The 144,179-nt window shown below is 34.9% G+C and overlaps 1 protein-coding gene across 2 annotated transcripts; it reads right to left on the bottom strand.

Annotated features, from left to right (window-relative positions):
* Nucleotides 1-29,941: 29,941 nt before the first annotated feature.
* On the bottom strand, nt 29,942-135,709 carry MDFIC2 (MyoD family inhibitor domain containing 2). 2 transcript variants are annotated; one of them, XM_039851659.1, is made up of 5 exons: nt 135,622-135,702; nt 134,975-135,062; nt 66,036-66,074; nt 38,037-38,258; nt 29,942-30,201 (listed from the first exon to the last, which is right to left on the bottom strand). In XM_039851659.1, exons 2-5 carry the CDS (start codon nt 135,060-135,062, stop codon nt 29,942-29,944), a joined length of 609 nt encoding a protein of 202 aa, XP_039707593.1. In that variant the 5' UTR covers nt 135,622-135,702. The 2 variants fall into 2 exon arrangements, with proteins under 2 accessions (XP_039707593.1, XP_039707592.1); XM_039851658.1 differs by lacking the exon at nt 66,036-66,074 and having other exon boundaries at nt 135,622-135,709.
* Between the last annotated feature and the right edge of the window lie 8,470 nt (nt 135,710-144,179).

The following is a 144,179-nucleotide window of genomic DNA, read 5'->3' as shown; positions in this document are numbered from 1 at the left end:
TAGGAGTTACATTGAAAAGGTAAAAATGAATCTAGGGAAAGTATTTTTAATACTATTTTATTTAACCCAATATATTCCAAATATTATCATTTTCATATGTCATCAGTATAAACATATTTTGTACTTAATCTGAAACCTTGTGTGTATTTTATACAACATCGTATCTCAATTTAGAATAACCACATTTCAGGTACTCAGTGGTTAAGTGTGACTAGTGGCTACCATATTGAACAGTGAAGTTGTATGTACTTGCATATAAATAATATTTATTTAACAAATATTAAATAAATAAATCCATGGAAATATAAATGGCTTCCTATTCATTACATAGTAATTGGTACAACATTAATTTTTGCATTTAAGTAATACTCAAGCAAAATTCTAGCATATTCTAAAGATGATCTTGAGAAAATGTTATAAATGGAAAAAAAAAAAGATCATGCTTTAATGCAGTATTTTCCAAATGCAATTGAGCCTATATTTTCACAGCCTTTGGAAGTGGTGAACAATACCTTGTATTTGAAACAACAGAAATCTAGTAAGGTGCTTATGAGAACACGGTGACTGAGAGATTAAGCTGAGAAAAACATGGGCAGAGTACTCCTTTCAAATTCCTCTTAGGAAAGTCTGAATTTTCTCCGAGTGAGAGATCTATATCTCTTGGATATTTGGTCAACAAAATACATTGGCTTTTTTGCCAACTTAAAGAGCGTTAGGGGAACAAATAGGCATCGCAGAACCAGATGAACATCAGCACTGACTGCATTATGATATTCTAGCTGCTAAATCTTTCATGGTAATGGGCCATGCTGGAGATGGCTGCAGTGATAGACTTCATACTGGAAGAAGCCTGTGGTCATTGCAGGTGGTGCTAATGTCATCTTATCACTGATTTTGAAGGATCACTTGAATAGCTGTAATGAGAGTGACTAAAGCTATTGATTTTGGACTACATCTGAATGTGAAAAAGATGATGCTGTTCAGTCTCAGATTGCTGCCCTCACCTAGAATGACACTATCTTCACAGAAGCAGTTTTAAGGAGTGAAAAATAAAGAATTGTTTCTGACCTCAGAGATATATTCCATGAAAGACTCATATATTCTGAATCAAGGGCCAAGAGTGTTCTCCTCATGCTTTCCTAGTCCATTTTTGGATATCTTGCTTAGAGCATTAGATAGCAGACTTGAAGAATTCAAGAGCGCAAATTCAATCATCATACAGACTAGTAAACCTCAATATATCCCAGACACAGATTCCCTCCTTCCTCCAGCTGCTGTGTAGTTGGACTGAAGGGAATTAAGGGAGAAATGGGTGATAGACAAAGAATATCCATCTCCCCTATTGGCAAAGCAACTCATAACCTATGGAGCATGGGTCAGAAGTGGCATCTTTTAAAGAAAAACAGCACATGGAGCTTACACCATGAGGAAGAATTTTGTGCTTATAAATTGGATTATGTTGAACTTTCAATGAAAGCAAGCCTTGACAGTAAAGCTGAGAATAGATGCAAAGCCAGTAAACAAAGTAGCAGAAGAGATTAGCTCTTTGAAATATGGAGCCATCAGTAGCTCAAAAAAGAACACAAGCTGGTGAGATCAATGAGTGCAGATAAGAATGCTGTTAGACTTAGCATTGGTAGCCAATGTCAGCACTAACGTTTCCATATCAGTACTTATTTATGGCCCCTCTTTTCTAACATTAGGCTTACTTAGGAGTGTTCTCAATAGATAGTTATCATTTCTGCTTGTCCAACAATTTATTAGCACATTTCTTATTTATTATGTTTATAGTCAATTTTAATTTATTGTGCTATTTTAAAGGAGGTTGTTGATCATATTTCACCAAAAAACAAAGGGTTTTGCATGGAATTCACACCAATGTCTTTGCTAACACTCGATTCAAATTCTCTAGCTGTTTTCTGTGTTCGCTAGTTTCTATCCAATTCAATAGCTGTGTGTTTATCACTGACTGTGTAAAATTACTCTAGTAATACAGATGTTATAGCCACAAGGTGAAGACATCAAGGTCCCTGTTCAGAAGGAGCTCAGTATCTAGCTCAGAGAAAGACTCATTAAACAACTAAAATATAAAAGGAAAATTGTTATCATGAAAAGTGGTTTTGCACACATGTGTTTAATGTCAAGAGCTGGAGGAGCAGAGAAATTTTGGATAAACTTTGGTTTTGCTTATATTACTACCTATGAATAATCTTTCAAGGCAAAAATCCTTCTTAGTTTTTAAGATGGAAAATATCATTTGAAGAAGCTTAACATAAACATAAGTATCAAATACACTATGAAGTCATTGAGTGAAGGGTATTCATCCACAGCTTACAGGATATCAAAAAAGCATATGATGTTTTATGCAAGGAGAATTTGTGGCTTACTTACACTTCAAAATTTCATGGATTTAGGAAAATGTTTGTATTTCTTGTTTGATATGATTTAGGGAAATATTTCTTTAACATCTCCTTTTCATATTGTGCAATTCGCACTAGAGATATCTCTATGAAATATTTACACATGATATTTATTTGAAAAGAAGTAGCTGGTTGCTGCATGAAAGCTTCATGGCGAAGATTCCTTGCTCTCAAAAGCAAATTGAAGCTAAATAAAAAGATTTCAAGGAGAGTTTAGAGAGGATTTTTTCTTTCCCTTTTTTTTTTTCCTTTTCAAGAGGTAATTGATTTGCTCCCCCAAAGGGTCTTTCTAGAACTCTAGGTAGACAATGCTCTAACCTTGTCAGAAGAGAATAATAAATGTAGAGTTAGACTGGTTTGGAAAGAAAGACTTAGAATGAACTACATTTTATAGGAACAGAGCACTGAGGTCTGTTGTTAGTTTATAGGCCCTTGATTAGATAGGTTATTGATTTTGGCTGCTGGTGATATGGTTCACGTTCAGAAGGTATCAAACTCATGCTGAATAAAATAGAAGCGAATGCTTTAAAAAAAAAAAACAAGGCAGAAAGTAGCAAGATACTGGCTAGCAGGCGAGTTGTAGTTCTTCAAATGGAACAGGCAGCTGTGCCTTATTGCCTTTAGCCCTCTGGAAGCAGTTATGTGTATTAAATACTGGAATAACTTGATATTTTAAAAGCTTATATGCTCATCCAAGTAAAATGGTTTTAGAAGACTACCGGGAGTTTCATGATTTTATAGTTAAATCAATACCCAGATTTATGCCTTTTGGACACAGAAACTTGAATTTAATTGAGCAAATGGATCTAATGAGGATAGACATATTTTGTGCAGATGTAGGAGAGTTTTTTCCCTCCTTATTATCTGAAAAAAAATGAAACAGGTACTTTTGGTATGAAGATGAATATAGCTTTACAGGAAAAATGACAAACGTTCAGAAACTTTAAAAGATTTGTGATATTATATAGAAGTTCATGAATGTCTGGAATCTGGCAAAATAATTTTTTGTCTCTTTAAATTTCTGAATTTAAGATTCATTAATTATACAGAAAAGCACATAATATTTTACTTTATGCTCACAATTAATGGTCATATGGTATTAAATTGGCAACCAGACTCAAAAATAACAATTTTAAGCAGAATCACTTGCAGTCTAGCTTTTCCTCTTTCTTATTTTGTATTTATGGTACTTCACATAGATATTTACATTTTTTCATTAATTAGAGATAACATTTTTAAAAATAAGGAAATTGTAAAGGACATTGTTAATTTTTTTTAGAGATAGCTATAAGAAAAATTATCTAAATATTACTTCTCAGAAGTCTTCTTGGCATTTTTCAAGTGGAAGGAGAAAACCTGTAAGAAAAATTAGCAAGTACAGAGATGTGCAATTTATTTTTCACTAACCCTAATTCTCCGCAGTCTTTGACCACATTTTGCTACAGGAAATATTCAAATGCACTGTTCTTACACAAACAAAAATTCAATTTCATGGAGATTCTTTCTGTGTAATAACTGCAAAATTAGACCTTGAAATTCAATGAAACAAATTCAGCTTCTTGAAACATATGGACTCAAATAACTTTAAGAAAAATTATTGGAGGGCAGAATTTAGCTCTGTGATATTTCAATGCAACAAAAGAGTTCCAGAAATAACTGCCTGTTTTCCTGCTGTCCAGAAAACACACATTAGAAATTTTTTTCCCCATGTTACTTTTTCTCTATACTCATCACAAATTAAGAAGTCTAGTCTCTCAGGATGCTATCAGAACATCATAATTTTAAAAGTCATATTTGTATATAAAAGTGTCAAAGATAAACTACCTTATTTTTTTTCACAAGTGCGGAAAATTGATCACTAGTATATTTGGGAGAACCTAAGAGTATGTCTAGTAGGTTAGCTGAAGCTTAACTTCATTGTCATATATTTCTCCTGGAAGATATAGTGAATATAAGTTTAAAAAAAAATCTTCAGACATATCAAACCCATATTGTTCAAAGCATTTATAATTTTTGTGTATAATGCTATAAATAAAAATATATTTTCAAAATATACACCATAGAAAAGGGAAAATCTGAGTATTAGTTTGGGCTGAAATAATTTTGAAAAAGCGTCAGAAAACTGGACATTGGTATAACTTAAAAGGCACAATCTTTTGGGGAGTTTTTCTTCCAAATTTTTACTTAAATATGGATTAGCTTCATTAAAAAAAAGAAATAAGCAATGTTTATATTCTACTATAACTTCAATGTCGTGTGTTTAAAAATTTGTTCTGTTGTCATTTAAACCTTCTCTACCCTTTTCAAAGAACATAATTATTATCTCAGAAAATTAAAATGAGAATCACCGATTATTCAAAATGAATGAATCCTCCACCCTGCCATGAACTTCAGGAAGACACTTGGCATATTAGACAAAGAAATACAGAACGAAGTTGAAGAAACTACAAGTTGCATGTCTCTGTATTTTAAAGCTATATTGGAAGTGATTTGGTTTGTGCCAGTAAGTGATTAGAAAAGTAAGCAATGACTTGGTCATTTTGTCTCTGGAAATTAATCTGACAGAGATACTATCTAGATGACACTGATCAGATCCATTAGAAATATACTTCCTATTACTGAGAACTTTCAATAAAGCTTTGTTCACTTAAGTTTTATTTTTTACATATCTTGCCTTTATTCAAAAGGTAACCACAGGCCAGGTAAAATATTTTTAAATTCCTTATAGGCTAGTTAGTTATTGGAACCCAAATGGATTTTCCCTCACAAGTTGTTACTTTGTTTCATTAGTGATGTGTGTGTGTGTGTGAGTGTGTGTGTGCGTGTGTGTGTGTGTGTGTGTGTGTGACAGTCTCATGTTGGCAATGGGGAATTCTCTGCGTCATGCTAGAGTTTATGGTCCCACCTGCATTCATGAGAAAGAGAAAACAAAGCTTCATTTTTAAGTCTTTGGAAATTCCATGCCATTAAGAAACTGCTACTGACAGCTTTCTCGTGTTATTTAAAGGGGTAAAAAGTTCATTACACGACTTTGCTTATATGTGCTGGTTTATTTTCATGTAATCTGAAGAGACATTCTATGTAATAATAATAAAGTGCTCTTAAGATGTCAGATCCATGCTTGGATTAGAGGTGGTTTTGGCTGCAGGTAAGAAAACTCAAATAATGGTGGCTTAAACACAGCAAAGAAGGAAGGGTGAAGGGCAAAGGCCCATGCCTGTGGGGCCTGTCCCTTATAAAGATAATCACGTTTTCCCTAAGAGCTTATTGAACAGAACTCTTTCTCATGGTCCATTACAGCCAAAAGGGAACCCGGGAAATTCAAGATATTAGCTGGGCACGTTTACCATGCTGAACAAAATCTGAGTTCTTAATTTAAACATGGGAACAATATTAGAGAGATATTTTCCATAGTAGTTATTTATCTGTTTATCTTTAATAAACATCGGTTTAGGTCAGATTTTAGTTTTTTGTATGTTATTTTTTTCTTTATTAAAACTTTTATTTTTTAAGAACTTCCTACTCTTAGTTAAGTTTGCCTTATACCATCCTCTTGAATTAGTCTCATATTGGTTCTTTCCTACTTAGGATGTTGAAACTATCCACATAAGATGATCCAATGTTATGTAGGAATTAGGAGTATCTATAAATTATTGCTCGCATACTTAACCACTAACGGCCTAGTGCATTTTTCTTCTTGAATAAATATAAGCAGTCTAAATTTATACTGATAGAGATATTATTACCCTATCATATTAATGCATTGAGTGTTTAATAGATTGTAATACAAGCTACTGTTTCTTCAACCATTTATTTTCAGCATGAATTACCTTTAAAATAGTCTCTGTTCTCTATGTCACATGGCCTGTGTGGTGCTGCATTAATAATTTCAGTTTAATTCTTAAAAACATTTATATAATGCCTACTATTTGGTGTGGCTTTTAAAAATCCATTTTTAAAAATGGCTTTTGAATAGTTTAAGGGATGATGTAAAATTTGCCCAAATTTTCAAAGCACTAAAAAACAAAATCCACTTTAACTAAAAAAGCATATATATATATCATAACTTGTGTCATCTATTTATGTATTATATTATCCTTGACACCCGTGCCCCCACCACTACTCTTTTGTGTGCATTTCATAAATGGTATAATTTATATATACTCAAACTGGACGACTCTTGTAAAAACTTTTTAGAACATTTTTCTCTGAGTTGTTGATTGCTTACAACGATCATGGGCCTAAATGACAAAACTTAATACTTCTTAAAATTTTGCCTAATGTGTTTTCACTGTCTTGTTAATCACATTTTCCATGTAAAAACAATATCTCCGTTTAATTTTGTTCTCTAAAGATAATAGGAAACAGAGTTATTATCCCTAATACTCATAAAATTTTCTCCTTCAGGTGATATTTTCTTACCTTTTTCTTTTTCTTAAGCTTTTACTTTGAGACATGACGACATAATGAAAAAATCTCACAGGTGACATGGAAAGGTAAGACATGTCATACTTGAAAGTGAAGGAACGATTTTATACATTTAAACTTATGGGGAAATAACCTAGCTGTATCATAACACGTTACCAAATCCCACATTTCTGTACCTGGGGAATGTAGAATGGCTAATTCAAACAACAGAAGAAATAAAAAAAAAAAACTCCCCAGGAAAGTTCCTCAAAGTGAGAACCCCTAAATAACATCCTCCCTTTGACTGTTTAGGTCTTCTTTTTATGAAGTATCTCATTCAGTCTAATCTCTTACATATTTCCTAGGTAATAAATAGGTGCTGTTTTTCTTTTTTTCTTTTTTACTGAGTGTCATATTTTTGATGATAGTACGGTTTGTATTTGTTCTCAGACTTAAACCAAGCACCCCTACATCTGAGTGTTTATTAAGATGGTATGGAGCATAGTGAGAATAGAAATGGTTTATGCTAGGAAATTGTATTATCTTGCTTTTTGGAAAAAGTCTAAATGATGAATTTAATCATAAGAACCTAACTGGTTGAATAGAGAAAGAAAAGTGTGAGTTGCTTAACGAAGCAGTTGTACCTGAAACCTGGGCCCAGAGTCAAACCAAAATAGAGTGTACTCCAAGGCATGCAGAGGCGAGGGGTGAAGCAAGATATAACGTGTAGATAAAAAACCCCGGAAGTGGATACAGCTGTTTAATAACTTTAGGTTTAGGTAAATAGCCATTAATTATAAGAAAAGCAATTATGTGAGTCAGAGGTTATTCATGGCATCTAAACAGAATTTTCTTTTCAACTCTTCTCAATAGTATGTTTTTCTCATAAGATCCAGGTTTATTGTCTTCATATGACTAAAAATGAAAAATCTAGAAACGATTAATCTTCTATCCTTTCAATTATGTACTCAATTAGTATCAATGAGGTCTAAGATTTTTTAGGCTGCCATCGCTGAAGGAGTAGCCACTGAACTGGAACTACTTCTAATTATAGATCATAAATCCTAAATGGACATTCTAATTTTAAAATCATGAACGAAGCCAATTCTAACATATTTTTGTATTATAGCTTATTTCTCAAATTCTAATAAATACTACCCTTTCTACCTCCCCATATATATTTTAATTTTTTCAAATTGAAATACATTTTAAAATCAATATGTACACTTAATGAAGTAGTTTTTCTTTTATGTCACAAAGCTGATATTTAATTGACTTACATATAAGGCAAGTGTTATCTCACTTAACAGAAAGTCTAGAAATAAATGAACTTGCTTTTTGATTGACCCAGTAGTTTAACAATATTAGGGACCTTGGTTCTTTTCATCTCTTGTCTGCAAATGATATAAATATAGATATGACCTTGATTTAATCATGGCAATAAGTTGGCTGTCAATACAAACCAAGACACCTTACTCCCTTATTAATGTCAAATGAAAATGAGAAAGAATGCTTCTTCCCTTGGCTTAATATGTAAGTCGTTTCAGTCTGATTGGGTCAGTTTAGGTCACCTGGTCGCCCTTGGATCAATTAGAGTTACCAGAGAAATACTTCTCACTGATTGGTATATTTTCATCAGGCTCTACCCCTAAAGCTTCACCTGAGTCCCATAGGTTTGAGTTCATAAGTATCTAAAAGAATGCTTAACGTGGGTTTTTTTTGTTTTTTGTTTTTTAAGGGTCTATAAGATTTTTACTTTAAGAGCTAAGGCTGAAAACTTTACATGTGTTAAGAAGGTGATATATGCAAGAAAAATGATGCAGGACTTTAACAAACATCTACTGTCCTTTGGTGTTATCCTAAAAGATTAGAGAAAATATGTACATCTACATAGCCCCAGAGAAAGAAAACGTCTAAAGAAAATATGCCTTTTTATTTTTTACACTTATTTGCTTTATCTGGACTTCTTTGTTTAAAAGATCAGCTTTTACCATGACAATTTACATTTGTACACGTCCCTAATCTGACACTTCCTACTTGCAGATCTTTTTTATAGGATATATCACCTATTCATAATAGTTTGATCAATCAATATTTATTAAGCACCTGCGATGAACCAGTCTCTGGTCCAGAAGATGGGAAAACAAAGATGAAAAATACACTGTTCTCAACTTCAAGAAAATCCTTGTCTAATGAAGGGAGAGAGCTGCAATAAGGTCAACACAATGATGGACATGTGCTAGAGTATGGTGGGAAGTAGTGGAGGGACATTAAGTTGTTGAAGGCTCTAGGTGGGCATTGTATAGTATCAAAATACATCAAAATAAATGTATTTTGACCTCTCTTGGTTTTGAAAGACTTTTGGTGGTCACAACTTAGTATGGTAGCTAATAACATTTATTGAGACTTTACCTTGCACTAGACACTATGCTAAGTGATTTATACGCATAATTCCATTTAGTCCTCACAGTGACCCTACGAAGATGATCCCAGTATTATTTTCATTTTATAGAAGAAGTCACATATCTAGAAAAGGTAAGGCTGGAATTCAAACCCTCTTCTGTTTGTCTTTAAAATACATGCTCTAAAGTGTCCACTATGGTGCCTTTAGCAACTTTTAGTGTAAAGATATCCTTATTTGTTCATGCTATAGCTTAAAAATTGTTTGAACATATGGACAATATATGTGGGTGTTTGTATGTCTGCAAAATATACAGTTGGATGGTCTCTATATGCACTTGCTGTGAAAAATGTATGGTGTATGTATATATCTATAAACACTCCCTCCCCATATGCTGAGCGTTATAGTTAGTAAGATGAACCAGTTGGCCGTTATACATGCTGGCAGGGCCATCCTAGGAGCAGTTGCTGGGGATGTATAGCACCCCCACCCCCCTGGAGGGTTGTCCTATTGTCTTATGCAGGCTCTTCAAAAACAGTTTCAGGCTCTTCTCCAATGCCAGCATTTCCATAGCCAATGGATATTTTCTGCTCTTCTCTTATGCTGGGGATATGTAGAGGGAGGAGGGGGCATTAAAATAATTTTCTGCTCTAGGCTCTGATACACTTAAGACAACCCTTTCCTGGAACATATAAATGCGAGCAAATCAGCATTTCTTAAGCCGCAGTATCCTTCCTGGAAATCCTGTTAAAGGACATACCCTGGCTACTTGTCTCAGGCCGAATGAGAATATAGTGAGCCTCATGATTTCCACTGCTGAGATATTAGCATAAATCTCCCACTAATGCACCTCTGCCTGTTAGTGGAAGAATCACTGCAACCCAAGAAAATACATAAAATTGAGAAGGGGCTAACGTTTCGCAACTGGGGCATGGCTCTGTGAAGGAAGCTTTTGCAGGGAGTTTTCAGCTCTGCAAATACCTCTGGAGAGGCATTTAGAATTTTTCCTTGATTGGGTCATGAGAAACGATTAGATGCCTTCCTAGGAAAAATGATTTTTGAGTTCTGAAGAACTCAAAATAAGAACTTTATAATTGATAGAGCAATTTCATCTTACATTTTTTCCTCTGCCATCACATATCACAACAACCTCATTAATGAGACAGGATAATTATCCCCATTTTAAAGATGAGGAAATTGAGGCACAAGAGTAAGTGAGTTTGAAACTTAGACTGTCCAAGCTGAAAGGATTGTCAGAATTCTTCTAGCCTCCTGCAGTTCTCTCCTTTGGGAGTTCTTTGTCTTTTTCTTTTCCTTCTCCCTCTCCCTTGTTAACTCCTTGATTCCTTTCTTCTAGGAAGTGAAATTTTTAGGCACTTGAATGTTTCCTGTAGCCTAGTGCTCAATAAATATTTTCTGATGTGTGTTGAATGAATGTTACATGGATATAAAATGAAGTCACACGTGGGATCACAGTACCTAAGACAGAGAGAAGCAGACTTGCAGTGGTTGCAGGGGAAGGGCAGTCCAGCATCTTGTCCACAAAGCTTCCCTTGGCCGCACCCTATCTCCATTAACCCACAAAAATGCCAGGTCAAGTACCCCGCTCATGCTGAACACTATCTCATTTTACTGAGGCTTCCTTATTTGCTGGAGGCCAGGATCACTAGAATCTTTATCTATAAGCCCAGGGTTTGCTTTTAAATAGGTCTCTACTTGTATATGAGAATGACTGTCTTAGAGCTGGAAGAGAATTTAGGGTTCACTTAACCGCACCCTGGGTGTTGGAATACCCTCTGTATTGGAGCCAGTGAACTTCGGCTTGAAGCCTTGGGTAATAATAATAGGCTTGCTATGTCCAGAAGTTTTTAGGGAAAAGTTTAAAATAATTTGATTGGTAATTACTAATATAATATACATACTATATAGAGAGGTAGTATATATAATACCTATATACATATATATTAGTGTGTGTGTGTGTGTGTGTGTGTATATATATATATATATATATATACACACATATATATATTAGTATAGTCTAGGTGTTATATGTGCATACATCACAGTAGTGGCCAATCAAGCAAATAGTTAAGTTCTTGGCTAAACATTCAGTTGTGCTGTTCCTCACTTAACAATCATGGAGTACCAAGGATAGACTGTGTTGCCCTATATCCATTCATTCATCTACAAAATACTAAATCCATGCCTATTACGTACCAGAAACTATGACAGTTATGGGCATACGGCCGTATATAAAAGAGCCAATGTTTTTGCCCTTGCTATTGCATTATAAACTTAACTTAGTGCCATGAAGGAAAAGAAAGGCATTAAGAGAAAAACAAAGTCCTCCTTAATTTAAATTGAGGTTTCAGAGAAAGAGACAAAATCTGTGACCTGAAGGAAAGCAAAAGCAAATAGCCTGAGGTAAAAAGGAGCACCTTAAGTTGGGACAACTGTTGGTGTTTCTTGCTAAGGCTGGAAGCTTCATGCAAGGCTCATGGTGTTAAGTCCTGGTGAGGTGCTTAGAATTCATCAGGGGAACAATGGGTGAACACTGGAAGTATTAAGCAAGGAAGTGACAAGTTTCAGCTTACATTTTTAAGAGACTTCTTTAGCACCATCTTCCCACCATCAGCTGCTGTTCTTGCTCTATTCCCATCTGTAGTGCCCAGTGATGCGTCTGCTCTATCTAGTGAAACATGCCCGGAGAAAAGGATTCAATTTTCTTGTTAAGGTAAAGTGGCTGGTGAAGCTATATATTTTGTCTTGAGAGAACATTTATATCTTAACAGAGACCCGAGTTTTAAGCCACAGGACTCAATCTCTAAGTGTGACTTTTCTTGCAACAACGACCCTAAGAGATGAAGGAACTTCTCTTGGAGAGGGCTGTAGCCAGCCTAACAGTGTTTGTGAACTCAGAAACGAAGATATCAGGGATCAAATCTAAGCTCTGCTTCCTAGGAGTGTGACTTGAGTTTACTCAATTATTTTTACTCTCAGTTTCCTTATCTGTAAAAGGAGAAACAACACTCACCTCACAGGGTTGTCGAATTAACTGAGATAATGCCCCGGAATAAATACACACCTTTGTGGAACTCTTTGTGTCAATGCTATTTTGTGGGATCTGAGAAGGACCTCCCTTCCCCTGATTCTTCTTTTGAAAAGAGTATCACAAGGTTCCAGGATAATTTCTTTTTTTTTTTTTTCAGGGTAATTTCAAATTGACTTTCTCATGATCTGTATCGTGTCATCTATGTTTAGACATTTTCACACTTTCATCCAAAAACATTTTGGGTGTTCTTCCTTTAAGAAACATATACTTTCCTCCACACATATTTTTGCATGTTACAAACTGTCTCAATGTGCAAATTATTTCCTTGAAATAATTGGCACTTTGGTGCCCATGATGGGCAGCGGTGATTCAACTGAAAGTTCAAGAAAGAGATTTCAGACAAACTGCAGGGATGAGGCTGGGGAGGAGGTGGTCTTCAGAATCCACTGTGATGTATGAGAGGATGAAATGAATGTCAAAGAGGCTTAAGTGCTCAGAATTCTGGTACCAAGTTCGGCTGGAGATCCTCATTTTGCCTTCAGAAAGGGGTCTGGGCAGGAAACAAGTGTCTAATGGTGGTAACAAGTTTTTCAATTCCTATGGCATATGCCCTCAGAAAGCTGGCTTATCCATGCCCCCCATCCCCCACCCCTACAACCCCCCACCCCTTCAAAAGAAAGGGGTAGGGGAGCTGAAAAACACTTGGCACAGGTGCAAGAAAGCTGAAAACGTCTGGCAGAGCTTGCAGGCGTCTTTTTCCACTCGGCACCAAATGTTTTACAGTCTTCGTGAGCCCATATAGATCCTGGCTTCTGCCCAGTCGTTTGTTTGAAACTGTAGGCTCCGAGAAAAGGCTCCACACTGCAGCTGGCCTTTAAACCGTATTTTATAGGGGAGAGTGTTCAGGGTACAATTGGAATGAAGAAAGCTTGCCTTTGACGTTGGACGTAAAAGTAACAGATTGGAGTGGGGTGGAGCTAACGCTAAGGAATTGTTGGTCTGTTCATTTTCCCAATGAAGACTAAGCTTTTGGAAATTTCACCTCAATCTCAATGATTTCACAGGCTAATTTATAGCGAGCTCCCCCCCCCCATGTGACTTTAGCCCAATTTAGCTCAATTTTACTCAAACATAAATCTAACGGTTTCAAGTAATGGAGATAGCAGAATCGTTCTTAGAGATGTAAATTTTTCGCTAATTTAGGGCAACTGTGGCTTAGCTCCCACCTACACACAAGTTCATTATGAATGAACATTTAGCTATTTAACATTTAACTATTTGTTAACCTCCTTGTAGCTTTTTTGTTTGTTTGTTTGTTTCCTAACACATTTATGATTCATAATTTCAAATGACTAATGACTAATTAGATTTTTGGTAACTGTATTAATGATGCAAAAGAAAAAGACACCAACAAAAGAGTTAATCAATACCGAAATTCGAATGTTAAATGTCCCTTTTTCTGACAGTTTAGGGAAAAATAGGCATTTGAGTCCTCAGGCCTTTGGTTGTAAATAATAACTATTCTTTATTGAATAGCTGCTAAATGTCAGCCACTCTCCTAAATTCTTCCCAGGCACTTTTTCATTTTATCTTTAGTAAAACTATGTGGTCTGATTATGATCTCCGTGTTCCAGGTGAGGAAACTGAGGCTTCGAAAATTTAAGTAACTTGCTCAAAGAGATTATTATAAATGTGCATTATGGATTTATTTGTCTGGTCCTTTTAAAAAAGTTTTCAGAAACCATGAACAAAATATTCCACAATTCTCAGAGTAAATGTTACAGCCACTTCTCTATTCTCAGTGACTTGCATAAAATGACTTATCCTGGAAAAAAGTTAAAGATAATCCTGACACCTCAAGAGCAGGAAGTTTCTCAGAGATCAAGATATTTCTTTTTCAAATGAGGAATTATTAAATATGCAACTGAATATCTGACTTAACTAATTAGTTAATATGGAAGTTATAGGCTCTTTATTATTTTGAGAACAGCTTTCTCTGAAATTCAGCAGATACCCAGTGACCCCCTGGGGTGCCAGAATTGTGACATAAGTTAGTCATCACGTAAGCAGCGTAATAGGAATGAAACCCCCCAAAGTTATGAATCTATTCTATTCTATGAACAACATCATTAATAAGTGAGCATTCTCTAGTTCTCAAATTGAGAGCAGTTAAAGAAAAATAAAATAGGAACATATATTTAGAGGAATGGAAAGATGGAGAAAGAGGGAGCAAGTCACATGCTATGAAACAAAGAAAAAGATAAGAAGGGAATGTTTCACTACTTCCTTGTGGCAGAATCAAAATCTTTTGGATGTCGTGTTGAAAAGATTCCCAAATCTTAGTTCTGTGAGCTAAAGCAGATGGATGCTCCAAGTTGGTGCACATTCCTGTTTGAAGCAGTGTGGTTGCAAAGATGGGATGGGTCATTTGATTATCTCTGAAAAACTGTCTTGTGCGACTATATAAAGGAATTATAACACCCAATGAAGTTCATCATCTATAATGCTTTACAAATGTTAAATAGATGCTCAAACTAATAATTCAGATATATTCACCCTTATTGATAAGCAGGGTTTTTAGTTAATATATATTTGGAAAATGCTGAGTTAAATACATATGTGCTGGTTATTTTTACTGCAGGACTTCTCAGAGCCTTTAATATGCCCTACGAGTTTCCAAGAAAGAGTAATATTATACTACTTGATTTTAGAATGCTTCTTCCACAGAGTACCTGCTTGAAACTACTGTGCTGCCAAACAGCCTTAGGAAAATGCTGGAGTACTATAACTTAGATAAAGAAGGGTCTTATTTTTAAATTGTATTTAGAATAATTGTGGCTAAACTCCCACTTACATAGAAGCTCATTTGAAGGATTTTATCACAGTTAACTCTTTTCCTTTCTCCCTTTCTTTAGTTCTCTTTGGTTTCTTATTGTGCTCATAGCATACAATTCCTAAGGATTAATAACTAATTAGAATTTTAGACAACCATAAATTAAAGATGTAAAAGAAAAAATTAAAACAGTAGGGTAAGTCAAAACTGAAATTTGGAGTTTCAGCTCCCACTGAATAATTTAGCTGTAAGCACTTGCTAGAATAACTATGTGCAATTATGTCACCTTTATGGGGAATCCTTAGGAAGAATCTTGAAATGGAGCCTGAGATACCTCTTGGCACACCATATTTTACTTCTCAAGTTGTCAGATGAGACTAATGTGTTGTGTACTGTTCTGAAATATGTTGGGCCAAGTTTGCTGTGCCCTTTTCCTGTAAGACAGGGCTGTCTACACCAAAGGAGAATGCTAGCACATGCAAATCCCCTGCTGAGACCCTTTCTGATTAGGTGTAAAATTGCATGTCTTTTGATGTCTAGACCTCCATCAATAGATTGCAGAAAAACTTGTTCTATTGTATCCCAAACAGAAGTGGTTTACTTTGAAGCTGATGAAATGTAAGCATCTGGGGTCCTCTCTTCTGCTGAGCCCCTTTCAACATGTTAATGTTTTTATAACATTGCAATATTAAGATATTTTTGCATACTTGTTTCATAAAAAGATTCTCCCAAGTTTTAAGCATCAAGCTTCTCAAAATGTGGATCGGCCCCATCTCAAAGAAAGCCTTAATTGGATTTTACCACAAAAAGTGGGGCCATACTAATATTTCATCCATAGCACACATCTAACTACAGACAACGTAATAAAAAAGCTCAAAACAGCCCTTCCACATACTGGAATGTTCACCTGAACATTTCAGCTGTAGCCGTGAGTGTCCGTTCAGTCTTTTCTCTTCTGTAATTATAGGGCCATACCAGATTTGGGGGCCTAGAACTGAAGTTTCCCACCCATCTCTAGGCAGAGGGTTGAAAACTTTCCAGAAAATGTCTGGATATTGTATAAGCTTTACAGGACAATAGAGAGCATGAGTAACCCCTAGGTTGTCTTTGGCACTTGCTTTTTGAAAGCTCTCTTTTCATGATGAATAAAAGAATCAGGTTTGGCAGATCCAGATTACACCATCTAAAGTCAACTTCTAACTGCTCTTTTAAACTTTTCCATGGGATATTCGAGTAGGAGATGCCATAGTCATGACCCACCACTGCCAATAGCTTACAATGTGACCTGCAGAGACCTCTTCACTCCATCATTAACTCAATACTCTCATCTGAAACACAGAGAGATCCTTTCCTCATCACCATGCATGGTTCCCAAAGCTCTGTATATTCTAATAACTAGAGGATTTATTAAAACTATGGTTTTCCTTTCCTCTTATAACCATATATTCATCAATTGGAAAATAAAAATCCTGATAATGTTCTCCTCATATTCAATAATAGAAGTTTATTTTGAAAAATGATAGTTTATTTTGGAAAAAAAAAAAAGAGAGAGAAAAACTAATAGTTTCCTAATAGTTGGAAAGCATTTAATTGGCATCAGCGAGTTGAAGGGTTGTTAGAAGGAGTATCAGAAATTGAATCTCTTGGACCTTTCTTCGCCAAATTATGACATTATCAACACAGAAGAGCCCCTAAGAAGCTTCCATGGTGATATAAGAAACAAATGTCACCGGTATGTCACCAATAAGTTTAGCAGTACTCATGGAGTATGATCATAAAACAACTTTATATTTGTTTCTCATCATCCTTTATATTTATTTATCAGAAGGCGTCCTTCCCCGGTGTTTGAATACAAACTCAGGGAGACCCCATGACATTCTGTTTACTCTTTAGCAAAAAACAGCTCTGAAGTCATAAACACAGTCTCAATTCATAACTTAGTTGGAGCAATAATAACCATAGTTCTGACTTTTATTCAGTCGATGTCTTCTCTTGCTCTAATGAATGACTGCTGTGTGAACTGGCTGCTAGAGAAGAGGTATGTGGGTCTTTTATGTTTCTCAAGCTACCATTTTTCCTTCTCAACTTGAGCATTCATTGTGATTTCTGACTTCACCAAGGCTAAAGGGGTTGAGGCAGGGAGGGGTAAGGATGACAGAGAGTGCCTAATTTGATGGATACTCTCACAAGATGGTATCATCTTCTCTGGAAATGGCATTTGTTTAAGATGCCAATGACATTAATGGTAACTTTTGTGGGTTTTTCAGAGGCCCCATTATGGAGAATGTTCTTCCACCTGCAGTTCCTTTGACCTGAGAAAATGAACCCTGTTCTCCCAGGACTTGGTGTTGCATACCTAACTTCCTTTTTGCTGAAATCTCATAGGGTAGCCCTATGAGACAGGGCTTTGGGCATGTCTTGGGTCACTCTCAGGCACTTCAGCCACATTCAGTCCATCAGGAGCACCTGCACAACCCCTTGTCCATACTCACTCTGAAAGGAAATAAGTGCTTTCTCCAGATGAAGGGCACTCTCCCACACTCAACAGCCAGATCAGCTTACCTGTCTGTTTTCTAGATAGAGTAGATGTAGTCTACCTCTTCTTCATAAAACAGGGGCACATATCAAGCTCTCTAAGTGGTATCATTGAAGTTCTCTCACCGGATTAAGGAGGAGAGCAGGCACTTCCGCTCCCCTAGTTTTTTAAATCATCAGAGTTGAATTGGCCAACTTGACCTTCAATCACAGGCATTTTATAGCTTACGTGGTTAAGAGCATGGGATTTGGAATTAGACAAACTTCTAAGTTTAAATCTCCCTTTTGTCATTGTGTTACCTTGGCATTAGAAAGTTACTTAAATTCTGCAAGCCTCACTTTTCTCATCAGTAAAATGGGGGAATCACCATATATTCCTCAGTGTTTGTCAAGGAGTTTCAATAAAATAATGCATGAAAGGCTGTTCATAGTGTGCTTGGCACTTAATGAGTGCTTATTAAAATTATCTGCTGTAAGAAGTATTATCTTAATCTTGAAGAAAAGGGTACAAGATTATAAGAGAAGGACAAATAAAGAGATGGGAATTAGAAGTGCTCATTTTTTGGAAGAGTACCAGGAAATAATGAAAAGGGAGGTATATGGATGTCTCAAAAATTGGTATGTGGTATAGTACAGAAATAAAGTATAGATATCTCTCATGTGTTATGGAAACAAATGAACTGGGTAGTGATACTAATAAGAATTATAGCTATGATTTAATGAATGCGCTGTTATGTACCTAACCTACAGTAAGGGCTTTATTGAATTATCTCTTTAATTCTTCACAACAGGATAGGCATTATTAACCAAATTTTATTAACGAGGAACTCAAGGCTCAGATAAATTTAATTATTAACTCAGTGCATTTAGAGTAAATATGGAGGCAGGATTTGAACTCACATCTGTCTTTAGAGCTCAGCCTTCTTGTTTACTATTATATTGGCTAATATAAAGCCTTTTACCGGAATATACTTGCATTATAACAGGGCATTCTAGAGCAGGAGTTTCCTAATAGCCCAGACACCCCAAAGTCAAGAAGGGAGTATACTTGGGACTGTGAACCTTTGGGATGCTCCTCTAATTCAGAGTCCCTTGATAATATTCTGTCCTCACCCACAAAGAAGTATAAGCCTTCTAGGGTAGTTTTAAACCAAAGGATGTTCTCCATTCTCCTACCTTTCTCTGCCCCTAGGAGGAATCTTGAATTACTAATAATTGCCGTGTTTATAACAGATAAAACCAGAAAGATTGACAGGATTATTTCTGTATAAATGGTATTAGTTATGCAATTTCTGCTCATGCTAGGGTTTCCAAGAGCATCCTGTTTATGGCATAGCTGTCTTCCTCATGCAGAAAGCCCCAGCAAGGGCAGAGAGAAGGAAATTTCAGGCATGACCAATAATATATACACTGGGTTCTAAGCCAATGCAAATGTGCTGAAAGTTCATCAGATGAATTTTCACTGATTATTCCTAAAGGACCAATCCAGCTACTGAGAAGCAGTTTCCATTATTTTTCTCCAAGCGTCAGAACTTGCCAGAGGTCTGGAATACAATTTAGGCTATAGTCAGATGGGATTTGCACTTCGTCCAACCTTGCAAAGTCACTCCTTGGCTATTATTTTTCACTCTATTGTAAATATCAAGAGGCAGATGAAAGGTAAAAAATATGTTGGTTGGAAGATACTTATTCTCACCTACCTAGGGTAATCAAGGGGAGACATCAGCTTCAGATTTGGTAAGTAATAACTCACATTTGACTTTAATACACTGTGATAAGCTTTGAGGAATATATCTTTTAAAACATAAAATTCTTTACTTCTGATTTAAAGTTTTGGGGATTGGTCCTGCTCTGTAGGCAGGTTAGATTTAGCATCTCTGGAATTTCCAGAGCAATTCTGAACTACTCTTTTTGATCACTTGCTGCAGCTCCAGCTTTCAAAGAGAATGAGATGTTTTGGGAATGAATTGTGATGGACTTATATGAAAATTTATATGACCAAGAATTGGATTTGTTCCCCTGGAATATTATAGATTATGTTTTATGCTGGAATTACATCAGTGTGCAGAGCAGCAGAAGGCTGGCTTAATGTAGCTAAAAATATACCTTGACTTTCCACTTGAAATAGAACTCCCCTCTCCCCAACCCGTTTCTTCTCTAATGAAAATAATGGCTTCATGACTCATATATGTGATAGACAGTAGGGAATATTTGAGTCTTAAAATAAGAAGAGTTTGAGAAAGGACTAATGATCCTTTTCTAATTTCTTTTCCGTCTATCTCTTCCCTCCTGTTTTCCCTGTCACCATCTTATTTCAGGCCTTCATCACTCCATGCCTTATTGAAATTGCTCCTTTGTCAGTCTCCAGTCTCTCCTCATTTTAATTTGTCCTGCATGCTGCCACATGGTCAGCCTTCCTCCCACACCACTTTAATTATATAATACCCTGCCATTCTTTAGTTGCTTTTCATCTGCTCCTAAATAAATCACTAACTAACATTCAAGGCATTTTCTAGGCATGACTCTTGTCTCTTTTTTCTTCCCACAACCACTCGTTTTACAACCACCACCTTAGTCCAGGCTTCTATTAGGTCTTACCTGGAATTGAGCAATAGCCTCCTATCCAGTCACCTAATTGTTCTCATTCTTGCTTTCTGCTTTCTTTTAACCTAGTGTTTCCCAGTATATTACACAATTACAACTGGTAGCATGCAGGATGATGATTTAGGGTACTACACAGACATTTTCAGTCTCAAAATTATTTCTAATACATTATTGTAAAAAATAATACTAGTACATCAAAACGACAAATTTATGCTTAGAATGAGCGTCATCAAAAAAGTGAGTTAAGCTTCTGGTCAAGATGGTGGAGTAGATAAACACTGATCACTTCCATCCATGACAACATCAAAATTACAACTAAATTACAGAATAACCATCACTGAGGATTGTCAGCAGTCTAGCTGAATAGAAGTCCTATAATTAAAGATCTATAGAAGAAGCCATCTTGAGACTGGTAGAAGGGGCAGAGACACAAAATGGGCTGGTCTCACACCGACATATGGTGGTTAAAAATCAGAAGAGATATCTTGACTGCAGAGGTCTCCCCTGAGGATATGGGGTCTTAGCCCCACACCAGCCTTTCCAACACAGGGTTCAAGTGTTGGGAAGAGAAGTCCCCATAATTTCTGGCTGTAAAGACAGTGAATTGTGGTTGAGAAAGACAGAGGGCTGCTGGAGTCCCAGGCATTTCTCTTAAGGGGGCTGAGAACAGACTTACTCATTGATGGACTCACTCACTCTGAGCTTCAGTGCTGGGGTAGCAGCTCTAAAGGCACCAGAGACATGTAGAGGAATTGAATTGTGTAGCTTCAGGGCAAGGGCTGGGGGCGAAGGGGTGCATTTTCTCCCAGATAGAAGTGTTGGCAGAAGACATTATTTCTTTTTTGAGCCCTTCCCACACCCAGCCTGCACATGCAGGTAGGCTCCATATCTGAATCCCTATCAACCTAGCTAACATTGTTCATCCTACCCTGGTGATTCCCTGAGACTCTATCCCACCCAACTTTGAGCCCATCCAAACTATCTCCAGTGGCTTTTCTATATAAATGGCCTGTCTTGGCTAAGGCTACAGACATTATGAAAATCTCTTAAAGGTTCACAAACTCTAAATAAGCAGCATCTCACCTCGGCATACCCCATACCTCTTGCTAAACAACCCCTAAGCACAAAACTAGCAATAACTGGCCTTGGTTCACAACTTAGCCTTTTCCAGACACCTCCAAGCCCAAAACAAGTGGCAACCATCTGCAGATCACTTTGTAGCTCATACCTAGTGGCCCCGGGCAGGGCACAGAAAGCGACTGACCTTGGCCTGCAACAGAGTTCCTTCCAAGAGGCCCTAGAACCAATGCACCTGGTGGCCAGCATCAGAACACACTAGAGCACTGCTCAACAACCTCCACAAACAACATACCCAAAGGTTGCAGGCATTATAGCCCCATGAAAGTGAGTCCTACTCCATAAAGTCGGCCCCTGCATAACAGCTCCACTGTAGACACACCAATCTTCACAGCCAATCAGCTTGAGGGTCAATCCCTCTCACTGGTGTGCAAAGAGCAACCAAAGCTCAACTACAAAAGGAAGATACACATGACCCACACAAGGGTCACACCTGGAGCACCTCGCTCAGGTGACTAGGGAGATTGTGCCACTGGGCCCCACAAGACACCTACTATATAAGGCCGCCTGGCCGAGACAAGAAGACATGGCAGATCTACCTCATACATAGAAACAAACACAAAGAGGCAGCCAAAATGAGGAAACGATGAAACATGTCCCAAATGAAAGAACAGGAAAAACTCCAAAAAAAGCACTAAACAAAATGAAGCCAAACAATTTACCAGATACAGAGTTCATAACACTGGTTCTAAGGATGTTCAAGAAACTTAGTGAGAACTTTAATAAAGACATAGTAAGCATAAAAAAAGACATAGAAACCATTAAAAACAGTCAGAAATGAAGAATACACTAACTGAAACGAAGAATGCACTAGAACAGGGTTTTCTAATCACCTGAGTGCAGACTGGTAATGGTCTGAGGTCTGTTAGAAACCAGGCCGCACAGCAGGAGGTGAGCGGCTGGTGAACGCGAGCAAAGCTTCATCTGTATTTGCAGCCATTCCCAAGCACCAGCATCACTGCCTCTGCTCCACCTTAGATCATCAGGCATTAAATTCTCATAGGAGCACTGGTCCCTGGTGCCAAAAAGGTTGGGGACCTCTGCATTAGAAGGAATCAACATCAGAATGGATAAAGCAGAAGATTGAATCAGCGATTTGTAAAATAAGGTAGCAGAAAGCAACCAATTGATCAAAACTGCAAAAAAGAAGAAAGGATTTTAAAAAATGAGAGTAGTTTAAGGGGCCTCTGGGACAAGATCAAGCTTAACAATGTTAGCATCATAGGGATACCAGAAGGAGAAGAGAGAGCATGAGGATTTGAGAACCTATTTGAAGAAATAATGACTGAAATTTTTCCTAACCTGCAGAAGGAAATAAACATTCAAGTCCAGGAAATGCAGAGAGTTCCAAACAAGATGAACCTAAACAGGCTCACACTAAGACACTTCATAATTAAAATGACAATTGTTAAAAACAAAGATAATTCTAAAAGCAGCAAGAGAAAGGCAGCTAGTTACTTACAAGGGAGCTCTCATAAGACTATCAGCTGATTTCTCAGAAATTTTGCAGGCTAGAAGGGATTGGCATGAAATATTCAAAGTTATGAAGGGCAAGGACCTACAACCAAGACTATTCTACCCAGCAAGGCTACCAATTAAAACTGAAGGTGAGATAAAGGGCTTCCCAGACAAGTAAAAGCTAAAGGAGTTTATCCACACCAAATTATCATTACAAGAAATGTTAAAGGCACTTCTTTAAGAGGAAGCAGGGGTAGGGTTAGGGGGTGGGAGTGGGAGATGGGAGCATAAATATAAAAAATAAAATGGTAATAATGTGTACTTATCAATAATCACTTTAAATGTAAATACATTAAATGTTTCAATCAAAAGACAGGATAGCTGATTGGATAAGAAAACAAGCCCCTTACATATGCTGCCTAGAAGAGACTCACTTCAGATTAAAAAACACACACAGACTAAAAATAAAGGGTTAGAAAAAGATATTTCATGAAAATGGAAACAAACAAACAAAAAAGCTGGAGTAGCCATACTTATACCAGTTAAAATAGGCTTCAAAACAGGCTATAACAAGAGAAAAAGAAGGACCCAGTAATTTCACTTCTCAGTATTTCTCCAAAAAATCCCGCAACACTAATTCAAAAAGAAATATGCATCCATATGTTCATTGCAGCATTGTTTACAATTGTCAAGTATCCATCAATAGATGAATGGATAAAGAAGAGAAGGTACATATATAAAATGAAATACTACTCAACCACTGAAAGAATAAAATCCTACCATCTGCAACAACATGAATGGACCTGAGGGTATTGTGGTGAGTGAAATAAGTCAGACAATAGAAACGCAAATACTGTGTGGTTTCACTTATGAGTGGAATCTAAAGAACAAAATTAATGAACAAATAAAACAGAAACAAACTCATAGATACAGAGAACATTTTGATCATTGCCAGATGGGAGAGGAGTTAGAGGGATGGGTGAAAAAGAGGAAGGAAACAAGAAGTATAAGTTAGTAGTTACATAATAGTTATGAGGATATGAAGTACAGCATACTGAGTATAGTCAATAATAGTGTAATTAATAACTATGTATGGTGTCAGATAGATACTAGTTTTATCGGAGTGATCACTTTGTAAGTTATATGAATATCTAATCACTATGTTGTACACCTGAAACTAATATAATATAGTGTGTCAAATGTAATTGAAAAATAAAAAACATTTTAAGTGAGCTAAAAGATGACTTCATGTGGTCTGTGGATCGTTGAGTCCCTTCTACATTAGAACCCCATCTTCACCTCACCTCCTAAGGATGATTCCACAAAGTCACCTCCTGAGCTTTGTGACTTACTGCCATGCCCCCATTGGCAATTGTTTGGGGTAGGAAGGCAAGAAGGTAGGATGGTGCTAAAGCCGTCACTCTGCCATTGTGTAGTGATGGCTTTAGCACCATCCTACTTTCTTGCCTTCCTACCCCATTTCAGGGACCCGTGCCTAGTATTGCAAAGCTGTACAGCATGGATTTGAAACATTAATGCAGCTTTCTAAAGAGCCTCAATTACAAATGATGAGTAGCTTAGTTACTGTGAGAATCTTGTTCAATATTCTTATTTTATTTCTTTTTTTTTAAATTTACGGGAACTTGATGTTAAATGAGGACCCATAGGCAGAAAGTGCTGAAAGAGGAAACAAAGAGGATGTCGGAGCGTGCTGAACCTAGTGAAAGCTCTGTATCCACAAAATAAGTTGTGGCTTTGTGAATTCACTTTAAGTACATTTGAGGAACAATAAACCATAAAAGAGGTTACTGTGACCTTGGTTTCTGCATAGCTTTTGAGATAAAAGTTCTAAGTATCAGAATGCATTTGGTTGACTATAGTGTTGTTGACTGATTAAAAACAATTCATGCTCCTAGGGCCTCTCATGGAATGCTGATTAGGGGCTGGCATGGGTGCCATGTGCAGGATGAACTCTTGAGGCAGAGATCAAAGTTGCTTTGCTAAAATGGAACATTAAAAGGTAAGCCTTCATAACCATAGATTAATGGGACAAAGCTACTGACATAGAGATTAAATTGCAATACATTGTCTTTGCATTTATTGCTTATAGAGTATATATCTTAAAAGCATTTTGAAGATGTTCCAAATTTTAATCATTACACAAGATAACAGCTTTTAAAACATTACTATCAGTGAATATAATATTCTCCGAATATACACATTATATTTTTCTGATTGCTTTTGATTTAGAAGTGAATACTTGAACTTCATCATGATTTGATAATTTTTCATGTGTACAAGTTTTAGGCTTAGTGATTAAAAGCATCGACTTTGGAATGAACAGACCTGGATTCAAACCTTGTGAAAATGGCTTACTTGGTGTCGGACATTGGTCAAGTTATTGAATTTCTTTAAGTCTCTATTTACCCTAGAAAAATAGAAATAGTAATATACTCTATTTTACAAGGCTTTTTAGAGAATTATAATAATGTATATACAGCACTTAATCAAATATTATCTATTCAACATTTTTCTCATCTGTAAAATCAATAAGAATTATCTAGTGAAGGGAATATGTTCAGACTCTCTGGTCTACCCCTAACTACATACTAAGAGTACATGGTGAACTTAGGGTCTTAGTAGATGGTATTGCATTTCAGGTTCAAGAAATGCCTAACTCACTCTTCCACTCACCCCTTTTCCCCAGAGTTTTGACAGAAGTAACTATATGGAAAGGAAAATAGCTAGAGAGGGAAAATATTTTGTATATACTTTTCCAGATAGGTCTTTCTGGTCAAGACGTATTCAGAAAATGGGTTTACATTTCAGGGCTTAAGAAGTTCTTGAAGATTTCAAGAACCTCTGCTTCCCATCCCTGGAATCAAGATAGCCCTTGGTTGAGGTGCTTCCTCAGCTGCCATGTAGAGATGTGAAGCAGAGAAAACAGGACGTGGCCAGCTCAATTCAAGGCAGCTGGCCCTGTGTAAGTTGGGGCAGAAGGAAAAATAAGAGTGGCCTGCTTTCGAGCTATCTTTAAGCCAGGCTCCACTATACCACATTGTAAAATGTGGCCCGATGAATGTCCTGGCTTCCAATCAAAGATAAACAACTCCTCCTTTCTTAAAGGCTGGGAGGGACTGAAAAATTATCATTTCTGTATACTCTTTCTCAAAACGTGGAATCTAGCTCTTTTGAACTAGAGCTGCTAGATTTAACAAATAGAAATGTAGGATACCCAACTAAATTTGAATTTCAGATAATCAAAGAATCATTTTGCAGTATATTTCATACATAATATTTGAGACATGATTATACTACAATATGATTTGTTGTTTATCTGAAATTCAAAGTTAACTGAGCATTCCGTGTTTTATCTGACAACCCTATTTCTAACAGTTTTTTTAAGGTCAGTTTCATGATGGTTCGTTGAGATCGGTAGGAAGGCTTCAGAATTCCTTTTGCAGCCTTGGCACTATAAACATTTGAGGCTAGGCGCATCTTTGTTGTAGGAGGTTGTCCTGTGCATTTAAGGATATGTAGTTGCATTCCTGTCTTCTACTCACTATATGCCGGTAGCACCTGCCCCATCCATTGTGACAAATGTGTCTCCAGATTCTCAGCTCCTTTGCACATTCTGGGCTCCTTCCCAGTAATGTCAGGAGCTGTCTAGACCTATGCAGAGGAGCCCAATAAAATAATTTTAATCCCATGCAGCTTATAATCACTACAAAATCATTCTATGTTCACTTGCCTTTCAACACAGCCCACATAAAGCAACTGATTAGGTTTAACTCAGATATCTTCTTAAAGAATATCTAACACACTTTAAAATTATGTACTTACATTTTATCAGAGGTTATCAGTTTGTGTAGCCTGGGTGAATTTAGCATTTAATGGGGAAAACTCTTAGAGTCAACCCATCTTACTAAAGTGTACATATTATTCTTTTGCTCCATTTTTTTTAGAGGTAGTAACTTGGAGGAACTGGATAATGAATTCTCTTCTTCACACATTTCCACCTACACATTTATCCTTGAAAAAATTGCTGATAGACCTTCACATGGTATCTTCTATTTGTAAAGTTTCTCTGCCTGAATATGTTTTTTTACTCCCTTGGAGAAAAATGAAGTGGCTTTCGCTTTATTAAGTTTCATTGTCCAGCATTGATAATTAATTTTGTAAGCCTATCAGGTTATCTGTTGGGAAAATTTCATTAGCAAGTTATATGTAACTTGTTTCTTCATTGCTTTCCATATTTGCAGGCTTTTAGAGAAGCAAGGGTTTTATAAAAATCCATTGAGCAAAGCAAAGATAATGTTCCTTTCTGGTTATATTGCTGTGGGGAAAATCTCTGTTCTCAATACTCTATAAAGGTTGTATCTTCTCAAATCCCTCTTATTTGGTATGCTTCCTTAAATAGGAACACTCTTTCTCTAAGAAGACCACCTTAAAGAATAACATTATCTTTATTTGTAATCACAGGCTTTCAACATTGCAGAAAAACTCTGATCCTTCTCAGATTCTGATATTCTGATATTTGTATTTAATCAATAACCACATTCCTTTTTCATCTATCTTACCTCTGCAATTGCATTTTCCCAGCCACATATGTTTTATTGTTTAAGAATTCAATTGAGAGAGTCATTCATGTTTGCAAAAAGGATGATGTTTTATTATTGGTTATAAAGAAAAGAAATTTCACACTTTGTATAACCCTTTCTGTTATAGCACGGTGAATTCTGAAAGTGAGGAACAAGCTAACAAACCATGGAAAGAGAGGCCACAGAAAGCTCTTATAATATTCTGACAACATTATAAAATAAGATCTGGCAATTTTTATGTCTCTGATTGACAAGCATTCGATTTACATTTGAAATGCATTCGTTATCATGTACAATTTGAGGATATGTAGACTTAAAAGAATAAGGAGATGATGGTCAAAATATTTAACACCAATATGGTACGACCCGATCAATGACACCAAGTACTATATTGTTGGGACAAGATCCCAGAGACATCCTGTAGATATAGGTGTTTTTCCTTCAGTGACTGGATCATGGGGAAGTGGGTGGGTACTTGGAGAGGGGCCAGGATGAATGGAGGCATGGGGCAAGCGATGAGGAGTTTCAAGGTAGAGACTATTTATGAGCCAGTCTAGTGATGCTTTAATATTTGAACAATTGGAACAGCTGTACCACTGAGTACCAGCTGGACTAAGAAGTGGAGAAATTTGGGTGGTGTGATGTAGTTAGAAATTAGAGTACGAGTTAGAATTCCTGATACTGCCATTCACTCACTGCATGATCTTGAGTAAGTCAGTTCTTGAAGCCTCTACTTTCTCTTATGAAAAATGAGAATATTGGATAAGTACAGCCTTAAGTTCCCTTCCTGTTCTAAGTATCTACTTTTTCCACCCACTTAATGATCTGCGAGTTTTATGTATAGAGTATAGAATTGTCTCTGAGCTTCTAAAAAGCAGAGACTGAAGTGTTTCATAAAGAATGTGGGGCACTCTCATGCCCTGTGGGTTGTGAATAACATGATAGTCAAACAGAAATGAAGCCAGCATTAACCATGGATGCACTGTGCTCTCAGGAGCAAGACAAGAGCAGTTAAATATCTTTTCAAAGGCAGCCTAAAAATATTTTTTAAAGATTAATAGTTTTCAATATTTGGAGGAATTTACTGTAGAATAGAAAAATGTATTAGTTTACTACAGAAACAAAATAAATGTTGCTTTTGCCTGAAATTATCTAAGTCAAACAAAAACAGCTACTTTAAAGTTTTTTGTTGTTTCCCTAGATTGTAAAAAGTTCCCTCTACTTTCCACGTCACTTTTGTGTTGATATATTGATATGTTATGCTTTTTTTTTATATTCAATGACTATATTGCAAAATCTTCATGGAAACATATAAGCACACAATGATGAGCAATGTCATGCTACAGAAAGTAAAGAAGATTCTGAAGCAACTTCTACCTAGGTGTGTTTTTCTCCAAATAGTTTGCTTTAATTTGGTTGAGTAGAAAATTACTTTCTAATTTATATCACATATATTTAAAAAATTTATAAGTATGAGGAAATACTCAACATAATTATTACTTTAATTATCAGAAAAAGGAAAAAATTATGGTTTCTGATGTACATGCTGTATTAGGAAACTCGGTGCTGAGTTAATACCTGCACATATATTTCTGCGGGGTGCCTATACAAATGATAGTTTAGTAAAAAGAAACTTATTCTGTGTAAATATCTTGTTGCATATTGTACCCAACAAACAGACATGAGGAAAATGAACAATTGATTATCTGGGGTAATTTTCTTGAAACTTGCACATAATTCCCATTTATGCTCATTAGATAAAAAAGAGCCTTTCTATAACAAATTAAGAATATGCATAACCTGTTATGACACAGTCATAGATATATAATAATATAGTCTAGAATTATAGTACTCTCTCAAAGTACATCATATTCAAAATTCACTGGAGGTGTCTTAAAGACATCTGTTGTAATTACAGGAACACGGTTTCTAATTCATTTAATTCCCTTTCCTACCTAAACTGTACATATAAGTGAATTTTAAGAGACTGTATAAATAAATTTTTAATTACAAAATGATGTTAGACAATACATTATTAATAATAACCAACAATGCATAATGTTTATGCATGAGTCCATTAGAAAGACAAGCTAATGTATGTCATTTCTAAAAGAATGCACTAATTTGTCCTGAATTTGTGAATGAAGTTGAATCCATGATGCAAGCCAATGAGTGCAATAACACAGAGAGTTTTAGCATGCTATTGTATAGTCAGGAAACATCTTGTACCTATGGCATTTAAGAGGTATTTAAGATTTGTTCATCACATGTGATCAAGATCTTATTTTTCAGCAAGCCATGCGGTTGTGAAATTTGGAATAAGACCACTGAGTTGACAATACTAGCTTTCCCAGACAGGTGCAGAGTAAAATGGTCTATAGTATTCAAGAAATGTGTACAGTCCTTACATTTCAGTACAGGGAAATCAGTCTTACTGTAATGGAATTGCCCTGTGCAGCCAAGGGTCTGCCGGAGCTCAGTTACTTTGTTGCATCAGCGGTAACAGATTTCTGAAATCTCCATGGCCAGCTCCAGACACTCGCCGGTCTCATGGCAAGATTCAAAAAGGCTGCAGTCCATGTCACAGTTGCAATTGCAATCATTCCGAGACTGGCTTTCATCCGAGGTGTGTTGATACCTGTGAGAGGGGCAGCACAAGTTGGTACACACCGTTTCGCACGTATCAGGGAGCATCAGGAGACAATCCCAAAACTGGCAAAACAGACAGGTGAGGATAAGAGAGGCACACTCCTCTGTTTAAAGAAGAAGAAAGAAAATTAGTAGTGGCATATGTGGGTCATCTATGAAGGACAAGCATGTGTGGTGATATGCTTGATAACTTTATCGCCAACTCTTAATTATTTATCCACATTAGGAGTAATATATACCATATTCTCTCAAGGTCCCCAACCTCCATGCAGTACTCATTCTACTTAAGTAATTGCTTTATTAACTTCCTGAGCATTTCCTATTGATTCCACATAATCTGGTTATTTAAAGTGCTGTCACTTTTCTAAACTCCTTTATTTACTTGGCCTGCAGAGGTGCTGAGAAGCCACACAATTAGCTATGCATCTGGAAATCTTGCAACTGTCTGAAAAATAGCAGCTCCTCCCCAAGTGCAGGGAGCATGTGGGAGCAATTAGAGCTGAGATTAAGGAGAGACTACAAATTTCTGGCTTCTTGTCTCAAAGCTTTCTTATTTGTTTGCTGTGGATTCCCATAAATTTGCCACACCCATATTCAAATTTGAGTGAAAAGGACATTTCAAAATCTAATATAAATAATTTTTAAAATAATCATAGTTTTTTGGCTGAATTTTACTTTTAATCCCTGTTTCTTTTTCCTTCCAGTTATATAAAGCCTTGGTTTTATATTCAAGTTAGATGAAATACGTCATCATATTCCTAAAAGTGTATAAATCTTATCAACCTCTTTAAGAAAATCAGTTTAAAAATTTACTATGCAGAATTGTAAAAATCTGAAAAGTATCTCTCAGGCATTGAAGGTAATTGGTAATTCTAGCCAAACAGCTGTGATGGGTTATAGATTATTATATTTCTGTGTTTCCATAAAGGGAATTAGTTAGAAGATGTAGCGGTTCTCTTGTTAAAATTATAACTTTTCTTTTCTTTCCTTTTCTTTGCTTTTTAGTCAAAAACATCTCAAAAACATGTGAGCATTTTGTAAAGCCTACATAAGTGTTCACATGACACATCTAATTAATTAAAATCAGTATCCTAAAAATTGTTGATGGTTGAAAGTAACATTCTAGCATAAATTGGAGAGAATTTTTCTACTCCTGATGGGCTTATCAATTCATTAAAGTTAGACTTTCATAAGGATTTACTTTTCCCAATAAGAAGGTTAATAACTTTTGGTTTTTGGACTTCAGTCGACGGAAACGGCACAAACTTACAGAAGAGATTTTGCAGTCTGAGAAATCTGCTAGCATATTCTAAGTGTTCTTAGAACCTCATTCATTTAATTTTAACAATATTTTCCAGAAAACTTCTTTTTTTTTTTATTGTTCATATACTTGTTAGTCTTTAAGAGAGAAGGAAGAATATGGATGCCTGCTCTAAAAAGCAACAGATAATTTTTTAAAAGTCATTTTAATTTATTTTAAAAACACTATTTAAATGTCTAAAGTGAGTCCTGCATGTGGGTAAACAGAAATCTTCCTTTTCTTCCTCTGTCCCTCCCTCCATTCATCCCTGCCTCTCCTTCCCTGGCCCTCCTTTCCTTTCTTCTCACTAAGACGGTGGTAAAGAGCCACGCTGTGACTTTTACAACTACTTTAATTGCCATATATTGTTGCAGGTGCTGTGGCCATTACTCAATATTTATAGCTCAGGCAGTATATTCCATAATACCTCTATGGTGTACGTTCTCATCTCTTTGCCAGATTGGGTGTATTTTTATTCACTTAAAGCCAGCTCCCAGCATGTGGCCAACTCACCTTTATCTCATAAGTCACCACAAAACACCCACAAAAATTCAGGAGTAAGTTAGTACAGTACATAGACTTTGCATTTCTAAACAGGGTGTGTCGGTGGTCAAAGACCTGGGGCGTGAAACCTCATCAAGTCTTACCTATGCCAAGATCGCTATTATAGCAGTCTCTGGGAAAGAAGAGGGATTCTTAGTAGAAAATATTCCAAGCAAATGCCTCATGATCCCTCAGGCTGGAGGCTCAAGAGACTTACTCAGGGCATGACTATATAAAAATGATCCCACTTGGTCCTGTCATTTGTAGATGCAATGTTGAAAGTTTGGTTTGGAGGTAAGTTGGATTGAGTGCAGGATGACTTGTGAAGATAGGAGCTGCTGTTTCCTGTCAGAGTGTGAAGAACTTGTTTGTAAAATGGCCTTATAATTTCCTGAAGGCGTATAACCTTTGGTTGAATTCCTCTTGTCAACCTCTCTGCAAGTTGGCAGACTCTGGAGGTCTCTGCTTCTGATGTCTACAATGGTTGTTACAAAAAAAAAAAAAAAAGTTTGGCCTAATCCTTTGGCCAAATTGGCATTTGTTTCCTTCCACCCTTCTATTTTGCACTTGAGAATAGAGCCCATTTTTTTCTAAGTCAGTCCTTTTTATTTGGTTATAAAAGGCAGAGCCTCTTGCCCAAAAAAACACAGCAACATTAATGAATTGAAAACAGATTTTCCCCAACTTTCAAGTGTGTTCCACACTTTTCCTAAAAGGCATATTAAATAATTCTACATGAGCAGGCTAAACTGTTTTGCATATGGCCAATTTTTGTTTGCACAAAAGCAGCATAACCAGTTCAAGGAAAATTTTGCATAGCCTGTAAGCCCCTGCGTGATCAGATTCCTGCCTATTTCTCTGTCTTCCCATCCTACTCTCTTCCTTACTCACAGCACTCCAGCCACATGGGCTAAATTTTAGTTCTTGGGATGCACCTAACTCAGGGCCTTTGCACGTACTCTATCTTTGGTGTGTGTCAGACACTGTCCCCTCACAACTTTACCTAACTCCTACTCAACCTTTGCATCTTCTGCTTAAAACACCTTTCCTCTAAATCACATCCTTGCTAAAACTCTCATAGTACCCTGCTTTATTTTTTCTTCATAGTACTAACTACAGGATGACAGTAAACTAATTATTTTGTTAATTAGTTAATTATCTCCTACCAGAATCTAAGTTACAAGAAAGCCACACCTCTGTTGAATGAATGAATAAATGAACAATTCGGGATAAATGAAGTCGTCCCAATTTTTTGGATGGAAGGACTAAGACTCAGAGGTTGTCCCTGACGGTCCTAAATCTTTCAACTGTAAGACGGTGGAGCAGAGATTCAAATCTAAGTCTTTTTGGATCCAAAGTACATGCTCTGTTACCTGTTCTTATATGATCCAACTGTTTAATAAAGGAAATTTGCAGCCTTCTACATTTTATGTGCATCTCATATAGGTCTCGAAATAACCCTGAGTTGAGTACTATTATTATTGTTCTATAGATAAGAAAACTGTGGTTCAGATAGTTTAAGAAACACAGGAAATGGTAGGGCTATCATTTGAACCCAGGCTATCTCCTTCAGAGCTCTTAACTCTGAAGCCTGGCTTTCCCTTCATAACACTCTTACTCTCTTCTGTCATGTTTGAGCATAGCACAGGACACTGCAGGCTTACTGACGGCCTGGCTCTCCTGCTCCGCTCTGTATTCCCAACTGGTAAATCCCTTTTTCCAGGTTCTATGAAGTGGCTTCTGGCTAGGTTCAGCCAATAGAGGGCAGCAATGGGAAATGAGAGGGTGGAAGAAAGTAAAAGTCTGGGGTATTTCTCCTCTTGCTTTGCTTTGAGTGGTGTCAGGCGGAGGTTACATCTTCTCCTTAGTTTTCTCTCTGAATGCCCTTCTCTCTCTGGTTCCTACTAATGCCACTTACTAGCAGTCTGTTTAGTAACAGTTAGATACTAGTGGCCTCTGAAATAATGCTGGTACTAGTGGTCTACTAGTGGCCTGGAGGGACCAAGGAAAGAGGTGGCAGAGCCTTCATGTTGTTGCTAAGTTCTGAGTGGTCTCACTGTTCCCTTACTTGGCTTTTCATCTCCTCTAATACCTTTATAACACATTCTCTGTACATTGAATTCCCATTACTGAACCACCTGGCATCTTGGCATAGGTTCCAATCACTGCCATCAGAGTACCCATTTCACTTCCCCATATTTTACCTTCTTAAACCTGGATTAAAGAAGATTTAAGATGGACCTGCCGGCCATACAGCCAATGCTGATATTTAGCTGTGAGCAAGAAGCCGCAACAAAAACCTCTTAGAGTTGCGTCATTTCCTTTTCACACCCCTAGGTTACTTTTAGGACATCAAGGCTGTAATGTGCTAAGTGATACCCTAATAACACTGAAAGACTACTGCAGGCTCCACAGGTGCTAAATGCACAACTGGGGAACGGCTAATTAAGAGCAAGTAGCTGTCTCATTAGAAAGAATCATTCTTAATTATAGGAGAAAGGGTCACACTACAAAGAGTTTCCATAAATGTCAGCCTCATGGTCAGTCTCGTGCTCCCTGAGTTTGCCCTCCCAGCTTTCAGTCTTGCCACCATGGTGCCCATGATTAGGAGGAGGGAGGGACCAGAGGCAGCTTTAGGTGCCAACTATAGTTCTTGTAGCATTCCTCAACTCTGAAAACATACCACCTGCTACTTTGAGAATTATTATCCAAAGTAGCAAGAACATGGTTCTTCCAGAAATGACCCCAGAAAACAACAATCTTTTGCCCCCAAAACCAAGTAAGAAAAAAAAAAAGGCAAAATGAGCCTGGTCCAAATCCAATATTCTAATACGTTAATAGTTAATGTGTCATCGCAGAGAATTTGGCATAATAATGAGATTCATGACACGATGTCTCTGATTACTAAAAGTTTTTGGTCAAAAGTATAAAAATTGGTTCCTACTCCCCCAACATTCAGGATTTTTTAAGTGTATAATGTAGAATGCGAATAAATAAAGTATGACTAAATGTCTTTTTCTAGCTGGGGTATCATCCTTGATGTTATCAATTTTAATAGCTACTTAAATATGTCAAGATCTATTTAAGTTCAGACAAGCACAACTAACATTCAAGTCAGTTCTTTAGAACTGAAATGACTAGATTTGGGTGATACTTGGTAAATTTGTGCTTATGTTTTTTTCTGAGCAAATGAACTGAGATAATTATAAAATTGAAACATTTTATAAGGTGACACTACTGCATTTAATTGTATGAAATTTACTGTGTAGAAAATGTAATCATTTTATTCAGTAGTCCATGGTGTAATTAAGACTATTCTTTTGAGGTATCTTGTATTTATGATTTTCCTCTTCCACCTGGATGAAACGTCTCAAATTCAAAATTATACATCAATTAGGTATATTCTCAGGATTCTTTTTAAGGCTCCTATTTTCTAATATCATGTGTATCCCTGGTTTTATTATCTGCAGGGTTGCTTTTCCAATAAGAACATAGAAACAGAAGCAGAGACACAAATAGTGCTCTGGACTTTTTCCATTTTATTTGGGAAAAGGACCACACAGGATGAGCCACGATTTAATAATAAAGTAATGTTGCAGCACACAGTGCGTGATGTGCAGTAAAGATCCTTTTAAATTCCCATCAGAGCACACACCATGAACTGTGCTAATGGATATAACACATTTTACAAAATCTGCATGTGTGAGGCTTTTCTATCTTGTTTTAAGTGGGGCAATGTATATAAATAATAGATATTAACAATTAAGCATCCATTCCTATGCACTCATTTATACATTTGAAAATAAATTAACCACAAACTACATGAAAGTGAATGTGATCTTCTTTTTTCCCTTCTGTTTCTCCTGCTGTTCCTGAAAGATATTTCTGTATTTATCTCAGTACGAACAATGACCCCAGCTCTCAATTTCTACATCCTTAAATTAATTACTATCAAAAATTCTCTAAAATGAAGTGAGTCTGACTTAACTCTTGATTTCCTTGATGTTTGTTCTTTAGGATAATGAAAGTTTCTTATCACTGTTTGTTGCCTCAGTCTGAGCTTTCTGGTCTCTTTTTTCATTCAGTTACCAAAAGCTCTTACCTCGCTGATGGGAGGATTTTCTACAACAAGGGGAAGGAAGGATGGATTATTATCTGTGTTGTTATCTTAAAACCAGAATTTCCTGGGTCATACTGGCCTTGGCCCAGGCTTAAAAAATAATCTAATTCGGCTATCCTCATGATTCTCCTTTACTCTTCCGAAGAATGGTCGATGATTTTTCTTGCATGGAGGGTCCTAGGTATCAAATGCTATTTTAATGAATTAGTCATTTTGGCCCTTCTCTGAGAAGGAAAGGTTTAGGTGTCATGGTAGCCACATTGGCCCTTCTCATTCTCCCAGGATTCCTCATAAAATAAATCAGAGTGGATCTGGAGCTACTCTGAGTTATATGGTATAAACATGTACAATGGCAATTTCTAATTCTGGGATCAAATAACCAAGATCTATTACAGGTAAAATCCGTGCATCCATGATACTATCTGATAAAATGCTCCAGCATCAAAATGTTTTGCAGAGAACTCTCCTGTTTTGCCTGTTTTTTCCCATTGGCATCAAACTCTAACAAAGCCAGAAACTTGGATTCGAGGCTGTAACCTGTCAGTCTATAGGCCAAAGTTGGCCCAAAGTTGTGTGTAGATGGGGGTGTCCGAAACTTTGTAAACGAAATAGAGCTATTGTCAATGCTTAAAATTTTAGAGATTTCATGTAACACTCTAGATCTGGCAGTTTGGGGCCTTTATTTCCTTCTGGCAACAATTAGCTGGAGCTGAATAGAGATAGTACTTTTCACCTTGCCGCAGTCCTCATCAATCTCTATCATTTACTTCTGATTTACTTTATTATTCACATTATATCCTGGCAATCACAGGCAATTGTGTCCATAGCTTCTGGTCTAAAGCATCCATGATAAATTTGTACAAGACATCACATGTATAACATATGTTAGAAATCATTTCTTCTCTTACTTCCTAAAACTGTAATCATAATAAAAGCAAAATTGAATATATATTATGTGACAGGTTCTGTACTGGTTGCATAATAGATGTTCTTTAATTTGATTTTCAAAACACTCTATAACGAGTTACTATCTCCATTATATTATAACTCAGAGACTGAAATTCAGAGGCGATAAAAAAAACTTACCTAATTTTATACAGTTAATAAATTTCAGAGCCAGAAGTTAAACTGATGTGATTCCAAAGTTCCTCTTATACAGAGTTTATTTTAAACAACTTTTTAAAAATAAATATGAATTTAAATATAGATCAGGAACTATACCTTATTATATCTTCCTTTGAGAAAGTCCTCTTAGCTTTCTTTAAATGCAAATGTAGATATTGAACACTACAAAATTCTTGAACGGTTTATGTCTCCTGGAAAGGTCGCTGAAAAGTTAACCTGAGTAAAATTCATATGTCTTGGTGTGGAGTCTATGACTTTAAACGAGACTATGCTGATCATTTAGCACCAAATCAATTTGAAATTGGCTTTACAAATGGAACATGCCTTCTTTTGTCATGTATAGGGATGATCTGGTCTAGGTTTGCACTGATCAGAATGCTTAGGAAGTGATATTACGTAGAGGAACCAACCCTTTTTCACAGGTTGCAGATGTAAGCATCTAGATATTTTATACAGTCTATGTCTATACCTTTCCCACATGTCAGTGTCGTTCCTTTTCCTCTCTGCCTAAGAGTCATGGGCTAAATAGTTCCAGATCTCAGAAAAAAAAAATTGTCATTTTTCTTTATTCACTTCCTAGTCCTATAGCAAGAATGACTACACCTCACCCTAGCTATTTAAAAACACTTTGCTTCCGATTCCCAGCTTTGAGAGAGCAAACAATCTGCCAAGCATCTCATAATTGCAAAGTGACCTTGACATGTGTCATTCACTAGTGTTTTCAAATCGAAGTCTTCCTGTTTAATATTCATAAAGCCTTTTTTTTTCCCCTTAACAGCATATGTGATGATTTTACAGGGGTTGGGGTTTGGGAGCTTTATTTAGAGATGGGTTGATTCTGAGAAACATACCATCAGTGTCTCTCTGATGAACTGAAGTATCGGTTTGAAGGTAAGAAAATTTCGTTTGGCATTCTTCAAGGGAGGACAGTGATTTGCTGGATTCTGACAGTTTTTTCTCATTGAGAGTTTCCTGGGCTGGTCCATCTGTGATATTGAATTCAGATACTGAATTTATAACGATAGCATTAATGGGTTTCTCTTCAACATGTTTTTCATTTGTAAGTTGCGTATCTAGATGAAAAAAACACACACACACATACACAAACCCATTATAGTTGACGTAACCTAGTGATCTAAGAGTGGACACTTGCAGAAAATTTCAAATTCTAGACTTTCATAAGAATAAACTCTTCTTTAAAAAAATAAGGCATTATTGATGAGGAAGTTTTGAATGAAAATACAAGTAAAAACAAAAGAGTGCAATAATTATAAAATTTTACACACATTCCAAGTTTTACATATTATAGTGATTTATGACATTTATTTCTACTCTGGGTCTTTTAATGATGAGTGGAGAGAATCAAGGAATTCATTCACTTGGATCAACAAAATCTTATAGTATGTCGTCAGCTTACTGTCATAGTGTTTTATAGTTCTGAGAAGTAGTCAAAAGATCTTCAATGCAGGGCAGTACTTCTCAGTAATGGTATGTGATCTCAATCAAGTTGTTTTATTTCTTTGTTTCTGCCAACCTCAGTTTGCTCCCTTGTATAAGAAAAGTGGTCATAAATAAATAGTCACATGCTCATTTTTATTTCTACCCTCAAAGACTAAGTAGCTACCTTTTTCTCTGCTTTGGTATCTGTTATGTCTCTATTCAGATGATGGTCTATATAGACTTAGGGGGTGTGCTTCTTGGGAGAATGCTATATTTCTGTATCATCACCTGGCATAATTATTAGAGATGTTAAGGAACCTCTATCAAAATCTTTGATTGAGATTCTGGTTCAAAGTGGCATAGAGAAGGCTGAGAAGGCCTAGGAGCTTTATGTATTTTAGAACTTCCATATTTATTCATTCATTTCCATATAATAACTGAGAGTCTGTTGTGTAATAAGCACTGGGCAGGGCAGTGGGGATACATTGTTGACTAAGACAGGCATGGTCCCTGGCTCTCACAAGTGTCAAACAAGTTAGCAAAAAGTAACTTTTAAGTTACGATATTGAGGAGGGTATAAAAAAGAAGCACACCATGAAGCCATGAAGTCATATTATAGAGAGAACTAGACTGGGTATTGGACAGTTAATTTATTATTACCTACACTCATTAAACAGAAGAATTCTAAGATCTGAGAAAAGAATTAATAGGAGGTATTCTCAAATGCGCAGGAAGGCTATCTACTGGGGACATCTTAAGACCACAGCAAGCAATAATCCTGGTGATTTGGCTGCACTTTTGGGAGGTGGTGAAGATGAATTCTGGAGAATTGCATTTCCATTGCTGGCCCAATGCCTGGTCGATTCAATAATGCTCACTGAGTGACTGAAATAAATAATACAGTTGGCAACCTGGTTTGATTTTACCATGCTTACACAGCTCAGTGCAAGAAATATATTCTTGCCAGGTCCATATTCATTATCCTTTCAAAATTTGCTTCTTAGTTTGGGGCAGATGGAAATCTCTACTTTGTTCTAGCTCATAGGACAGTGGTCCCCAGACCTGCCTACAGAGTAAAATTATCTGGGAAACATTTTAAAAATGTGAAATTTTTTAAAGCTCAGATAACCCCTCCCAGATCCATCCCAACAGATTTTTGAAGCTCCTCAGGTGATTCCAACATGTAGACAAGTTTGGGAACCACTGCCATGAGAGAACAACACATTGATCTGTGCGTCAGTGATTTTCAGAAACCAGTCATGAGACAGTGGCTCTTCAAAGGCTCCTGACTGGCACGGGAGCTAACAGTATGCTGCACACAATTGTATTAGGCCATTTTTGTCTCTTTCTGAGCTTCCAAAAGTCTTGGCTTTCAACAATATTTAATTATTATTCTGTATTTGTTATGCTGCTGGCTTTAAATCTCTTGGTTGCAGTTTGATTCACCCTAAAAAGGATTGGCAAAAATAGGGGTTCAGGAAAACAAATATTGTTGATAGCAATTAACATAATATTGAATAGACAGAATTAGTTCAACAGATTGGGAAGCTCTGGGCTTCCTCTAACCCAAGAGAAATTCACCAAATTAATGATATTTTGATGATGATGATGATGATGTTAAGAATAGTTTATTTTTCTTACTTGGGTACCAAAGTGTCCAGTAACCAGCTAATATCACAAACAGATAGCCATTTAAATTGCACCTTAGAGCACTTAAGCAGTATTGATATTTTGGGCCTGATAAGTCTTTGTCATACGGATATTGTAGGATGTTTAGCAGCATCCCTGTCCTGTACTTACTGGATGCCAGCAGCACTCATTGCCCTAGGTTGCAATAAACAAAAATATCTGTAGATATTGCCAAATTCTCCTATGGGGCAAAATCACCCAGATTGAAAATCAAATCACAGCTTGCACACACACACACACACACACACACACACACACACACACAGTTGCAAGCATGCATGTTAAGCTCTATGGTACCACTTATAACCTTATTTAACTTAAGCACTAGGAGGTAGATATTGTCGGCTTCCTAGAACAGATGGGAAATGTGTGAATTGGTACCCCAAGTTAACAGATGAATTAATGTAACCAAGGCTTAGATAGTTTATTTAGATAACTTGCCCAAGGAGTCCTCTTTAGCAAATGATAGAACTGGGATTTGAACCTAGGCCTGGTCAATTCCAAAAGCTATGCTCTTATCTTTGTCTTTTATATTATACAACATTTGTTCTAATTGTTCTTAACTCTTATCTCTGCTTCCTAGCTATTAAGACTGCACATCAGCAAAACCCTCTTCACCCTAAATCCCATGATGTGTCAGCCATTCCAAATCAAGCCTTGCAAACAGCTTTAAAGACATGCCTCTCCCTGATCAGTCTTAGCAAAGCAAGACTACCTCCTTGCACACACAGAGAATCCTGCCCTTCAGTTACAGCAGCATTCTACTGTACATTAAAGAGCACCTTAGAAAGAGCTGGTAGATAACGAAACCTTGATGAGTATGGAGATTGCAGTAGCTATTTACTTACAGAATTAATTAACAATCAGTTCAAATTATCACACGTAGTCAGGCTGCATGGAATTTAAATTGCTTTTGCACAAAGTAATTCACTAACAAAAAAAAGTTGGATAGAGGTTACTGGTATGTAAGAACATGCGGAGAATACGGTATACAGCCAAGCGGTATATGATTCTCTTTTTAATTTTGCGACAATTTTAGGTATAGCATTTGAATCTAAGTGGTGTGCTACATTAAGCAACCATTTGGAGACATGGGGCTTGAGGATTTTATAGAGAAGTTAAACTGCCATTCATAAAGTTATTTTAATTCTATATCTCTGTTTATATTTTTTTTCATTCCCTAGTGGGAACTATCTGTTGCTCATTAGAAAATCATCTGACATACACACATTTCAGAACCCAGTCTGTTCAACCCAGAATTCTGACATCTGAAGTGAGTCACAATTTTTCGGTGAATGTTACTGACATCTTCCATCTTTTATAGATGGCATGCTAACAATAATTTCTCCAGATTCCTTCTTTTGTGGTGTTATTTGACATAGTTCCCAAAGTATTATAAAGTAGCATAAGCTAAAAGGAGAAACACATAAAAAGTGGTATCACATCTTCTGCAGAGAAAAACTATTTTGGAATTAAACAAGAAACCCATGAAACTATATTTAGGATGTATATAGATAGGTCTTGACATTAATATAAAGAAAATATTTTTTTCCAAAAAAGAACTCCAAAATTAGGACAAAAATTAGAAGCTCAACTGTATTTCTTAGGGAAAGAAATTAAAGTGTATCTTGAAAGTCAGTGAAATAGAAAATTCATATTTAGGCTGGAAGTAATTGCAGAACCAATGGGCATAAACCTAAATAACAGAAAAGACAGACAGTTAATTAATTTTTTATTACCATTAAGTAAATGTTATTAATTTAATTCAATTAACATTTATTGAGTACCCGCATTCAGTAGATGAATCAATATGCTAGAATTATTAATTTATTTACTTTAAGTTATTAAGCAAACATTTTAATGATTTTTATTAAATATGAGTTTATCATATTTGCATCCATGTATTCGCTAAGTGTATGCATATATGCAAATTAAGAATAAGTAACATCTTTCTTCCCTGGCTCCTCTGATTCTATTCTTGTTTATTCATTCCCTTCCCCTTCCTTCCCCTTCCCTTCCCTTCCCTTCCTTCCCTTCCCTTCCTTCCCCTTCCCTTCCCTTCCGTTCCTTTTCCTTCCTTTCCCCTTTTCCTTTCTTTCTCTCTTTTGGTTTAATTCTTTTACTTATGTGCTCTGTCTCTATTATTGGTTCCTTTCTTTCCCTGCAGCTCTTCAATATACTTATTTCTCAAGACCTTGTCTTCTTAGCTTCTTTCTTTATAACCTACCCTTGAAGACTGTATTTGTCCACACCCACAACTTAATTATTCTTTGTGAAGTTGGCCTACAAATCTCTATGCAGTCGCTCAGCCGGCCAGCCAGCATAAGGTCTGAATCTGGCCCATGCTAGGTGCTGGGGAAATTGAAGAAGAATATCGAATAGTCTTGGTCCTCAGGAGAGCTACAGTCATCGCAAATTGCAGTCTCACACTTGTAACTGACTATTGGATATTTTATTTGACTTACCAGACAAATCCTTACAATTATGTTTCTTTCTACTAAGCTCCTCATTTTTTCCCCCCAAACTGGGTCACTCTGTATATCATTGAAGAATTCAAAATTCAATTTATTTTTATTTTTTTTCTAGCTTCTTAAGCTTAAAAAATACTCCAATATGTCCCATTTCTCCATCCATTCATTTATATGTTCTTATCTATCCTTTCTTTTAAATATTGCACAAGTCCATCTGTGCTTTTTCATTCCCAAAACTACCGCTCAGGTTTAATCACCTGTGTCCTGAAATCTGAACCGTCTTAGCAGTCATTGGTGTCAACTATTAGTGACAACCTTTCTCAAGACATCTATACACTGTAATCAAAATGATGTTTTCAGCAACATTTTTCTGATTATATTATTCATTTAAAAAAAGCAAAACAAAACTTATACACATGATACTCACACAAAAAATGTTAATAGCTCATTATTACCTGAATATTTTTGTATTCTCTCGTTCTCAGTTAACCTATCTAATCTATTGCCAAATTGCCTATTGAAAAAGGTAGCTCGTTGTTAAGATTTTCTTGTGAATGGCAAACTCCAGAAGCCTATATAAAAATTATTAGATTAGCTTTTAAGAAAGGGTGATTTTAATGTTAATTCTAGACGAAAATGTTTAAAGTGAGTATTTCAAACGTATGAACCATTTTTAAAATGAATTATATTTTCCTTTGGATTTAAACTATCTTCTAGTTTAAAATCTTATACTCTAATTATCCATGGTTAAAATCAGATCAAAGCAGACAGGAGACATTTCAAAGTATATGCTACCAAACCATTAACGAGTAAGTAAAGTAAGTAACAGTAGTTAGTTGAAGTGACACTGTAGAGGGGAAATAAAGTGTTTTGTATGTAAAGTTTGTAAAGTTCACACAAATGTCAGAAATAATTTTTGTTGTTATTGTTAGAATATATAGACTGTATTCTCTCCAGTTTGGTAGGTAATAACACAATACACAAAATATAGGAAGGCTCTCAACATGATTAAACACGCTGAAAATTATTAGAAAGAGCTAGAATCACATTTTCTAAATGCATATAGTGCTATTCTAGAATTGAGTAAAATTTGAAAACTGATACAATGGCTGAAGACAGAACAAAAGTAGGAAGGTAAAGATTTCTCGGTACTGACAAAAGTATGCTCAAAAAAACATGTGTTCTTTTTTCAAAGCTGAGTGGGATAATTTTCTCAAGCTGAGGGATGAAGGCTTCCTAAAATATCCTCTTTTTTCAAATGAATAGGAATAACTAATTTATGAGTGTTCCATTGCAATATCTTATTAGTTCAATTGGACAAAACAAAATCTTGAGTTCATTAAATCTATTTTTGGGGGGAAGAGAAATAAATAGGATAAATATATTAGACATTTTTTTCTTTAGTTTTCAAATACCAGTTCTGGTTGGAAGATGTCCTTTGAAGACCTTCACATTAAAGCAGAACTTACATCATTGTTTTGTGTTGTCTTCTGCAGCACTTCAACAAAAATTCTGCCTAAAAAAGTGTTAGATAAAATGTTTATCAAGAACCATGACAAGAGGACATTTTAAGCCTTTTTAATCAAACCTCTTTTTAAAAAAAAAAAAAAAGAAAGAAAGAAAGGAAAAGAATATTATTTTCCCAGAATGTTCAAGGTGAAAGGATTAAACACTTAGAAAGAACTAAGGAGAAGAAGGTTGAACACAGCCCCTCTTCTTAAGCTTCCTTGATACCCGCAAAGCAACTTCAGCCTTTGGGGGCCGAAAGGAATTTTTTGGCCTAACTCTTCTAGATAATTACCTCAGTTTTTGGCTCTCTACTGTAAGTTACACCTGTAGACAGACATAGGCTAAGTGATATACTTTTATAGCCGGATCCAAAGCTGTAACAGGAGCAATTCAGTCCTAGGAGGTGGTTAAATCTTCTTCAGACATGAAAACAGTTTGCAATTACGAGTCTCCATTTCACTTTTATGTAGCTACCTTCAGTTTAATGTTTGTATAAAGTGTCTCAAGAAATAAAGATTATGTTATCTTAGAAAAAAATTGGTCAGCAATTTTTATAGCTTGATGCACTTGGGTTAGTAATAGGTTTAGGGCTCTGAAAAAATAAATGAAGCCAATTAGGCTATAAACTCATGCGTAATTGGTATTATATATATATATACAGTTGATTTTTTTAACTGTCAGTGTTTAAATAAAAATGTTAAAAATTGAACTACAATTATTCAAAATATTCTCTATTATGTTAAAGCCATGACAATTTATTTATCCCAATTATGTGAATGTTACTTAAAGTCTCTTACTTGCATTATCTCATTTGAGGCTCACGACAGTTTTGCAAAGTATTATTATCACTATTATATGAATGAGAAAGTGAATGGAGGATCAGAGATTTTAGTGGTTTGTCCAAGATTATCCAGCTGGTAAGGAGCAGAGCTAGTACTTGAACTTATGCCTCCTAATTCCTATGACAGTCAAACTTTACATTCAATTGTTTTATGAAACCAGGCATTCTGATATGAGATCAAGACACTTTTCTGAAGTATAACTTTTTCGTCCCTTTTAACTTTCCTCTGTTCATGTTAATTGATCTTGCTGGTATTAGATTAGGAGGCACTTTATGTGTATGCTCAAAACCAGAACTCCTACTGATTGCATTTTCCAAACTGGACCCATAAAGCCCAATGTGTGTGTTATCTCCTATGTGAAGTTTCTTGCAATGCCTTTCACTCCAATTGAAATGAATTGTTCCCTTTGGGAGCTCCCAGAGGCCTGGGTTGATATCTGCATGATAGCCCCTACTTCAGTTTATCATACTGTGGTTAATGGTGGATGTATTTCTGTTATGAACTCCTTGAGGAAATGCATGCTCCATTCATCTTTGATTTCCCAGCACCTAGCACAGTGTCTGGCAGAAAGCAAGTGTTAAATTTTAGAAGACTGAAACTGACTGACAGATTGAATGTGGGGTATCTTGGCTGTTAGTTAACAATTGACTCATTTTCCCTAGGACAGGTTTTCTGAGCTCATCTTCCATAGGTTTTCCACCCCCACTCTCGATATGCCAGTTGATCCTGGTGAAAGTCTAAAAATTCTCTCTTTTGTGCGAAAATACATATTGGTTTTTATTTTGATTTTAAAGCAACATTTGCATTTGTACCAGTAAAACTGTGAAGAATATAAAAAGACACAAAGAAAGCAAAATCCCCTATAATTCTATCATTATTAACACAATATTGTACTTGTTTCACAAAAGACAATGGAAATATCTGGAGTGTGTATGTATATACCTATCTGTATTTATCTATATTTATATTTATATCTATAAGAGAGATATATCTCAAATTTGAAATATTTACATATATTATTAAGAAAGAATATATATTCTAATATGTATTATATGTATATATAATATCAAATGTATGTATATATAATAGAATGTTATATATACATATAATATATATGATACATATGCTATATATTATATATACTGTGCTTTTAAGAGCCATTCATTCTAATTATATTACACATGTGATATATTTATATATATAAACATGTGCACTATATATAGTGCTACCAAGATGTGTCACTCACTTTTTAAGGAACTTTGCATGTATCAACTCATTTAGTACTCTCAGCAACCCTGTATGGTAGGTACTACTAGTGTCATCCCCAATTTTTTGGTTGAGATCTTGAGAGCACAGGGATGTAAAGTGACTTATCCAAGGTCACTCAATCAGTAAATGATGGAGCTGGGATTTTAAAAAGGCAGTCTGGCTCCAGATTTATGCTCCTAACTATTATGCTATAATTTCAGTCCAGATAGAAATTTAAAAAGAAAAACAATATTGTAATTTCATTGAATGTATTATAATTTATGTTACCATTAAACCGTGAGCATTTCCTTACATCCTAAAGATTACTGAAAAACATACTCAGGTCTCAGAGTATGAGAGAGACTTTCCCTTAGACTAAATCTAAAACAGTGATTCTCAATCAGGGAGATTTTGCCCCTTAAGTGACATTTGGCAATGACTGAAGACATTTTTTATTGCTATGACTGGGGTGGGTACAATTGGTAATTAGAGGCCAGGGATGCTGCTAAACATCTTATAATGTACAGGAATCCCTCCCTCTCACCAGAAAGCAACCCATAAAGAATATGGTTTCAAATGACATAATGCTAACGTTAAGAAATCCTCATGTAAAGTAGTCCTAAACCCTTACTTACTATCAGCCACATTTATTAACACTACTGCTTCATTGTCTTCGTAGTGCTTTTCAGCATTCTGAAAATGTCTTGTTTATGTATTTGTTTACTCGCTTATGGAGTGTATGTCTCTTCTACTTTTGACTAAAATGTTAATTAATTGCTATATCCTAGAAGAGTGCCTGGGACATAGTAAGGACTTAATAAACAAGGAATCAAAGAATAAATAGTACCATTTATTTATTCTTTGGTAAGAATAAATACACCATTTCTTGCCTGGTGGATCATAAATTATTTAACAATTCCCCAGTTAATTAAAATGTAGATTGTTTCTAATTTTTGCTAATAAATATATTCTCAAACACTATTTTCATGAATATTTTTGTCTATTTATTTGTTTTTATAGGTTGAATTCATAAGGAAGAACTTAGTGAATTAATGGCCAAATTACTAAATCTCTTAATATAATTTACTAATTCCCTTCCAAGAAGATTGTGTCAATTTATACTCACATCAACAGTGATTGGATTTGTCTGCTGTTCCCTGGCCAATTCTAGGTTTTACGAATAAAATAATTTATTTTTATCAATTTAAAAAGAGCTTTGATTCAAGTCTTAAAATTTTCTATATCTGAAAAGATAGTCTTTCACTATCATGAGAGATAAAGGTTTTATACACATTTTTTGCCTTTCTGGGGAATTTTTGTTCCATGACTAGACTTGTGGATAATTCTGCCATCTCCTCCTGCATTATATGAACTTAGGCAGTTAACAACACTCATTCTGTGTTTCTCTATCAAGTAAATTCTGATAGAAAAATATTTACTGGATATTGATAATTGGTTGGGTTTATTTAGCTGGTTCTTGCCTTTGTGTCATGAGGGCTCTGAAAGACTTTGGAGGCTCCCTGCCAGCTTCTAGGACTTGATGGGTTAGTATCCACCCATGATATGGCTATATAAATGTAGGATGCAATACAATCTATACAGAGGTCCTGGAGAGGTCAGAAATCAAGCCACACTATGAGGAAGGGCAAGAGGTAACAGTAGGGAGTGATTGGAGAAGCAAATTGCATCCTTAGCTGCAACTCTTTTTACCCATCATATGTGCCCAAAGCATCATGCAATCTATCAAAGGCATAATTGGTGGTTTAAAATCTAGTTTTCTGGTGACCCACTTGGTAGGAGTTTAGCTCCATATGCCTCCAAAGTGACATATATATATGTATTTATATATATATATATATATATATGGAAGATACAAGTCTATTTAATGGGGTTGGAACATCTATTTACATTTATTTTTTAATGCTAATATAGCTATTTATATATATATTATAATGTACGCAGCAGTTAATATGGCAGCATATGTATCCACTGTGTGAGAATATATATAGGTGTGTGTGTGTGTGTGTGTACACACACACACACACACACACACACACACACAAGGTAGCCTTGCTATTTTCTCCTTTTTTACTAATAAAGGTTTACAATAAAAGCTTTGGGAACCACTGGTTGAAGTAATAGACTAAGGTCAGCTCTCTATATCCCTCTTCACCTGAAGGAAATTCAATTTTCCTATGCTTCTTTTTGGTACCCAGGGTGTGGTAGCTGGAACATTTCCAGCCACAGCAGCTGCAGTAGTGGCCTGAGTAGACTTTTCCTCTGAATTTCTATAGTGGTAACAGGATTAACAGACTCTATTCTGGAAGTACTTGGGTGGCATAACACCTCCCAGCAGAACTATTCCTGACAAGGATGTGCAGATGGAAATGCATATTTATGTCACTTAAAGCCTACCAGAGACACAAGGATTTGAGCTATAACAATAAATAGAAAAAAAAAAATCTCCAGCGTTTTCGGTAACCCATACTCAAGTGCATTGACTGTACTTGGCGAAAGACCTACAGTTTGCTCTTTGTCCAAGCATAAAATATTCAGCTTCAAGCATGTCAAGGTGGACTATTCTGAACCTATTTTAGAGTGTTAAAACAAACTAGCACAAAGTTAGGTTAAAATTTCAGGTCTTAAAAATAACAGGACAATTCTATGAAGTATTTGGGCCATTTCAAGAAAAAAAAAAGTCTCCTTTAAAAGAGAGTGTTCATTTGTTCCATTTGTTAATAATAGATTTTATAAAATTATTTCCACAGCCGAATAGTCATTGTAGACAAGGTTTCTAAATTTAAAATAGTCTTTATAGCAATCTTTGATGTATGTCTTCTAGCTTACTTCCAAAACACCTCTGAAAATACAGAAAAAAGAAAAAAGCTCACAATTCGAAATATATGAGTTTGATAGACCTAAGAATAATTTATATTATATATCAACCCATTAGAATTAGACCAAAGAATCCAGTCAGTCTAGCACTTATGCTAGCTTTGCTTAGAGTGAAATGAACAACCTTTGTCTTCCCTGTTCCTGGTTCAGACTTCAGTATTTTGTGTCAGCCAGATAACTGGATTGCCAACTCTTTTGAAGAGGTGTACTTTTTGATCTGATCAGAGAGGTATAGTTTTTCGTTACTCTAACCAATTCAGGTCTGATTTGTTATAAAAACAGAAGAAATTTTTCAAAAATTATTTGAGGCTTTAATTATGTTGCATGAAGAACTCTGTGAAGAAAAAAGATAATCTCAAGGATCAGCTTGTCTTCTCTGTGAAAGTACAATAAGGTATTCTCATAATAAATTATCAGAAGAAAATATTCTACTCTTAAAAAAACCTTTCTTAAAAAATATTTAAAGTCATATTTTCACTAACTGTAAGAGCAAAACAAAATTAGGAACTCACGTTTTGAAAAGCTGTGGCAAGGAAAGAATGATAAGTGTCCTGAGGAACCACCAATTGGTACAAAATCAAAATTACAATGATAGCATTGAGGTGAATTTCAGCATTCAAAACTAAAACTCTGATTGGAGATGACATAGCCAGAAACCAGGAAGTGTGTGGAAGTGTTGGGTCTCCTTTTAAGATGGTATCTGGGTGTGATGTATAGGGAAAGCTTTTCATTATTAATTTTTTTCCCTCGTTATGACAATAACCTGGAAATTGCATGTAATAACAATTCTCTGATTAAAATCTTCAGTCACAAAAGTGTTCTCTGAATTTCCCAAATGCTTGTAATGAACATGAGTTTTCCAAAATTTCTGAATATTTCAGGTTTTCTTAACTGAGCATTTCAGTGCAAAAGGCCTTCATAAAGCTAAGTAAAATGCTTCTTCATTGAAGAAATATTCCTTTTCAAAATGACAAATTAAAAATAGGAATCTTTACAATGAATGCTATAAAGTACTAATGTGATGATATGGATTAGAAACCAAGACAAATGGAAACATTGGTGACTAAAGTGGTTCTGTGTGCCTACGCTGATAATTTTATTCTTTGAAAAGTATTGTATTTTCTTTGTTTAATAAAAGGAATGATGAAGGTAAGTATAATATGTCTTTATTCTTTAATGATTCTCTAAAATGTTTTCGGAAAGAAATGAAAAAGAGAGAATTAGGCCTTTTAGAAAAGACTCTGGAGCTAGTGAGTATTTGAATGAGGAGCCCATCTCAGAATCATGTGGGATGCCAAAGAGGTCAGGGCAAGGACAGTGATTAGCACAATAATAATTCAACTGTACAGAGCTTTCAATTCACACAAAGTTTTCATAACCACTACCTTATTCTATCTGCACTTCCCTCTCAACAGCAGGCCCCACACACATACATTTGCATCTCTCAATTTTGTGAATGCTTTTATAATTGCCATTCTTTCTGCTTAGAGTTCCTTCCTTCTTGTCTTACCTTGCTGGAGTCCTAAACATTACTCAAGACTTGGCAGAAATTACGGTTTATTTATTCAATAAATATTTGTCAACTGCTACTGTAGTTGGAAACCTTGCAAGGTACTGGGAATATGGGAATGAATGAAACCCATTTCCCACTCTTATGGACATTTTAGCTTCTCTGAGGCCTTCTTTGACTTGTGAAAAAGAAGGGCATTTCTGTGCTTCAATGACATTGTGTTATAAGCGTGTATTTTCCAGCACGAGGGAAGGGGCTTACGTTTTGGTACTCCTGAGCTTAGCACGGTGCTTGGCATAAAGGCTGAATGAATGTAGATATGTATCAACTTACTAAACAGTAGGTAAAGAAATGTCTAAATTCTAGTTCTCTGGCTTTAGTCCTTTGTACTTTCTCCTATATTATATAGCATCCAAAACACACACATAGCTAGCGCTAGTGAAATGTGTTCAGCTAAGTTTTCAGACATGAACTTCTCTGCAAACTAAATAAATTGTAGAATTTTAGATGCGGAATAAACCCTAGATGTCAATTTCACCACTTCATCCATTTATTCATTTGTTTAGTACCTACTATAATAAAAAAAATAATGATAGCTAACATTCACTTCACACTACGTGAAGCTTTGGCTAAGTGCTTTAAATAAATTGTCATTCAATCCTCACAATAACCCAATGAAGAAGTTATTATAAGTTCAGTTTCCTTAGTGAGGAAGTGAAACTTAGAGTGGAAGGGGGCCGTGCCTTATTCATTGTTGTATTCCTAAACTAGTAAAGATTGGAGTAAGAATTTGAATTTAGGCATTTGAAAGTTATAATTCTTTCTCTTAAGCATTTTGGTATGTGCAAGAGATTCCAAAATGAGTGAGACATGGTGCCTTTAGAGACTTTATGATCTATTTAAAGGAGAGAAATATGTCAACAGATAGTTTGTTCACAGGTATTCCTTCTATGCTACCTGTAATCTGATGTTTGTACCAATGTAATTCTCCTCAATGACTAATGGTTGTTCAGAATTCCCCAATGAGGCCAATGTTCAAATGAAGGTAGAGAAAAGATAATGAGATGGATATTATATGATGGAAGATAAGTCAATTTGGCTGTTATCCCACTCCCTGGGACTCTGATGCGTATGATTATCTCAAGCTATCATTTGTTAAGGTGTTCTTTCATATTTATAGGGCATTGCTAAATTAGATGATGAATGTTGGTCCACTTCCCATCAGTTGAGTAGATTAGTCACCTGATTCCCCTTTAAGAGCTTCTATCAATTAGGTTATCATAGCAAAAGAACAATTGAACCTGGCTGAAATCCTGAGTGTCTAGTAAGTGAGTGCTATGGCTCTGTCCCACTTAGTAAATAACAACAACTATATTAACCATTACCACATCTACCTTTTATGCTTTAGATTTTTCAAAGTGCTTTTATGTTCCACACACCCTTCCCCGGTGCCCCCAAGCTTACAGGACAAAGAAGTTCTGCTGGTCTCTTTCTCTGTACATTGAAGATCTCAAGTAGGAGAACATCAAGGAAATAGAGAGTTGAAGTTTTGAGTAAAATTTTGAGTTGTTCTTGACAATTGGAAATGAAGATTCTTTGAAATTTTAGGTCCTTAATATCTAGAAATAGTTTTTATGTTGCCGTAAAAACTAGTCATTTTAGCTCATTGTTAAGAGCTTATTGGCATTTGTATTTTAAATGAGTTATATAAAACTATGCATTTTAAATCATTTTAGATAATTGATATTCATGGATTTATTTGTCTATGTGTTTGTAATTTAGTACTTTGGATAGGTAGGGTTTCAACAAAGCATTTCTTTACTATAGCTACATCTGCTTTGGATTAGTCTCACTTTAGTTGAATGCCAAATACATTTGCAGAAGCTCAAAAGGTTGAAAACAGTGACAGAAACTCCAAAGGAATAATACTTATGAAGAAACCATGAGGCCTCCTGGGTTATATGAACTTCCTTACCATTTACTAATGGTATATTTAAACCTGAAATGAGCCAGCTATACTTTGTTTGAAGTTGTCCCTTGGTGATAAAAACAAGTATAAATATACCAGGTGATTCTAATTCAGTAATTGTGGCAGACTAGAAAGAGTATTTTCTCTCTCTCTCTCTTGGACAGCTCAATAAGTCATCAGAATACTCTGCTGATGTTTTAAAGGAAGTACATATGCTATTTATTGTCAAAGTCACTCTGAAAGGTATACCTTTACAGGTGATCAGCTTGTTGAGTCCAATTGATATATGTGCATAGTTTATATATCACGTTGGCATGATCTCACCTAGATTTTTTACGATACTTAAGACAGTGATTCTCAAACTTTAGCATTCATCAGAATCACTTAGAGTGCTTGTTAAAATACAGATTGCTATGTTATGCCTCAGAGTTTCTGATTCTGTAAGTCTGAATTTGGGGTAGATTTTTAATGTCAAATACATTACAATTGACCTTTGAACAAGGAGTAGGTTAGGAATGCCATACTCACTCCCACAGTCGAAAATTCACCCATAGCATAAGTTGGTTCTCAGTATCCACAGATTCCCAAATAGAAAATATAAATGTTAAACAGAATCATGGAAAACCCGACATACCTTATGGCCAAACTTTCGCCACCTGCTTCAAATGATTCTCATTATTCTGTGCTATCATTTCAGTCTGACTCTTTGCAGCTGGATATTAATATGTGAAAACAACACTTTGTTAAAAGTTCTTCTTTGTGGTACACCTATTATTATAAGCTGTGAGGCAACTGAAACTCAGAGACAGATGAAACGATTTTCCCAAGGTCACACAGCCAAGACTCAAACCCAGTTTGTTCTAACTCCAAAGTCCTATCTCTTGTTACCATCTAGCTCTGCACTAATTCCTTAAAATTGACCGAGATAAGTGCAGAGCACTATAAAACACTTGAGTCCAGTACTTTGGGCCCACATATGCTTAAAATAAATTGGAGTTAGAATTAGAAATGATTCCATATTTTCCTTTCTGAGTAAAAGTTACTTTGCTAGATTTCAAACAAACTAGTCGAGTGCCTCAATTCAGAAAGATTGATGTTCTCTCCTGCTAGAAAATGAGAAATCTGTTGACAATTTTCTTGTACTCTGAGCTCTCATAATGAATCCTAAAGGCTGTTTCTTGGTGCTCTGTCCCAGGTTTATCTCCAAAACTTAACTCAGAAATTTTTTTCCCCAACATGCTACTTAATTTTAAGAGCATTCTAGAACAGAACCATGTCAGTAACAAGGTTGTGTGCAATCAGTTTAATTCACATACAAATGAACATTAGGCTGCTTTAGGGTTTAGTGGTGTTGGTGTTGTTGGTGTTGTTGTTTCCCTTAGAGGTGAATTTATTATTCTTTTAGACCCTCACTTTGATCTTCTTTTATTGTGCTCTTTCTCTGATTCCACTTGCTCAATCTTTGACTTTTGTATCATTCTTTCCCCCCAAACCTTGTGGTTTTCTTTCTTTCTTGACTATAACATGATATGCTGTCTGTATTGGATATATACAAGAGGGCAGTATCTTTAGTCTTTATCTATTTCCCCACCTAGCTTAATCTTTATTCCTTATCACAACAGACATTGTAGAAAACACCAGGTTAGTGTCAAAAGTAAATCCCCGTGTGTATTTTTATCACTAACAGGCAGAGAGAAAATAATTGATTTGGATGAAGCTGGATTAGTAAACCGCAAGAAATAGCCAAAATATACTTTCTTCCAAGTTTGTAAGTAAGCCTTTTGCATATTGATTCAGAGTCCCAGCTAAGGACTCTACACGGAGCAGACGCATCGTATTCCTCCTCAGTCTCCAAGCACATTGTAATGGCGGATGAATCACCTCTGTGCATGTACGGAAATGGCTTCATGCTTCACTTGAAGTTGAAACCTCAGTGGCTGAGCCGTTTTGCTTTATTTCGTTCTATCACCTATTCTGGAAGCCCTTTGGATGGGTTCCAGATGTTCCGTAAAAGGTGGCACTTTTTATAAAGAAAAATCCTTAGTTTTCTTGTTGGCAGCGCTTAAGGAGTTGTGTTCGCTGAAGACAGAAAAGCACCCGCAGAGGGTGCATTAACACAAAACTATAATTTCCACAATGCTCACTCAGTGTCTGACTTTACAACTGCCCCTTTGCATTCAGGAGTGCCGAGGCAGTAATGGGGTCAGTTAGAGAGCTCCCTTCAACACTTGTGAGTCTACCCTCTGAGACTTCTCACCTCTGTGGTGTATTCTTTTTCATTCACTTAGAAGTTCACTCAGCAAATGCCATTTCCAATTCTGTTCTCTATTAAAACATTGCAGTTGATAACATCACTGTAATTTTTGCAGTTTTTTTTCTCCTTAACCATCCAACAAAGAAAGGAGATGGATGAAAATGTTAAATGAAAACATAATATTATATCTCCTTTAACCTTCGCAAAGGGTGTTAAAACAGATTCATTAGTTTTGACTAAGTATATGGCTTTCACGAGAATTTTCGATAAGTGACATGACAATGTTGATACGTGTGCTCAAGAAAATTGAGGTTAAAACATTTTGAAAATATCTTTTTCTAATATATCTTGTGTGTTGAGAAAGTTACAGAATAAATATATGGTAGATACTTTTCAATGTTAGAAAAGAATTTTCAAGGCAAGTATGTCTTTTCGTGAAATACCTTTTGTGCCAGGATGAGATAGCCAACAAAAGAATTTTTTTCTTTTGGTTTAATAAGAGAAAGTAATTTATAATACTGATATGTCAATATGTTTTTCAATAAACTTTCCCCCCGATTTTCTTGAATCCTCATCACTGTAAGAATCGTAATTATATGTCTTCCTCCCACTTTGAAAGTGGCACAAGGTGCTCATTTGCAGTTCTGCTGTTCGAGTCGTCACTAGAATAGAAATGTCATGACTCAGTTAACAATGCTTTATTATTCACATTAATCTTTTTTATAGTGTTCTTTATCTCAAAAACATTGTAAATCAGATATCTACCTCCCACTCTTTTGTTCATTTGCAAATTTTTATTATTCTAGTTTAAGAAAGCAATGGCGTGTCAAGAGTGTATACTGTTTATATATTCTCCCTGCTTCAAAATCCTTTTCTCTGTAAAAAGTGAAGATGCCAGAAGCATGCCTAATTCCAACTTCTTTATACACAGTCATAAGAAAATTTTATTTCTCTTTCAGATCAAAAGAGGTTTGGCATTTCTTAAATCTATGTACATGAAACAATAAAGTGAAAATATGTTTTAGTGATCAGAACAAAAGTACTTTAGATTTATGTTTTTTAAAAAATATTTCTTTCTGCCTCAGTTTCTCCCTCTTTATGTGGCTTTCACTGCAGTAATGTTATAATTCGGTTCAAGATATATGGTGGTACTATTGTTGAAAATATTTTACAATGAGTCCACTTAGACAAATGTTGCTAGTGGACTTAAAATCATGGTGTCAAATCTTTTTTTCACCACTGACTACCAAGTTGTTTTTGATTTGATGCTTACATGATTTAAAACAATTTAGAAAAAGTATGAAATATGGATATGGCACCTTATTCCTGAATTCAATTCCATATGAAAGTATAGTAGTCATGTGGATTCACCAACATTTAAATAAATAAAATAAAATGAAAAAAAAATCTCTCTGAAAATACCACACAAGACCCCACTTAGCAGGCGAATATGAATCAGGACAACAATCAGTAATTTGCTCACTCATTTAGGAAACATTTATAAACTCTTCATATAGTACCGAGCAGTATGTTAACTACTGGTAGACATGACACACGATAATGAATAAGACCTGGCTCCTGCCTTCAGAGTTTACTTTTCAGTGGCATGACCGGCACCCAGACAACTTCAATAGCATATGATAAACGGATAATAGAGGTTATATATACAGTTCTGTGGGTACAAAATTCAGGGATTTCCAATTACACTTAGTGTAATGCAGAGAGAGGTCTAAGAAGAGATGAAATTTTTACAGGAATTCAAATAATTAGTATTCAATTGCCAGGCAGCAAATAAAAGCAAGGATAATCCAGGAAGAAGAAAAAAGTTTGCAAAATATGGAAGTGTGAAAAACAGTATTTAGCGGAGTGTGGTAAGGACTTGATGGGGATAGAGGGAGGAGAGAAAAAGGACTAGTGGGAATTAAGGTGAAGCTTTTTGTCTTTACCTATGGATTTTACACTTTAGCCACTGGAGCACTAGTTCTTGTTTTTGGGATGGTGGCACTCTGGAAATACGTTGGTTCTCTCCTTGGAAAAATGAACCATATACAGACAATACGATACAGATTTCTCACCCTTAGCTCCCTAAACACACATAATATATCCAAGTTTCCTTAACTCCTGTTAAAGAGCTGAAATAAAGGTTTCAGGAGGAATAAAACGAGATTATATTTTTTGTATTAGTAATTCCAACATGGAGGATGAATTATAGGGAAAGTAGACTAGAATCCAGGATTCTAGTTATTCTTAAAATTGTCTACTCTCTTTCAAATTAACCTGTAAACCAATTACAGCCTTCTTCTTACACTATTTTTTTTTTCTCCTGAGATACTATGTTATCAGTCTTTCCGATTTTGTCTCTACCTCTTCTCCTTGCCCAAGCGATGAGAACATTTCCAAAAAAAGGAGGGGAGATGCTTAAAATGACCAAATGCTACAAAGAAAGCAAGGATACTTCAGGATGAAAAACAAACCACTGAGTTTAGCAATTTGGTGACATTTGATAGAACAATTTCAGTAGATGGATAAGGCTAGAAGACAGATTAAAGTAGGATGGATGGGGGAAGCAAAACTAAGAAAGTAGGAAAGTTGAACATATATTACTCTCTCAATGCGTAATAGCTAAATATTTCTAGAGGCTTTTGACGTTCTAGATAATGTTCTATAAAGCTTTTCATGCGTAAGTTTATATAAATCCTCACATTTACTCTATGGGCTAAACTTTATTATTATCCACATTTTACATATGAGGAGGCTGAGGCACAGAAAACTAATATAAATTGTGAATTATGATTACAGGTAATCAGTGGCAGAGCTGGGATTTAAACTCAGGAAGTCTGGTTCCAGAAAAGAAGATGAGCTTTTAACTATTATTGTGCACTGCCTCTGAGAAAGTAGACTTTATAGGTAAATAGTAACATTACTAGTACATGTTATATAATAAATAATATAGGTAACATAGTAGTATTATAATAGTAATATAGTAAGCAATATAAGTGGATAAGGTGCTAGCAGTAGTCTTTACTACCTCTAAGTTGTAGGAGTTCTGATATGAAGAAAGACATTTTTTTAGAAGTCAGTAACTATAATAATACCTAAAATACTGCAATAATATAAAAATACTGAATGAAATATAACACTGTTATTTTGTGTTTCACTGTAAAAGGAAAAATCTTGACAAAAACATATTTTCTCTAATCAAAATTTAATTTGAAAAGTAATTCATCTTCAGCATAAGTATTCTTTCCTGCTCCTCAAAAGAAACTCTTTGTCTTGTAACTGATGTTAGGCTGCTAAAAAAACAATGTTTCACTAATAGAGATCCACAGATGGTCTCTGTTGTTGCTTTTTTTTTTTTAATATAGCACAAAAGTTTTGGGTAAAAGACCCCTGGTATGCTTGTTCTAAGTTGTTTGTCCTTTTTCTCTCTATCTAGTTATAGTGAATGAATAGATGTAGGAAAGGAAAATGTTCACAAAGTCAATTTACTCGAGGTTGTTTACTTTTGTAAGTATGGTGCTAGATGCTAAAAATTAAAAACAAAAGAAATAAGAGTTTTATACCTTTATAATAAAAAATGTATATTCTTCTCATTAATTTTTGTCATGAACCAGTTTTATGCTGGGTTATACCTTGCAATTCCTTAATTCATTCAGTGAATGGTATTGAATGTATACTATGTAACAGACACTGTACTAGGTGAGGAGAAACTCAGATAAAAGAGGTAAGTCTGTTTTCAAATAGCTTCTAGTCCAATTGCAGAGTTCAATTAGGAGACACTGAGAATTCTATGTGACAAATTCTGTGATAGAAGTTATGGAGACACCAGCGAGGGGCACCCAGCTCGGTCTCCATAGAGAAGAGAAGAGAAATCAAGGGCCGAATCTAGAGGAAGATTAGGAAAGATGCACATTTTCTTTTGTAAAAAGTATAAAACTTTTTTGTGCAAAATTTTTTTTTTTTTCAATTATCGGCACTCTAGTATATGTGTGAGAAGAGGAACCGGCAAAGGATACTACAGAGGAACAGTCAGGATGTAAAAGAAAAACCTAAAGACAGACAGCCAAGGAAGGTATATGTGTAAAAGAATTTAATGGTCAACAGTGCCAGTGCATATAACAGGAAAGTAATATATTCAGAAAGCTCCTTATTTGCACGCATTGGCAGATTCACTGCTTCAAATATGGCTAAGGAAAGTACTCTCAATTACACTACCTTTAGCTCATAAAAATTTAGGTTGCTGACAGAGACCGGCAGGATGCATACTGAACCAAATCTACTTTTTTTCCAGACACACAGTTAAATCGCACTTTCCTGCCTCCTTGTATCTCGGTGGGGTCATGCAAATAGTTTTGGCCAAAGAGATATGGGCAAAAATGGTGTGCCTCACTTCTGGGTTTTTAACCTAAAATATGCCACATGATTCTCCACATTTTGTTCTTTACATAGTAGACAGGGGTTTGAGCAAAGAATACAGTATAAAACTCTGAGGAGCTCTCCGGGGATAGCAGGGGCACAAGATGAAAAAAAGCTGCATCCCTGAGTCACCATGTGGTGGAAAGCAATCCAAAAATATCTACGTGAGTTGAGCTATGGATAGCCAAGGAAGAACTTTTATTAAATTAGGCCACCAAAACTTGGGGGTTGCATTTTACAGCAGCTACTGTTAATAAATCTGGCTAATAATGTATAATAATATGGACTACAACTCATATGTGAATTAACCAATAAATAGTTTTCAGTATTTATTACAGAAAAATAATAAGAATATTTAATATTTATTGGATTCCGGGATTTGTACAAAGAACAATATATTTATTTTCTAATTTTATCCTATAAGGAATGCCATGAGTTAGGCACTGTTACTGCCATCTTCACCAAATGGTTAAATAATTGTGACTCGGAGAGTTGAAGACATTTACTTAAGATCGCAGAATCGACAATTGCGTGACTAGGATTTGAATCTACATGTTAGACATGAGAGCTGTCTACTTAACTGTACATATATTATTTCACACTGGTAGATACCATAGTATATGTTGAACAATTAATATCTCATATTATTTCTTTCAAGAAGGTAAACAAAGTTTAACGACACTCAGTATAGTTCATTTTATTCTGTAAAATAATGTAGGAGATCCATTTTACCCTCAGTATAAAAACAGAAATTCTTTTTACCAGTATGTCCTTTCATAAAAATGAATGTTTATTTGTGGGCTGGTATCAAACCCTTATTTTTGACCACTAGAACTATTAGTTGGTTCTCAAAACCTCTAACAAGTCATCGTTACCATCAGGTAAATAACAGATAACTCATATCTACACACACTTTTTTTTTTTTATCTATAGCCAAATGGACATTTGAATAACAACAGAAATCTCTCTTGAAACTGACTGATAGAAGTTGACCTATGATAACAGCAAGTTGTAATTTATGAGTCAAAGATTCCAGTTTTTAGATGGATACCTCTTCTAAGTCATAGTTTATCGATAAAACAATTTATCCCATCCCCTACTTGAAATTTGATGAGAATGCTTCATGAGAAACCCAAGGGCCAGATGCGTATCCAAATGTGAGGATGCCGCATGCCCCCCAACACACACACACCTTGCTTGTGTTATCTTCCTCCCACGTGGGAGAAGAGGATCTGAACAAAGAAAGTCTTTATTAAAAAGGTGATCTTCAATTTGAATAAAAAGACCACAACCTGATCACATTTTGCTACTTTTCCTTGCTCACGGGAACTAGATTAACCCTTAAGAGGGAACGGCAGCCAAGAAGCAGCAACACTGGAACGTCATGTCTTGCCATTGCTCTGCATTTGGAACAAATACTTTTATACCTTTCCTGACAAAACAGCCCCACTGTTACCAACTGTAAATGTATTAAAAACACACAGGGACCATTTTAGTACATGTGCCGTGCACGAAAAATATCGTTGCCTGACAGGCTCCAACTGGCAAGTGAAAGAGGTTTTATTGAAGGAAACAGCAGTACCAAACAGCCAGCAGTGCACAGGAAGGTAATTGCTCCTTTAACATTGGCGGCACACGTTCGCTTAAGGCGGAGGCTCCTGTCCCTGCCTCATCCACATCGAGAAGACCTGCTAGACAAGCAGCCAGCCGCCTCTCTCGGGGATCAAGCTGTCAAGGCAAACTTGTGTTTTTCCCCCTTTTTTTGAGCTAAGCTCTACCCCCAGAGCTCCCACTGCCTTCCTGAGTGAAAGCTCTAAAAGTGCTCCCTTCTAAATTGCATCACGCATGCTGCACTCTTCAAACTGACAGAACAAAGGAGCCAAATTCCAAAAGTAAGGTCTGAGTGACTTGTTAGCTGTGCTGGATGATTACTTCTTAATGGGCTCTGAGAACAGGCTGTGGTCATTTTGACGCCGTTTTACTTGCGGAGACCTTTCCTAGTTAGTTATTTATTAAGGTTGATTTGCTTAATTAGTGAAACAGAGAGAGAGAGAGAGAGGGGAGAGAGAGAGAGAGAGAGAGAGAGAGAGAGAGAGAAGTGGGAAGAGAGGGGTCCCTAGTATTCTCCCTTAGCAGCAAACTACTTGGACCAGAAGTCAGTTATAAATTCTCTTCTGGAAGGACTTAACAGGCCTGCCGTGACATGCATGCGTGTGTGTCTTTTTTCCTTCCAGAACCGATGCTACACCAAATAATAGTTCTCTTCCCTTGACAGCTATTTAGCACTGTAAGCTCCCAAAGTCTTATTGTTCACTCCTTCCGCCCTGCTCCCCCTTAACCATTAATAAATATGCTCAACTGGCCAAGGTCACTTTATTATTCTGACATAATGAACTGGGGGATGCGATTTCCCAGTTCTGAGGCTGACACTGGCAGGGTGATGCTTTCACCTAGAGGTGCCCCAACTACACAGTCGACACTCTTGAAAGAATAAATATTGATCTGCTTTCTGAGGATGTGCACCATGTGAAATGTTAATGCTTTTAAATGGTTTTGGACATACAAAGTAGCTATTATTACCACTATTATTATAAGGTATAAAATCTCAAAGAGCATCTCATCTTTACCCTTTATCCTCATGATTAGTGCACATGTGTTGAGTGTCCACTGTATTCACACCATTCAAGTTACTGGATACAGTGATGACATTCTAAGACAAAGCATTGATTTTGAGAGTCCCTAACAGGGGGTATAGGTTATACACAACAATAATGTGAATACATATTATTTTGTGGACTTCCAATAGGAATGTTCGTCCCTCATGGGTCCTCCCTTGTTATTAGGTTGGAGACTCTCAACTTGTCTTCCCTGGGTGAGTCGATCTTTTACGTAGAGAATAGGGATAAAATTTGACATTTAAAACAATAATTGGCTATAAATGTTTGAGCCCTTAAAAGGGATGTGGACTTTTATTTGGCAAAATAATTTCTGGGAAAGTTTGGGTACTAAAAATTGGTTTTCTCCACCTTCTGGTATAGGAGATGGTCATAGTTAAACTGCTCTATATAAGAAAAAGCTGAAATTTGTGGTTTGTGTTGTACTGGTAAAGCTTGAGGGAAATAGGAGTGCGGCAAGATGGCAGGAAGCAAGTTCTCATCATGGAATAATGCCCAGTGAGAACAGCCAACTGGCACAGTTAACAATATGGCTAACTAATATTTAATTTTAAATCACTTGCTAATAGGTATTTTGATGATAAATCCCTTTTCCCCATTGTTTTCTGACTTTTGTCAAACTTTAGTAAAAATCTATTGCATACATTCTATTGTTGATGGTATTTGAAATAAAGAGATTGAAGTCATATCTAGTGAAGCCAGCTGAGGCTTTAGGTAGGTCTGAGTGAGATGTGAAAAAGCATTTGCAGTGAGTGACTTGAGATCGGATATGAGACAATTCCACTTTCTCAGGGATCCCAGACCCTTGAAGAGAGGGCTGGGCTGACATTTGAGTTGCACATTCTGTTATTTAATTATTCATTCAACTAATGTTTATTGAAACATCCACTAACTGTATATGCCAGGGATTCTGATGGGATAGGAAATACAAAAGTGAACAGTACTGATAAGATGCCTGCACTTGGGACAGCTTATGGTCATGGGATGCATATGTATATGTTTTGCAGGATTTTGGAAATTTATAAGCATCCTTTGTGATCTTCCCACAGACCAGCTTTCTATTTTCTTCCCCACTTCTTTCTTGCTTCTTTTATTTGATTCAAATTAATTTCTTTACTGGCTCTTAAGTTTTCAGACTTTGCTCAAGTTATTCTCACATGTAATGCCTCCTCTTTTCCCACCTAGTCAAATCTTGCCAATTCCTCTTTAAAGCCTGTCTTGAACATCCTCAGTTTGAAGAAACCTGAAATTTCTCCTATTATATTGGTCTGGAGTTCAATCTGGACAACACAATTTGCAACAACTGTCAGGATGATTCTAATATATAGCTAGAGATGTGAACCACTGTCCAAAAGGGTACACATAAAATCTTATTGGTACAGTGTCCTACGATTGCATTTTACTGCAAAATGTTTCTTTCCTATACATTTTCTTCTATTCCCTATGGGAGGAGAAGGGGCCTTTATCCTTTTAAAGGTGAAACTACGTATCAGGAGTTTGCATCTCTATCTTTTTCATCAGTCACAAGATGTGTCTTTATCCATCATCATCCCCTTTCCTTGTATTTTCAGTCTCACTCTACTGACTCCTTCCCTCCACCTGCATGCTTAGGTGTACCATACCCTAAAATCCTTCTTGTGTGAATTTTTCCATCACCCAATGTCTCGGAGGAGTCTGTAACACATACTATTTCATCATTTACTCATTCCTTAGTCCTTCACAACTGGCTTCCATTCCTACACAAATAAAACTGAACTGATTGTCCAAGCTTATGTGGTACTACATGCTAGGTGCTTAAAGAATATTTGTTAAGTGAATAAACAAATGAAGACATGACTTTCTTAATAATCACCAGATCAACAATCTTTAATTGGTTTCCCTCCTTGATACATGGCTCTGTCCCTGACTTCTTTAATGTGGAGTTCTGATTTTCCTATTCTGATGTTTCTTTTACAACCTGTTGGCTAGCCATTTTTTAGGAGGCAGTGTTACACATGTTTATGGGTTGTGCTGGCAGATAAACTTGGGGTTCAAATCAAGTCCCTGCCACTTCATAGCTGTATTACTGAGGACAAATTGCCTACTTTATTCAGCCTCATTTATTCATTCACAGAAGGATGATGTTAGTATTATTGTAAATGTTGATATGATACTTAAATGCAATTAAAAAGACAATAAATGCTCAGTTAATGTTAGTGGGTATTCATATTCCAGTGGACATAAGCTTCTTATGGGCAGTAACCAGGCCATTTTTTTCTGCCATTCTATTATGTCTTCAAAACATATAGTGTGTCTCATGGGTCTTGAAAAATATTAGTTATAAATAAATGTGTGAATGCATTGTTTCCCTTCTCTTAATGGATGATCTTTCCAAAGGCCTTGGCTTCAGTGCTCTTTACTCTTTCCCTTGTTGACCTCATTTAATCTCTGATGAACTTTTGACATAGTGTAAACTGAAATCAGACTTGGCCCTTTGCGACCTCCAGATCCACATCTGTTTTTCCTTAAGATACTTCCCAAGACATCTCTTTGATATCTTAAACTCTCTATATTTTAAAAGAACTAGTCTTCTTTCCCTCTTAGTATTCATTTATATAAATATGAATTATATATTTACTATATTAATTATATATTCATTATCACATGTATATTTACATGTATATATGGAATAGCCTCCTATGTAAAATTACATGTTTAATTTATATAGTTGTTTATATATATACATATACATGTATCATCTCTGTCTCTCTCTCTCTCTCTATATATATATTTTTGTAATAACCTCCAAAGAGTTCTACCCACCTATTTGTTTATTGGTTCTAAAATGATCCCACCTAAAAAATATTATTCTTCTTAATGTGTATGTAGCTCAAAGTATTAGTTACTTGCCCCATTGACAAGCAAAAATAATATTAACTTTTAAAAGATCACACCCTTTATCCTGCCAGCAATTTGACTCTTATTTTAATAGAAAACTTCCTGTTACATAAACAGTATTTATTTATTAAGCAACATATAGATACATTTTTATTGTGAAAAAATGGCTCAGCAATATAGAAGTGTAAAAGAAAGAGCAAACCCCCACTTCACCACTGCTGCTTGCTCCATCCTTACTACTCTCCACAGAGGTGATTTTCGTTAACAGTTTGGGATAACTCTTTTCCAGACCTTTTTCTTATATTCATGGACATATTCATGTTGTTTTTATTTAATGTAAATGGGCCATACTTTATTTTTTAAGGTAAAACTGGATTTTTCCATTCATTAATATGTCTTGGAGGGGTGCTCATATAGTTTTCTTTCTAGAAAACTACTGTGTAGTATCGCCTTGTACAGAATCAGCATAACACATTTAGACAGACTTTTACTGATGAATGCTTAAAAGCTACCTTGTTATTTATTTCCCATGTCTCTCATATATGTAATCTTTAAACTAAATGAGAAAGCACATTTCAAACTTACCTGTTTTGGTCTCTTTGTGCATGCCGTTGTGTTCTATTTCTTACAGTGAAATGTCTAATTATCTTCCAATATCCAGCTAAATGGTAACTTCAGTGATCTCTTGCCTTTCTTACTCTTCCCTACCCCAATCCTCTGAGGACAGAGATGGAGGTTTTTGTACTCCCACAAAGCTAAACCTAGGGTACTACATATAGCAGACTATGAATCCAGGTATTGCATAAAGGAGTACATGATTTTTACCCTTTTAAAAAAATCTAACATGTATGCAAAAATAGGTCATAAGCACCTTCAAGGTAAAAATGAAATCTCAACATACTTTGAATAATGTAGATGTTCAATGACTCTATGCCACTGCTATGGCAACTATATTGTGGACAGGAACAAAGATGGAGTTCTTCCTTACTATAATGTACCAACAGTGCCCATCAGTCAGTATAGGAAGCTATTAAAAAAAATAAGAATGTACCTACCAGGATCTCCAAGAAGATCTTCAACTGAACTAAAAAATCCTCAAATAAGGGAAATTGAAAAGAATTATTTGCACAGATATGCATTATTTGTTTGTTTTTCCTTTCTAGGATTCCTTTCCCCCACTTTTTCATGAAAGAGAACCCCACTTTCCAGTGGAGGACTACTCCATGTAGCTTAAGTGAAATGACCTTGCCCACCTCTGCTCCATGCATAGAGACATGATATCCTGAGTCAAGTTTCCTAGCTGTGATGGTTTCTTATGGAATGGTTATGAGAGTCAGGTGGCACCAATCAGGATGTTCCCTGAGACTTGAGATTAGCATGATAGAATGAGGGTTCTTTCCTCCTTTGAGAGGTGGAAAGATGGTATAGTCTTATGACTGACAGAAGTCATCTTTCCTGCCATTTGTAAAAAGTCTGAGAATAAAGACAAAACAGGGCCCAAACAGCCAAGTAGGGATGGTAAAAGCAGGGTACTGCATTCATCATTTAGATCTCTGGTTTTACTCACTCCTAAAGTTTGTCTACTCCTGTATATCCTGGATGTGTCTATACAAATTCCCTTTACCTAAGCTAGTTGGGTTTCTATGGTCTATAATGGAAAAAGACTGGCAGAATTATATAGGAGGTTTAATTAATTTTAAATATTCTGATTCTATATCCTTCCTATCTCTTCTTAGAGGATATATGCTAATGAAATTCTCTTTAAAATAAAAAGAAAGAAAGTCTCTAAATTTAATTGTTTAGTCTCTTCTTTCTAATTCCCAAAATGTTCACAGAATGGAAATGTTTTATTTTGTGAAGGTATGCCAAAAATGATCTGTAAAAATGACTTAAAATTGGAGATTGGGTCTCATGCTAAAATGACTGGTAAGAAAAAAAAGCCGAGATGTGATTTCTGCTGACCTGGTCTTTCATCACTCCTATTCAATTTACATCAGAGGGATGAGGGAACAGGAACTTATATATATTGAGTACCTATCCAATTAAACTATTTCATGAAGTTTACACCTGTCATATAAATATCGTTATTTTAATTTGAAAGATATTTAACAATCCAAATGATTTTTAGAGTTTCATTCTTGCCCAACATCACCTAGCAGGTTAGATTCAAGATTAGAATGCAGTTGGATCTGACTTCTAAACTGTCCCTCTCCACCATCCAGAATGCCACTCAATAGGAATGAATATTGACTTTGTGCTCTGTTCTCAACTCTTAGTCAACTCTCTTGACATTCATGGCTTAGTGATTATTGTTTTTGGAGGGGAAAAAAAAATTATTTTCTGGGAAGAAGTACATTGCTATTTAGAGAGTACGAGATTTGAATTTGGTGAGACACGAACTCTAGTCCTGTGTTGTTTGTTTGATTGTTTGTTGCACTAAAGAACTCTGTGTTCACGGAACTCAAACTTTCTAGATCTTAGTTTCCTCCTCGATCAAATAAAAGACATAAGGGTTGATCATCTTTCAAGTCTATTTCAGTACTCTTGTCTTGGTAAGTACTTCACTGGAATTCTGTACTTCCCCTATTAGAAATCATATCACCTGTGTTATGACTATATGCTAGATGCAGTGGTGTCTTGTTCAACTCAGTATTCCCCAACGACAAGCTGGGTGTCTGGCAAATAGTAGGTGATCAATAAATATTTGTCGAATAAATAAATGGATGGAGTTTATTCACGTTTGTATACAGAACATTACTTATTTATTTATTTATTTATTTTTTAATGAACAAAGGAGCGATCTTTGATATTGCAGGAAATACCTTTGATTTTGCAGGTGAGACGTAAAAATCAGTTAATAATAGATTTGGGTACTACAATGTTTTGTATATCAGCATGGATTTTAAAGAAGACTTTCTTTTAATTCAAAGCTTAAAATAAGCAGAGTTAACTAAAATTTTTAAAATAGAAGATGTACTTTAAAGTGTAAAATGGTCATTTTAGGTGGCCATTGTAATTCAGCTTTTAAGGATTGATAACTGAGCCAGCTTGGTGAACCTTCTGTGTGAATGAAGCTTTCCTTAATCGGCTTTTCCTATATTATTTCATCCTGGGAAAGAAAAGTAGTAGCTAAGCCAGAAGCAAGCAGGATAACAAAAAAAAGGAGTTTGTGGCCAAAGCAACAGAATTACTTTTTTTTTATCCTTCCACTTGTGTTTGTGAAGGAGAAGAAACATAATTTTTTTGTCTTTGTTTAGACATTGGACAATACAAATCACAAGAACATATATTTTTGACATACTATTTTTTGGTGTTTTTTTGGAATTTGGACCCTAATTAAAAAATATGTGTTTCCTAGCCCTTCTTACTGTGAAAATCCTTGGCAATATAAACAGATGCACTGGTTGGCTTTTAATTCTGACACCAGACTGTCTGAAATAATAGCTCTAAGAAAGTGTGAATTCTTTCATTCCTCAGGCTTTAATTGTAAGTACTTAATTTGTTTCTCTTTCTACTGCTGACTATCAAGCCAATTTGGTTTATTTTTCATCTGGCTGAACATGGTGCACCTTAGAAAGCCCTCACTATGAAAGGTTTATTCTGTTTGGGAAGACAGTAACAAACTAAAATTTTGAGTTATTTTATTACTCCAGGGCACATCACTGTAATTTAACAATTAAGATACTAAGTGGTATAAAAATTTAAGTAATAAGATACAAGTAAAAGATGATAGAGTTAGAGTCTTGATAAGCAGTTTAAAAACACTGAATATTTTCATAATAGCTGATTCATTATGTGAAAAATTAACCAAGTTAATAGCTTACTAACTCATCTTGACCTTTCGCAGTCAAAGATATTCTTCATTTTTGTATCTACCCTTTTTCACACTTTGTAACCAATTTGCTGTCACAGCATTTTTAGCCATAGGACTGACTGTGACGAATTGACTTCTGTAACTAGATGAGGTACAACATATGGCATATTAGCCAAAAAAGTCATCTGTTGCTGGGAGTGAAGATATTTTGGAAAAATCACTAGATCTGATCTTCCTGAATATTGTCATATTTACATTTCTAAAACTTCACTAGATAGAGATGTGTTTTATTTTCTAAGGGCAAAAATAAAAACAAAGAAAGGCCAGTCACTATTGGAACTTGTGATAAACATAATGAAGAAAGTCTCATGCTCCAATTGAGTTCTTAAATTCGTCTCTATATATGCATTTACATGTTGAGATACTTTCACCAATTATTTTGGAGCCTAATACTAAAGATGTTTTTATCCTTTTGGTAAATATAATGGAAAAAATGATATGGCTAAAATGTATTGAGCTTTATGTTAGGAATTGTTAAGCCTTTTATTTTTATTCTACCCATTTTATAAATGGAGACACTGAAACTCTGATAAAGTAATTTGCCCAAGCTCACTCAGTTCACAAGCAGTAGAGATGGGCTTAGAACTGAAGTCTGCTTGATTTCAATAAAGCTATGCACAAACTCTGTGCCCTCGCCTCCCCCCCAAAAAAACAAAAAACAAAAACAAAAAATAACATTTACTTAGGGCTTTAAAATCTATTACCTAAATCGAGTAGATAGCACACACAAAAAAAATCTTCAGCATGCAATTACTGAAGTAACCATTTTAGATGCTGGAAAGAGTTGAGGTAAGGGTAAGGGCCAATAATGTGTATTGCTATTTTTGACATTTTTATGAGTGATGAAAAGAAGTCTTGGTGAATATGTATCTCCAGTGGTAAAAGCAGAAGCTGTGGATTTGGGCATCTGAATTATCTTCCTCTTTTACATGATACATCATTTAGTTCATTTACCTCAAATTAATCTCCCCTAAAATCAAGTTGGCCATGATAACCTCTCTTCAGGAACAGGAGGAAACACATGATGACACTCTCAATCTTTTTGCAAAAATACAAACACTATTTTGTCCAGTTTTTACTTGTCTTATAAGTAGAAAATTTGATTATGTGGAATTAGACTTTTGAGAATATGAAATTTCAGTGGCCTTTGGGTTTCATGACCATGCTTTGAGGCGACAACAATGATAGCTTTTAAGTTGTTTCCTGGCTTTGGTTTTTTTTTGTCTCATTGCAAGCCTTGCCAAAGCTTCCCTCCTTCTCTGCTGCATTAGTAATGCAAAATGAAAGTCATTGTGCCCATTATATCTGTTAAATGGTTTCCATTTTAACTTGAGAAAAATGTATTGACGTTCATGTGTTTGGCATGGAAAATGTGTATATCTATCAAAGATAGCAACTTGTCTGTTGGAATTACAGTGCATTATGTATAATGCTGCTTTTAGCTGTGCATGTACATTTTCTGGAATCTTATTGTGTCAGAGATTGGAAAGTTTACACAAGCATTGGTAATCTAATTTTTGTCTGGTGGGTGGCTGTGGAAATATGGAGTATTTGAAAAAGCAAATGTCTTGTCCATCTGTGCCTGGGAGTGGTTTGGTGGCGGGGGTGTCTAGTCAGGTGGGGTAAAAAGCATCCATCAAAAAAAAAAAAAAAAGATTTTACAAATATTGCCCCAGGCCTAAACTAAATATTAATTTCCCAAGAGCAGAAAGATATAACAGTTATTGTGACATGGTTTTTAGCACATTTCTGGTTATTCTTTTTAGGAGTTTTAATTGCGAGGTTGAGGAATCTGTTTTATCTTTCCCCTGCCTCTTAACGATAATCCTTCTCTAGACTATATTGTTTGCTATGCCTTTTGTCTTCTGCAGACGTGTCTTCAGCTCATGAACATCTCGTTAAGGTCTGTTGAGGATTAGGGGCCGTGACACAATTTTCTTGCTGAGTCTTTTTATTGGGGATTTTTCAGCCGGTTTGTCTTGGAGGTCTTTGAAATGTCTTCTATCAAGCAATGATTTTCATTTTTCTTTGTTCTCCTCAAAATTGGGGTTGTATTTTGCTCAACTGTTCCTGGGGTCTAGGTAATGAATGGTATTATTTCATAAGCGAGTGTGAAATTCTGTGTGCAGCAGCTGTACTGCTCTCTGTCTTTTAGAGTTGCTTAAATTTTACTCACTGCACTGCCGCTGAACTGTAATGTAGGTTTTGTTTTTTAGTTTTAAGTATATTTCAGTCATCCATCTAAAGCAAGTTTTCTTCAGCACTTGTCATTTGGGGCCAGATAAATTGGTGGGGAGCTGTCCTGTGCATTGTGGGCTATGTAGCAGTTTCCCTGGCCTCTACTCATCAGATGCCCACAATGTGTCTAGGTGTAGTAATATCTCCTGGGGAGCAGGGGTAAAATCACCTCATTTGAGAATCACTGATCAAAAACCAGGTTGAAAGGCAAGGCTGGCATGATGTAAAGGAATTTTCATAAAAAGCGCTGAACTCAAGCAATGCAATGACAATGCTGAGAGAGCTTTGTGTCTTGGAGGATATGTGGAGGGACTGTATCACACGTCCCTGGAGAAAATACTGTAATAATTGTCTATAGTTTCTTACACTGAGTAACAGAGGAGGTAAGGGTCACCTTTTTACTGCTTTGCTTCTGATCTGCTAATTATCTTCTCACCCTGTGATGCCTTTTATCTCCCCTCTACGCAACTTGACTCACATAAGGAAGATTCTAATTCTTCTCAGATTTTCCACCTTAACTACTTTTCTACCCTAACCTCCATGCTCTTCTGTTTCCCCCACTGGTTTTCTTTGTCTCAAATGGGAACATGATGCCCATTTATTTCTTTAATCTATTCGCTACCTAATAGTACATTTTCTTCTGAGGACGAATTTTAATAAGATGCTTTCTCTTCTGTAATGCACTCCAGTAAAAAACTAATGTTTACCATGATGAGTATCCTCTGTCCCAACTAAAAAGCAGAGATATCAACAACTGTGGTGTAGACTTTTTCATGTTTAACTTTTGCTTAATGCCTCTTTGAGTGAGTTGTAGCTATTGTATTTAATGGCAATCTTATGGGCCTGTCAAGAGAGCATCTATTTGCTACTGAAATAGCAATTAAGATAACGTACAAATGAATGAGGTAATCAAATGCATCTGATAATATTGAGATTATTTATTATTTTTTCAAATGCTGTGAAAACTGTAGAGGTATGCTAACAAATCTACTTGATCAATATATGGGTTGTAAAAAGAAGAGGAGACAAGATTGACTGATGAATAAAATGAAACTGACACAAACAGGCTGACAGCCAGCTGTAAGTCTCTTTAGGGCAAATGCAATTAACTTAGAATAATAGACTCAAATTTGCTGGTTAGAAATGCATTTTTATTAACAATCACAGGCTGAGTCATTATGCTCTTATGAATAAAATGGTACTTATATTTTGTGCATGTGTGTGCATGCATATATAAATACATATACATATGTCTCTGTACGTATATATCCATGCCTCACAGATTCCTATGTGCTCTGCTTACAATTTGGGTGGAAAAGTTGATTTCTAGAATAATGTACTTTAAAAAGGAAATTCATTCAGAAATTGTCTCCAGGACTATAAATTCTGAATATTCTCCTAAATTACATATATAAAAATCATGCTACTTATCGGGTGCTATTAGATGTGAAGTCAGTGAGCCCTGGTCCCAGAACTGCTTGTCCTTTAGGGATTTGGAATTGCGATCAGGGATTTACAGATTTCATTTTGAAGAGGAGAAGTCATTACTAGAAACCTAAGCTCATTTCCTCTCCTTTAATAGCTATTTTAAATCATTCATTTAGAAAATACATTAACTATTTAGGATACTTGCAATGCATTTCTGCTGGCATTAAGTCTGAATTTTTTAAAGAATGTTTTTTAATAAAATTATTTCAAAAGGAGATGAGAATTAGAAAAAGGACCAAATGATGTTTTGGTGACATAAAATTACTTTGGATAGCATTTTCCTCTTTCATTGCCTGAGAGGAAATGAATTAAAACTTTAACAAAATGTTAGAATATCAACAAACTCTTTTCAAGCCATAAAGATAAAAAATGTGTGACCCTTAGAAACTTACAAACTGGACTTTGGATACAATTAAGAAATGGCATATGGTCAATGGCTTCTTTAAATAAATTTGTTAATAATTTAAATAGAACACAGTGGTAATTCTGTACTGCTTAATATTGATGTCAACCTTAATTAGTAATTTGGTAATAAAGGGAGAAAAGATTACGGTAAAAAGTAAGTCATTTCTACAAAGAATTCAAAATATGGAGTCTTGCATAACACTGCAAAGTGCTTTATGTATGTGTGTGTGTGTGTGTGTGTGTGTGTATTTTTTTTTCCCCAAATGCAAAATAAAGCTCCCTGGTTATGTAATTGCTATTCTTCAAAAGGACATCATGAAGGTTGACAATTTAAAATGTACTCTTCCTGTCACCATCCAATTTTTTTAAATGTCTACTTATGGTGTTAAAAACAATCTCCGCAGAAGAGGGCTGCCATTGCCAATTTAGGACACTGGCTTTGTTATTAGCGTAGGCATATTAGATCATCCTCTTGCTCTTCCTGCCTGCTTTGTTCTTTTGATACGGCAGGGAACTGAAATTGACAACAGCCTACATTTTGTAACAATAACTTGCATTGTTAAATATATATGTGTAGATAGACAGATAGAGAGTTCTTTTATTCCCCAAAGATATCAAAGTTCACTACAAACCATGAAAAAAACCACAGAAATATGCAGATGCTTCTGGGGTGAACTGTGGCAACTATTTAAAAGCATAAAGTATTGACAGCTTCAAGATTCTGGAACAGTTCGCAGTCATTTTTGATTTTTGATATTTTTACCCCTTTAGAAAATTTGTTTTCTTTAGGAGGAGGGAAGGGTAAAAGTCATACTTTGTTACTTGTGTGATAACCCGGAAACAGTTTGGGAAAGTCAGCTGGGAGCATGGTTGTCTAAGTCTACTTTCTTAAAAAACAATGTTATTATAAACACAAGGCCAGAGCAGGCTGCTTTGCATTTCAGTCGTTGTACCATTCATTGCATCCATTAAAACCACATACAGTAAACTCGAAGTGGGGAGTCTGATGAAAGGATGGGCACAACTATAAATAGGATTACCAGATTTAGCAAATAAAAATACCGAATGCTCAGTTAAATTTGAATTTCAGATAAATGATACATAAGTTTTAATATAAGTATGTCCCACGCAATATGTGGGAATACTTAATACTACAAAATTATGCATCATTTATCTGAAATTTAAATTTAACTGGGCATCCTGTATTTAATTTGGCAATCTTAACTATAAAAGCAAGGCTTTCTAAACAGTGCACTGTTTAGAAAGTAGATTATAATCGAGGTGTAGAAATTTTTACAGAGAAAACAGTAGAACTTCATTTTTTTTTATTAACCTTAAAACAACCTTACCATCTTAAAATTTTGTAAATCTTTTTTCTCTTCACAAAATGATAATTTATAATATTATATTTAGACATGACTCTGCTCGGTAATTCATGATTATAGGTCCTGGACAGAATATTCTTGAACAATATAAAGCTCAGGTCATATCATAATAATTGGTGGGTGTCTGTCTGTCTCCCTGACTACCCATGAAGGACAGAGAATTTTTTTAAATTTATTCTCCTGAGTCCCAGATAGGGTGCCAAGCAGACAGAAAGAGCTCAATCTATGTTGCTTGCATGAATTTGTTCTCTAACCACTGAATTTATTTTTTCTCCTTTCTTCTAACTTATTGTCATTTCACTTCTTTTCCAGGCACAATGACAATGTTCCCTCTACAGTTTCATTTCTATTTTGAGATATTCTTCAGCATGTACAGGGTGAAATTTCACACCATCTTAGCAATAAAAGTATAGGTGGTATTTCTCTGGCAGTATTTCTACTAAGGAATGGACTAGATTAAGTCTGGATGGTTGGGGGTGAGTCTCCTGAAGATGGGGAGATATAGTGAAGTATTTTTTTAATTCCACTAGGAAAGTTGTAGAAACATTTAATTTAAAATATTTAACTGTACTCTTGAGCGCTTCACGTGTATCCTTTATTATGTAATGTATATTAGCTGTTATATGAATGAGTTAAGAGTTTTCTTAGGGGTCTTTAAATATATAGAAATTTTATCTTAGGCACTGTACCAGCTTTTGAACTATAGACCCAAATTGCAACTCCATTACGTTAGAATTTTAATATACAACATAACATTTTTTTAAAACTCAGAATTTTATGACTAAGCAAATTGTAAGCCTTTTTATGTCCATTATCATTATCATTAGTTTCATTCTTATAATATACTATGGTCACTTACCAGGGAAATATAAAGCAAGGGGTAGCAAGAAGCAGAGTGATATAGAGCCTTAAGGAAGACTCAAGGTTAACAACCACAAAATAAGATTATGGTAATCAAGAAAACAAACACCGGAAATATTCATCAAGCACAAAAACATCAAATTATTTTTTTCTTCTAAGTATAAGTTTCTGTTTTTTGTGGTAAAGAGATGCTTACTCTACTTTTAGGTTATATTAGACATTACATTAACAAATGAAATAAAATTTTCCAGTAAGATGATCAAAACAAAAGTCCAAACAAGTACATTTAATCTACCTTTTATTAATTAGAAGGTAGAAAGAAGAGTGGTAAAGGAGATATATTAACATTTATTGAGCACCTACTGCATTCAGGCACTGTGCAAGGCAATGAGAATAAAAAACGTAACCTCTGACCTAAGGTCTCTAACTGTCTGGCTCATGGTCTAATGAAAGAGACACACAAGGAAGTAAATGATCACGATATATTGTAATGAAATGCTGTAAAGACATAGTATATTGCATGACGTGGTCCTGTGTAGAATGTTATTAACTTTCTAAAGAGATTACAGGAATGTCTTCACTGGGGAGATAATACTTGAGTTGAATTCTGAAGGAATTTATCAACTGGGCACAAAGGCATTTTATGTAGATGATATAACAATTGCCAAAGTGCTGAGTCATGAAGCAGCATTAGAAGCGGTCTGATTTCACTGGATCATAGGTTTCAGGGTAGAAAGAATTCCAGAAAATGGGACCGAGAAATTGGGATTGCTTAGAAATTGGAGGCATTATACATCATAGAAAGGAGAATTTAAAGCAGGAAAATACATGGTCAAATTTAGAAAGAGAATGCTGGCAGCAGACTGGAAGGGACAAGATTGGGTTAGATGAGCAATGCTTGGGCTCTTGTAATCAGGCAACGGTTAATGAAGCCTTAAACAAGACATCAATTTATAATCGGAGATGGGCAAGATGAAGCAGATTCAAGAATTAATGAACCAAAGAACTCAACAGCTAAATATCCTGGGGAGTGGTGATAAACCTGGTTAGTATACAACAGGATAGTATTGAATAAGCTGCCATATGTCATATGTTTGCTGATTGTGGCCTATATGACTCAGATGAAAGGAAATCAAGAGAATTAACTTTGCTGATCGTAAATCTACTTACAAGGAAATGGGCTAGGGAGCTTTATATACATTATTCCAATTGACAACTTCACTGCCATCTTTTTCCTCAGGGAGTTTTATCCCATTTGGCTGAAAAAGAAACTGAAGCTCAGACATGTTAAACTTAATATTGTAAGTTCACAGAGCTAGGAAATAATGTCATAACAGTTCCTACTGAAGTCCATCTAACCACAAAGTCCCTGATCTTTCTTTTAAATTGCATAGCCTTAGGTTGACTTCAGGCTGATGTGGGTGTTTGGACCATGTTGAACAAGAATTTAATTCTACATTCGGGACACTTTAAAGAATCTATCCAGGGGTATGAAGTAGGTTTCAAGAGCTTGTGTCTTTAATACTTCCTAACTAGTTTGAGAGGACTGAAGTAGATTTGTTCATTCATTCACTAAAGATTTATTTAATGCCTTCTTTCTGATTTTAGTCATCATTTGGAGCTATCTTGGGGTTTAGTGTCTAAGGGAAGGAGCTTTTCATGCTATGAAAGTATAAGCATTGGTTTCCAAGCAATTTAGGAGAAAACTAACAGATACCCACATCGTTGAAACCACTATGTCCCAGGAGAAAAGACAGCAAAATATAAATTTCATTTTTTTCTTACATCTTTTTTCAAAAAATCGTCCTTTTTTTCTCCTTCCTTCATGTCTGCCTCTGTAGGTCTAAGCGAATTTTTTTCCTAAAATATATCACTGCAGGTGCCCCTGCTGTGAAAATGGAAAATAATGTAATGTTTTGGGCTATGGGAGAGCTGCCAAGTCCAGAGTACCAGCACGATGAGATTTATCCTCCACGTATTCCCCCCTTTCCCTTTTTTGGATGTTGATGAGACACTAGTGTAGCATGAAGCCCATTTGCTCCTTGCTGTATTTATTTTGTTAAGATTAGAGTTGCTAAGATACAGTAGTTATTTCAAATTGTTACCACTGATGCCAGTGGTCATAAAATAAAGAACTAAAATTCCTTTATTTGCTAACTCTAATAAAAAACATTCTTGAGGGGGCGAGGGAGTTTTCTGGCAAAAAAATGGACAGTACGCCAAGTGGCCTATGTTATAGCACATAATTAGGTCCACTAGTCCAGCTGATGTTGAGCTATTTTGATTGAAAATCAAGAGAGAACTTCTGGCTTTGAGTTGTTTATTAAATGATTATTTTTAAACAAAGGGAGTGGTCAGGTTGTGCGAATTTCGTGTTCCCTCTTTTATTTAGTGGTTTAAGCCAAAGTCTTTCTTTTTCAATCTGTTGCTAGTTATTTTTGTCTGTTCAATAAATATTTGAGGAATTTGGAGTTTTAACGCATTCACACAACTTCTTAAGTTGGGCCTTTTAGTTTTTTGTCATCTTGAGTAGCTTAAAGCCATATGTCTCATTGTATTTATTAATCCTACTCTCTTTGCTTGCAATTTGTAAAGTACTTGCAACTTTATTGTTGTCAGTGACATTTTTTAGGTAATTAATAATAGATACCATCCAGTGTTTCAGATTTTATTGTTATTGACAAAAAATATTCTGTATTTTTTTCATAATGAATCACATTTTTAAAGCTCACAATGTTTTCTGACCAAATTTAAATGAGCTCCAGGACATTCCTTTGAGCTTGTAGGTAAATATTTTCAACTAGTACTTAAAAGAAAAGCCATTAAACTATTTGGGCGGAAAAATAGTCTCTGAGCAGCCAGTTTGGCAAAGGTTTGTTCTGTGAATGTGTGTAATTTCAAATTACTGTATGTTTTTATTTCACAAAAATTTCCAGGTTTCCCAGCACACTTGAAATACTAATATCCAGAGTTTCCACTGGCAATCCTTTGTTTGTCCTGGAAGAATCTTGCAATTTGGGACCAAGAAAATATTGTGTTCCCTTTGGATTTGTAGACATAAACATATGCATTTCTTCTTTAGCATACAGTTCTTTTAAGGGGAAGCCAGGTTTAATGGGCAGTTTTTCAAATAATAAGAAAGCTTCATCAAAACTCATAGCACGTTTGGCTGAAAAAGTGATCTTTGATAAAATTTAATCTATTTAGAGAAAAATAAACTCTAAAATAATGACACGCCCTGATGTGGTTTGATTAAAAGCAATATTTTGTGAAATCACCATTTAAATACCTTTTCAGAGAGACTTAGAGAATATGCAGTACACCACTGAATTGTTTTTCTTAAGCCAAACTTGTGATACCCAGTGGAGCCTTATTCCACAACAAGCCTGTGGTTAATTGTAATTCCATTAGAGAAACTGCAAAAAGGTGCTTTCTGCCCACATCTTTGGAGACAAAGTGACTCCTCAGTTTCTGTGGTTATTGCTGTCTCAAGATTTCGAGATGCCAGTGCTTTGTAGTTTCAATTCTAACATCCAAGTTCTTAGAACCTCATATCCAGAAGGTAAAATGCTTTACCACAGTCTTCAGTCTTCATATTCTATGTTGATAGTTCCTCTTTGCCCCTCAAAAAGGGCACCACCTGAATTTTATTTAATCTGACTATGCATGCTCTGGTCTAAGATTGTAAATGTACCAGGTTTCTGTCTAGTTGCATGTAATAGCGAGTGTATATTAGATTGATCTATTGATCTAAAATTTTCACTTCCTCAAATACTATTTTACTGTACACCCTTGCTCTGGCTCAAGATAGGGAATGTATATCTCTGCTTTCTTTTGAAGAGTTAGTGTTGCGACTTGACCAAGATAAAAAATTTGAGGAGAACAATGTTCTCACAAATATGGGCTCCTGCCTTTTGCATTGAGAGTACTATGCCTAAATAGTTGCTGGTCCAAGAAATATGAGAGATACGTAGGGCAGACTTGGACCCAACTTGCAGCTTTGAGCTAAGCCCAACTGCTCCCAGCCTCGATTAGCCAAATTGCAGCTGACTCATAGATATGCAAGCAAGAAATAAATGCCCATTGTCATATGTCATTGAAATTTAGGGTGGTCTATTATGCAATACTATTGTGCTAATATCTGACTCATACAGTGTGCCCAGTTCTAGTTTCCTAGCCAGTGTCTTCAAAACAACATCTGTATAGGTGAGGGGGTTCTGATCTAAAGGAAGACATTTCTTCTGTTCTTAACTCTTTTGGTTTTATTAACTCTTTGAAACTGTAGTTCAACTTCAGCTCATATCAATTTGAAAAGTTTCAATAAAGTTATGAATCATGTGTAATGAATCAGTGCCTGAACCTGTTACATGATGAAATAGGGAAAAAAAAAACAAACAGGTTTTTGAAAACTTAAAATAATTTTGAAATGAAGATACACATAGTCTGGGTGGAATTTTTACGCTACATATCACTTAGGCTTAAAGTTTATGTATTATATACTGTATTTTTCTGCTGAGGTATGGTGGAGCATACCATATTCCATAAATCTTTCACAGGTGCCTCTTCATTTGCATCAATGTATGACTTTTTTTTTTAATTGGTCGAGAAGGGGATGGGATGAATCTCAACTGAGGATATAAGCTGTTATAGTAATATCTGTCAAGTGGATTATTGACCTTAGTTCACTTAAGTTAAAGAATAATAGATTGGAAGCATGATTCAAAGGTTACAATCTCTAAAGTTAAGCAAAGCCAGGCAGAGAACATAAATCAATAAAGTGGGCCAGGTAATAGGAATGGGGCATGCATGGTAAACTGGAGAATATGTGCCCCAGTTACAAGAGTTAGCTATTTGTCTCCTAGTGGTTTTGTCATTCAGGCAATGTAATGACTTTTATTTATTAAAAAAATTTTTTGAACATATAATACACACCATAAACTGTTCTAGGTTCTATAGATACAACAGCAAATAAAATGAACAAAAATATTCATGGAATTATCATTCTAGTTCATGAAACAGACCGTTAAAAATGAATGAATACAATGGAAGTATCTGAGACTGTAATAAGAAGTGCTAAGGAGGAAAAAAAACAGAAAAGCATGATAACATAATACTTTCAACAAGACTATACCAAAGATGGTGGAGTAGGTAAATGCTGTGCTCACCTCCATTCACAACCACATTAAAATCACAATTAAACTACACAATAGCCAACATTGGGGGGTCACCTGAACTCTAGCTGAACAAAAGCCTATAACTAGGGACACACAAAAGAGGCCACTTTAAGACTGGCAGGAGGGGCAGAGACACAAAACAAGCTGGTCCCACTCCCAGGTGTAGTAGTTGAGAATCAGGAGAAATATCTCTGCTACAGAAGTCCTCCCAGGGGAGTAAGGCATCCTGGTCCATGGCTCCAGAGCTGGGAAGAGAAGTCTCCACAACTTCTGTCTGTGAAAACCCATGGAAATTGTTGCTGAGTGGGACGAAGGGCAGGGGGAGTCCCAGGAGCTCCTGTTAAAGGATGCTGTGCAAACTCGGTGACAGGCTCACTTGCTCTGAGCTCCAGCACGATGGCAGCAGCTTGAAAGATACCAGAGACACACAGGGAGGAACTAAGTTTTCCGGCTTCAGGGTGAGGGCTAGAGGAGTGGCTTTCTTCCAGATAGAAGTGCTGGCAGAAGCCATTCTTCCTTTGTTGAGCTCTCCCCTACCTGGTTTGCAGACCTAGGTGGGTACCTAGGTGAGTCTCTATCAGTGTAGCTAACATTGGTCACCCCACCTTTGTGATTCCCTGAGACCTTACCCCTCCCAACCTGCATGGCCACCCAAGCTGCTTCCAGTGGATTTTCCATATAAATGGCCTGTCTTGGCTCATGCTGCAACTTTTCTAAAACCTCTCAAAAGTTCACAAAACCCAAACAAGTAGCATCTGACCTAGGCATTCTTTGTACCTCTTGCTGAGCGGCCCCAAGCCCAACACTAGCGGCAGTTGGCCTCAGTTCACAGCTTGGTCTCTTAAGGCAACTTCAAGCCCACCATGGGTGGTGGCCATCTGCAGATTGCTTGGTGGCTCATACAAGGTGGCCCTGGGCAAGGCACAGACTACGCCGAACTTGGCCTGCGGCAGAGATCCTCTCCAAAAGCCCCAGACTGCATATCCGGTGGCCAGCTTTGGTCTGAGCCAGAGCACCACCTGAGGTCACATTTGAGGATGACGCCCACAAAAGGCAGACTGAGCAGGCACCAGAGCCCTGCAATCATGAATCCTGTTCTGTAGGGTCAGCCCTTGCACAACAGCTTCTCCAGTGGTCATGGCCAGTCATCACAACCAATCAACTTGAGGATCAATCCCTCCCACTGATGAGCAAACAGCAACAAAGGCCCAACCACAACAGGAGGACACACACAACCCATACAAGGGACATACCTGGAGCACCCGGCTCCAGTGACTGGGGAAGACTGTGCCACTGGGACTTACAGCACACCTACTATATAATGCCATTCTACTAAGACTGGGAGATATAGCAGCCTTACCTAATACATAGAAACAAACACAGGTAGGCAGCCAAATGGGAAGATAAAAAAAAAAAATGTCCCAAATGACAGAACAGAACAAAGCTCCAGAAAAAGAACTAAACAAAACGGAGACAAGCAATCTACCAGATGCAGAGTTCAAAATATTTGTTAGAAGGATGCTCAATGAATTTAAGAGAAGAGTAGAGGAACTCAGTGAAGATTTTAACATAGAGATAGAAAACATAAAAATGGAGATCAAAAACAAAGAGAAGAACCAGTCAGAAATGAAGACTATAATGACTGAACTGAAGAAGTGTAGTATCGAATCAGCAATTTAGAAGATAAGGTAGCAGAAAACACCCAATCGGAACAGCAAAAAGAAAAAAGAATCCAAAAAACAAAAATAATTTAAGGGGCCTCTAGGAATGCATCAAGTGTATCAATATTTGCATCATAGGGCTGCCGGGAGAAGAGAGAGAGCAAGGAAATGAAAACTTATTTCAAGAAATCATGACTGAAAACTTTCCCACCTGGTAAAGGAAATAGATATACAAGCACAGGAAGCACAGAGTCCCAAACAAGATGAACTTAAACAGGCCCAAACCAAGACACATCATAATTAAAATGCCAAAGGTTAAAGACAGAGAATCTTAGAAGGAATAAGAGAAAAGCAGTTAGTTACCTGCAAGGGAGCTTCCATAAGACTGTCAGCTGATTTCTCAACAGAAACTTTGCAGGCCATAATGAATTGGCAGGAAAGATTCAAAGTGATGAAAAGCAAGGACTTATAACCAAGATTAGTCTACTCAGCAAAGCTGTCATTTAGAATCCAGGGAAAGATAAATCGCTTCCCAGACAAGTAAAAGCTAAAGGAGTTCATCATCACCAAGCCAGTATTACAGAGAATGTTAGAGCAACTTCTTTAAGAAGTAGAAAGAAAAAGAAAAAAGACAAAAAACATTAATAATAAAATGACAATGTCTAGCAACAACTACTCTAAATGTAAATGGATTAAATGCTCCAATTAAGAGATAGGGTGGCTGAATGGATAAGAAAACAAGACCCTTACATATGCTGCCAACAAGAGACTCACTTCAGGTCAAAAGACACAAATTGAAAGTAAAAGGATGAAAAAAGATGTTGCATGAAAATGGAAACAAACAAACAAAAAAACTGGTGTAGCAATACTTGTACCAAACAAAACAGACTTTAAAACAAAGGCTATAACAAGAGACACAGAAGGACCTAGTAATCCCACTTTTGGGTATTTATCTGAAAAGAAACAAAACACTACTTTAAAGGGACACGTGAATCTATATGCTCACTGAAGCATTATTTACAGTAGCCAAGATATGGAGGCATCCTAGGTGTCATCAATCAATGAATGGATAAAGAAGAGGTGGTATATGAATGCGATGAAATATTACTCAGCCATAAAAAATAATGAAATTTTGCCATCTACAACAACATGAATGGACCTAGAGGGGATTGTGCTGAGTGGAGTAAGTTAAAGACCCATGCCACATGTGGAACCTAGAGAACAGGATAAACAAACAAACAACAGAAACAAGCTCATAGATACAGAGAGCATTTTGATGGTTGTTAGACTGGGGGTGGTGAGATTGATGAAGGGGAGTGGGGATTAAAAGATACGAATAGGTGGTTACAAAATAGTCATGGGGATATAGAGTATAACATGGGGAATATAGTAAGTAGTATTGTGATAACTATGTACGGTGTCAGTTGGGTGCTGGATTTATCGGGATGTTCACCTCATAAATTATTTAATCACTGTATTTTATACCTGAAATTAATTTAATACTGTACATTGACTACTACTGAAAAAATAAAAATATAAAAATTTTTAAAAATGTGACAACAGAAAAAAAGACTATATCATAATCCATTTAGAGAAATTTGAAACTTTTGCATCAAATAAACCTAAAAGGAAAATTCTACTTCATTAGATAAAAATATTTAAATATGTTAAAACTGTACAATCACATCTAAAACAAAACAAAACAAATTTCAGAAGCTTTTCTACGATGGTCATTGTTATAATATAGCTTGTTCAGCAGAATGAAAAAGAGTCAGCAAATGCAGAAATAAGATTATGAATTGTATAGTTTGGTTTAAATAACAGGTATTTAGTAGACATATTTATATTATTAATATTCTTTTCAGAATATTAAATAATTTTGGTAATTGTACAAAGAAAACCTACTTCCAATTAGAAAAGGAATTTTATGCTAAATACGAATGATAAACCATTAGTGTAAATTTTATGGTTTTAACATTGTAAAACCTGTTCGAATTCTGTTGGATTTAATGGTTATAATAAAATCATTTTAAGACTACTTAGAAGACTTATTTTTTTAAAAAAGTTAAATCTGAAACATTCTAAAATTATTTTTATTTGACTATGCAATTATTGTCAATTATTTAGTTTTACATAAGTTTTACATTATTATGAACAAATATGAGTACAAACTGAAATAACATAATCTATCTCAGATACAAATGACATAAAAGCAAAAATAGACTTTTTGAGCTTTCCTTCCACTAAACACTAGGGAAAATTTATTTTCATTTAAAAGGCTTTGGGACAATAGACACAAGTCTATTTTCTCTAATAGTGAGGTAATAGAAGTAGTTGCGCTTAGAAACAAAAATGTGGAAAGCAATTTTCTTTTATAAAAAAGTTCATTACTTAAGTTTATCACAGTGATACAAAAAGGTGGTCTTTTTCTTGAGATTACAAAATGAAAATTAGAAGTCCTATCATCACTTAACCACTCAACCTCAATGGACACGTCCAATCACCTCCCCATAGTAGCTGAATTGTGTAGTAAGCAGTTTCTCATATATTTTTCTATACCTGATACATAGCATCCCTGTTTTTATTTAAAAAGTGAGAGCTTACTATAAGCAATTGTCTTTATTTTTTCCGCTTTAACATTTCTCTTTAATATTTTCATAGTATTCTTATGCATTTGACCAGTAACAATCTGATGGTTATTAAAATTACCTTCTGTAATTTTATAATGATTTTTGGAATGAGTGGGGAACCAGCTTAAGGAAGAGAGAAGTGCAGGTGAAAGTTATGGATCAATTAAAAGTGCATAGTTTACTTAATGAAAGCAGTAAATAAGTGAAGCTCTTAAACCAGGGTGATCTTTTGGTATCAAGAAAGTTATTTTGAGATATGTTATTAAAAGAAAAGTAAAAAGAATTTAAAATATTAGTAAACTACAGGATAGAAAGTAAATTGTACTAATGACTGCTAAATTTTGTGTAAAACAAAACTATGAAAAATATTTCATAATTTTATAGTCATCACAAGTACACAAATAAAAAGGCCAAAGATGAGTCTAGGTTGTTCTTGATATTTGGTTCATAATAAGCAGATAAGGAATGAACATATCGGTTCTGTCGTTCAGGAAGGAGTATATAAACAGGCATGTTCCTCAACTATGCCTTATGTACCCTCCAAACATTGGAGACTGGGGAGCAATGTCTACCAACTGACAGAAGCCTCTGTCACTTGGAAAATGCTTTAACTCCTTGATTGTATGTAAATTGTGGATTCTGAACTTTTTATGAAAAAAATCTTAATTACATGGAGAATTAGAAAAATTTTAAAGATATAATTTAAAATCAGGATCTACCCCTCCTCTCTCATCATAAGAATTGAATCAATTTACAGGTGTAATAATACCATCCATCTTTTTTTAGTATAAATAGTAATAATATACTGAGAATTTGGGGTTCTAGGTAATGGAGCAAGAACCAACAAGGTCAAATAATTTTATCTGTTAGTTTCCCCATGGTAAGGAATAACTTTAAGAAGGGTCCTTTTAATTCAGATAGAAACGTTATATTACAAAGTTGTTTGTTGCTAGTAAAAATAAAGCCATTTTCTAGGAATCAAGATAACATATCTATGTTACAGATTCTCTGAATCATACAGAGAAAAATGTACTCATTATTTGAGAAACATGGTTTGGCCTTTTTATCAACCCTCCCTGTAATGATCCATTGTATAAATTAATCTCTAAGCTTTTGTTAAGATGGAATGCTGACTTTAAACTGTAACTAATAAAGCTTATATCCCAATTCCACTTTAGAGAGGTATTTTAACTCTTTGAGGATCTCAGGACCCATTTGTTCGATTAGTTCTTCTACGTGCTGTATATTGGAATACTAGAGACTTTAAAGAAATTAATATAATATTAGAAAAGCTACGTCATTTTCTGTTCCATCAGCAAAATAAATAACGCATTATACAGGAAAGCTTAGTTATGAGACATCCCCTCCTTTTCTAGAAGTATGAAGAAGAATTGGAAAGGTTTAAATAATAATATTGGTCTTCTACTTCATTCTGACTGTAAGAGATTCCACTATTATTCATTTACTTCCAAGTTAAGAGCTTTCTAAACATGTTTAACTGTAATTAATACTGTAATTTAAAGTAGATGGGCTACTTTTACTGTTATTTAAATTAGATGAGCTATTTCCCCTACATTGGCAACTAGAAGCTTAAATGAACTTCTTTTGAGGGATACTTAGGATTTTAGCAGATGACTTTAGTTTCCTGGGAAAATGATTACAATTTGCCCCCCACTGTGAAGCCTAAGGAAAAGCCAGACTTTGTGAGCTAAGTAAATGAAAGGAGGGCAAGACCAGTGGTGGGGAGAATATCTAGTAGGAATTATTATAATTCAGAAATTTGATGGTGAAAATCAACATTAGAGCACAGTTTATGAATAAAGAAAGAATATCTGCACAGTGTATGAAACAGTAAATCAGCATACATTTTCTAGAAAGTAATTTGATGACATATATGTCATGATTATTGTAGAGGACTTGGTAAACTATGCCCTTTGTCTTCCCAGTACTCTTCTTTGGTATTTGGGAGGGGTTTCTTTGGCAAATCCCTCTCAATTCCTTAAAACCTGATACATTTGGTCACTCAAGGCAGTTCAAGGATAGACTTCTTTGGAAATATCTCGATGAAGATAACAGGAAAGGATCTTTTCCTTTTAGATCATGAGCTTTAAGGAATTAGGTTTAGGAATGGCAATGACCATCTTTTCCCTTGGTGAGAAACTGTGGCAGGAAAGAATGTGGGTAACAGGCAGAAAAGAAATCATAAATAAGCGGAGCTTTAAGATAGATCAGGGGCAGAGACTGAGAGGATTGGAAAATGAATTTGAAGAAAATACCATTACAATAGCATCAAAAACCATGCAATACTGAGGTATAAGTTTAAAGAAATATGTGTAAAACCTGTACACTAAAACCTATAAAACACTGCTGAAATAAATTGAAGACTACTTAAATGAATATAGCCGTTTCCCAGGATACACTCTATTGGTAGTCAATGCTGGAAACCTAAAAGAAAGAGTAAAGGTTAGAATTTCACATTGTCCTTCAAAAAAACTTACCTTTATCAACCTAAAAAAAGTAATCAATTATGTCTTTCACTTGGATCTGGATTGTATTGGAAGTACTAAGAGCAGAGACTTCTCTCTTCTATCATGGCTGTCTTAGAAATTATGACTGAGCAGGACTTTCTGGATTACCCCTCTGGAAGTTATTTTTTATTTGCTCCCCTAGATACACTTTCTACTGTTTTTTAAGCATATTTGAACCCTGAAAGTCTGATGTGTATGGACTGCATCAGTAGGCTCCCATATTAGTTTCCTGTGGTTGCCATAAATAAATACCACAAGCTGTGTGCCATAAAGTAAGAAAAATTGATTGTCTCACAGCTCTGGAGGCTTGAAGTCCGAAATCAAGGAATCAACAGAGCCATACTCCCTCTGAAACCTGTGAGGGAATCCTTCATTGCCTTTTTCTAGCTTCTAGTTGTTTGCAACCTTTGGCATGCCTTGGCTTGTGGCTGCATAACTCTATCTGTCTTACTCATCACATGGAGTTCTTCCTGTGTGTCTTTGTGTCTTCACATGGCCCTCTTCTTATAAGGATGCCGGTCATATTGAATGTAGGAACCTACTCTATTTCAGTATGATCTCATTTTAAGTAATGACATCTTCATGTTCCTATCTCCAAATGAGGTCACATTCTGAGGTGCTGGGGTCTTAGACCTCAACATATCTTTGGGAGTAATAGAGTGAACTCATAACAGTTTCTTTGCCTTTTGCTTTCATTTTACATTAAAGCAATGGGAAAGAGTCTCTAAGATGATAATAAGGAGTGGGAGGAGAGAAAAGTCTGGTATTTTGTTTATTCCTCAGCCTTCTTTTCAGGTCCACTGGGGGCTGCATCCTTTGATGAAAGATTATAGCTTCTGTCAGACTATCCTCTCTTATACAGCTGCTCTCTCCAGATGCAATGCATGGAGTGCTTAAAACTGCTTCCTCCCTTTTTGCTTTCAGACTTAGAGGTGGTAATGACTCACTTTTCTACTGTTGCTAGCTCTAAAGTACTACACACTTGTTGGTTTCCCTGACATCTATTAACACATTTGAAAATAGTACCTTTATGAAACTCTTCTAGTTAGAGAATGTTCCATCATTTTCCTGTTGGGACCCTAACACATATACTCCCATTTGATAGATAAACCAAGTCCAGAGAAGAGAAGTGATTTTTCTCAAGGTTGTGAAATCTACAGAACTTGTGGACCCCAGATCTCTTGAATAATGCCCTTTGGCACAATACAGGCCTTGCAGAAGGAGTTACTCCAATGATAAAAATGTAAGCTCTTTAGATTTTTATTTAAAGTTTGGTTTCATTAATTTTGGATAAAAACTCAAAAATCAGATGTCCATGAGCAGAAAATATTATATTTTAATTTAGTTCTCTTTTGCACTGTTTGAAATTTACTTAAAGACTTTAGATGGTCAAAATTTTGAATTATTCACAAGAGTCAATCCTAATTCTGAAAATCAAACTCATGACTATTACTTTAAAAAAATTTTTTTTAAATTTTATTTTATTAGTTTCAGGTATACAGTACATTGGTTTTGCTTTTAAATTGAGAGTAAGCACAGTGTAGCTTTTTCTTGACTGTTCTCTTAACTTGTCCCTTCTTCATCATACTCTAACATCTATGCTTCAAAAATAGTACATGTGGCATACGTACGCTATATCTGAAACCAGCAAATTCACTCTCTCATCAGCATCTCAGATGCAACTTCTCTTAATGGTTGTAACTGTATTTTTACTGCTTCACTCTCTACCTCCTGATTGTTAATGTAGACTTGAATCCTCTTCTCTTGGTAATTATTCCACCATCACTCCTAATGTTTTGAGATTGTTATACTCAAGCACCCAGAATGTATAGACATTGGATAAGGCAGTGATTAAAAGCATGGACATTGGAGTCAGACAAACATAAGTTTGAGGGCTGTGACTTTGGAAAGTAATCTAACCTCTCAAAGGCCTGTTTTCTTTGTTTTTAGTTTTTTTGTTTGTTTGTTTGTTTATTCGTTTTTTCATCTGGATGATAGAAATAATGCCACTTATAGTGCTGCCATGAGGATTGAGATACTGCATCTAAAGTCATCAGCATAGTCTTTGGTACACAGAGAAGTTCAATGAATGAAAGTTGTTTACTTAAAGTGGTATTAAATGAGCTTTCTTTACTTTTAATAATTTCTACTTTCGATAGAACCTTTAAATAAACATGAAAGAACAAGAAGTATAGCAGGAAAGGATGGGAATGGATAATAGTTGTACCAGAAACTTTAGAGTGAAAATAAGTGCTGAGGTTTAGAACAAAATTTAACTCTGGGATTCCTAGAAGTCAAAGCAAAATGGAAAATGATGCACTTTTAAAACTTACAATCTGAAAAAATAAGATGTGATGAGGAAAAAAACAATCTAAATGGAAATTAAGTAGCTATTTATATTTAGGTTGTTGAAGAGCATAATGAACAATGACTTTAATAAAAGCTCTTTAAAAGATTTAGAAACATTCTTAATAAGTCTCTAGAAATGAGAAAAGACCACCTTTAGTAAATGCAGAGGAGTTTACAATAATGGGGCGTGGTGGTGATTTAGGAGGACTGGAAGCCTATTTCATGTGGCTTTATTTACTATCGAATAAAATAATTTAAAAGTTATTCCTGAATAAATTTGTATGTAACATATATACAGAGATATACTGCTAGGTTCAAAACAAGTAGTCATTCACTCTGTAGTTTTACTCTTATGTCACATAACTGATCTTTATGATTTGTGCATGCTCTGTGTTTATCCTGCTTGGGGTTATTTGAGATTCTTGGATCTCAAATGACTTTATGTATGTATGTATGTATGTATGTATGTATGTATGTATGTATGTATGTATTTATATTAAGCTTATTGGGGTAGCATTGGTTAATACAATTATATAATTTTCAGGTGTACATTATAATTTGACATCTATATATTCTATTGTGTGTTTACCACCCTCAAATGACTTTATACTTTTATCATTTTTGGAAAACCTTTAGTCATTATTTCCTCAAATATGTTTTCTCTTTCCCGTCTGTTTCCTCCCTCAGTAACTCCAATTACACTATATTAAACTGCTTGATATCGTCCTACAGGTCAATGAGGCTGTTTTCTTTTTCAATATTTTTTCTCTGGGCTTTGCTATAAATAATATCCGTTGCAGTATTTTCATGCTTACTGCTCTTTTTATCTTTAGTATCTAATCTGATGTCTTATTGTAAAATTTTTAATTTAGGTATAATTTTCACCTCTAAAAATTTCATTTGATTTATTTCTGTGTAACTCACACCTCTCCTCATTATATTTGTGTTTTCCTTTATGTTTTTGGACATTTGAAGCAGATTTATAGTAATTTTTTTGCATCTTGACTGCAAATTGCATTATATTTATCATTTAGGGTTCTGTTATTAATCAACTGATTTTTCCTTCTTGTAATAGATCACATTTTCCTCTATTTTCATATATCTAGTAATTTTTATTTGATGCCAGACATTTTAAATTTAATGTTTTGGATTACCAGATATTTTTATATTCCTTTAAGTATGTTAGACTTGTTCTAGTGCCAATTATATTCATTGTGATCACCATAATTCTTTTACTTTAAAGCTCTTTTAGTGTGGGCCTATAGTAATATTTATTCCAAGGGTAAATTTAGCCCTTTTTTGTAAGTTGTGGCTCTTCTGGGCTTTCTCCTGAATGCCCATATAATCAGAGTTGTCTCCACTCTGGCTGATGGGAATTCAAGTAATTCTCAGCCTTGAGTAATCTCTGGAAAATATTTGGCTTATAGATCTCTGATCATTGTTATTTCCAACAGAGGTTGCCATGCCTAACCTCATAGGTTTCATTCTACATATATAGATGATATTCAGCCAAAGCCTCAAGGGGTTCCTAGGCAAATTTCTTGAATACTTCTCTACATAGCTTCCTTCTCTTGGGTTCTCCACCCGGAAAATTCTATTCCTCCTAGGCTTCCCAATTTTCAACCTCTATTTCCTCAGTTCAGTGACATTGCCTGACTTTATTTGGTTCTTTTTTTTAACATTACAGTCCAGAAATTACTTCTAGGCAGAAGGCCTGGGTGATGATAGTATTCACTTTGTTTGTTTCTTTTCTGTCAGGAATCATATCTCTGAAAGTCCTGTCATACAAGATCTAGAATAGTGATTTCCTATATTTTGTCCAGTGTTCTAGTTGTTAATATTAGGTGAAAGGACAATTCAGATCCTCTTATGTCCTCATGGCTTGGAGCATTAAATTTACTATGAAGTATTATTACTTTTTTATATTTTATAATTATCTTGTCACTAGCATAATCATTTTGCAATTTATCTTTTTCATGAAAAGCAAAAAGCATTTCTTTAGAAATGATTTAAAATGTTAACATTGAAAATATAGTGTATATTTTACAAGATCTTGGTATTTCTTCATTTAAATATATATATATATATATATATATATATATATATATATATATACGCACACATACATACAGTTTGCCTCAGGAAAAATGACCTGAATCTCTCTTGACCTCCCTTGACCTCTGAAAGGCCTTGGTATAGTCAAGGGAATACTAGTTGTCTCCTTAGTTCAGTTTATTTTGGTAATTTTCCATAGTGCATCATTTTTACATTCTTAGAAATCTGCTTTGGTTTAATCTTCTAAGAGTGGATTTATTTTTCAGGGACCAACTCACAGCAACCAGACTCATCAAGTAAATGTCTAAGAACCAAGTATCAGTTTGCTAATTTACAGAACAACCACAAAGATCAAAGTGTCTTAGTCCACATGACCAGTGCTTACTCTCATTGTAGAAGACACAACCTGAAAACTCACTGGCGAGCATGGAATTTAAACAAAGTAAGTTAGGTGAACCAAATAGTTCTGGTATCAAGTCATACATTCTGTTACTCATCTATGCAACAAATATTTACTGAGCACTTACAATATGTCATTTACTTTGCTAAAGACTCACTTTGCCAAATGCAGTGAACAAGGCAAATGCAGTCCCATGCCATTAGAGTTCTTAGGTTAACAACTGACAGGGAGTAATAGCAGTATTATGAATCTTATGACAGAGAAAGTACAAGGAGCTCTAGGAGCTCTAGGGGAGTATATATCAAGGAATAAACTAAAGTAGGCTAGGATTCAGGCAAGGCTCTCTGGGAAACTCATATTTAAGTTGAGATATAGAGGATTAATAAGAATTATTCAGATGAAGAAGGCAGGAAAACTAACCTGGTAAAGTATTCCCCAAAGTGTAATATTCTTTTTAGTGATAGTTGGGTATAGGTTTGGAGCAGATGTGAAGGAAGAAATAAAGAGGGATCAGGGCATTACTTTTAATTTGAGGACTTTAATAAATACCACCTCCACCTCACCCCAACCCCACCTAATGCCACCTGACCTCAACACTCTGCATAGACACATTAACACACAGATCACAATTAAACCTTCCCAATCTTGTGACTTTTGGGGTGAGATTGGGCTTTCAAGAGTGAACATAGTTGGAAACAGCAGTTCATGGATCTCTGCGCCTAAGAGGTCCCCTAAGTCCATATAACCAGTCCTTGGTTCAGAGGGCTTGGGAAGACTCAGGAGGAACAATAGACTTGAAATGTGATTCAGCTGAGGGGAGTAATTAAGAGCATAGCTCTGGAGTTGAAATAATCTTCATGTGTTGCATGTCCTTAGGCAAATCTTAGACTCAGTTTACTGAGGAATATGGTAGGCCATCTCCTACAGTTATTGTGAGACTTAAATGAGTTGATGTAAATGAGATTGAGATGAGGTGTGTTTAAACACATTGCCTTATATCTAATGGGTGTCTAGTAAATGATAGCATTATTATTTTTCATCCTGCATCAGAGGCAGTATCCCAAGAGACCTGAAAGAGATTCTATTAAATTCATTCATCCATTAACCAATCGACAAATATCAAAACCTTTTTCCTCGTTCTGAACAATCTTATTTTAAATCCATCTGAAGAGCTCCATGGAGATATTTGACACGTTATGTGGAGACACTGGAAAGACATGATCAAGATGTTTTATTTTATTGTTCTCCAAACTGAATGGCAACATTAAGTGGATAAAAAATATTTTCTATAATGTCTTTTGGAACTTCTAAGCGAGTAGGTATTTTTAGAAAGCAAGAGAGAAAGTATATGAGATCTTGGTCTTTTGAACCAAAGTCTCTTACATTATTTTGGTTTTTATATCTTTTTCTTCAATTAAGTAACCTTAAACAGAATGCCCCTTTATTACAAAGTATTTATAAATATTCCTATTTTTTTCATTGAGGAAGTTATTTTTAACTATACATTTTTATAAATTGATTCAATTTTTATTACTTATATTTAATTGTTTATAGCTACTGTCAAATTTTTAACTTATAAAGTTGAATGACATTTTCTTTAAACTGTAATTGTTTTTTCAATCTAAACATTTTATGTCAACTATAACTGCTTTGCTTTTTTACAAATCTTGGCGATATATAGTTTTCTTTTAAAATGTATTTGGTTAATTTTTGAAACATGAATTAGTTTTCGAGCAAATTAGTAAATATCAGTCCAGATGGTACATGAATATGTCAAAAATCATTAAGGTAGAAGTTTGGGAACTTTGAAGTCATGCATCCATCTTGACAAGAGGCATGGTCTGGCAATGGGATAAGATTATTGGAGCTTTGTTGGCTGAGGAACCTTCACATATGGACATGCTTGGATGGACACTGCCAACTTTTGCTACTCATAGTTTTCCTTATTCAAGCTCTCATGAATGAGCAATTCTAGCTTCTTTCTGAGCAATGTTGTATCAATGAGTTAAGTTTGGTTTCTCCCCGAAATTGCTGGCTCAGGATTGGAGAGAGTAGAAAAGAGAGTGTTGAACTTCTATTTTTACAAATTTTTCAAATAAATTATATAATGATTTTATACCTAATTTTCCCTTATTTCTAAGGTAGTGAAAAAAGCTTCATTTTTATCAAGGGCAGAAGGAAAACTAAGAACTTATGGATACTCTTCAATATTGTGAAGGTATTTCTATCGTATTCTAAAATAACATAGTCTAACTTTATAAGATTGTAAACTCTATGCTCTAATACAGATGTTTTTGAACAATATTTTTATGGCAGCTGCATAGCAGACAATTTAAGATAAAGGCTCTCACTGGATGAAAGCTAAGTTGTTTTTAGGAAACAAGTTCTGTTTAGTCAAAATGGAATCTGACATGAGTACTAAACTATTTAAGGGATTAGTCCACTTTCTGAAAAGTAAACTTGGGGATGGAGTATTGGCTCTAATTTCTGAGTATTCTTTTTAAAATCATTAAATTCTCAGTATGTTCCCCCGCCCTTTTGTTTTTCAGCTCATCAATAAAAAGCTATTAATTCTGGCAACTCCTTTTGCAAAGTACCTCAGTGAAATATCCACTTTAATGGGATTATTTGCTTCAAAAATATTTTTATTTCATTTACAAAAGAACTCAAACTACTATTACCAAACATTTAGTATCAATAAATTTATAAACTCTCATTTTATAAGAATTATTTTTCTGAAACATATTGCATATGTCCACAATTAATAATTAACAATAGAAGCAATGGAAACATAATTCTCCTTCGAAACAGAATGAGGTTTCAGCTCCTTTCATATTACAAAGGTCAAATATAAAGAAAAATTGAGAAAACTACTGTTGTGGTGGAAAATTTTAATATCCCTTTATTAATCTATCAGATGTTTTAAAATACATATGTTTAGAGGATTCTGGGAAAACATGGAGGAGTAAGAGACATCCTCAGATCTCTCCCCTTGAAACAATAAGCTGAACATCTAAAACTGAACAAAAAACACCCAAACTGCACACCAGCATGTCTGAGCGTGGGATCTGCGCATAAGAGCTACCATAGGTCAGAACCCTGGGTGTCGGGCGGTGGACTGGGACAATAAAGAAGCTGCCTCACCAAAGCTTTTTGCAGGAAGAGGGGGAGGGGTGAAGGTGCAGCAACTTCCCTGATCAACCCTGCCTGGAAGTGCCGGGACTTTTGTACGCAGCCAGCAGTAGGGCTCAGTCACCAGGGCAGAAAGCAGAAAAGTGGGACGGGATCGCAGAGAAACAACAGTTGATTTCTACTGACTCCAGTTGCAAAACCAAGGCTGAGCTGCAGCCCCCAACTCACAACCCAGAGGGCCCGTCCCCCCATACCCTCCAAGACCGATCACCATGGAACCCCAGGGGAATCTGAGCAAATGCTACTGAAACTGTTGCTAACACTGACAGAGACTGAAACTGAGAGTAGCGAGTATGATTAAAATCTACAAGAAAATAAGATGTTAGTTTCTATATAAGGCAGGGTTCCAAGAGGCTTAGACACTACTTACTTGAAACCAAAAGAAAAGTTCCTTCTTTGCAGCAGGCTAAAGAGAGACATTATATAATAAATCTTCTTTCTGGAAAAACAACAGAATATACTTCTATTAATGCCCAGGCAGAGAAATAGTCCATTAAACACCCTAAACAACCAAGGTGACAAGGCATCTCAGAAAGAAAGAGAAAAATCTTCAGAAAATGAGCTTACAGACATAGAAATACGTGACTTAAGTGACAGAGAATTCAGAATGATACTTCTGAAAAAACTCAGTGAGTTCCAAAACGAGTCATATCAACAATCTCAGAAATTGCAAAAACAGCTAGAAAAGCAGAGCAAGGAGATTGAAACCCTCAAAAAGAACCAAATAGAACTTCTGGAGATAAAAAAAAAAAAAAACTGCAAGAGTTGAAAAATGAAATAGCAAGCTTGGGAAATAGAGTTGACCAAATAGAGGAAAGGATCAGTGATGTCAAAGACAGAAATCTAGAAATAAATCAGAAGGAAGAAGAGAGAAACTGAAGAATGAAAAATAATGAAAGAGAAATACAAGAACTAGCTGATACCATCAGGAGAGGAAACATAAGAATAATGGGCGTTATCGAAGGTGAGGAAAAGGAGCAGGGACTAGAAAGCATTTTCAGACAAAGAGTTGATGAGAATTTCCCAAATCTAAGGAATGAGCTGAAACTTGGAATTCAAGAAGTCAACAGAACACCCAATTATCTCAACCTAAAAAGGCCTTCACCAAGACACACTGTATTAGTTATCAAAAATCAATGACAAAGATAGAATTCTCAGGGCAGCCAGGGAGAAGAAAATGGTAACGTATAAAGGAAAACCCATTAGATTATCATCGGACTTCTCAGTGCAAACCTTACAAGCCAGAAAGGAATTAAATCAAATATTGAAACTATTAAGTGAAAAGAAATATCAGCCTAGAATAATGTATCCAGCTAAACTGTCCTTTAGATATGAAGGAGAAATTAAGACCTTTTTAGACATACAAAAATGGAGAGAATTCTCCACTTCAAGGCCTGCACTACAGGAAATTCTGAAAGGAGTCAGCTCACCTAAAACAAAATAACAACCAAAAAAATACATAATTAGGAGTAAAGTGACTATTAGACAAATAGAAGCAGAGGAGTACAATCCTTACTAAGAACAGGGCATTATAAGCTTAAACAATAAGAAAAGATTTGCTATAGCAAAATAATAATGAAAGTTCAGTATACATAGAAACAAATTGAGATAACAATGACTGAAAAGGGGAGGATTCAAAGATCCATATTCACAAAGGGGAAAGGAGATAAGGCACACACAGAAGAAAAGGGACGACAGTATAAATATATATATAATTATCTTTTTCATATTTGTAATGGTAACCACACACCATAGAGTCAGAACTGAAGTATATAACATAAAACAAGAAGAATCAGAGGCAAAACCCACAAAAGCCAACCAAAACAAAGAAAAACAGAAACACGAGGACAAGAAGCAATGGAAACACCAGGCTACCAGATAGCCAAAGATAACATGGCTATAAGAAGACCTCATATTTCAATGATCACCCTAAATGTAAATAGACTGAACTCACCAACAAAAAGGCACAGAGTTGCAGAATGAATCAAAAAACAAAACCCAGCCTTTTGCTGTCTCCAGGAGACACATCTCAGCTCCAAAGACAAATATAGACTCAAAGTGAAAGGGTGGAAAACGATATTTCAAGCAAATGGCATTCAGAGAAAAGCAAGAGTAATGGTACTAATATCAGATGAAATAGACTTCAAAATAAAAAAGGTATAGAAAGATACTGAGGGACACTTCATAATGATAAAGGGAATCATGCACCAAGAAGACATAACACTTATTAATATCTCTGCTCCCAATCAGGGATCCCCGAGATATGCAAAGCAATTACTAACAGAACTAAAGGGAGTAACAGACCAAAACACACTCATAGGAGGGGACCTAAATATCCCACTGTCAGATATAGATAGATCATCCGAACAGAAAATTAATAAGGAAATAACATCCTTAAACAGCACATTAGACCAACTGGAGCATAATTGACATATACAGAGCCTTCCATCCCAAAACAACTGCTTATACATTCTTCTCTAGTGCACATGAAACATTCTCAAAAATTGACCACATAATGAGACACAGAGATAGCCTCAACAAATATACAAGCGTTGAAATCATACCAACCATATTCTCTGATCATAATGCTTGGAAACTAGAGATCGGCTGCAGAAAGAAACCAGGTAGAACCACAAATACATGGAGATTAAACAACATGCTACTAATGAATAACTGGGTCAGAGAAGAAATAAAAAGAGAGATTAAGAGATAGAAATAAATGATAATGATAGTATAACATATCACAACTTTTGGGACATGGCAAAAGTGGTCATAGGAGGAAAGTTCATATCATTATAAGCCTATCTCCAAAAACAAGAATGAGCTCAAATAAACAACCTAATGCTTCATCTTAAAAAACTAGAAAAGGAAGAACAAATGAGGCCTAAAGTCAGTAGAAGGAAAGAAATCATCAAAATTAGAGCAGAAATAAGCAAAATTGAAAACAAACAAACAAACAAACAAAAAGATAAAAAAATAAATACAATGAAGAGCTTATTCTTTGAGAAGATTAATAAAATTGACAAATCCCTGGCTAGGCTCACTGTAGAAAAAAGAGAAAGGACACAAATAAACAAAATCAAGGATGAAAGAGGAGAAATTATGAAAGATGCCACAGAAATACAAAGGATCATACAAGAATACTATGAAAAAAATATAGAACACCAAACTTAATAACCTAGAAGAATAGAAAAATATGACCTTCCTAGACTGAATCATGAAGAACTGGAAAATCTAAATAGACCAATCAGCAGTATGGAAATTGAAACAATCATCAAAAACCTACCAAAAAGTAAAAGTCCAGGAACAGATGGCTTCGCCAGTGAATTCTACCTAACATTCAAAGAAATTTAATACTTAATCTTCTCAAACTCTTCCAAAAAATCGAAGAGGAGGCAATACTTCCCAACTCAATTTATGAGGCCAATATTACCTTGATACCAAAACCTAGTGAAGATAACACAAAAAAAGAAAACTACAGACCAATATCTCTCATGAACACAGATGCAAAAATCCTAAATAAGATACTAGCGAACCGAATACAGCAACATATTAAAAAGATTATACACTACGATCAAGTGAGCTTCATCCCAGGGGCAAAGGGATAGTTCAACATATGCAAATCAATTAATGTGATACACCACATAAACAAATTAAAAAATAAGAATCATATGATCATATCAATAGATGCAGAAAAAGCCTTTGACAAGATACAGCATCCATTTATGATCAAAACAGTACACAAAACTGGTATAGAAGGAAAGTACCTTAACATAACAAAGCCTATCTATGACAAACCCTCAGCCAACATTATACTTCATTGGTGAAAAACTAAAAACCTTCCCTCTAAGATCAGGAACAAGGCAAGGCTGTCCACTATCGCCACTGCTATTCAATAAAACACTGGAGGTCTTAGCAAGTGCAATCAGGCAAGAGAAAGATAAAAGGCATCCAAATAGGAAACGAAGAAGTCAGACTGTCACTATTTGTGAATGACATGATTCTCTATATAGAAAACCCTAAAGACTCCACAAAAACACTGCTAGAAACAATAAGCAAACACAGTAAAGTCTCTGGATACAAAATCAATGTTCAAAAATCCATAGCGTTCCTATACTCTAATAATGAAGTGTCAGAAAAAGAAGTGGAAAAAATAATTCCTTTTGTAATTGTAACAAAAAGAATAAAATACCTAGGAAATGTGAAGGACCTATATAATGAAAACTACAAGACCCTATTAAAAGAAATTGAAAATACAAAGAAATGGAAAGATATTCTGTGTTCTTGGATTGGGAGAATCAACATAGTTAAAATGACCATATTACCTACAACATTATACAGATTTAATGCAATCCTCATCAAAGTCTTATTGGCATTTTTTAAAGAAATAGAAGAAAAAAATCATCAGATTTGTATGAAAGCACAAAAGACCCCGAATTGCCAAAGCCATCTTGAGAGAAAAAATTGAGGCTGGAGGCATCACTCTGCCCGACTTCAAATAATACTAAAAAGCAACAATAATCAAAACAGAATGGTATTAGCAGAAAAACAGACACACTGACCAGTGGAACAGAATCGAGAGTCCAGAAGTAACCCATATTTATACGGGCAAATAATTTTGACAAAGAAGCCAAAAACATACAGTGGACAAAGGAAATCCTCTTCAATAAATGGTGCTGGGAAAACTGGAAGGTCACCAGCAAAAGAATGACACTAGACTGTTGTCTATCATCACACACCAAAATTAACTCAAAATGGATTAAGGACCTGAACATAAGACCTGAAACAATAAATTGCATAGAAGAAAACATAGGAACAAAAGAGAATTTTATGAATTTGACCTCAAAGGCAAGGGAAGTAAAAGCAAAAATAAATGAATGGGACTACATCAAACTAAAAAACTTCTGCTCAGCAAAAGAAATTGTCAACAAGGTAAAGAGACAACCATCTCAATGGGAAAATATATTTTCAAGCAATGCTGATAAGGGCCTAATATCCAAAATATACAAAGAACTCATACAACTCAATAACAACAACAAAAAAAACAAAACAAATGATCCAATCAAAAAATAGGCAGAGGACCTGAACAGACACTTCTCCCTAGAGGACATACAAATGGCCTACAAACATATGAAAAGATGCTCAACATCGCTAGCTATTAGGGAAATGTAAATCAAAACCACAGTGAGATACCATCTCACACCTGTTAGAATAGCTATAATCAAGAAGACAAGTAATAACAAATGTTAGAGAGAATGCAGAGAAAAAAGCACCCTCATACACTGCTCATGGGACTGTAAATTGGTACAGCCAATATGGAAAACAGTATGGATGTTCCTCAAAAACTAAAAATTGATCTACCATATGATCTAGCGATCCCTCTACTGGGTATTTACCCCAAAGACTTGAAAATTCATATCCAAAAAGATATTTGCACACCGATGTTCATAGCAGCACTATTCATGGTGGTCAGGACATGGAAGTAACTGAAGAGTCCTAAGATAGATAATTGGCTAAAGAAGCTGTGGCACATATATACAATGGAATATTACTCAGCCATAAGAAGAGATGAAATACTGCTATTTGCGACAACTTGGATGGACCGCAAGATAATCATGCTAAGTGAAATAAGCCAGACTGAAAAAGTAGAAAAATCACATGATATCACTTATATATGGGATATAAACCTAAAAGCAACAAATGAGCAGGAGAAACAGAGACTCAGGGAAATGGACAGTGGACTAGTGGTTATCAGAGGGTAGGGGGTAGGGGAGGAGAGGAGAGGTAGACAGGGTAAAGGGGGTCAAATATAGGGAGGTAAGGGGAGGGTGAAGTGGGTAAAGGGAATCCAATATATGGTAGCTGAAGGAAACAGGAACTTTGGGTAATAATTACACAATAGAATGTATAGATGTCAAATTATAATGTATACCTGAAAATTATATAATTGTTAACCTTAATAAAAATTATATAATTGTATTAAACATAATAAAAAAATAAAAATACATATATTTATACATAAATAAAGAAATAAAAATGAAATAAAACAAATCCTACAAGGTGGAATTATATAAGAAAATACCTATTTTTTAAAATGCTTGTTGAACATTTATTGGAAGTATCCACATTCAATATTTACAAAAATTAAAATACAATACCAACAAATTCCAAAAAGCAGAAAATGTACAGGCCATATTTTACTATGGTAACATAAAATTAGAAATTAATGATAATTTAAAAAATAAATGCCTAGCCAATTGAAAGTTTAAATATTATTCTCTACATTGCTATTAAGAAAAAGAAAAAATTTTATTTTGTAGTTAAAAATTATATTGTAGTTAGAAAACACAGACAGTAATACTAAAATATTCAAACTTAAGCATGGCTCAAATATAAACTTAGGAAAATTACTATTCTTAAGTGATAATATGTGAAATAACTATGCAACTCAATAAAACTGAAAAAGAAAATGATCTTTGAAAAAAGAAAAAGAGAGAAAAGGAAAACAGTTTAAAGCAGAAATAAGGATTGGAAAAGTGTACCAACATAAATAAATCCAAGAGTTTATTTTTTCTTTAGATAAGGAAAGACGTTGAGAATATAGACAAAGTTCTGAGAAATAAAATAATGAAAACCACAGAATTATGTAAATAAGTTAGACATTTTAGATTTTTTTCATATTTGGACTACAAAGCAATCAGAATAGATTAACAACTTTGGAAAAAGTGGTTGAGGTCTCAATTACCAGTTAGTTGACTTTAGAGCTGAGTACTTTCAAACTTCTAAGGTGCAGCTAATTCCAACATTTTATAAAATATTTCAAAGCATGAAAAATAAAAAAGAACAAGTTCCAAAATAATTTTTATAAACAATATGTAATCCTGAACCCAAATGATAAACTAAACAAAAAGAAAAAGAAAAACAGCAATTAATATAGGATCTGTTTCAGGGCTAAATTTTGTGTTTTATTCACTTGACAATCTGGCTATCATAGTCTAAGTTGTGGGCTGCTTTAATTACTGCAACTTTCTCTGCTACGGGTAGTACTGTTTTCTTAGTCCTACCCCAATGTTTGCAGAAAGCTGGCTGGAATTTCACTGCTTGAGAGAGCTTTCTTATGTATGTACATGAGTGAGTGACTGATTTTTAGTACATTAAATTTTCATTCCTAATGACATGATAGGTCATTTGTCAAAGCTGGGAAGTTGTTTACATCTCGAGGATCCCAGTTATTCATCATTGATCTAGCTTAGGATTTCCAAACTCAAAATGACAGAGAATAGGCAGGCTTGTAAATGCTTAAAGGACCTGGTAGGAAGCAAAGGGAACTGGAGAGTGTTATGCATAAATAAATGGACTTGTGGCTAATCTGTTCCAGCTAATTGGTGCCATTTGGGATGCAGATTAAGTATCATTAGATGTTTGCTTTTCAAGAGAAGTCAGAAGTCTGGCATTTCTATGAAAATTTTATGAGTTTTAAATATTGGTAATTAATTTAAATATTTAACAAGTATTACACTAAATGAGTTAGGTTGCACTGGTCTTGCAAATGTTGACCAAATGTGATCCAAGGGCCACCAATTTGCAAATTCTGGTCTAGTCCACTGCCTTTATTTTACAGCAGAGAAAGGTGAGGGATTAAAAAGTACAAATTGGCAGCATCAAAATAGTCATGGTAGGTAAAGCATGGCTTAGGGAATATAGTCAAGAATGTTGTAAAAACTATGTATGATGCAAGTGGGTGCCTGGCTTATTGGGAGAATCTCTTCGTAAATTGTATAAATGTCTAACTACAATGCTGTACACCTGAAATTATTATAATATTAAATATCAACTGTAATTAAAATAATTAAATAATTTAAAAAATAGAATAGTGACAATTTCTATCACAAGTTAAAAAAGGCAAGGGTTGGTTATTCAACGCATTTATTTTGGTCAACTTTTTTTGAAGTATAATTTATATACAATGTAATGTACCTGTTCTAAATGTATATTGGAGTCTTGGCAAATGAAAGCACCACCCTGATCAAGATGCAGAACATTTCCACTTCCCCTCAAAAGCTGCCTCCTGCCCCTTTACGCCACCACATCTCCCACCAGCCAGCCCAGAGAACCACTAATCTGCTTTCTGTCACTATTGATTATATTTACATTTTCTCAAATTTCATTTAAATGAGGCCATAGAGTGTGTACTCTTCTGTCTGTTTTCTTTCACCCAGCATAATGTTTTTGAGTTTCGTCCACGCTGTTGAGTTTATTCATTTGTAATGCTGAGGTGAATTTATTATATGAACAAACTTGTTTCTCCTCCGATGGACATTTGGATGTTTCCAATTTTTGGCTAACATGAAGAAAGCTACTATTAACATTCATGTGCAGTTATTTCTGTGGACATATGTCTTCAATTCTCTTGGGTAAATACCTAGTGGTGGAATTGCTGAGTCAGATATTGTAAGTGTATGTTTAACTTTATAAAAAAACTGCTCAGCACATTTTGAATTGTGAGTTTAGGTAGGACTTGTAGCATTGCTGGAATGCAGAAACCTTATTATCCTTCTAAATTCTTCCATGCTTCCCTCCAAGTTCTCATGAAAAACATAAAAGAATATTTCTTGTGTTACTGAGTTAAACTTTTTTATTTTTTTGGCAAGATTTTAGGGAAGAAAGGAAATGAAAAAGAGATCAGAAAAGAGCACAGAAATAAATAACTAAAGAGACAGCTAGCAAGTAATATTCTGTGAAAACTCTCTGAAGAGCCCTTCATGGCTATGTGCCTTCTAAGTTGTGTTATTAAGGTCTCGGTCCAGGTCAAATAGTATCCTCCCTCTTCATTCAATCTTCAAATATTCTTCTCACACTCCTGCCTATCTGTTGCCAAAGGAAGTGCAACCAAAGACTGGAGTTTTGTCTAAGAAAGGCTGTCTATACAAGGAAGATGAATAGGATCCTAAGAAGATTGCCGAATCTAAGATTTACCCCAGTGATCAGTGAGACATGAAAGGTATACACGAGGTTTCATGCAGATGTGCATGTTTGTCCCAGAGGTAGAATAAAAAGTGTGCTAAGCCCAGGTAATTCATTAAAACTTACTCAACTCAACAATTTCTCTGAAGATTACTCTAAAGAAAATATGTGTTTATGCAGTACTTATCACCTCTCTTTTCATTTTAAAAATGAGATGCTAAAACCTTTAATCCAAAAAGAAGTCTTAAAAGCTTCAGGATAAGATCACAGAATCGTTTCTTTCTAGGAGTATTTTGGGATGATTGCCATCACTTGAGAAATGCTCTAGAATAATCCTACCGAAAACAATAAATTCCAATAATAAGATAATATTATCTAATTGGGAAAAAGTCAATCCTTGTGCAAAGTCTGAGTTATGAGGATTTATTTTTTAAATGCAAAGTCTTTTTTCCTTTTTTTTTCCTTTTTGGTTTATAAGAGCATTTTGATGGTGTCAGAGGGTAAAAAGTCACGGCATAGAAATACTTGGCACACATTACTAATTGATCATAGTTTTGGTTAATTTTTATACTTTTATTTTTTTAATTATGTTGATTTACAATATTATATTAGTTTTAGGTGTACAATACATTAGTTAGACATTTCTATAACTATGAAGTAATCGTCCCAATAAATCCAGTACCCATCAGACACCATACATAGTTATCACAATACTACTGACTACATTCCCCATGTTATACTCTATATCCCCATGACTATTTTATAACCATCAATTTATACCTCGTAAGCTCCACTCCCCTTCACCAATTCCCCCACCCCTAATCTAACAACCATTAAAATGCTCTCTGTATCTATGAGCTTGTTTCTGGCAGGGTTTCAGGGAATCGTAAGGATTGGGTGACCAATGTTAGCTACCTTTCAAGAGACTCAGATATGGCAGCCACCTAAGTCTGCAAGCTGGGTGAGGGAGAGCTCAACAAACAGTTCCCTCTGCCAGCACATCATTTCATCAAAATAACTCCTTTGAAATATAGAGTAAATATCTGATAGAAATGAATATTGATAGAGAACATTTAAGTGACACTGTTTATCAACTTGGTGTTATAAGACACATTTGAAAAGTATTTTATGCAAACAATTAATGTTAAACTGACTGAAGAACTTAGGCGGGGGCCTCCAACATTAAGGAGTGTTATTAAAATTATTTAATATTTAATATTTCTAGTTATTTTACTTTAAAACCCAAACTTATTATTATTTCTCCTGTAAGATCTGCATTATTTCCATTAAAGATTTTTACCAGTTTTGCAAAGTGAGTTACATAAAAAGGGAAAATAAAATCTATTACTATTTGAAACTACTTATCTGCAAGAATAAAGATTCTCAGTACTTTGCCTTCCAAAGCAAACTATAGAAATAAGCTGCCTTTTCTGGGTTATATGTCTGCAGCTGTCATTCATAACTTCCAAACAAAAATTCCTATGGTTATCAGAAACATCAGATGAGAAATTCCTCGTCTTTCTCACTAATCTTATAGTTATGTAAAATTTAGATATTTTAACTCACAAAAAAGTTGATATTAACAAATTATTATCTGTTTTATATATTGTGTTTCCAGATAGTAGCCTGTATTTTTGAAAATACAGGCCCTATAACTGTACGGCCTGGGTTTAAATCTTGGCTTTGCCATTGGTTAGTTCATGAGCTTCGGTAAGTCACTTACCCATCCCCACCATGCCTCAGTTTCCTCATCTGTAAATCAGGGATGATAATAATATTTACCTCATAGAGTTGTTGCAAGGATAAGTAAATTAATATTAAATACTTAGAGTAATGTCTATCATATATAATTTTATATAAATCATATATACTATGTATCACTCAGTTTTGATTAATATTCTTAATCAAAATGACATTGATAAAATTACCCATGATTTTATTTTCTCACAAAAGATTTTTAAAAATATTTTGAAATGTTCTTCATTGGGATAGAAACCTGAAAGCAACAAATAAACAAAACAAACAAACAGAGACTCGTGGACATGGACAACAGTTTGTCTATGTGGTTACCAATGGGAAGAGGGGGAGATAGGGTTGATAAGGGTAAAGGGAGTTAAAACATATGGTGATAGAAGGAGATTTGACTTTGGGTGGTGAACATACAATGGAATATACATATGACATATTATTGAAATGTACCCTTGAAACCTATATAGTTTTATTAACCAATGTCACCCCAATAAATTTAATAAATAAAAAATAAAAAAAGAAATAAGAAAATGTTTATATATAATATTCCTTTTAACAAAAATATAATAATACTAGTTTTAGATAGTATGATATAAATTCTATATTATTTTCAGTTTTGTTCCTGCTACATTTAGTGTCTAGAATAGTGCTTAATATGTAGTAGGTGTTCCATAAATATTTATGCAATGGAAAATACTTATTTCTAAAAAAATTTTTTACTTTATACATTTGAAGATATTTTAAAGACGTTAAATATTATTCTTCCAATATTACATAGTATCATTTTAATGAATTATTAACATTTCATCTTGTTAATATACATATTTCTACATCATTTCTCCTATATTTGGACATTTATGTTACTTGTCTTGCTATTATAAGTAAATATTGTGACAAGTACTCATAGCAAAATATTTGCATTCACCTCTGATTATTTTCTTAGGATAAAGCCTAGAGGTGGCTGGCCAATTAATTACATAGAATTTTAAGATTTATGATTCATTCAGTATTTATTTAGTAAATATCTACCAAATATCTAACCTGTGCTCTCTGCTAGATACCTACTTGGGGATACCATGAGGAATAAAGCAAGTATAGTCTTTTCAAATGGGTCTTATGGTCTAATGCAGAAGTTGGTAAACTATGTGGGCCATGGGTCAAATATAGCCTAATGCAGTTTATTTATTTTGTAATAAATGAACTTATTGCAACACAGTCATGCTTACTAGTTTATGTATTGTCTATGCTCTCACACTACAATAGCAGAGTTGGGTAGTTGTGGCAAAGTCTATATATCTTGCAAAGCCAAAAGTTTATCTAGCCCATCACAGACAAAAAGCTCGCCAACTCCTGATCTAGTCAGTTGTAATTTTGTCAAATCATCCTCCAGAAGCTTTCTTTTCTCAACTGTAATCCAGAAGAAGTCTTCTTATTAACAAGACAAACATGTCCTGTTTTTCACTGGATTTTTTTTTCCTAAAAAAACTTCAAATAAAACAAGTCATTTTAAGCATTGCATGCGTGAGTAATCACCAAATCTGAAATTAGTGGAATTAGAATTATTTCAATTTATGTTAAATGAGACATGAGAAGTACTAGCTGGCCCTCAGCAGTTATATTGAACTTTCCTTATATGCGCATAAGAACTGAGAAACATTGAATAACTAAAGTAGCTCATATCTTCAGCTGCCTAGAAAAAAGACTTTAAAAATGCTTGAATTGTTGAAAGTAATAGTATACCTTTTTGCATGTGAAATCCATTTTGTTTATTCTGAAACTAACCAACATTATCTTAATAACTTCTGTAAATAGAAATATCAGTTATTTGACTCCCCTCCCCCCAGTACTGACCTCACACAGGCACAGTAATGATTATTTGTCAAAGTCACACTGTTTGCTTACAAGGTATGAAGGCTTTTTAGACACTATAATGATGGCTCTCGATTCACTTGATAATATTTAGAATAAGCCGTAAAAGCCGATCTCTGAACGAACAGACCGCTTTTATTGGCTTTTAGTGCTATTACTACTGTCATAAGTGGAAAATTGGCCTAATGCAAGCAATACTGCTCTGTCATACTACAAAACTGCTGCTTGGTTTTATGGTTTATTTCTTCTAATGAAAGTATGGTCAGGTGTGGGGATGGTTCCACCACCTTCCCGGGCTGCAGAACCTGATGCCACCATAGGCTTTAGTTCACCTGAGGAACAGGAAGGGATGTACTTAAAGATGAGTGGGAACTTGATCAGTGTTATACCCATGTACTCATTTGTTACATAAATGCTTTTTGAGTCCTACTATGTGCCAGGTACAGGGGATGAAGGGATGAGACAGATTTGATTAAGATGAAACAGTTTTAAATAGAGGTTGACGATTGAGGGCCTGCTGTCTAGATTTTATTGTCTCCTCAATATTTTACTTTTTTAAATTAAGTTTTTTATTTTTATTGAGATATAACATATATAATAAAGTACACAAATCTTAAGTGTACAGATTGATTTAATTTTTTATGTACACCCAAGTAACCACTACCCATTAAGATATAGAACACTTTCAGTAACACAGACAGCTCCCTTGTGCCCCCACTCCCAGTCAGGATCTTTGCTCCAAGAGTAACTACTATTTTGACTTCTATTATTATAGATTATTTTTACTTGTTCTTCATATAAATGGGATCATACAATATATATTCTTTTATATCTAACTTTACTCAACATCATGTGTGTAAGATTTATTCATGTTTTTACGTGTATCAGCGGTTCTTTTTTTTTTTTTTATTGTTGTGTGGTATTCCATTTCAGGACACAATTTATTTACCCATTATATTGTTGGGAGACATTGAGGCTGTTTCCAGCGATTGGCTGTTTTGAATAGAGCTTCTTCGAACACTGTTTTTGTACGAGAGATAGAAAAGCTCATTTCTGTTGGATATAAACCTAGGTGTTGGATTGCTGGATCATAGAATGGCCGTATGTTTGCTTTAAGATGATGCTTAGCAGTTTTCCAAAATAGTTCCAATTTATACATCTATTGGCAGCATATAAGAATCTGAGTTGTTCTGTGTTATGATTAGTATTTGATATTGTTGGTTGTAACATTGTTTCAATAGGTGAATGCCTTTACATGCTGCATGTACAGAAAATTCAAGAAAAATATACTTGGCTTTGAAATATGTTTTCTATGTACACTTGAGCATGTGTGGAGAATACAATGGGCCATAGAGAGGTAGTGAGAACACAAATTCTAGACTCAAAGAGAGTTAGGTTGACATCCCTATCTCAACCAATTTATAAATGAGTGGACTTGGTACAGTTACTTATGTTCCATATGCCTCATATTCTACTTCTATAAAGCATAGCAAACCATCTCAAATCAAAGGATTGTTATAAAGGCAAATGAAATAACACGTGTAAAGTAGAAAGTTAGTGTCTGGCACACAGCAGGGGCTCAATAAGTAGTTCCTTTCTCCTCTTCCTAGTAGTCTGGGAGGTCAAGAAAATTAGTAAGCTGCTCTGAGAAGATTCATCTATAAATAAAAATGCCTACAAACTCATTTTCTATTTTATCAAGCTTTCTCCCCTCTCTAATCTCCTTTCAGTTTCCCAAGCCAGATTCCTGAATGTCCTCCTACATTCTTTCCTCTGCTTCTTCACTCCATGCAATAATGACAAGAATCATTTCAATTTTTTATTTAGCAAGTGCTATGTACCAAACACTGTGATAAAGCTTTACACAGCACGTTTCATAAGAACCCTCAAAAAAGTGCACATTATTCTTTCCATTTTACAGTTAGGAAGAAACTGAGACTCTGAGGTGTCAAATTATCTTTGGTCACATATAGAGTGGGTAGTAGAACTAAGATTTGAAATCAAATCTGTTTGATTCTAATGTTCAGTTGATTAACTACAATTCTATACAGCAAACTAGTTGGAAAGTCTTCTTGACTTTATATCCTACACATTCTTAAATAAATATTTTTATCTTTATCCTCATTTTGCATGCAAATCTTGTACACCTTCTCAGGTTCCCTCAACAATGATTTTCTTGCTAAATGTTTCACCCCACCATCACCTTACTGGCACCCTTGGTGAGCTTCCAATCCAGATAGACTCAGAGTTATTGGTCCAGATTTGCATGAGTTTCTTACGCCACATGCTGAGTCCTATTTGCATTAAGTAGCTCCTCCATTTCTACATTTACATGAAATGCACACCACTGGGTGTGGAATGGAGTTTTCTGAGTAGTTTCCAAAAGGCTGGATGATACAATCCACAGATAAATTCCTCACCTCCGTTCCTTTTAAGGGGTGCTCTGGAATACTGTTTCTTCGTCTATATCTTCTCTAGAAGTCCCTTGGGCTACACAACTCCACCTGCCAACCCACCTGCTATGTCAGGATTGGGTTCTTTTTAGAGTGGTGGCCAGCATAGTAAGGCATCATAATACATTACATCACATTACTTTGCATCATTTCTTTCCAGGCTTAGTGCATTAGCTTTGTAGGACAGCTATTTTAAAAAATTACAACTTTGATTGCTTAAAACAACATAAATTTATTCTCTCAGTTCTTGAAGCCGGAAGTCTGAAATCAATTTCACTGGAACAAAGTCAAGATGTCAGCAGGGCTGTACTCTCTTTGCAAGCTCTAGGGAAACATCTATTCCTTGCTGCTTCTAGCTTCCATTGGCTATCAGCATTTCTTAACTTGTGACTGCTTCACTCCAATCTCTGTCTTCATGGTCACATTACCTTCTCCTGTTCTGTGTGTATCACATATCCCTCTGCCTCTCACTTATCATTGAGTTTAGGACCCATCTAGATAATCTCAGTTAATCTCCCTAGGTCAATACCCTTAATCACTTTTGCAAAGATCTTTTTTCCTTGCATGGTAATATTTAGAGGTTCCAGGGTTTAGGACCCGATACCTTTGGGTAGCGATTATTCAGCCTACTACACTTACCTTATTTCTTCACCTTCACCACCCTAGGTATGCACCTCTCAAATAAGCCATTGACACTTTTATCCTGGCCTCAAGGTCTGCTTTCTAGAGGAGCTGAGTGAAGGCATTGTCTTTGCTATTAACTTAGTTCTAGCCATTACCACTTCCTTCCTATAGTCTTGCTGCCAGAGGTCACTTGCCAAAATTCACATCTGATTATGTCAGTTCCTCAGATAAATTTCTTCAAGAAAACCCACTTACGGATTTTGTTCAACAGTCAAACTCTTTGGCTTATAGGAAAGCATTTGAGGATCTCCTGACTTATCCTATTACCTCTCACATTTCATTATTGGACTCTCCTCAGTCTAACGGTTGTATTACATGATTTAGAGTTAAACTACATTTGCTTGAACTCTGTCTTTACCATTTACTAACCAAAGAATCTTAGATAGGCCACTTAGTTACTCTCACTCTTACTTCCCTTAGAGTCTCTTTCACAATAACTGGGGTGATAAAATGAGACTATGTATATGTCGGGCAAAGGGTAAAAGTTCAAAAAAAAATGTTGCTCCAGTTAGGTCAAATCGAATGCAGGAATCTAAATGTCAGATGATATTTTATGTCTCTAGATATTTATCTATGATGGTTCTGCTCCCTGAGGGATCCTCACCATTATTGCTCTCTGCCCCTACCCCACAAGTTAACACTTTCTTGTTTTTAAACTCAGTTCAATAATTCTCTTCTCTGCAGAGAATTCCCTGACTCTAGTAGTTGTTCGAAATGCTTGCATAGATAAGCCATCAGAACCTTGTTTGAAATGCAGATCCTTTAGCTCCAACCACAGAAATTCTGGTTTATTATATCTTGGTGGGGGAGTGATTTCAGGAAATATTCAGTTATAAAAAGATATCTGGGTGATACCAGTGTGGCTGGCCCCTTAATCTACTTTAACACCCCTTGCACTGCCCATAACAAGCCCTGGCTTGGAGTGAAAGCCCTCCTTGACAGATATACCATTTAAGAAGATGTGTCCACCCACAGGGAAGTTGATGTGTTCTCCCACCAAATCCCCAAATGGCCGCATCTCTTATCCTTACAAATTAAATTTGGTAAATCAGATCATGTTACTTACATATGCTAATGATTTCCTTTCCTCTCTAACTGAAATTTAAAACCTTCTATGATCCAGCCCCTGATCCTCTCTGTCCTCAGCTCTTATCACTCAGCCTGGCTCATTCTAACTGATTGGCCTTGAACATGGCAAACATTCTTGTGACTCAGACTTTGCACTTGCTATTTCCCATGCTGGAAATTCTCTCCCTCTAGATATAAACATGACTCTTGCCTCATTTCATTCTATGTCTACCAGGTGTTACCTAATGAGAAATGCCTTCCTGACTACCCTATTTATAACCTACCTCCTTCTACTTCTTAGCGCTTTCATCACCAGACATACTATATATTTATTTTTTTGCTTATTGCCTGCTATTCTCTGCTAAAATACAAATTTCATGACTATTTTGTTTATTCCTTCCACATTGCCTAGAACAATGCTGGAGAAGAGCAGTGTTCAGTAAATATTTGTAGATAAATGAATCTGCCAACATCGTCTCACCAATATGAAATTTAAAAAGAAGAAAAAGAAGATGAGCCTCATAATCATGGGGTGTCCAAGACAGGCCTGTCACCAAGACTAAATCTGGTAATAAGACAAAATGGAGCAGGCAACTGAAGAAGCAGTTGAATATATCCCAGTCATTAAGAGTTTTGAGACTAGTGGCTTGGGAACCTCAGTAGAACCAAAGGTTTTGGGAGTGATTAATAATCAAACAATAGAATCCATTTATCTTGTCACTGACAGCAACATTAGGTGGTTGGGAGTATAAATTGTGCTGTGGCAGGAGATGCCTTTGAATTCAACCTTATTAGGAAGAAAGACACTATTATAGATTTGAAGAAGCCTTGTAAAACCATGCAATGCTCTGATTGATTGCTTTTTGGTTGGTCTGTATTTTCAATGCACTGGGTCTGGAGGATAGTAAATGCTCAATAATGGCAGAATAAATAGTGTCTAGATTTGGCAGTAGCTGAGAATGGATGGATACCATTATTCTTCCTGGGTACTATAAACATGTGCAAACAACAAGGACCTTGAAAACAGGCAGAGCTGAGTTCAAATCTCACATATGTCACTTACTAGCTTAGCAAATCTCAGCCTCTTTAGTCCCTGTTACCTCGTCAGTACAATAGGCATAATCGTGTCACCACCTCTATGGTGCTTACACAGATTAAAGGGCTCGATGCTTGGGTCAGACTCTTTATAGCTATTATCATAATAAGAGCTGGGGTTGGAATGTGAATTACAAGGGGTTTTCAAGTTAGAATCCTAATTTCATCCAGAGAAGGAGAGAATAAAGTGTATGTAATGTTTATTTCTTTAAAAAGAAAAAAAAATGAAAAGAAAAAGGATCTGAGGCAAATATGGCCATATATTAACATCTGTAAAATCCAGGTGGTGAATAATATATTTTTTAAAGAATATGTAAAGTGTCAGAGATCAAGTAGTTAATATATGTGCTATTAATTTGATAAGATTATTAACTCTGCTTCTGATCTCTGATCTCTAGTCTTCCCACCATCCCACCCTTATACAAAAGGGCTTTACATGTTTTTGGTGATGGAGATACTAGCCGATGGTTTTTAAAAACCTTGAATAAAACCTGGTTTTAAAGCCCAATTAAACTGGTTTTCATGAATACAACTTTTAAAACTTACTGCATTCTTAAGTTCCATGAAAGCAAGAGTCATGTTATGCTTCATTTACAGTTTTTATCTTATTAGAGACTTGATGAACATTAACTAACAGGAAAAGTGACAAGGCCACTTTTATTTCTGTAATCCTACTTTACAATTATTTATGGAATGAAGTTAACCCCATTCCCAATTGTAAATTATCAAAATTTGTATTTGATTCTTCATATATTTCCTGCTAAATTCTATTAACCTTTCTGAAAAGAAAAGTAAAAACAAAAACAAAAAAGATTTCTTTGAAGAATGACAAACAACAAGAGAAAATGGAATTGGCATAACTGAACCAGGTTTTTGAAGTTTTATTGACAATGTGATGTGGGTTAAACAAATCACTGTGGTTCCAAATTACTTGTTTCTTACTAAGGAAAAGAATATTCTTGAAATAATTTTACTTATCTCTGTAGGAAACACATCCAGTGCAAAAAAATAATTTTGTCACATATTTTAATAGTCAACATCTAGGGCTCTAGACCAGACCATCTAGGGTTTGAACCCAGCTTCCCCATCTACCATGTATTGATCTTGGACAAATATGTTACTTATATTACTTAAGCTCAGTTTTCTCATCTGTAAAGTGGCAATAATAATAACAACCATCTCATATTAATTTTGAGAGAATTCAGTGAGTTAAAACATGTAAGTGCTTAGGACAGAGTTGGGAATCCATAAATTTACATTGTTATTATTATTATCGTAACTAATAAATGGAACTACTAATTTCTCCAAGCAGCGCTCTTCTCTCTCTCTCTTCTCTGGACTGACCCAGAATCTTGAACACAGCTCTGTTCCTATATATGTCACAGTGCATTACACTTTTTCTGTTTCCTTGACCTTATCTCCCATTACACTCTGAGATTCTCCTGAGAAGGGACAATACCCTTAGCATACTGCTAGGAACATCAGGGGCTAAGAATGGCAAATCTTTGGCAAATATGCTGTCATTCTCCCCTCTGGTTCACGGCTGTGTTGCTTCCCTATTCCACTCAGAATCCTCTTTAACACAACACTCCTAGAAGCCACCGAGAACAGATTAGACCAAATAGTTCAAGATGTAATAATCTATACATCCAGTTATAAAATAAATAAGTCATGGGAATATAATGTACAGCATAGGGAATAAAGTCAATAATATTGTAATAACTGTATTGACAGATGCTAACTAGATTTATCATGGGGATTATTTCATAATGTATATAAATATCACTATGGTGTGTACACCTGAAACTAATAGGATATTATATGTCAATTATATATCAATAAAAATATGTACAAATCACTGAGTTGTACACTTTAAATGAGTCAATTGCATGGCATGTGAATTATATCTCAATAAAACTAATATATTTTAAAAGATGCAATGTATTTGTTGCCCATATAGTAAATGATTATCAAATATCGAACAATATATAATATTTCCCTTGTCTATATTATTTATCATTTAAAACTTTCAAGATAATTTTTAGAGCAGTTTTGGGTTTACAACAAAATTGAGTGGGAGGTACAGAGATTTCTTCTTTACACCCTCCCCTCACACATACACAGCCTCTTTCATTATAAACATAATTCAATAGAATGGTACTTTTTTTTGATCAAGAATGAATCTAACCTTCTTCCAAATGCAGATCTGGTCTTTGGTTTCCTGGCAGAATGTAGAAATATAATACTTCCTGTTCTCCCATCTTTCACCTCTTTCTTAACTTTTATCTAATGTTTTATTTTTATTCAATTTGTTAACTTTTGCCTATCATATACTAGATGTGATTGTTACAAAGGTTAATAAATATTTATTAATAAACATTTCCATAAAAATGTAAACACTTATATAATAAAAATCTTTTACTTTATGATTAATTTTACATATTTTAACCTCTTTTATACGGGTTGCTCTCTGTGGTCCCCTTATGACATAAGGCAAGTGACTCCAATTCTCTAAATTTAAACTTTTTTTTTATAAAATAAAGGTAATAATTCCTACCTCATAGAGTTGTTGTAAGAATTGAGATTAATACACCCTGTGATTTTCTTTTATAATATTGATAACAATTGTATTTAACTAATTATTTGTGATATGTATATTTACCTTACTAGACTAGAGCCTCTAGGTGTTGTTACTCTGCTACCTTGTACCCTTGATAGTTACAGCTTCGAACACTGTGCCAGACATCCAGTAAACTCAATTACTGTACCTGCTGTTAATGACTATTAACAGTAAGAGTGAATATGGAAGCAATTGCAAAGATGGATTCAAGCTATGCATGTCTGGCTCCTTTACTTTGAGAAATATTAAGAAAAGAAAGTTCATAAATTTGTGATTTTTTTTTATGTGAGAGCATTTTGTATGTTATGTATTATTATTTCTTATGTAGAAACATTTTGTATTGGGATGAATTTTCCTCTTTGAGCAATAACTCTTCTAAGCCACCTAATAATTTGACAACAAACAAAATTCATTTCCGATATAATAGACTATGCAATGTTCTTTTTAATGATGTACGTTTGTTTAAAATTATATATTTGATGAGATACATATTACTTTTCTCTCTATATTTATCTAGCTAGCTAGCTAGCTGTCTGTAATTTCCAAATAAAGGAAAGAATACTTTTCTTTTTTAATTTTTATTAGTCATATATTAACTTTACAAATATTTATTGATCACCCCTTATGTTTCAGATGATATGCTGTTTTTTAAATTAATTTTTTATTTAAGTATAGTTGATGTACCATCTTATATCGGTTACATTATTTTCAGGTGTACAATATAGTGATTTGACATTTTTATACCTTAAAATGTAATCACCACCCCCCTAATTCTAGCAATCTTTGTCACCATGTAAACCTACCACGATATTATATTCTCCTTTCGTTTTTCGTCCATACCCCACTCCCTCCCTTCTGGTAACCATCCCTTTATTTTCTGTTTCTATGAGTCTGTTTTTGATTTGTTTGTTTGTTTTGTTTTGTTTTGTTTTTATATCCCACATATAAGTGAAACCAAATGGTAATTGTCTTTCTCTGCTTGACTTATTTCACTTAGCACAATACCCTCTAAATCAGAGATCCCCAACCCCTGGAACATGGACTAGTACTGGTCCATAGCCTGTTAAGAACCAGGCTGTACAGCAGGAGGTGAGTGAGAGGCAAGCCAGCAAAGCTTCATTTGTATTTGCAGTCATTCCCTAGCGCTAGCATCACTGCCTCAGCTTCACTTCAGATCATGGGGCATTAGATTCTCACAGGAGCACCAGTCCCTGTTCCCCCAAAAGGTTGAGGGCTGATGCTCTAGATCCATCCATGTTGTCACGAATAGCAAGATTTCATTTTTTATTGTTGCATAATATTCCCTTGTATGTCTATGTACCATATCTTCATCCATTCATCTATTGAAGGACATTTACATTGCTTTCATGTTTTGTCTCTTGTAAGTAATGCTGCAATGAACATAAAGTGCACATATGTTTTCAAATTAGTGTTCTTGTTTTCTTTGGATAAGAAGGAGAATTGTTGGGTCATATGGTATATCTATTTTTAGTTTGTTGAGGAATCTTCATACTGTTTTTCATAGTGGCTGCACCAATTTGCAGTCCCACCAACAGTGCACAAGGGTTCCTTCTTTTCCATATCATCCCCAACACGTTATTTATTGACTTTTTGATAATAACCATTATTACTGGTGTGAGACGATATCTCACTTTGGTTTTGATTTGCATTTCCCTGCTGATTAGCGATGTTGAGCACTTTTCATATGTCCGTTGACCAACTGTATGTCTTCTTTGGAGAAATGTCTTTTCATGTCCTCTGCCCATTTTTCAATCAGGATGTTTATTTTTTGTTATTGAGTTGTATGAGTTTCTTATATATTTTGGATATCAATCCCTTATCGAATACATCATTTGCGAATCTATTCTCCCATTCAGTAGATTGCCTTTTTGTTTTATTGAAGGTTTCCTTCACTGTGCAGAAGCTTTTTAGTTTGATATAGTCTCATTTGTTTATTTATTTTTTTGTTTCCCTTGCTCAAGGGGACATGTCTAAAAAGGTATTACTCTGATGTCAGATATTTTACTTCCTATGTTTTCTTCTAGCAGTTTTATAGTTTCAGGCCTTACATTTAAGTCTTTAGCCCGTATGGGGTTTAATTTGTATATGATGTAAGTAAATGGTCCAGTTTTATATATATGTGTGTGTGTGTGTGTATATATATATGTGCGTGTGTATGTATGCATATGTGTGTGTGTGTGTGTGTGTGTATAAATAGGACAGATTATTATATATATAGTCTGTCCTATTTTTCCAGCACCACTTTTTGAAGAGATTGGCATTATTCCAGTGTATATTTTTACTATGTAAGCAAGGGTTTATTTATAGGCTCTCTATTGCGTTCCAATAATCTCTGTGTCTGTTTCTGTGCAAGTACCATACTATTTTGATTATTATAAATTTGTAGTATAGTTTCAGATCAGGGAGCATGATACTTCCAACTTTGTTCTTCTTTCTCAGGATTGCTTTGGCTATTCAGGGTCTTTGGTGGTTCCATAAAATTTCAGGATTATTTGTTCTAGTCTGAGAAGAATGACATTAGTATTTTGATAAGAATTGCATTGAACCTGTAAATTTTTCTGGGTATTTATCCAAAAAAAATCTAAAACACCAACTTGAAAAAATATATGCATCCTTATTTTCATGGCAGCATTATTTATAATAGCCAAGATATGAACGTAACCTAAGCGTCCAATTGGATAAAGAAATTGTAGTACATATATACAATGAAATATTATTTGGCTTAACAAAGAATGAAATCTTACCATTCGCAACAACATAGATGGACCTAGAGGATACTATGCTAAATGAACTAAGACAGAGAAAGACAAATACCATATGATTTCACTTATATGTGGAACATAAAAATCCAAAACAAGTGAACAAACAAAACAGAAACAAAATCATAGACCAGAAAACCAACTGATGGTTGTCAAAACTGATGGTGGGTGAAAAAAGCGAAGAGATTAAGAAGTACAAGTTGGTAGATACAAAGTAGTCATGATATACAGCATAGGGAATATAGTCAATAATATTATAATAACTATGTATGGTTCCAGGCAGGTACTAGACTTATTGTAGAATTAGTCTGTAAGTTAATAAATGTCTAACTACTATGCTATATACCTGAAACTAATATAATATTGAATGTGAACTGTAATTGATAAATAAATTTATTTTTTAAAGTGATATATATACATATTATGAATATATATATGAACATTAGTCAGCCATAAAATATATGAATAGTAGTCAGCCATAAAAAAGAATGAAATTTTGCCATTTGCAACAACATAGGTGAACCTAGAGGACATTATGCTAAATAAAATAAATCAGACAGACAAAGACAAATACCAAATGATTTTACTTACTTGTAGAATCTAAAAAGAAAATGAACAAAACAAACAAACTCATAGAGACAGAGAAAAAATTGATAGTTGTTAGGGAAGGGTGTTGGGGGGATAGGTGAAAAAGGTAAAAGGGATTAAGAAGTACAAATTGCCAGTTACAAAAACAGTCATGGGGATATAAAGTAGAGCACAGGGAATATAGTCAATAATATAATAATAACTATGTATGGTAGCACATGGGAACTAGACCTATCAGGTTGATCACTTAATAAGGTATATAAATGTCTAAAGACTATGTTGTGCACCTGAAACTAATATAATATTGTATGTCAATTATAATTGAAAAATAAATTTAAAAATTTCAAAAGAAGCGTATATAAAAAACGTTGCATTCTGTTGTCAGTATAAGGTCTTATTTTATGAAACTGAGTATGGTTTGATAAAAACATATGCCACTTATTTTATTTTCTCCTGTTTCCCATACTTGTTCATTATATTCCTTTTTCTTCATGGAAATGACAAAGCTAACCTGTATGTAAAAATAGAAACAACCCTGACTTGCAAATCGCAGCCTCTTTGTACACCATTTAAGACTGTGTCTAATGTGTGTATCAACTTGTTGAAAACATCAGCAGAATTCTAAGTCTGTTTTGCATCTTATAATTCATTCAAAGTAGCAGCATTTCTACTGATGAGGAAAGAGTGAAAGCTTTTTTCATTTTGTAATAAGATGATAAAATGATTGAGTTGTTTAACCTGTTACTAACCTTAGATTTCCTTTTTCCATAAATCCCTAAATAAATTGTAGTTTAGAACATGAGATGCTGTGAAACTTAATTTAAGTCATATCCTTCATTTTCTTCCTCAAATATTCAGCTTATTGTCTCCCTAAGATACTGAAACAAACTCTAAACATGATACTTTCTGCCTACTAACTATTGCTTCCAGAGCCTATCAGAAAATAGGATGACTTCATTTTAGTTACCCAAAGTCCAAGAAATATTTAGCTCCAGTTTCTAAAATCTATCACTTCTAACACCTTGATATTGGTCAACATACTTTTCCAAATAAGGTAGTTTTTAAAAAAACATTTAATTATTTAACTCGTACCACGTGGAGTATACACTACAATTCCTGTGTTTCCAAATTGAGCAAAGATCTTGATCATTTACCCAGCAGGTTGGATGCTGTCTTTGATGTCTCTATTTCCTTCATCCCTATAACCAGGAAGTTCTGACAATTCTAATTTTCAATGAATGCTCAAAATTTCTCTTCTCATTCACATTATCATTATTTTAATTCCTACATAAGCAGCTGCAAGCCTCCCTACCTGCTTTCTACCAATAACTTTTTTTTCTCTCCAATCCACACTACTGCAAGAGTGTTCTTTTTAAAAGTCAAATCTAATAGTGGGCTCTCTATGCTTAATGGCATTTAATATTTTACCATTGCCCTTAGAGTAACTTATTTCACATGGCTAATCAAGACTGTGTGATCTGCCTCTCTGGTCTAGTCTATTTCCAGGCTCTGGTCCAAAACTCTCAGTGTGTCATGGCTTTAGCAATGTTTGTTGATTGACTAAATAATGTATATATATTATTTCTTATCAAAAGCTTCTTCTGAAGTGATAGAAAACTAGTTCTCTCTGAACATTGTTTACTTTAAAAAAGAGAACAAACTAAATTTATAGTTAAACACAGTTCTCAGCTTGTTGAGTTTAATGTTGGACAACTTTAATAATTATAAAAATGATTTGCCTGGCTCTGGGTAATTATTGTAAAATGAGTCTTTACAAAAACAAAGTGAAAGAACCTAAGAGCCTAACTATTTACTTAAATATGCTATGGCAAGTTGAGATAGAGGTTGTAAGATAATTGCCACAGACTGCAAAAAAGACTAGATGTCTTGGTGAAAATTAACAGTTTAGATATTTGAGCCACTAGAGGGCTGTAATTAGACTACATTTCTGTTTAACCCCCAAGTTATTTATTTATTTTTTCTTATTTCTAGTGCCAAATTCATATAATCTCTATGGTTTCAATTGGGTAGATAGAAATATGATTGCTTATTATTCCACACGTCTGGAGGCCTTGTCGAGCAATAAGCATATTTGTGTAATCAGAATTTTTGAGTTGCATTAAATTTCTTCTTGGAAGGTGAAAAAATATTTGACTTAGTGTCTCCTTTTATGTAAAATGAGGATTTAAACTTCTTCCAAGCATTTTTAAATTGTTGTTTTCTTTTTGTAGGGTAGATGCTAAGAAATTAAGTAGTTTGTAAAGCATCATTTGATCATCAAAAAATAGATTTATAATTTTAATTTAATATTGAAAATTTAAGTTATTATTGTAAATTCACAGTCTTCTGGTCACCAAAGTATAATTGAGTTTAATTCATGACTGAAAAATATAGTGGATTCGGTATCCTTAATGGTTATCTGAAATACATTTTGTTTCTGGCTTTAAGCTTTTACAGAATGTCTTTTATTCTTTGCTAAATTCTACTACATAAAGAGTTAAGGGGACACATTTTTAAAAATTCTAAATATAACAAGGATAATCAAGGTCACATCTAAGGTTGACAGTAGAGTGCTACTTGCTGAATATGAGAAAGCAAGGCTGTGTGTAATATAATTTTCTTACTGGAGAGATTGTATGACTAGATAGAGATATTTGAAAATTAAAGTTAGATTTGGCATCCAAATGTCCTTAGGTTTGCAGGTTTTTGAACTGTTTATTAACCATGCAAAAATATATTGCTGTTTCTTAATCTGACCACAGTCGATTCTGTCACTGGAATTATTCCCCCCCCAACACACACTTTGATGTGATACGTTTTATTTTCAAGTGCTTGTTTTACAAAGATTAGCAAACAAAATAGAATTTCCACTTCCCCCTTCATCAGTTTTATTTTTGTTTAGTTAGAAAACTTCAAGAGGAAGATATTAAAATGATGAATCCTTATAACTCACTGTGTCTTAAATGACTGGATATTATGGGAGCTGAACTCCAACTTCTATCCCTTAAATATGAACATAGTAATATTACAAAGTTATAATTCATTCTGAACTATCTGATCACTACAATCTGTAGATAAATTGGCTTCTGAATCTTCGCCTGATGTCATAACTAAGTTCTCTTTCCCATTCAAATCACCATGACTGTGCTGAAGATACCCTTTAGAGAATTCTATCAAATGAATAATAGGTTTAAAGAGGCATCATCTGCACTGCATGACTTCCCCAAACTTTATCAGTCCCTTAAAAATTTTTTTTTTTGTCAAAATGAGTGCAGATTATGGGTTATTGCTTATCTATCTTGAATTATATTTTGAAGCTGAATCTATGATAAAGAAAAGCACTGAATTTCAAATCAGAATACCTGGCTTGACACCCAGTCCTATTGTATATTACCCATATGAACTTTGAACAAATTATTTAAGCTTCTCTGACCTTTGCTTTTTTTATCTATAAAAAAACACAATAAGGCTTTCTGCATGGGATTTTTATGAAACTAGACTAAAACACTGATGTGCGATACATTGTAAACTGTCACCTGAAAGCCAAAGGTAAGGTGTGTAGACTCCATTTAGTGCTTTTGGTCAGTCTACTTATGAGGAAATTCCAGTAGATGTTGTAGTGAATTCCTTTGAGATTTAAAAGCAAAAAATTTGAAACAACCCAAACATCTAAAAATAGGGAGTTGGTTACATACATTTTATCAATTTAATAGTGAAATAATACGTGTATAGCCATTGAAATGATGCTGTAAATCTATATTTATTGACCTATAAAGGTATTTTCATTCATTTATGAGTAAAGAAAACACATTATTAAATATATCACATAACCAGATTTTCTTAAAATTACTAATTCACATACATGTGTGTATACAAACATTGATACACAAATATAAGACTTATAAGAAAAGAAGTGCAGTAGTTACCACTGGCTGTGGGCATTTGGAGTAATTTTTTTTCTATTTGTGTTTTCTAATTTTTTAAGTAAACAGATTACTTATATAAGGTTACACATGCGCGCACACGCTCGAGAAATTTCTGTTTCAATCCAGAGGCTTTCTTTAATCTCTGACAACTCCTTTTCTCTCTTACCCCTTAATATTCAGACCATGGTCAAAGCCTTGGGGTCAGCAGTCTTTTGGGTGTCAGCCTCTTTGTTTCCATTTCCCTGGTAACCATTATCCCAATTCAGAAATAATTTTTACCCTTCCTATCATCTTCATAAAAATTTTCGAGTCACAAATGTTTGCTAAAGCACAGAGTTGATTCTGTTATCTATCTCCCGACCCCAACCCTACATGTATTCGATGGCTTCCCTTTGTCCTAGAACATTTAGTTTATGCTCTTTAGCCTGATTTTAAAAGCTCTTCATAATATAGCCAAGGTTTATTTCTTACTCTCTCACATATACCCTTTAGTTAGCTAAACATATTACTATTCTCTGAACTCCCCTGACTTTTTTATCTCCACTTTAAACCATCATATTTCAATGGTACTGCTTATTGAAACTTTACTCACGATTTATAGCCCAACCAAATTCCCAATTTTTCTTATTTCTAGGTGTGCTCTTTCCTACCTCTGAATCTCATGTCCTCAATATTTGTTTATTCATTCATTCATTTATATCTTTTTTTTTAGTATCTGTTATGACCTAGAGGCTATCTGGATACCCAAAAATACAGAGGTAAATAAGCCAAATACATCCTTGCACTTAAGCAATTAATAATCTAATACTTAACATTTCTGCTTTATTTAAATCTATTGATTTATGGTGAACTTTCCTTAATTACCACTTCCCCGGCAACATCACATATACACTGGTTGTAGGAGCCTCGAGTGTTATGTATGTTTGATTAGCTCATAGAATCCACTATGTTATCTTACAAATACGAGATAGTCAATAAATTTACTGATAGAAGGCCAGAGAGAAAAATGGAATGAAATATTTTGTTCCAGTAACATAGTTATATATGATATATATGTATTTTCTGTATGTATTATTAACCATGTGACTTTCTGTTCAGTGTTTTTGGAAAATTAAAATTGATTCCTAATTAGCATTATTAATTTGGTCTCTAAAAGAATGGGAACAAGTTATTTCAGCTTGTTTTATACAGAAGAATCCAAGATAAGACTGATTTTCTTATGTAAAACTGAAGCTGAGAGTACATTCTTCCATTAGAGAACGAGTTATGTTACAAAACTCAGATTTTATAATTTGACCTAGAATTCAGAGGCCTGAGAGTGACTTCTTAATAATAAATGAATGTCGGCCTACAGAATTTAGAAGTTTAACAATATACTGAATTTGGACACTCCAATGTATTCATGACCTATAAATACACTATACCTCCAAGTTGTGTTATTTTCTGTAAGTCCTTAGTACAGTTTTCTCTTTTCATTTAATAAATTATTCACTTAAAAATTTCCTTTGGAAAAGTAAACTCTCTTACTATCTATTAAACGTCTCTATCTTTTCATGGTATAGTTTTTACTCATTTTAAAATGAGGATATTAGCTGTTTTCCTTTTTTTTTTTTTTGAGAAAAAAGGCTGGGTGATAATTTAAAGAATACACAAAAGGTATTTTCTTTTAAGATGTGTAAAATGTCTAAATATTTTTAAATGAATCCTGATGTTTTTAAGTGACTCTTTACTATGATAATTTTAGCCCAAATCTGCTAAACCCATTAAAAACAAAACAAACCAACAAGCTCTGTTTTATTCTTAAGAGAAATCTTTATCTGTCTAAGGAATTGGCTATATCCATACAATTTGATTCTGAAAAATCAGAAAATCTATTTGGTTGTAAACATTCTACTATATTTCAAGTATAGCTGAAGAGCTTACTCTTGTCTGAATCATATTGTAATCAGTATGTGTTATTTTGTTTCTCCAACTGAATTATAAGTTCTTTAGGCACCAGAGTTATGGTATATTATTTGTGTAAATCTGTGCCTTGTAGGAAATAAAAACATTTGTTGATTTGGTTTACTTAATTTTATATTAATTTGTAAAACAAATGCTTCCTATGGTATGAATGGTTTTTCTTATCAATTTGAATTTTCGTGTATTACTCCAAGAAATTAGTTTTAAGACAACTGTTTAGAATCTTTTTTTTTAAATTATGGTCTGAATATACTTTTCATTCTTCAGAGTGTATATTTATATAAACTTTTTATATTTTTATGAAAATTATATTCAAGATGTTTTAGTATTCACATATACCTTTTGATAACTCTAATAGAAATTTGGTTTCCTTTCTATAATGCCGAATAATCTAAATATAAAAAAGAAAATAAAATTGGTAAGTGAAAGAAGAACTAAATTGCAAATTTTCCTCTCCTATTGTCTGTTGTTTGAGATTAGACCTCATGAAGCACTTTTCTTATCTTCCGTAATGTAGCTATTTCTTTTCAAATACATGTTGGTGTGAATATTCAGTTCAGGAAGAAGAATCACTTGATGTCTTATTTAATACTACGCCTCTGTGAGTTGTCCTCTCTATTTTTTCTTGAAGTTATACACTAGTAAAACTACTGTCATTGCCCTTGCTTTTCGTCTTTGCTGCACATTTACTTTTCGACAGGCTTAAATAATAGCTAAAATGGTTGAAATGATTTATGCCTGCAGTGATGTCTTCATTTGCTCTATTCACATTCCTTTTTTTTTTTACTAATGGTCTGGTGAGCACCTAGTGTAGGTGCATTTTATTAGAGAGTATATTCCCTCTAAATGCTGTTCCTAAGCTGAAAGAAATGGGCCATAATCATATAAAAATAAAGTATCTCTTTGTAGAATTTACAATAAATGGAATGTCCTTATTCCCGAGGCATAGAACATAAGGGATATTTTTTCTCTCACTATAAGGTTGCTTTTTATACTAATGTTGATTAAGTATATCACATCAACAACTGTTGTGACATATAAGAAAATGAATGAGTCTCCTGAAAATCTCAATTGAACTGAGTAAATCTCTTGCAGTTTTAGTTTTCTACAATTTTCTTCTTTCCGTTGAGACAGAAAAGATAGGTTCCCAGTCTCTACAGATTGCTTCGCTCCTAGTTCATAAAATTGCAATTAATAATGGTGAGCTAAGACCATTCTGGATTTGATGTACTGTCCTATCATTATTGAAAGAGAGTCTTTAAATCTGCTGTTTAACAACTTGTCGGGACTTTGCACTGATTAATTCATCTGGTCACAGTCTCAAGGCTGACATGGCATCTTCTAGGCCTTCCACTCCATTGGGATCAACCTCATAACTTTATAAGAGATGAACTTACTACTTTATAGACTTAGAAAGAAATTTCAACCGTCAGCTGTAGGATATGCCACTGGAATTTAATTTGTTGACCTATGAGAACACAGAAAATCTCATATTTTACTGAACTTTCTAAATATAAAATGTTATCAGAGAATCATAATGACTCTGACATTTGAACTTCAGTAGAAAGCCAATACATTTAAAGTAAGTGCTCTCCTTCCTGAAATGTTCAGCACTCCATCAACAACATATGTCAGATTCTTAAGAAAATATTACCCATTGTGGAAGAAAGCACTGGAAATTGGGCCATGGGTACTGGCTTTTAGAGAAGACATTATTTGGGGGCCACTCAACATCTATTCTCCCTGTGTTCTGGGGCTAGAACCCTAAATTACCTCTGAAAAAGCATCTACCACCCTTTATGTAGCCTTGTGGTACAGTTGGTTAAGGTTCCCTGCCCTGCTTAACCAAAAGGGAACAACTTTACATGTGTGTCTTGAGTATAGGGGATGAGAGGACGGAAAAAGTATGTGGAGCTAATTTGTTCTAGGAGCAGTAACTTGAATATATTTGTTAAGTCTTGCTATTTGGATCATCAGAGCTAGATTAGTTTCTGCCCCTCTGGACCTGGATTGTTCTTCTGAACTCTGAACTACCTCCAAGTCTTCCAATAAATTCCTCTTTTAATTCATTTAGCTAGAATCAGTGTCTGTTACTTTACTCTCAGGAACTATGTGATGATTAATTTTAGGTGTCAGCTTGACTAGAAATATCTGGTGGCTGGTAAAACATTATTTCTAACTGTCTGTGAGGGTCTTTCAGGAATAGATAAGTATTTGAATTGGTAGTATGATTAAAGAAAATCACTTTCACTAGTGTGGGTGGGCATCATTCAATCCATTAAGGGCTAAATAGAATGAAAGACAGAGGAAGGGCAAATTTGCTTCCTGTACTTGAGCTAGGATATTTATCTTCTTCTGACCTTGGATATCAGCACTCCTGGTTCTTGGAACATCTTACTTAGATCCAGATTTATACCACTGGCTCTCAGAACTTGGGACTTGGACTGAAACTATACCATTGATTTTCTTGAGCCTTCAGCTTGCATACAGCAGATTGTGGGACTTCTCAGCTTCCATGATTGTCTGAGTCAGTCCCTTATAGTAAATATTCTATCTGTCTGTCTATCTATCTATCTATCTATCTATCTATCTATCTATCTATCTCTATCATCATCATCATCATCATCATCATCATCATCATCTATCATCTATCCATCCATCCATCCATCCTTCCAACTATTTATCTTACTGATTCTGTTTCTCAGAACCTGACTAATAAAAACTATTAAAGCTTCATTTTATAATTGTTAAATTTTAATAGTAGTGTGCTATCCTTTGGTAATTCTTTACCTAATGTTCTTTGGAGAATAAAATGTAGTAGGATATGTTTTACTACAGCTTAAAATATATCTTTAATAGGCATTCCCAGGGTAAAGAGTTTATTGGAATCCAAAATGCTGACCTAAGTCTGTGAAACACTCTTGGCTCTCTTTTTGGGCAAATTCCTCATACTCCTCAAATACTTCCTTTGGGTCAAGATGCTCCAGCCACTCTTGTTTTCATTTACTTCTTGGAGCATGACATGTTTTTCCTCCCATGTTCCTTCTACCTGAAATTTTATTTACTCTCTCCATCAACAAATGCCTTCTCAATCTTCAGATCTAAGAGAAATCTCTAGGTGACTTTTCCTGTCAACAACTGATCTCATACATCTTATCGTTTGTGAGATCTTATCATATATGTGTATCTTATCGTATATCTCATGTATCTTAATCTTCATTTGGGTTGCCTCATAGGCATTTAACACTTAACCTGATCCATATATATCTTCTGATCTCTCATCTCCAGTCTGTTTTTCTCTCATTTTTCTCCATTCAGCATTATCATCATGCAGTATCTCAAGCCAGGAGTAAGCCTTGACTCATATCTTTCTATTGTCCCAAACCAATGCACCTGCCAGTTCAGGTGGCTTTAAATCCAAACTAGATCCCAAATCCCATCCTTCCTCTTTCACCTTCACAATTTTGTCTTACCCCAGTTATCATCTTTTGCTTACTCAACAGCAATGTCTTCTATTTTATTTCTGCGTACACTCTTAACCTCATATAAGTGATTGCTTATATTCCCTTGCTTAGAATCTCCAGTGGCTTCTAACTCCAATTGGGAAAATATATACAAACTCCTGACTGAGGCCAGCAGTGTGGTCCAACATTATCTCCAACTTAGTCGCCCTCCTTTACCTCTCTTCTTTGCTTACCACCTTTCTCCATAAATTTTTTCCCTTCTTTCCTTCCTCCCTTCCTTTTTCCCTTTCTTCCTTTTTTCTTTTCCTCTTTCCTTCCTTTCCATCTGTCATTCTGAATTCTCAGCCGCACGGTCTTTGCACCAGCTCTTCTCCCTGTTGGAATGCTCTTCCCAGATTTTTGCACATTTGGCTTCTTTTCATTTCAATCTCAACTCAAATATCTCTCTCACAGAAGATATTAACCACCAATTCTAAAGGAGACTTCCCTCTGCCAATCTCTATCACACCATCTTATTTCAAAGCTTCAAACGATTACCCCTGTAAAAGTATCTTGTTCCTGTACCTGTTTTACTTATTTATATGACTTGCAAGGGCATAATTTCACATCTAATTTCTCTTTTCAACTATGTTTAAAAACAAAACAGCATTCTATTTGGTTGTTAACTTTTCCTCACCTGTGTTTTGGTTATTAGGTAACACATTTTCACAAGTTAATAAAGACTAATTAAATACAAGCTAATGGTCCTGTTTCCTGTATATATATAATAAAAAGAATCTTAAGATATGCTATTTGTGGAAATTAACAATTTAAAGTAGGCATTAGTGGGACTTAATTTTTCTTGTCAGAAAAAAAAGAATTTAAAGTAAATACGAGTAAAGGGGGTCAAATATATGGTGATGGAAGGAGATTTGACTATGGGTGGTGAACAGAGAATGCAATATGCAGAAGATGTATTACTGAATTGTACACTTGAAATCTATATAATTTTATTAAACAATGTCACCCAGATAAATTTAATTAAAGTAGATAAATAAATAAAAAATAAGAAGTATCTGAGTGGAAGAATTATTATGGATTAATATTGTCATTAAAATAAAGCACTTAAATACGTAAGTTTCTTGAGGGCAGGAACGGTGGCATTTTCATTGTTTGAAATCTGTTTTTTTGCCTAATATATTGTCTGTGAGTTCTAGAGGCACCTATCAAATTGTTGCTAAATTGAATAAAATACACATTTTGGAATTGTTTTAATGCTTATAACCTAAAATTATTTTTTGAGCAAATGAAAGAAATTTTCTTCATTTATAATTAAGAGAATTCTAGTGAATTTATAAATATCAATAAAAATGAGTAAGATTCTCACTTCTCTATCTCATTTGCAAACAAGCAGTGATCAGGAATGAGATGAGATTCCTGGATTATAAGTTTTATGATTTGCATTTTATTGAGAAGATAATTTTTGGAACATGGCTTTTGAGACCTCTAGGCTGTTTTCCAGTATCTTGGGTTATTAGTTCTTAATATTCATTAATTCTGATTCTAGATGCCACATCATTGGTGACCCAACTCCTCTACATCAACACTAAATAATGATTTTGAAATCACCAAAGACTGTAGTTGCCATGTGACCACTTATAGAAAAGAAGCTATACTCAGTTTGAAATGACTATACAATTCTCATTACGTATGCTTTTTTCTTCCTGCCATTTTTTGGAAGGTGAGGGAAAAGCTTGTTCATTGCTCTCTCTCTATTTTTTTTTAAATCAAAACTTTTCTCTTAGTATAAACTTTCCCACTGAGACCCACCCAATTTAGAAGTTATTGGACAGAGTCAACACCTGATGAGAAGATTATAAAACTTTGCTTTAGTACATTGAGGGCACCTGGGATTTTGTTTTGTTCTTCCCTCTATTTATTATAACCATAAATAAAATGCTTCACTAAAGCAATTGCAGATAATTACAAGACAAGCAGTTCTATTTCAGTGGTCTTAATTTCACACTTTTTAGAATTAAACAATTGTCTTGACTTCGCACATACATATAAATATGTGTGTATATATGTATGTATATGTATATATGTGTGTATATGTGTATGTATGTATGTGTATGTATGCCAGGGAAACAATATTTATGGAAAACTGGTTGAGGGCAAATTATAATAGGTTTTGTTTAGAACAGAAGCTCTTAGAACAGAAGTTACAAACAAAAGTCACAAAACCTGATTTTATTTGTCCTGCATGGTGCTTTATAACCATGGTTCTTGTTATTATTATTACTTAACCTTTAGCAATCAGGAGATTTCACATGGAAATTCAGATTTCCACCTTCTCCCAAAAAATCAGGAAACACTATAAGAAATTATGTGCAGTTCAAACATTGGTGACTCCATGATTTTAAACTGCAAATGGCAACAATTAAAAGGCTTCCATCCCTTCGTTTTGATGTTTCTCTTCCATATCAAATGGTGTAAGGTGCAAGCACTCAAATGCATACCCAGAATGCTCCCTGGTTTAATGGGGTATTATATGCAATCTTATTCTACCTGTAATTTTTTCTCCCAATTTCTATGTTCTATCAATTTTTCCTTCATAAAGTTTTTCACATTTGGGCTTATCTTCTTCCTCTCCTTGTTATGACTTTTATCCAGGTCATGTTTTTCTCCCATCAGGGCTACTGAATGTGTTGCTGTCTTAGCCATCACCATCCTTCTTGCCTTAACCTTTCCTCTGCCTGTCCCATCCCACTCTGCAAACTAGTTATATATTTATATACTTCAACATATTCAAATCATGCCTCAACATATTAGTTCCTGCTCTCAGATTGCAGTGACCATCTAGAACCCATGTCCAACTATTTGACCTGTAGTCAGAATTCAGTCTGTTTGTCCCCTCTCATTTTATGTTAATCCATACACAAATACCTGATTAATATGCCCAGGTCCATAGCATCAAAGCAAACATCTTCCAATCTCTGATGACTTTACTCCAAGAATTATCTTTTCCTCTCCACCTGTGCAAGTAGATCATGACTACTTTCAAGACTAGCCTCTCTAGACCACCTTGGTCCATAACAGCACAATACAGCTCATCTTGCCTGGTGCATATTTCAAAATCATATTTTATTTCTCTGATCATCTTAAAACAGGGTTTCTCCAAGTATGGTCCTTGGACCTCTTACTTCAGAATCACCTGTTGTGCTCTTAAATATTTATTCCTGAGCTCCACCTATAGACTCATGAATCCCTTAAGTTGGTACCTAGAAATCTGATAAATTTAAAATGAGAAGTCTAGAATTTAAAGGCAACATGACTAATAGTGGTACAAGACTGCCTGATGATTTGACAGAAAGTAAAATAGGATTCAATTAAATTTACAAGTGAATTTTTAGGTCTACCAGTGTCTTTCTCAAACATTATTTACCATAATTATTGATAACAGCTCTGGGTGTGGCTTTAACCAGCTCTTTGCCACCTATGCTGAGGCCATCAGGCCCATGGTCTATTGGAGAAAAAGTGGAAGGTATTTAAGAGCCTCACATTTCAGGCAAAAGCAAAATGATTAAATAATAAGCTTCTTGAGTACAAAATTGTGTTTCTTTCTTTTCTTTTTTTTTTAATTGTTCTTTGCTCCTCTCATGCCTTATATCCAGTACACCGTAATTAATAAGTGTTGAATTGCATCGGGTAAATTGAATGAATGTTTGAAGATGAAAATTAAAAACGGACATCAGTACTCAGGTTTTAGTAATGGTGAAAACTCATTGAGTGCACACTCACTCTGAGGTCAGGCGCTGCATTCAGTGCTTCATGTAGATTGTCCAAGTGAGCTCTTGCTTCAACCTTAATAAGGTATTGCTATGATCTACATTCTAACAACAGAGTGTATTCAGCTAGAATTGCACAAGGGGCAAAATACACTGTGATATGAGAAGCAACCACTTTCGTCACTTATGAAAAATCTTTTGAATAACTGTAAACCATCTATTTCATTTTGTTAAAGAAAGGGTTGATACATTTGAAATACTGATTAATAACCATTAGAGAAGTCACCGTGACAAAGCGGTTTGAGGTACGGAACAGAATTTGGAACAGAAAGACCTGTGTTCAAGATTCAATTTGCCACTTAACAGCTCTGCAAATCTGAGCAAAATCCAAAGTCTCTCTGAAACTCAGTCCTTTATAAAATCAGAACAATATTACTGCACATCAAGTTGGCATGAAGATATTTATGTGAAATATTATGAAAATATAGAGTGCTATTACTATTAATGATTGCCGAAGCAGGATCTCAAAAACTATAACTACATTATTTTGAATCATGTTTTAAAGAGGGGGGAAAAACACAGAAATAATGAAATCTCATCTTCATAATCACATAAAGCAGGTATTACAGTCCCGGAATAAGGACTCTGAGGCTTAAGGAGGTTAAGTAACATATCATAGTCACAGCACACCTAGTAAACAGCTGAGGTGAGATTTAACAACCACATCTGCCTAACTGCAAATGCTCTGCTCTTTCCAAAGTGCCAGTTTATCTTTTTTTTTTTTTTTTAATAAGCCAACACATATACTTTGTCTTAACATTAAAAAGAGAGAGAGATCTATGTTTGAAAACTAACTCATTCTGATAATTCCAGATAAAGATATTGTTATCTTGAGTCTGGCTCAATTTCCTATTATGAAATATAGTAAACATGATTTGAGTGTAGCTTAAATGATGTATCCAAAAGGGATAAAACAGGTCATCTGGGAAATTGATTTTATAGATTATAAGAATTCAAGTGAACTAAACTGTACTTAATTGTACTTGATGGACACAATTTTTTCAAAAGAAAATTCTTCAGGAAACAATTTCATTATTATTTCTATATGTGACATCTATAGCCTGGTGTAATTAAAGCAAAAATAAATAATATAAACTTCACTTAAGTAGTAGTGAAGAAACCTCTATCTTCATGGATTTGAGGTTCGCAAGGAAAACAAAGGGAAATCTTTGATCCAAGTTCAATTTTTCACTTCCACATATTTTTTAAATGTTCCATTTAAAAATGTTTTAATGAAGAGAAGTTAGAGAATTTTCTCACCCTGTTACTTTTTGAAGGAAATGATTCTGAGAATATTTCATGTCTCCACCAACTTTTATCCTGAAATAGAGTTTCCAGTAGAGATGAATTCCAGCTGTTAATTTTGGTTACTGGGGCATGGGACAGAAGGAATTATATATTTTTTTAAAAAGTAAACATTTTTAAAATGAGGATAGGGTTAAGACAGGATTAAGAATAAGAGTGGACATGAGGGTATGTATGAATGTGAAAGTGTTCATTTAAATACTGTAGATAAATTCTGAGCACAGATCATGCCCTACAAGTAACTTAAACATCTTTTCTTAAAACACTGGTGGTTAAATTCATATGCTGTTGGAGTCACACAGTCTGGGATCAAATCCCACTCTGTCACTTCTTAATTTTGTAATTTTAGGCCATTTACTTAAATTCCTTGTGAATCTATTTTCTTATCTGAAAATTAGGAATATTACTCATTTATATGATTGTTACAATGATTCAGCATAATTATACACATTGTCAATGTGGTTGATGTTATTATTGTTGTTTTGGTGTTGTAGAACTTATTCAATATATATATATGCACATATATATATACACATATATGTGTGTGTATATATGTGTATATATATATATATATAAGATATAGGATATATATGCATATACATATGTGTGTGTGTGTGTGTGTGTGTGTGTGTATCCTATGACCTTAAAAAAGGATATTGAGGAATGGCAACCACTTAAGAGTTGTTTCTTTACAATTGAATAAATTCACAAAATGGTGTAAAATACACAGACACCTATTTAGATAAAATATCAAGTCGGTTTTCTTTAAGAAACGTTAAAGATGTTCCTAAAATGAAAAGGTTATAAAACCAAACTTTCTAGTAAATAATCACAAGTTTATACTTATATTTTCAAAAGCGCACAAATTTGTACTCATCATAAGAGAACATATTGATTTGTGTGTGTATTTCAAGCGACCATCTTACGCACACTGTGCCTGTGGCTGACAGCATTCTCCCCTGGGAAGGTGGCTTCTCTAATTGCAGTGAATGGTGATTCTATTTGTAGACATTACTTCCTACAGCATGCATTCCTTTCTGTGATTATTATTTAAAATATACTTGTCCTCAAATTATTTAGTCTCCTTGGCTAAAGGAGAAAGTTCAACAGCACAACAAGAACCTCACAGATAATGTGTATCTGGGTTGAAAATGCCTATTTTCTTACCAACAAAATAATCTGCGTTTACTGAAATATAGGGAATACAAAAAGTGTTTCAATATAAAGATTCTCAAACTACTACTTAGGCCTAGAAGAAAAAGAAAAAAAAAACGACAAAAACAGAAGTACTAATATTATTTGAACTGCCGGGGCATTTGTCCTCTTCTCACACTATCTCTTGCTTACAAACAAAAACACAATTTTTACATTGACAGAAAATTGACAGCAAGAGGACTTACCTTCTTTCAACCAAGAAATGTTATTTTTATCATTTTCAAAGTGCTCAGCTGTTCTTACTTTTACCTTTTCCGGCTCAGTTTCTGACATCTAAGTGGAAACAAAATTTGTGATATAAAAAATTCATTAAGAACCCAAATTTATAATATTGAGCTTTATATTTAGAGACTACTACTATATTATAGAAAAATGTTTTCTCTATAGTTTTGCAGTTCACAAATGTTGTCTTACATTTTATTCATTTGTAATATATTTTTTAAAAAATTAACATTGAAAACTAAACCTTATATAATTGTTCATTTTGCAGCAGTAAAGTTTCTTATAAAATTTTACAATTTATGAATATAAAAGAATAACAGATTAACAACTAGTCACAGATCTGTAAAAAACAAATATTCAGTTGATGTTTTAATGTTTTTTAATAGTCTATAGAAAAGCATGCTGCAAAGATATAAATAATAATAAAACACAAAAGAACCTTTTCAGTAATTTATTGGTGAGAACCTTTTGGCCTAAGATAGGCCCAGTTGAGCTCTCTGAAGCTGTTGAGGAGACCTATCATGTACCTTCACTGCATTGCATTTGACTTTCATGGCTTGCTCTAATGAGCTAGGATGCTCCATTTGAATCAGCACCTCAATATACTTACCTGTGTGTTCCAAAAGGAGGAGGCCCAAGGCGTGGGACCCGGGAGCAGCGTGGCGATGCGCTGGGCAGCCTTCCTTGTTGTCTCTCGATGTCCAGCATTCCTCTACCCTGCCAGAAGTGAGCAAAGAAGCAAATACACTCCCTCCCTGGGTGGTGCTAGATTTGTATTGCTGCCAAAAGCATCCAACTTGCGGCTGAGAGCCTTTTTTGTTTTTTTTTTTTTAGGTAATATAAAGCCTGTGGTTCAAAACAATAAAAACCTTCTTCAGTCTAGCACTTATTTAAAATGACACTCTGCAAAATCGAGTAAAAATAATGAACTCTTTTCAAACTGACAAAGTTTCTTCAGTCCTTTCCTTCCACATCCGTCATTCATCACTTAGAGTTAATATAAATGGATGTTGAAAAATACATTGAGAAATATACATAGACTATTTGGGTTAAAATAAAAAGAAAAGAAACATCTAAAGCTATTTCTCTACAAGTTCATCCTGCAGCTGACATTTTGAAAAGCAAGTTTTTCTAATATTTTATAGGAAACAAGAAAACATATCAAATTCTTTTGAAAGTCTGCAGATGTTCCAGAAAGGATTTGAAATAACATTTCAAAGAGGATTTGTCATTAAATTCTTAGTCAAAGATAATACCATTTTCAACAGAAGGTTAACAAGAAAAAGCATAACCCTTAGCTATGTCTGATGATAAATAGTCCAACATTTCTACATGCTGTCATTTTTTTTCATCATGAAATATAATATTTATTTTTTTGACCCAAAGTGGTTTGCCTTTTTATCTGGACAACTGCCTGTTATCTGATCTCCTTGTATCCATTTCACCTTCTTTCTCAACTTTATTTCTTGTACTTTGCTCCCAGGTTCACTGTCTTTAAAAACTACCTTGATCAGCGAATTCCTATACTAAGAAAACTTTCAGTTTTTCTTATTATCAATAAGATAAATTTCCGATTCTTAAAACAGCTAAGAGTGGTTGGATTCGATAACATAATTTTCAAACTGTGGCTTAACATCTTAAGATTTCTCCAAGGTGCCTATCCTTTTACTCCAATCAAATTGTAAAGCTGTCACTCAAACTTACCTGCTTCTATTATTAACATTCCAGAAATGTTTCCTCAAAAATCCCATCTCCACCCCAACCTTGAAGCCTTCTGGATATCTGTCATCTGGAAATAATCATTCCTTTCTCTGATCTCATGTGGGACTCTTGGCATGATCCTCTCCATTTTGGTCTTATGTAAGCCTATCTTATCTGACAAGACTATAAAACCCTTGAGAACTCAGCCTGTATCTCAGCATTTTATTCACCTTGCTCAGATTAGTAATGTTTAAATAAACAAAACCAGAATATCAAAATCCAATGGTGTTGTACTTTGTCTCAAAGTGATAGGAGACATCTGATTACCTAAAGTTCCTTTAGGAAGTTATACTAGCAAAGAGTCAGTTGTTTTGGACAAAGCTACCTTCCTTTGGAGGAATGGCAGGTGTCCATCAAGAAGATTACCTCACCAGTACTGACCAAGTAATTCCAGATTGACTGGTTTAAATTCCACTCCTGAGAGAGGTTAAAACTGTAATTAAATTAGGTTTTAAGTCTTGGTTTGTAGGTGTGAGCTTAACCCCAGTGGCTCCATTTGGGGCCTGTTGTCTCTTTTTTAACAAAGTATATGACATGAATTTCTATATGGTATTTTCTTTCATTTTGAAGAGCATTTTTTTTTAAAATAAATTTATTTTTTAAAATTAGTTTCAAGTAAGTATACAGTACATTGGTTAGACATCTATAATGTTCATAAAATGATCCCCACAACTGCTCCCTCCCTCCCCTGGTCCTCCACTTAGCCATCGTATTAATGCTAACTGCGTTCCCTCTGCCATGCTCCCGGTGCCCAAGTTTCAGTTACTAATTTGTACTTCTTTAACCCTTCATCTCATTCTCTCAGCCTCCCAACCCCCCTGTCCATCACCAAATTGTCCACAATATTTGTGAGTCTGTTTTTGATTAGTTTGTTCTTTTTGTTCCTTAGATACCACATATAGGTGAAATCATATGGTATCTATCTTTCTCTGTCTGATTTATTTCATGCAGCATAATAACCTCTAGGTCTATCCATGTCGTTGCAAATAATAGGATTTCATTTTTTTAATGGCTGAATAATATTCCATTTACATATGAACCATAATTTCTTTATCCGATCATCTGCTGATGGGCATTTGGGTTGCTTCCATATCTTGGCTATTATAAATTGTGCTGCCGTGAATATTGAAATGCATAGATCTTTACGAATTATTGTTTTCGTTTTGTTTGGATAAATACTCAGAAGTGCAATTGCTGGGTCAAAAGGTATATCCATTTTTAATTTTTTGAAGAACCCCCATACTGTTTTCCATAGCGGCTGTACCAATTTGCAATCCCATCAATAATGTATGAGGTTCCCTTTTCTCCGCATCCTCACAAACACTTGCTGTTTTTTGATTTATTGATGATAGCCATTCTGACAGGTGTAAGGTGATATCTCATTGTGGTTTTGATTTGCATTTCTCTGGAGCATCACTTTTTTAAAAATTAGACAACGTCTTGAATTCTATTTCTGTCTTTGTGAGTATTAGCAACCATTTTTTTTATGAGAGCTGTAGACATTAATAAGCATCATATTCAATTGTTTTCATCTACATCACCAAAAAAGATAATAAGAATAGGCACCAAGTACTTTTTTATGAACCAATTATATATCACTAGTGCCTTTATTGTACATTACATTAAGTGTATTTGATACTAATGCAAACCTTTAAACCATTATTCATCCACGTAGAGATGTACTTGGGCCACAAAACTTTCTATCTGGGTGATAGAGTCTGCTTTGGACTGAGATTTTAGTTTCCTGAGTTGGACTGGGGCTTGGAATGAATGAGATAAACCACAGTTTATGGCAAGAAGTAAAGAGAAACCAAGTCTGATGAACTCCAGGCAGAGCAGACTGAGAAACAATAGATGGCCCAAAATGAACGTCAAAAGTGACAGGCCAACCTCAGAAATCAGGCTGGTTTAATTAGAATCCAAGGAGAATGAACACATTTTAAAAAGAATCTCCTGTCTAAATTATGTTCATTTGTACCCATTTAAAATAATGAGCTAAAAAATTCAGACCCAAGGATGTGGTCTCACAGCTCAAGTTTTCTTCATAAATTCTTTTTGTTTTCTTTTCTAAATGAAGCTAGTTTGAATGTATTCTTATTTTACAACCTTATTTCTTTTATGCATCAGTATTTCTAGTTCCTAGTCAAAATTTCATCTAGAGATAGAATCTTTAAGGTCAAACTATTCAGCAGAAGGCAGTCTTTGCCAAGAGAGAAACATGCAATATAATTATGTTTTGCGTTCTCGTTTCTGTTAAAATAAAGTTGATGCATGAAGGTACAGACTTCTTTAAGAAACAAATAATTATGTGCTATCATATTAGTATTTTTTGATCATCTTCAAAATCGTCATATTGTAACATGCCATTGTTTATAAAACAATGAAATTATATGTATAATGTAACAGTATGGGATTAATCAATGTGCAGAGAAATCACCAACTCAGATTATTAGATTTGAGGACTATAATTTGTAAAGTGGGGTTTTCTGAAGAATAGTGGATTAGATACAAATGGTATAGGAAGGTGTACTACTCCTTTGAAAGTGTGTTTTTTGCTACAGAATGGATTCTATATTATTTAATAGTTAATTAATTATTTTAATTGTTCTAATGACTGATGTATGCTATCAAATATTTTACATTTAAAAATTATTTTGAGAATTTTGTGGCCTTGATACAAAAATACATGTGGAGTAAATAAACATTGGTATCAAAGTATACCAAAGTATCAAAGACAAAGGTAAATAAAACAAGATGATAATTTCATATTTGCAATGCATGTTTTCCCAGAGAAAGGTTACAACTAACTCCACAAGGCATACTAATTAGAGGATTTATTAGATGTTAGATCTCATCAAAAGTTTAGTTTTAAGAGATAACACTCAAAGATATGAGATGCGTTAAGTTTTATTATTGTTTCATGCCAAATCATTAGAAAAGCCGTTTACCTTGAGCAACTTATTTTTATACCTAATGAAGCTGCTTATACTGACTTAGACCTTGGCTGGCATTGAAAAAGATAAGAATAAATATGTGAATGACCCTTGCTGGTAGGTTTATTATGAAGATTTTTGCTTCTTTGGGGTTATATTACATCTTTAACTTAATACAGTCTACTTAGTGTAAATATTGTTATACTCCATGTGAATGTAATAACGTTATAACTGTATAATTTCATTTATACATTCCCTCCTTTGTACTATTATTTTCATATATTGTATATCTACAAATGTTATAATCTGACAGTCCATATGTGTATGTGTGTGTATGTGTGTGTTTAAATAGTTATCTTTCAAAGAAATTAAGAGAAGAAAAAATAATTTTTTTTTAATGTCTACTCCCTTATTTGCCATTTCTGGTTCTCTTCAATTCCTTCTCATAGGCCTGGATTTTCATTTAATTTCATTCTTTTTCAGTCTAAAGAACTTTCTCTACCATTTCTTGAAATTCAAGTTTACTGGTTACAAAGTCTTTCAGCTATTGTTTATCTAAAATTGTCTTTAGTTCCTTCTCATTCGTAAAGGATATTTATGCTAAATATAGAATTCTTGATTGCCAATTTGTTTCTTTCCTTCCTGCCTTCCTGCCTTGCTGCCTTCCATTTTCATGATTCCTCAAATATTTAATATTTTTTATTGTATACTGGACATTTTGGATGATATATTGTAGAGCATCTGAACTATGTTTCATTCTTATAAAAGGATGTTGAATTATTTTTTTCTAGCAAACAGTTAAATTACTGGAATATCTTTTGGATTCTGTCAGGCTTGGTTTATATTTTGTTGGGATTGGGTCAGTTTTAGTTTTTCTCTTAGTCTTACAGTGTAGCTCATGCTAAAGAATCTGATTATTCTGGCCAAGACATATCCTTTTTTGGGCCTCAACTACATTCCCAAGGTGCTCAGTGAGATATGTCCACTCTGGTTGAAGCAGAGTGTCTTGTAGAGCTATATTAACCATAGTGCATGCATTTAGTGCTCAGCCCCATAGAAACTACTTTTTGCAAGGTATTTTAATTCTTCTATGCATGCATAGCCCGGCCCTTAATTCAGAATACTCATGGTAATCTCTGCCCTTTCCTACTTTGTGCAACTCCCTTTTCTCCAGAAGCCATGCACTGAAAATTCCAATTACTTTAACAGCCTTAGCTCCAGTCTCTGAGTCTTTCACTCATCAAGTCTACTACCCTACTTGGGCTCCACCTACTTGCACTATGGTAGGGAAAGAGCTGCTATGTCAAGACCTGGAGCAAATTTGTAGCTCATCTTTCGTGTTTCTCTACTCTCAAGAATTATAGTACAGTTCTGCATGTTGTTCAAAGCTTAAAAATAACTTTCTCAATTATTTTGCCTGGTTTTGTAACTATACATGAAGAGATAAAAGTCCAGTACCATTTATTGCATTGTGATCAAAAGTAGAAAGAATTTAAAAAATTCCTTTGCCTGATCCTTCTCATCAATCAGACATCAGAGATAGCATTATTTCACCATCCCCTGGTGCAGGGCAGATAAGCCTAGAATAAAAGAAGGCTCATCTTTGAGATTCAAATTTTACTTAAGTTCACAGAACAATTGGTAGTTTGGGAACTTTTTATCGATAAGTACCAAAGAATTGAGATCACATTTAAACCATAAATTATATATTAGTTAAGAATATAAAATTGTTTAAAAATAATGTTCGAACTTATAGCCCCTCCAAATTAAATTTTGAAAAGTAAGTAAGAAGGGAATTTGAAGGGGATATATTACAATGGTTTGGAAACTAGATGTTCATTAAAAACATGAACATTATTGTTTTAGATAATCCTAGACAGATAGAGAGAATAAGATCCCCAGATAATCTAGGGAGTACTGGAGAAGAATAGATTTTGCCCAGTTTTCCGTAAGTACTTTAGTGGTTTTCAAGACTTAAGCCAATCTCTGCATCCCACATGATAACTAAATATCAATAGCAGATGGAAATACTAGGTAGAAAGACAAGTATTTCCATAATACAACGTATTATGAGTATACCTGGGGAGAATCCGAAACTTTAAGTTTGAGAGAAGTGCTGAGGGCCAACAAACAAGAACAAAGCTCTTATCTCCCAAAAGAGATGCCATTATCAGATTCTGCACAGACAATACAACCTAGAGGCAATAGAGGGGTTATTGACTTTTAGAGAAGAAATAATGGGAAAAGCAAAGGCTAGCAGGAAGTGTTCTCCCTAAGTAAAAACCAGCACTGACAGAAGATTATCATGTACTAGATTTCTACTCAGGAGGAAAGGAAGGGGGAATTATATATAGCCTAAAACTTCTCTTTGAAGCTGAGAGAGATTGAGTTATCTTGAATTTGTAAGTTTATTTTCCACCAAATGCTAAGTTAATATCAGTTATGGAAACTTACATGTTTTATTGATCTGAGCACATGCCTTGCTTTATACTTCCATTCCCTTTATTCTCCTGGGACTTGTAAGATGAGTTCACCAATGCAGTCAACACTCCAGGATTCCAATTTAAAATTGCTTTCTTCTTAGATAATGACCACCATCACTCATAGGGATGGTTCTAGTACTATCAGGCAACCCTGTTCCTTGGCCATAACAGATTGTATCAGAAATAAATTATTTAACCTGGCTAGTCCAGTGTCTTCTCTCACAAAATTTTGAATTGGGGTCTAATTATTAGGATTTAGCAGCTTAAATTAGAGTTGTCTAAGTCATCGAGGGTGATTTGTTTGGGTTGTGGAAAAGTAGAGAAATTAAGCAATTAGGGGAGTGTAAAGTGAGCAACATATTTGTTCTATTTTCCTCATCTGTAAAGTAGAGATAATAATAATGGTACCTACCTCAGAGTTGTTGGGGGGAAGCGTTAAATATAAAGAGCTGGCAAAGGGCCTGAGCATAATAAACACTTAAGAAAGACTTAGCAATTATGTTTGTTATGGGTGGATGGTTTTCAACTTTATTGGGGTATAGTTGATATGCAATAAATGACATATTTAAAGCATGAGATTTGATCCATTTTGACACCCATAAAACTATCACTATAGTCAAGATAACAAACACCTCCATAACCCCAAAAGATTCCTCATCCCTTCATAATCCAACTCTTCCTCCACCCCCATTTCCAGATGAATACTGATCTTTTTGTCATTCCCTGTAGATTAGTTTGTATTTTCTGGAATAAAGTATAAATAAAATCATACAGTAGGTATTATTTTCACTAAATTCTTTAATTCAGCACAATGATGTTGAGATTCATCCATTTCATTGTGGCACTAGTCTATATCGTTTTACATTGCATTATATGTGCATGCAATAAAACAAACAAACTAACTAACAAACAAATAAATAAATAAATGGAGCCATTTTAAAATGGAGCAGATTTGCCACCCCAGAGGAACTGCCTTGCATGTCTTATGCCTCACACCTTTGGAATATTAAAACAGAGCAAAATAACCTTTAGACTCAGCCTACAGCAACATTGTGCCCCAAAGAAATGTTTGCAAAGGTAACAAGAAAGCAGATATTATGACTACTGAACTGATGACTACTGGACTAAAAATTAAAAACATTATTTAAAATTAATGTCACTATGTTAGTTTTTCTGCACCAATAGAAATCTCTTCCTTCTATTGATTAATTGTTTCCTTTCTTTTTCTTATAAATACCCTCGAACACTATTTGGACTTCTGCCAGAATCAATATTTCCTGAATTGCTATTTTTTGATCTCAAATAAGTTCTCGTTGCCTCTCACTTTGAAAAGACTTTTACTTTTAGGTTAACAATACCAAAATTTGTTTATTCATTCACCTGTTGTTGGATATTTGAGTGGTTTCCTATTATATCTATTACAAATAAAGATGTTATGAACATTTGTGTACAAGTATGTAATTTTATTTTTTGTGGTTTCAGTATTAATCAAATCTTTAAAAATTAAGGAGAAAAATGAGCAAAACCTTAAAATAAATAAAATTAGGAAATACAGTTTTTAAAATGTGTCCATTAGCTTGCAAAGTTGATTTTATCCCAGCATTTCCAACTTTATCTTTAAAGGACTAGTTGACATCTATATAGAGTTTACAGTTGTCTCATCTTTATATTTGACTACTATGAAGTTTTTGCTTAACTAAAACCTACTGGAAAACCCTACAAAGTGGGAAAAGATGGCTTATAAAATTTAAAGCAGTAAGACCAGATACTACCCATCGACCTCTCAAAATTGTATTGTAAAGATGAAGAGGCATACTGTCTTCCCATAAATTTAGACTATTATTTTTAAAGATATTAAACTTTTAGTACATTACAAGTTCAACTTATTTTATTTTAAAAATAAGCTGCTGAAATAGCAGGCTTGATTCCTCACTTAAAACCTAGATATTGTGGAATATTTAATGATATTGATTTTAGCAATATAAAATGTT

Source organism: Pteropus medius, unplaced genomic scaffold (assembly GCF_902729225.1).
Source record: "Pteropus medius unplaced genomic scaffold, Ma_sr-lr_union100, whole genome shotgun sequence".
Classification (NCBI taxonomy): domain Eukaryota; kingdom Metazoa; phylum Chordata; class Mammalia; order Chiroptera; family Pteropodidae; genus Pteropus; species Pteropus medius.
The sequence above is the reverse complement of the archived record's forward strand: the minus strand, read 5'-3'. Positions and strand labels throughout refer to the sequence as shown.

What these genes read in the sequence shown, in the direction of transcription:
- MDFIC2 (XM_039851659.1), bottom strand. Translation starts at nt 135,062, where the DNA reads ATGTCAGAAACTGAGCCGGAAAAGGTAAAAGTAAGAACAGCTGAGCAC. An exon ending in AGATCTTCTTGGAGATCCTG is followed by an intron (nt 38,259 to 66,035) that starts GTAGGTACATTC and finishes TTTTTCATCTAG; the next exon opens with ATACGCAACTTACAAATGAA. An exon ending in TCATCAGAGAGACACTGATG is followed by an intron (nt 30,202 to 38,036) that starts GTATGTTTCTCA and finishes TTCTTTAAACAG; the next exon opens with AGGAGTGTGCCTCTCTTATC.